This window comes from Podarcis vaucheri (assembly GCF_965113315.1).
Source record: "Podarcis vaucheri genome assembly, chromosome: 4".
In the NCBI taxonomy this organism is placed as follows: domain Eukaryota; kingdom Metazoa; phylum Chordata; class Lepidosauria; order Squamata; family Lacertidae; genus Podarcis; species Podarcis vaucheri.
Genome location: NC_138762.1, coordinates 4,632,972 through 4,774,279, shown reverse-complemented (window position 1 = coordinate 4,774,279; position 141,308 = coordinate 4,632,972). Strand labels below are relative to the sequence as shown.

Here is a 141,308-nt window from a genome sequence, read left to right as displayed (position 1 = left end):
GGGAAACAGGGCTTAGTGAGCTGGGAGACTCTGTGGCAGAATGCAGTGCAGAATCAGAGGCAGAAGAGGAAGGAGGCGAGTGGGAGAGGAAGGTCGATAGGCTGAGGTGAGTCAGGAGAAGGAGGAGCCACCGGTGGCTCCCTCTCCTTCTGCCAGAAGCCACCTTCCCTGCTTGTCTCTCAGAGCCAGGAGACGAAAATAGGCTTATTTTAATTAATTACTGAATGCTAAAATTGTTTTCTAAGCAGTGGACAAACGAGAACAAATAGTGGCCTGGGTTCACCTAACCAGCCCCATCAGATGAAAAATGGGGCCTGCCCCTCAATCCTCCCCCTCTCCATGCTCCCATGAACCCCTTGAATTTGGCTCTAGGGCATTGGGAGGGAACCTTCCCAGAATAGCTCACGAGGAGAGGAGAAAGTGGATCCGTCCATTGAGGAAACTATAATGTTTGGGTAGGCAGAGTGACTTGGAAAACACAAGGTGGAGTACCACCTATTTGCACAAAGACAAATACCCATAATTAAAATGCAGAATAAAATAAGCATCCATAAATAAAATGTGCAGCAAAGCAATCCTATTGAAACAACACTGCAATTAACAGGAAGGAAACAACAGAGCATTGTGGAGCAGATCATATTTCTGCTGTCTCAGGGGAGGACATTTCCCTTTTTCTCTTAGGGTCCAGTGTGCTTTGAAGATGTTGCTGTTCGTTTCACGGACGAGGAGTGGGCGTTGCTGGATCCTGACCAGAGAGCTCTGCATAAGGACGTCATGGAGGAGAATCGTGGGATCGTGGCCTCTCTTGGTAAGGCTCCCTGTGGGATTGTCATATCTGCCTGGAAATTCAAAAAATACGTCTATGGACCAACCTCATATATTTTCACAGAGCTCAATAGTGGCCCCTATAACACCTGGGAACCTAACACCCCCACAATAAAAATTAACTTACAGTTTTTTCTTTGAACAATCTTCCTCAAATTATTCCTTTTTCTACCACGATTGGGCTGCTTTCAACTGCCCAGGCCATCTTAAATGTCAGCTTCAGAATTAAAAAAATTCCTTCCAGTAGCACCTTAAAGACCAACTAAGTTAGTTCTTGGTATGAGCTTTAAGTGTGCATGCACACGAAAGCTCATACCAAGAACTAACTTAGTTGGTCTTTAAGGTGCTACTGGAAGGAATTTTTTTATTTTAGCTTCAGAATTGTTAGGAAAGATAAGTAGCTTCAGGTTTTCTGTTTTTGTTTTTGCTCCTGTCAGTCTTGGGTTGACCAAAGAGACGACTGACATTGGATAATAATAATAATAATTTATTATTTATACCCCGCCCATCTGGCTGAGTTTCCCCAGCCACTCTGGGCGGCTTCCATAGAAACCAAAAATACACTAAAATATCACACATTAAAAACTTCCCTGAACAGGGCTGTCTTAAGATGTCTTCTGAATGTCAGGTAATTGTTTATCTCTTTGACATCTGATGGTAGGGCGTTCCACAGGGCGGGCGCCACTACCAAGAAGGCCCTCTGTTTGGTTCCCTGTAGCCTCACTTCTCGCAATGAGGGAACCGCCAGAAGGCCCTCGGCGCTGGATCTCAGTGTCCGGGCTGAACGATGGGGGTGGAGACGCTCCTTCAGGTATATTGGACTGAGGCTGTTTAGGGCTTTAAAGATCAGCACCAACACGTTGAATCGTGCTCAGAAACGTACTGGGAGCCAATGCAGATCTCTCAGAACTGGTGTTATGTGGTCCCGGCGGCCACTCCCAATCACCAGTCTAGCTGCCGCATTCTGGATTAATTGCAGTTTCCGGGTCACCTTCAAAGGTAGCCCCGCGTAGAGCGCGTTGCAGTAGTCCAAGCATGAGATAACTAGAGCATGCACCACTCTGGCGAGACAGTTCGCGGGCAGGTAGGGTCTTAGCCTGCGTACCAGGTGGAGTTGGTAGACAGCTGCCCTGGACACAGAGTTAACCTGCACCTCCATGGACAGCTGTAAGTCCAAAATGACTCCCAGGCTGCGCACCTGGTTCTTCAGGGGCACAGTTGCCCCATTCAAAACCAGGGAATCCCCCACACCAACCCACTCCCTGTCCCCCAAAAACAGTACTTCTGTCTTGTCAGGATTCAACCTCAATCTGTTAGCCGCCATCCATCATCCAACCGCCTCCAGGCACTCACACAGGACCTTCACCGCCTTCACTGGTTCTGATTTAAAGGAGAGGTAGAGCTGGGTGTCATCTGCATACTGATGAAAACCCAGCCCAAACCCCCTGATGATCTCTCCCAGCGGCTTCATGTAGCTATTAAAAAGCATGGGGGAGAGGATGGAACCCTGAGGCACCCCACAAGTGAGAGCCCAGGGGTCTGAACACTCATCCCCCACCACCACTTTCTGGACATGGCCCAGGAGGAAGGAGCGGAACCACTGTATGACAGTGCCCCCAGCTCCCAGCCCCTCTAGATGGTCCAGAAGGATGTTATGGTCGATGGTGTCAAAGGCCGCTGAGAGATCCAGCAGAACTAGGAAACAGCTCTCATCTTTGTCCCTAGCCCACCGGAGATCATCAACCAGCGCGACCAAGGCAGTTTCAGTCCCATGATGAGGCCTGAATCCCGATTGGAAGGGATCCAAATGGTCCGCTTCCTCCAGGCATGCTTGGAGTTGTTCAGCAACCACCCACTCAATCACCTTGCCCAAGAATGGCAGATTTGAGACTGGGCGATAGTTGGCCAAATTGGCCGGGTCTAAAAATGTTTTTTTAAGAAGTGGTTTAATGACCGCCTCTTTCAGCGGGTCTGGGAAGGCTCCTTCACAGAGGGAAGCATTCACCACCCTGCAGAGCCCATCGCCCAGCCCTTCCCGACTAGCTTTTATAAGCCAGGATGGGCAAGGATCAAGGAGACAGTGGTCGGTTTCACCTGTCCAAGCAGCCTGTCCACATCCTTGGAGGTAACAGATTGGAATTGATCCTATGTAACAGGACCAGACAGAACTCTAGCACTCTCCCGCCCTGGCCCTGCTCCCACTGTGCAATCTACCTCCTTCTGAATCTGAGCAACTTTATCTGCAAAAAACTTTGCAAAAGCATTGCAGGAGATCTTGGGGTCCCTACCAGGCCCCGGTGGTGCAGGTGGTTCCGATAGATTCCGAACCACCTGAAAAAGTCTCCTTCTGCTGTTTTCTGCAGATGCAATGGAGGCAGCGAAGAAGACCCTCTTCGCCGTCGCCATTGCCACTTGGTAGGCTCGGCGTTGAGCTCTAGCCCGTGTCCGGTCTGATTCACAATGAGTTTTCCGCCACCGGCGCTCTAGCCGTCTCATCGATTGTTTCATCACCCTCAGCTCCGGGGGAAACCACGGGGCTGTCCGGGCTCCATGCAATCGGAGAGAGCGCTTCGGAGCCAGACAGTGCATAGCCCTGGTTAACTCTGCATTCCAGCGTGCCACCAGGGAATCTGCTGAAAGGCCATTAACTTGGGATAAAACATCCCCTACCACTCTCTGGAAGCCAATTGGATCCATTCAGTGGTGGGGGCAGACCATCCGAATCAGTCCCACCTCCCTGCAGAGGGGAAGGGTTGCGGAGAAGTCCAGTTGCACCAGGAAGTGATCTGACCATGGCACTTCTTTTGTTTCGCTTTTAGTTAATGTCAGATCACCAACACCCGTAGAGGTAAACACCAAGTCTAAGGCATGTCCGCGGCTATGAGTTGGGCCAAACTTATTCAGGGACAGCCCCATGGAGGCCATGCTTTCCACGAAGTCCCGAGCGGCCCCTTGTAAGGTCGTGTCGGCATGGATGTTAAAATCCCCTAGGACGACCAAGCTAGGTGTCTCCAGGAGAACATCCGCCACAACCTGAAGCAGCTCAGGCCGGGAATCCTTGGTGCAGCGGGGAGGTCGGTACACCAAAAGGAATCCTGTACTGCCCCTATTGCCCAACTTCCAGAACATGCACTCAGAAAACTGGGTCTTCCCAATAGGACGCCTGGTGCAGACTATTGACTTCCTAAAAATCACTGCAACCCCCCCTCCCCGCCCATATGACCTGGGTTGCTGTGCGTAAGAGAAACCTGGTGGACAAGCAGCGGCAAGGACAGGCCCATCTGCTTCATCCAACCAAGTCTCTGTTACACATGCCAGGTCAAATCCTCCATCCACAATCAGGTCGTGGATGGCAGAGGTTTTATTCATAATTGACCTGGCATTGCATAGCAACACTTTCAGTTCATGTGGGTATCCCTTGCTGATTACTGACCAGACCTGGAGGCAGGGATAGTCCTCAGACAACGACTAAACCTGCCTCCTCGGTAATGACATGGTCTGGTCTTAGCATAACTCCTCCTCCTGCCCGTGATCACTGAGATTGGGTGTCCCCATACATCCCCCCCCCCCCCGTGGAACCTGCCCCACCCAATCTATTGGCTGAGGCCCATTCCCAGGCAGCCATGACCCTACCCCTTAAAAAGCAAAATACAAACTATATAATAACTTAACAGAATAATAATAATAATAAAACCAAAGCAAGAAACAATAGCGCTCAAATTAAACTACTCCCCACCCTGACTAAATGCTTATCCCACCCCAAGCAAAAATAAAATAATGAAATAATATAATATTATAAAAAACAACCACCATTTAAAGTGCTGCAAATTCAAAGCTCTTAAAACATTTAAAACCATTTTGTCCCTTGCTGCAGGTAGCTGCTCAGGCCTCTAAACTGTAGTGGTAAGTGCAGGCCCCGCCCCCTAGGCCAGATGGTGTTGGCAGGAGAGGGAGCGGTCTTCCCAGCACTCACAAAAGCAGCAGCAGCAGTAATAATAATAATAATAATAATAATAATAATAATAATAAAAAATTATTTATATCCCGCCCTCCCCAGCCAAAGCTGGGCTCAGGGCGGCTAACAACAATCAAAATAGCTCAACATTCTAAAACATTCATTATAAAATTAATTAAATCAAATTAAAATCAAATTAATGGCAACCATCAAGCAAAATTTTGTGCAGATTGCCAGAGGAGGGGAGTCAGGCTGCGCCCTGACCAAAGGCCTGGCGGAACAACTCTGTCTTGCAGGCCCTGCGGAAAGATGTCAGGTCCCGCAGGGCCCTAGTCTCTTGTGACAGAGCGTTCCACCAGATTGGCGCCGTGGCCGAGAAAGCCCTGGCTCTAGTTGAGGCCAGCCTGACCTCTCTGTGGCCTGGGATCTTCAGGATGTTTTTATTTGCAGACCGTAGGTTCCTCTGTGGGACATACCAGGAGAGGCGGTCCCGTAGGTAGGAGGGTCCTAGGCCGTATAGGGCTTTAAAGGTTAAAACCAGCACCTTAAACCTGATCCTGTACTCCACTGGAAGCCAGTGCAGCTGGTATAGTACCGGATGAATGTGATCTCGCAGTGAATACCCCATAAGGAGTCTCGCCGCTGCATTCTGCACCCACTGGAGTTTCTGGGTCAGTCTCAAGGGCATCCCCACGTAGAGCGAGTTACAATAATCCAGTCTGGAAGTGACCGTCGCGTGGATCACAGTGGCTAGGTCAGGGCGAGAGAGATAAGGGGCCAACTGCTTAGCTTGAGGGAGATGGAAAAATGCCGCCTTTGTTATAGCTCCAATCTGCGCCTCCATAGAGAGGGAGGTATCGAAGATTACACCCAAACTCTTCACGGATGATGCTGGCACTAATTGCACCCCCGCAAGAGACGGGAGTTGCCCCCTCAATCCCATATCGCTCCGTCCCAGCCACAGGACCTCTGTCTTCGAAGGATTTAGCTTCAACCGGCTCCCACGTAACCATCCAGCCACAGCTTCCAAACATCTGGTCAGTGTGTCTGGGGCCGAGTTAGGATGGCCATCCATCAACAGATAGAGTTGGGTGTCATCGGCATACTGATGGCAACCCAGCCCAAAACCCCGGACAAGCTGGGCGAGGGGGCGCATAAAGATGTTAAAAAGCATCGGGGAGAGAATCGCACCCTGAGGCACTCCACACACCAAGGAGTGGCGCGATGACAATTCCCCCCCAAGCGCCACCCTCTGTCCCCGACCGGAGAGAAACGAGCACAGCCATTGAAGGACTGTGCCCTGGATCCCCACGTCGGCAAATGTCCCGGAGCCCTCTCTCAGGCCTCTTATGCTGTGGTGGTGAGTGCAGGCCCTGCCCCCCTAGGCCAGATGGAGTTGGCAGGAAAGGGAGCCGCCCACCCAGCACTCACCAGAGCAGCAGCAGCAGTAATGTCCCGGAGGCCTCTTAAGCTGTGGCGATGAGTGCAGGCTCCACCCCCTAGGCCAGATGAAGTTGGTTGGAGAGGGAGCGGTCCTCCCAGCACTCACACAAGCAGCAACAGCAGCAGTCATGATGATGATGATGATGATGATACAGTGGTACCTCGGTTTACAAACTTAATCTTTTCCAGAAGAGGACGGTTCTTAAATCAAGGTACCACTTTAGTAATAATAATAATTTTTATTTATACCCTGCCTATCCGGCTGGGTTGCCCCAGCCACTCTGGGCGGCTTCCAACACACATATAATCATGAAACATAATCTGATCCCATATATAAAGAACATTAACTTTAAAATGAACAACTTCTCCTAGTGGCCGAAATTGTGGAAACCTTTTGTGAAAAGTGTATTTCTGAGGTTTGGTGGCTCATAACACCACTTTTGTGTGGAGTAATACCATAAAATTATATAGCAATGGAAAGATAATTTAATGAAGAAAGTAATGCAATGACTTTTATGAAGGAGTATTTATTGGAACAGCAGTCATAAAGAAAAAACGTGAAACCTTTGGTAACCATTGGTAACCTTTAGCTTTAATTACGGCCTTACAACGCCTTCACTTGAAGTGAACCAAGTCTTTAGTTCTGCAGCTGTAATAATGGGAAACCAAGACTGAATTATTGCCTCTGTTAATAGAGCTTTATTGCTGGGTTGCTTCTGTATAACAAGTTTCTTTAGTCGGCTCCATATATTTCTGATTGGGTTGAAGTGTGGGCTATTCCCAGGCCATTCCAGCAGTGATATATCATTATCTTGAAAGCACCTTTTGCACATAGCAGCAACATGACATGGAGCTGAATCCTGTTGAAATAGAATATATACACACACACACACACACACACACACACACATATATATATAAATGGTTCAGTATCTGGGAAAAGATCACCTGCGGAACACTTCAGTTTGGGCTCATGTATTTCGTTTATGCATTTTCCCGCATTTATATTCCCATTAATGACGCAAATTCTGCCCACACCTTTGGCTGCCATACAACCCCAGATCAGCACACTGTCTGGGTGTTTCACAGTCGGTGTAATGCAAGTAGGATGTAAATCTTCTCTGATTCTTCTCCTCGCATATTTCATGCCATCACTACCAAGCAAGGAGATTTGGGTTTCATCGCTCCAAATAACACTGTCCCATTGTTCCGCTGTACAGTTAACATGGGTTTCATCTTTTCCACCTTTGTTGGAGAGATAACAATGGTTTTTTCCTTAGAATTCTAACATTTAGACCAGACTTGCACTCAACTTCACATTACATTGCGCCATGTCATCTTGTATACACCCAGATGATTTTCTTCTGTCTTGTAGGCACAGTCTCTCCATTCTTCAATTGCCAGCTTTGGTTTAGTTTTTCCCAATTTTTCATCTAATTTCTTCATAACTGTAGCCTTGTTCACTTAATAGCACAATTTTACATCACTTTCGGGGTGACCAGTCAACTCTTTGTGCCATTTCTTTAATTTGATTATGTTTTTCAACCTCACTAAATGACCAACTTGATAGCAATCACAAAAGACACTGACAAAAGTCAACCAAAGCAAGTTGCACTTCCTTTTTCTGGTTATTTGGCTATAAGGTTTGATAAAATATAGGTAATTGAACAAACTTTGTTGGATTGCATTCTTGATTGCATTCTTGATGAAATTATCTTTCCATTGATATATAAATTTATAATATTACTCCAAAAGAAGAACTACACTTTTTCCCAAAAGTCTTCCACAATTTTGACCACTACTTTATATCAAACAAAGCAACATTCAACAACACATCAGAATCTCATAATAAATATGTTGGTTAATGACAAACAACACAGGTAATGAACACACACCCAACTCCCTTCAGATCTTCTCCATTTGTTCCTGAGGCTCTAATCCCTTTTTGTTTCCATTTCAGATGGTGATGAATTGGAAATCGAGAACAAAGGTGACCACGACAAAATCCCCAGAGAGGAGAAGCCACACAAAAATTTGGAGTGTGGAGAAAGCTGTAGTCAGAGCTCCCATTCTACTTCCCATCAACAAAATATCATTGGAAAGAAAGTCTATCAGTGCATGGAATGTGGAAAGAGCTTCAGGAAGAGCTCCATTCTCACTTACCATCAAAGAATTCATACAGGGGAGAAACCCTATCAGTGTGTGGAATGTGGAAAGAGCTTCACTCAGAGCTCCAATCTCACTTCCCATCAAAGAATTCATACAGGGGAGAAACCCTATCAGTGTGTGGAATGTGGAAAGAGCTTCAGAAAAAGCTCGTCTCTCACTTCCCATCACAAAATTCATACAGGGGAGACACCCTATCAGTGCATGGAATGTGGAAAGAGCTTCAGTCACAGCTCCCATCTCACTTCCCATCAAAGAATTCATACAGGTGAGAAACCCTATCAGTGTGTGGAATGTGGAAAGAGCTTCACTCATAGCTCTTCTCTCGCTTCTCATCACAGAATTCATACAGGGGAGAAACCCTATCAGTGTGTGGAATGTGGAAAGAGCTTCACTCATAGCTCTTCTCTCGCTTCTCATCACAGAATTCATACAGGGGAGAAACCCTATCAGTGTGTGGAATGTGGTAAGAGCTTCAGGAAAAGCTCCTCTCTCACTTCCCATCACAGAATTCATACAGGGGAGCAACCGTATCAGTGCATGGAATGTGGAAAGAGCTTCAGTCACAGCTCCCATCTCACTTCCCATCATGGAATTCATACAGGGGAGAACCCCTATCAGTGTGTGGAATGTGGAAAGAGCTTCACTCATAGCTCTTCTCTTGCTTCTCATCACAGAATTCATACAGGGGAGAAACCCTATCAGTGTGTGGAATGCGGAAAGAGCTTCAGGAAGAGTGCCCATCTCACTTCCCATCAAATAATTCATACAGGGGAGAAACCCTATCAGTGTGTGGAATGTGGAAAGAGCTTCAGTCAGAGTGTCCTTCTCACTAAGCACCAGAGAATTCATAAAGGGGAGAAACCCTATCAGTGTGTGGAATGTGGAAAGAGCTTCAGTCAGAGTGTCCTTCTCACTAAGCATCAAAGAATTCATACAGGGGAGAAACCCTATCAGTGTGTGGAATGTGGAAAGAGCTGCAGGAATAGTGCCCATCTCACTTACCATCACAGAATTCATAAAGGGGAGAAACCCTATCAGTGTGTGGAATGTGGAAAGAGCTTCCGTCAGAGCTCTGCTCTCACTTCCCATCAAAAAATTCATACAGGGGAGAAACCCTATCAGTGCATGGAATGTGGAAAGAGCTTCAGTCACAGCTCCCAGCTCACTTCCCATCATGGAATTCATACAGGGGAGAACCCCTATCAGTGTGTGGAATGTGGAAAGAGCTTCACTGATAGCTCCTCTCTCACTTACCATCACAGAATTCATACAGGGGAGAAACCCTATCAGTGTGTGGAATGTGGAAAGAGCTTCACTCAGAGCTCCAATCTCACTTCCCATCAAAGAATTCATACAGGGGAGAAACCCTATCAGTGTGTGGAATGTGGAAAGAGCTTCACTCAGAGCTCCAATCTCACTTCCCATCAAAGAATTCATACAGGGGAGAAACCCTATCAGTGTGTGGAATGTGGAAAGAGCTTCCGTCAGAGCTCCGATCTCACTTACCATCACAGAATTCATACAGGGGAGAAACCCTATCAGTGTGTGGAATGTGGAAAGAGCTTCAATAGGAGCTCCAATTTCACTTCCCATCAAAGAATTCATACAGGGGAGAAACCCTATCAGTGTGTGGAATGTGGAAAGAGCTTCCATCAGAGGTCCGCTCTCACTTCCCATCACAGAATTCATACAGGGGAGAAACCCTATCAGTGTGTGGAATGTGGAAAGAGCTTCACTGTTAGCTCTAAACTCACTTCCCATCAAAGAATCCATACAAAGGTCGGAAAAACCATTATACAGCTTTAGGAGCCAGGCTAATCCACGCCTTTTTAACCAGGCCTTTTTCTTATTAACATCTAATACTATTTTAACATGTGATGTTTTGTGTTATTATGTTGTGGTTTTTATGTTCTAAGCATTCTGAGACGTGTGGGTGTAGGGAATACGGCCAACTCCTAAATGCCAAGGGGTCTTTGTCCCCCCCTTTTAAATATTGGAGGAGGCCACCCCCAGGTTTTCTTTGTGTTTTTTTTTTTGAAATGCAACCTTTTTTTCTTCCACTGCTTGCCATACAATTTCACTTTCAATTTGCCCTTTTAAGAAATTTTTATAAACTGCACAAAGGTCATGAGAAAAACAAAATGCAAGAAAATACAAATGTGGACAGGTCCCATCTTTGCGGGCCAAACACAAAAGTTGCTTTAAAGTAGGCTTTCCCAAACTTGGGTCCCCAGCAACTCCCGGACTACGGTTCCCATCATCCCTCCCCATTGGTCCTGCTAGCTAGGGATGATGGGAGTTGTAGTCCAAAAGCAGCTGGAGACCCAAGTTTGCTTTAAAGGGAAAGTAGACTGGCCCTTTGACACCCTCTGCTGGCCAAAAGCACTGCCCCAGAATCTGAACCACCCCCAGTACTCCTAATTGGAATTTATAGAGCGCAAAACTGAAGTTTGATCGTCACTTCAACCTCTAGTCAGCTTCTAGGTGCTTTCTGCACCACCTAGAGTACCCACAGAATTGTGGCTTCTACTGGCAACACACACAGGAGAACAAATGAAAGACAAACACAATGAGCAAGAAAAAACCTGGAAAGGGCCATACCAAATGGACATCCGGTGTGAAGAGGTCACTTTCCCCACTGCTGAACAATGCCACAGGTAGAGGAGATGGAATGCTAAAAGTTTTCTCCGGGGCAAGGGGAGCTGCTGAGAAATTGAACTACGGGCACAAAATATTACTTTTTTAAAAAGTTGCTGCCATTATAGGCATTGCCATTCAAATGGTGTGCATGCATCATGTGATTGATAGTGCAAGGCAGGACTTACCTGGCCCCCCACCAATATTTTATTCAAGTCGGCACCACTAGGTTTAGGTGGTTTACAAATTAAATAAAGACATAAATCACATTCCTTTGCACATGTTCCAGCTTGCCAAGATCCTCATTTATGCTTTTTAAAAATTATTTGCCCTTCATCTGAAAATTTTACATTACAGACATACAGGATGAAAGCATGTCTTTCTCAAAAACAAGACAAGCGAGAGAAATCTCTCCTTTTCTCCTTTTTTAAAAGAAATGATATTTATTAAATTTTCCAACAAGAAAAAAAATTACAAAAATAGTAAAAAAAATAATACAGAAAGTACAAGATAAATATAGCAAAGAAAAGTAAAAGTAGTTAAAACTAAATCCCTCTTTCTATTATCTTACCACTCATTTACTTATTTTCATGACTTCCTCACACCTCCCTTTTTTGTATTCCATTTAATAATTAGTTCAGCAAATCCATACCCTCTTAATTTACCCTTAATTTCTTTATCTTCACATATTATAACTTCAAATTTTCATCTAATATCAATCCATTTTTACATATTCCTTTGCCTTATTGCTAAAACCTCTTCATTTCATTTCAACATCATTAACATTCAATAATTTTATAGTGTTTCTGTAAATAGTCTTTAAATTTCTTCCAGTCTTCTTCCACCAACTCCTCTCCCTGGTCTCGGATTCTGCCATTCATTTCCGCCAATTCCATATAGTCCATTACTTTCATCTGCCATTCTTCCAAGGTGGGTAGGTCTTGTGTCTTCCAATACTTTGCGATGAGTATTCTTGCTGCTGCTGTAGCATACATAAAGAAAGTTCTATCCTTCTTTGGCACCAATTGGCCGACCATGCCCAGGAGAAAGGCCTCTGGTTTCTTCAGAAAGGTATATTTAAATACCTTTTTCATTTCATTATAGATCATCTCCCAGAAAGCCTTAATCTTTGGGCACGTCCACCAAAGGTGAAAGAATGTACCTTCAGTCTCTTTACATTTCCAACATTTATTATCGGGCAGATGATAGATTTTTGCAAGCTTGACTGGTGTCATGTACCACCTGTATATCATTTTCATAATATTCTCTCTTAAGGCATTACATGCCGTGAATTTCATACCTGTGGTCCACAACTGTTCCCAGTCAGCAAACATAATGTTATGTCCAACATCTTGTGCCCATTTTATCATAACAGATTTTACCGTTTCATCCTCAGTATTCCATTTCAACAGCAAGTTATACATTCTTGATAGTATCTTAGTTTTGGGTTCTAGTAGCTCTGTTTCCAATTTTGATTTTTCTGCCTGGAAGCCAATTTTTTTATCCAAATTGTAAGCCTCCCTTATTTAAAAATTATAAAGTCAGTCTCGCACTTTATCCTTAAGCTTCTCAAAACTCTGCAATTTCAATTTATCACCCTCCTGTTCCAGAATCTCCCAATATTTTGGCCAATTGGCTCCATATTGAGTTTTTTCAGAGCCTTCGCTTCCATAGGTGACAGCCACCTTGGGGTTTTATTTTCAAGTAAGTCTTTATATCTTGTCCAGACATTAAACAATGCTCTTCTGACAATATGGGTTTTAATTGCCTTATGTGCTTTAACCTTGTCATACCACAAATATGCATGCCACCCAAAAACATTATCAAAACCTTCTAAATCCAAAATGTCTGTGTTCTCAAGAAGCAGCCATTCTTTCAGCCAGCAAAATGCTGCTGATTCATAGTAGAGTTTAAGGTCTGGCAGGGCAAATCCACCTCTATCCTTTGCATCAGTTAATGTCTTAAATTTTATTCTGGGCATCTTGCCCTGCCAGACAAATCTAGATATGTCACTCTGCCACTTCTTGAAACAGTCCATTTTGTCCAAAATTTGCAGTGACTGAAACAAAAACAGCATTCTTGGCAATACATTCATTTTTATAACAGCAATTCGACCAAGCAAGGAAAGCTTCAAATTTGACCATATTTCAAGATCCTTTTTCACCTCTAACCAGCATTTCTCATAGTTATCTTTAAATAAATTTAAATTCTTAGCAGTCATATTTACCCCCAGGCATTTCACTTTTTTAACCAATGTTAAACCTGTCTCCATCTGAAACCTCTCCTCTAACGTTCTCCTTTTTTGGGGGGGGAATGGAGTTACAAACTTTGTTTCAATAAAGCTTTTGAAAAGTCCTCTGTGATATTTATATGAGGAAGCTGGTAAAATGTGGGCTGAATGAGGTACATCACAGAAGGGGTGTAGCCCAAAACCACCCCCTAGATACATCATACTGTAGGAGACCCAGAGCTTAGAGGGTTAATAGCTTGGGAAGTTACATCCTGTCGCTGGGGGGGGGGTGTTCACATATGAGGCTTGTACACTTTGTTATGTGAACTACTTTACTTTCTGTTTAAGTTCAGAACCAGACATTTGGACATATGTTTCCAAAATGTATGTCAGAGTGTTCAGACAGCTTAGTGAAGCTGAAGTACTGTCTGAGCCAGAAGAATCTGGCAGATGGATTCACTAAACATTTGAGCTTCCAAAAACGGGGAGTTTTGTGAAGGGTTCGGTTTGGGGTAAGTGGTAGTGCTTACATTCACCCCAGTGATACAGGACAAAAGGGGGTGTGAGGAGACCCAGAGCTTATAGGGTTAATAGCTCAGGAAGTTATGTCCTGTCGCTGGGGGTGTGTTCACATAGGGGATTTGTACGCTTTATTATGTGAAATACTTTACTTTCTGTTTTGCTGTGCAGGGGAGAGACAGCATGTCAGCTCTTTCTCCCGTATTGCTGATTTATTTTGCCGCTGTACGATAAAGCTTCTTAGATTAGAAAGAAGCTGCGTACGGAGTCTTTTTCTGCATGCCTGAGCTTTCTCCACACAGGCCACACCGATGTTCACAAACTCTGCTAGACACCGGGAAAAGCACTGAGTCGCAGTGGAAGTGTGCCGGACATTAAATCTCACAGGTTGTGGAGTCAGCTGCGTGGTTGTGCCTGTGTGTGAAGCAAGTCCAGCTGGAGGACCTGCCTGAGGGTAGTGGAACTTGCTGGGGAAGGAGCTACTGCAGTGTGAGGCATGAGTAAGCTAGCCCCAGGGGAAGATGGCTGAAGTCCAGGAGTCCTACGCTGTCACATTTGAGAGACTTGATGGGCAGAAATGGGAGGAATGGTCCCAAAGAGCTAAGACCTGGCTTACAGCCACGGGTCTATGGGCCTGCACTCAAGCTCCTCTGGTCCCAGCAGCGGCCAGTGCAGCTGCACCTGCGATAGTGGCAGCTGCTGCTGAGCTGAGGAAAGACCAGAGAGCAATGGGATTGCTAGTGCTGAGCATAGACACCTCACAGTTACCCCACGTTGAAGGGTTAGAGAATGCCCAGGTGATTTGGCAGGCGCTGGAGTGGGTTCACCACCGAACCACAGTGGGAGCCAAGATCCAGGTCACCAGAAGCCTTTTTGAGATGAAACCACGGCCTGGCGACAGCATCTGTGAACGCATTACAAAGATGCTAGCTGTGTTCAATAAATTATATCAGCTAAATGTGGTTAGAATCATAGAATAGAATCATAGAATCGTAGAGTTGGAAGAGACCACAAGGGCCATCGAGTCCAACCCCCTGCCAGAGGAGTTAAAAGTCTAAATTCTTCTGAGCTCCTTTAGACAAGAGGTATGAGAACTTGTGCTTAACTCTTGAAGCAATGCCCCAGCCCAGTTAACGTTCCAGTTTGTCTCAGGTCGACTATGAAATGAGGGAGAATGTTGGCAGACGGGGGTGAGCCGGCCGAAGCTGTCCTGCTTCCAAGAGTGGAGGGGGCATTGAAAGAGGACACCGTGAAGGACTTTGCTACATGCCGTTGTTACACGCCGTTGTTATCGTTGTGGCTCAGAGACCCATCTGTGTAAACATTGCCCCAAGGAAACTGCTCAGTATGCCTCCAAGGCCATTGCCCCAGGCAACCAGATTAGGGGAATGGCCTGGTGTGGGAAGGCAAGAAAAGGTCCCAAGGGAACTGACAGGGATGCCACATCACACCATCTAGGGCGTGGCAGTTTGAATTTGCCTGCAAGGAAAAACACCCAGAAGCTTTGTTGTTTGTTGTTTTGTAATAAAACATTTCATTTGGTTTAACACTGGTCTTGTGGTGTCATAGTTTCTGTCATCTGCCACCAGAGGAAAAAGCCCCTCTAACAAAAGGTCTGACAGGATAACCCCAAAACATTTTGAGTTGGTTCATGCAGACATCTGTGGCCCTATGTCCGTTGCAAGTCTGGGTGGGTCTAAATATGCTTTGACTCTGATAGATGACTACTCTAGAAACAGCTGAGTGATACCTCTGAAGGAAAAGGGGAGGCTGCCACCATGCTGAGGGAGTGGGTCCCTGCAGTGGAACTCCAGTTCTCACTGAGGGTCTGCAGTTTTCAATCAGGCCGTGGTGGGGAGTTCACTGGGTCTGCGTTGCAGAATTACTTTCGCCAGAAAGGGATACGTCACAGGCTGACAATTTCGCACTCACCACAGGAGAATGGGGTGGCAGAAAGGCAGAACAGAACGCTCCAGGAAGCGGTGGAGGAAATGCTTTTTGATTCAGGCTTACCACAACGCTTCTGGGTGGAAGCTTGGAAAACAGGGAACTTCACTCTGAATCGTTCTTACAACTCCGTTGTAGGTGACACACCCTCTTTTTTGTTCTATGGTAAGAAATTGAAGGTACATTTCTTCCATGTTTTTGGGTGTGAGGCTTGGGTCCTTGTGCTAAAAGCCAAATGTAGGAAGTAGTAGGACAGTAGTCTATGTCCTGGTATTGATTTCCAGTATGTTAGTACAAATTCAAGAGGGGAGTCAGGGTCCCTCTGGGATTGGGATGGCTTCTGTGAAGCCTTCCTCCTAGAGGGAGCCCGCTCATGTTTTGAAGCTTGGATACCCATTTCTTAATTCACGTGTGTCTAAGATAGAAAAAGGGGAAAGTGTTACGATAATGAAGCAAAGTCCTAGCTTGAAGTGTAAACATGATGGGAATGTTGGGACTGCTGTGGGAACAGAGGGGCAGTCATTTCACAGTGCGCAGCACCGGAATTACCTCACAGTGTAATATGAGCTGTACAGGATGTACAGGAAGTTTTAGTCACAACACTGCTGGAATTTGAAGAGAGCAGTCATGTTTTTTGTAACACTGCAAAGACAGAAATAAAAGCATGTAAATACGTTTCTGTCTATCTCTTTCCCCTGCCTGGGGGAGGCAGGAAAGAGGGGTGTGTTCTTCTCACGTTTGAGAAGAATCGCCGATTGAGACCTTGCCTGCGTCTGCTGGGGAATGCAGCCAGGGAGGTCAACAGGGAATCAAGCAGGGTGCCTGGACTGCTGCCAGCTTCTCATGAGACGGGCTTGAATTTCCAACAGAAAGAGGGGTAGGTAAGGGTTTCAATTAAGGTATATAAGGGTTTTTCCTACTGTTTCTTCTATCCTCCATTAGCTAACAATATCACAAGGTTTCTCCCGAGTCCTGAGCTATCTGGTTTTTCCCCCAGAGCTCCCCTACCTATCATTGCAAACTTAAGAAAGGGACCCTACTGGATGCCAGAGCAGTGTGATGCCAGCTCAGGCGACCCCTGGATAGAGTTTTTTGATCTGGAACACCCCCCTTGCTTTCAGAAGCAGGCTCACACCCAATACACGTGTTACGTGACTCGACTGGTGCGGCTGGGGTAAGGATAGAAAGACGGTCCCTTCCAGTCCCTTGCTTTCAATAGGACACCTGTTTGCAGAGAGGTGGGTTTTTGAGCCGGTCCTCTCTTGTCTTTTTTTCAGGTTCCTAATGGGGTGGCTGGCTGGAAGTTCAGAAAAAGAGCTCCAACCCCTTGCTTTCAATGAGAAGCCCATTGCGGTGAGGTGGGTTTTTAAGCTGGTCCTCTCTGTCTTACTTTTGGGCTCTCAATTGGTGCAGCTGGCTGGAGGTTTTAAGATAAAGAGATAGAGCTCAGAACTCCCTTCTCGAGTTCAGCAGTGGTCCAAGGTCTTTCTCACAATCTAGACCAAGAGAAAGGTAAGGAAGAATGATAGATAAGAGAGCAGAGAATTCAGTTGCCAGGAGATCACCACTCCTTTCCCACCAGTGCACTGGATTTTAACCTATACTCACACATCTTCTGTTGTGATTCCAGGATTGATGAATAAGCCAGCTGGATCTTCCCTTGCTCCCTGGCTGGGCCCCTCAAGGCTAGCTGATTACTACCCCTGAAGATGGCCGGGGGTCCAAAAGGATTTTCCCAGGCAAAGGGGCCCATGCTGGCTGATGATTTTGGGGGGCCCAGTCAGCCATACAGGAGAACCGCAAGCCCCACGTTGGTTGGGCACCAAATGTTACGGGAAATCTAGGTGTGAGTCTGCTCAGCCACCTAGCTCATCGGGCAGAGCCCGTGGGTCCCTGCAGAACAAAGAAGGAGTCCAGCCACCAACCGGAGCAAATTGCTGAAGATCTGAGTTTATTGCGCAACAGGTTCAAAAGGAGATTGAACCCTGAGGATGGGGTGACAAGGACTTTTAAAACTTCCCGCCATCTCCCAAGCTACAGTTTGAAAAACATCATCACTACATCAGAAAAGGGGAGGGTTATACATGATTAACATATGGGGTATGTGGGGGGGAACATGCAAATACAGGATATGCATTGAAAAGCACATTCTAAGCACCTACAAGAAGAAAACAATAGGACCTTTTTTTGCATAGTCTGCCACCCGGGCAGGCCTGGAGGAAAGAGCTTGCCCAGTGATTTGCCATCAATAAGTTCTTTTCTGTGTGTACGTGATCCCTCCCTCGGGGGATTATGGCAGGGACCAAGCGGTTTCCAAGTCCTTTACCAATGAAGCAGATTGGAGGTGGGATGGAGAGAATCGGTGAAACTGTTGCAAGGAGATAAGGAATACCTGTTACCCATTCAAGATATGCTCAACAGACACAGAATCAACAGACACAGAAATAGAGAAAAAGAAAGTAAAAATTTATTGCTGAGCAATAAAGACCCAGTAGAATGGTTTCCAGTGACTGGGCAATGAGCCCTGGGGGCTTTGGGTTTATATAGCTTATTCCAAACACCATTAAACATTACTGTCAGGGGCTCAGGAGCAGAGGCGCAGGGGAGAGAGGAAATGGAGAGCGAAGGGGAAGAATCTGAGGGCAGCGGAGGGCAGAATGACAGCGACCCAAGAGATTCCGTAAGCCTCTCCAGTGAATCAGAAGATTCCCAGAAGGGGGCGCCGATGGCCAGGGCAAGGGGGGTCCCAGGGGGAACACGCCAGAAGCAGGGGGCCAGCGGAGACTCCCAAAGCAGTAGCTGGAAATCAGGGCCAGCTTCCCCACCAGAGCGTAGTGGGGGGGAAGAGTCCCATAGGTCAGAGTCAGTGTCTCCTCCGGCAAGCAGGGAGGAGGAGTCGAGCCCAGCTGGCATCCCCGAAGGGGGAAGCAGTGACAGGAGCAGTGTAGCCGTTAGGAGGAGAGTGGGAGGCTGGGCGCGCGCGCCAAGTTCAAATGTGCAGGAGCGCGGGACAGCAGAAAATCCGGATTGGGAACCAGGTCCCAAAGCCCGCCGGAAGCAGGGGGAGGAGTCAGAGGAATCCGCGTCCGAAGAGTCCAGGAAGGGTGAGACCCCGGCGGGCAGGAGGACCCAGAGGAGAAAGGAACAGAGGAAAAGGTGGAGCAAGGCGAGAGTCTTGAACTGGTGTACAGGGGGAGGGGACTCAGACGGAGCTTCGGCGGTCTAGGGATTCAGACGTAGAGCTGCACGCCTCGGTTGTTAAACTAATTATGAACTTTAATAAAGACTTTTGTATATAAAGAGATACTGGCGTTGGTCCTCTGTGAGCTGGGACCTGAGGCAGCTCTGACAATTACATATTCATATACTGCAGCAAAATCAAACCAATGAGCATGGGCACAACCCTTCCTAGGTCCATGTAAAGATTAGTTCTGCTTTTCCATATCTGTGCATAAGAAATCACCACAGGCCTTTACCCTATTTCCAGCAAGCAAGCAAAAAGAGGGGGAAAACCCTTTGGCAGTTGAAGCCAAAAATCCCCCCTCTCTGTTATCTTTTTTAAAAAAATAATTTTTATTAACAGGGCGATCACATCACATTATTCAAATCACATTTGTAGCAGGAAACCCCCCCACCCCAATCATTCTGTTTGTACAAACTTCACACACACACACACACACACACACACACACACAAACACACACACTCATACACTACATACGCCACCTTTCTGTTATAAATTCATAGAAAAATCAACCATACATCAGATTTGCACTGTTCCATTTTTATTTTACTCCATATGACAAGGACTATCAAAGGGGGGTGGCTTGGTTCTGGTCAGCCATAATCCCTTCACCATACCAGCACATCCACAGGAGCCCTGCCCAGTTGCTATGCCAACCCTGATGATCCCAGACAGAAGACAATCAAGATCACAAAGAACTTGCATATGGGAGTGGATTCAGCATGGACTGAAACAAAGGACAATGATCAGATCTTCCCTCTGGGGGCAGGAAACTGCCAACTCCCCTTTGTCTCCTGGAAGTGACTCATGGGGAGGGGGGAAAGGAGGAACCAGCCAGGTGACAAGACACTCAGGTTACCACAACTCCTCCCTCAACCCCTCCTTTCTGTAATGTATGCATGATGTTTCTGGGGGTGGGCTTGACCTAGAGGAGGGGAATTTCAAAAGTTTTTATAAGACCTTGCACACTATTTTTCTGGGTCTTTCCTCTCACCTACTAGTGAGGGGAGCACCCTTTTGCGACAGTCTTTCTTCAATAAAGACCAAGCCTACAGGCTGCTGATTTGCTTCAATTTACTCTGGTTGGTGTCTTTGCTTTTTGTCTAAGGGAGCCCTCGGATTTTTCCGGTAACACATTGGTTCCAAATCATACAGCCAAATTTTAAATTTTTGAAGGTACCCATATATCAAGCTCCGCACGAGTCCAAAATTCCGGATAAGTCCAGACATCACTTATTTTACTGCATTAATTAATCAGTTCTATCCACTTCAATCTGGATAGTCCTTTATTACTTTTTTCTCCATCTTGTTGTAGTCGTACATTCCTTTCTTTGCGATCTCTGATGATTCTCACAAGCAGACTGAAAGCTGGCGTCTCTGTGTGGGTTCTCTTCAGAAGCTATATCAGCCCAGGACAGCCTCTGTTCGACACTTCCGTAAACGAAATTAATCTTCGGTTTGTCCTTTATTTTTCCAGGCTAGCCAAATAAATCAAGTAGATCAGGGGGCTCTGTCAGGTCAAACTTTCAATTCCATCACTCCTTCTCTTTCCAACATTCCTGATTCTCTCCCCACCCACCCCCGTCTTTCTTTCTCCGGCAGCCTGTCTTGGAGAGACGCCATTTTTTAACTGCATCATAAAAATTCCTCACCGTTCACCAGTCTTCTCTCCTTTTGTATTCCACATTCCCCCACAGTTCTTAGAATCCTGCTTATGATTCTTAAAAAACGCGACAATCTTTTTTCTTTCTGGTGTGGAGGGTTATTTTTGTCACATCATATAAAGAAGAAAAAAGAGTTTTTCCTTCACCCCCCCTTCATTCCAAACATACAGTCTCTTGGTGGTGACACATCAAAAGATTTACGTATCCGTCTGTCGCTCCCGGTCGCAGAGATCCATTACTCAGCAGCCGTATCGTTGAGCTTTGCTTGATATTTTTGCTTCAGCCTCATTTCCAATCATCTGTTTCCAATTATAATTCCGAGCTGAAGCAAACAGCACGCGCTAATTGGAATCGGCATCAGGAAGAGCTGACTTCACCGAGGGCTCGTGCCAAGTGTTCGGCACCCCATCTCTCGGATCAGGGGGTGCATTGTGAACACCGCTGGCAAGACAGGATCCCACCACATCCTGGGGGGAAGGGAAGGCTGCCTACTTCCCATAGCAGCCCCTAAATTACCTCGTGTGGGTCAGAGAGATGTTATTGTCGGCCATCTTCCAACGCGCCATCCTAAGGGACCAAAAAGCTAATTGCAGCCCGGATACACTTGCCCAATTCCAACGGAGTCCAATTACAATTTATATAGCCCCATGGCTCGCCGATGTGGAGTTCCGGTCCCACTTGGTGACGGCGGTCGGCCTGGGCCTTGTAGGCATCCTTGGCGTGGTGCAGTTGCTCCATCAATAGTTGGTGCTGAGACTGGAGCTCCTGGAGCCAATCAGTCACCATGGGGACTGCAGATGCTGGCAGCATGTCCGGGAACAAATGCAAATGGTAACCGTAAGTGGCCTGGAACAGGGTCTGCTGGGTGGAGGTGTTCACCGCATTGTTGTAAGCAAATTCCTCCAATGCCAAGTGGTCGACCCAGTCTGGAGGTACTCCAGATTCCGGTGGTCAGTTCTCACATCCACCAGGTGTCTTGCCCCCTCAAGATGATGGCCCCAGACCTCAAAGGCCACCTTGATGGCCAGTAGTTCCCGCTCCCACACGGTATAGTTACACTCTGCCAGAAGAAGCTGGCAGGAATAGTAGGCGCAGAGTAACAGCCCCGCATCAGGACCATGCTACTGGGACAAGACGGCACCGAGAGCTGTACTGGAGGCGTCGGTCTCCACCATGAAGGGATGAGAGGGATTAGGATGCTGTAAAAGCGGCGCCCTCTGGAGACAGGCTTTCAACCCCTGAAACGCCACCTCTGCCTCCTTGTCCCAGGAGAACGGTGTCTTGGGGCACAGCAGTCGGGTCAGTGGGGTGGCGCGATGAACATAGTCCACAATGGAGGTCCAGTAATAGTTGGCGAACCCCAGGAACTGCTGTAGGTCCTTGCGCTTCCGGGGTGCCGCCCACTTCTGAACTGCTGCCACCTTCCCGGGATCCATCTGCACCCCATCAGGTGGAGAGTTGGTGACCGAGGAAGTCCACTGACCGCTTGTGGAACTTTCACTTGCTGAGCTTAGCATACAGGCGTTGCTCTCGCAAGCACTGCAACATGGATCGGACATGACCCTGGTGGCAAGTTGGGTCGTGGGAGTAAATCAGAATGTCATCTAAGTACACCACCATGTACTTGTCTAGCAAGTCCTGGAACACGTGGTTGATATACCGTTGGAACACGGCAGGCGCATTGCACAACCCGAAAGGCATTACCAGGTATTCAAACTCCCCATACCGTGTCCCAAATGCTGTCTTCCACTCATCCCCAGCTTGGATCCGAATCAAATTGTAGGCTCCCCGAAGGTGCAGATTGGTGAACATCTGCGCCCCTTGCACCCTCTCCAGCAACTCTGCAATAAGGGGCAAGGGATACAGGTCTGGGATGGTAATCTTATCCAGGGCCTGGTAATCATGGCAAGCTCCCCACACTTCTTAATGAAGAGTACTGGAGCGGCGGTGGGTGAGGTAGAGGGCCAAATGAACCAGCATTCCAGGTTCTTGCAACGGAAGTCCTACAAGGCTTAGCGCTCTGGCTCCGTAAGACAGTACAGGCGGCTCACAGGCAGGGTCACTCCGGGCTGGAGGTCTATGGCGCAGTCAAAAGACCAATGAAGCGGCAGCTGGTCTGTCCCTGTTCCTCAAACACTTCTTGGTAGTCCTGGTAAACAGCGGGGAGCATTGATACAGCTTCCCCCGTGGGGGCAGCCACTAGCATCTCAGACCGAGCATGGGGACACGGGTCTGGGAAGCGCACAGTCTGATTGACCCAGTCGATCTGAACATTGTGAGACTCCAGCCAGTCCATCCCGAGCACCAGGGGGAACCGGGGCATGGTGGCAATGTCCAAGGTGCGCACCTCCCGGTGCTGCTGGTGACACAGGACCAAGGGCTGAGTCTCCTGAGTAATGGCACCCAAGCGCAGGAGCCGTCCATCAATTTCCTCCACCTGTCCCGGTTCTGGCTTGTCCTGGAGTGGCACCTGATGATGGGTGGCGAAGGAAGAGTCCATATAGGAGCGGGTTGCCCCTGAATCTACCAGAGCGTAGGTGAGAATCCAGGGCCCGCCAGAGGGGGTATAGACGCACCAGAACCATGAGGTGTTGCAATTCCACTGGTGAGGGCCCATCATGCGATGTCTGGGACCCCAGGTAGCCTGGGCCATCGGCTACTGGGGTTGGCCATTTCCCTGTGGCTGGCGTTTTCTCGGGACAGGATTGGGCATAGTGTCCACTCCCGCCGCAGTAGAGAGACAGGTTCCCCTCCAGACGCCAAGACTTCTCCGAGGGGGAGAGGCGAGGCCGCACTGCCCCGAGCTGCATTGGCTCCTCCAGCAACTTGGCTGTGACCGTGAAACTGCTGGGAAGGACTAGAGCTGGGAGTGCTGGCGGCCCGGAGCCTGGCGACGGTCCTCCAACCGATCGTCTATCAGCAGGCTCCGTTGAATGAGGGTATCCAGCGTGGCAGGGCGATCCATCATGGCCAGCTGGTCCAGTATCTCATCTGAAAGCCTCTCGAGATACTGGTCCTGAAGATTGCAGTCATTCCAGAACAAGTCCTGTGCCAACAACCAAAATTCTGTGGCGTAGGTGGCCACTGTGGACTTGTCCTGTTTCAACCACTGAATTGCCTGATTGGCTTGACTCCCCTTCTAAGGGTTGCCGAACGCGGTTTCCAGATGGTTGCAAAACCCTGTATAGTCTGTCAGCAAGGGAGAGTCTTGCCCGAGCAGCGGCAATGCCCACTTGGCCACCCAGTCCTTCAGCAAGCTGATCAGGAAGTGCACCTTGGTGCGGTCATCGGGGAAATTCCGGGCTCACCCCTGAATATACAGCTTGGCTTCGGCAAGAAACATGGGAAAGCTGGCCGGGGACCTAATGAATTTCTCTGGCAGGGCCACTGGATACTTGCCAGAAGCTGGGGTGTCAGCTCCAGGAGTTGGTAACGTGTCCAAACGCTGCTGAAGCGCTGTAGCTGCATTGCTTAGCTGATGAACGGTGTGGGTCAAGACCTGGTTTTCCTGAGCCAATGCCACCCGCAACTTGGGACTCCAGCAGCTGATCTTCATCCAGAAGCTGAAAGGCAAAAGTCAGTCTGTCAGTTCCTCACAAAGGGAGGGCTTCTCCACATCCCAGAGTGCAGAGTGGGGGGGGGGGGCAAGGAGGGCAGGTCTGAGTCCCTGCTATGGTTCTCCCCAATACTCACCTCTGGGGGAGAGATGTGCAACCGCAGCACATCTGCAAAGAGAAGGACATGGGGACAGGTGAGTCCGTCCCTGAGCACCTGGAAAGGCTATTCCAAGAGTTTTCTCCTGGATTCCAAGTCCTACTGCAGGGGAGGGACACCCAGACTAATCCTGGCCTCCTTCAACCAGAATGTGGCTCACCAGGCCAGGGGTAAGCAAACTAAGGCCTGGGGACGGGATGTGGCCCAGTCGTCTTCTCAATCTGGCCTGCAGATGATTCGGGAATCAGTTTTTACATGAGTAGAATGTGTCCTTTTATTTAAAATGCCTCTCTTGGTTATTTGTGGGGTATAGGAATTTGTTCACCCCCCCCCAAATATAGTCTGGCCCCCCACATGGTCTGAGGGACGGTGGACTGACTCACGGCTGAAAAAGGTTGCTGACCCCAGGCTAACAAGATGGTCAATATCTGGTTCCACTCCACCCTTTTAAAATTTAAATAACAAAATGGATCCCAACTTTCAGAGCATGTAAACCACATGAGTGGAAAGACCCCTGTGCCCCTTACAGAAATAGGATTAAATTCCTTCTCCCACCTTTAAAGTAAACTTCTAAGTAACAAAACCAAATTGACCCAAGTCTGCCTTCCTCCACCAATCTGAACTTCACTCTTCAAGCCAAAAGACAACACTTCCCCGTCCCCAGGTGAAACCCCCTGGCCTGTCATAGGTAGGGCTGCCACCATGCTAGTGGCGTTTACACCAGCTCGGCATGGGGACTGACTGAGCAGGCAGCGAGATGCTTTCAGCCTCAGACACTTGCCGGTGAAATGGCCGTGCAGGCCAGATTCATGATCCTGGAGGGCAGGATTCATCCCGCAGGACATAGTTTGAGGACCCCTGGCCTACACTGACTGGCAGCAGCTCCCCAGAGTTTCAGGCAGGGATTTTGTCCAGCCCTTGCAGGAGATGTCAGGGGTTGACCCTGGGACATTCTGCATGCCAAGCAGATGCTCCAGGGCTCCCCATATTTCCCTGCACTTTCAACGTTATGCTATTAGCAACCGTGGAGATTCCACCTGCCTCTTTTGAAAGGAGAACACTCACCTGTTTAATAATAATAATTTATACCCCACCCATCTGGCTGGGTTTCCCAGCCATTCTGTGCGGCTTCCAACAAAATATTAAAATACAATTGTCCATCAAATATTAAAAGCTTCCCTAAACATAATAACAACAACCATCCATTTTCAGTCCTTTGAATTAGCAATTGAGCATTTCTGGAAAGGGAAATGACATACTTTTGTTTGGCAGGGGAAAGGTCTCCCTTGGGAGGTGGTGGACTCTCCTTCCTTGGAGGTTTCTCAGCAGAGATCGGAGGGCCATCTGCCATGGATGCTTTAGCTGAGCATTCCTGCCTTGCTGGGGGTTGGACTAGATGACCCTGGGATCCCCTCCTATCTCTCCACTCCGGAATTCCTAGAGGAGCTTCCTTGCCTCCTGCAAAGCCCTTTTCCCTGCAAGCTCTTCCTCTGGTTTCACCCCCAAAAGGATATCTGGGCATTGGCAGCTGCCCTCCTAAATGCATAAAAAAATAATACGAATCTGACGTTCTGCCAAGCGAGAGAGGGCTGAGCTGGAGGGACTCGGCTTGGCAAGGGTTAAAAGGAACTGAGCTGCCTTCCTAGAGAGGCCAGGAAGCGGGGGGGGCCAGGTCCTCCAGAGCCAAGGCCCCTCCCTCCCCAGTCCTTCCCTTGCTTTGGGGTCTCTCCTGCAAGGGCCGAATCGCAGCCCCCTCCTGGGATCTGGTGAGTCTCCTCTCTCTCCCCCCAGAGGGTGCGGTGGGGAGACGGGGGGGCAGGGCTGCAGCAGGGGAGGATGCCTGGGGGGGCCCCTCATCTGCTCATGTGGGGGGGGGACCCCAGGTCAGGGAGGAGAGGGTCCTGCCAGGGAGGGGCCAGGTCTGCCACGCTCTCCTTCCTGCAGATCAGAGGATCCCAAACTCATTTGGCCTTCCGCCCCCGCCCCTCTTCAGAAAAAATCTCCCTTCTTTAAAACAAAGGAGTCCCTGGGACTTTAACTCTGTGTGACGTCGCTCAGCCTCATTGCACAACAGAGGAAACACCTGCAAATGGTTTTCCAAACTGGACGAGGAGGTGGACTAGCCCCCCCCCCCAAAAAAAAACCCCACAGGGAGGGAGGAAGTTAAGGTGGGAGAGAAAGGGATGGGATAAAGAGAGGGATCCCAGCCCAGAGTCTGCCTGCTGCATTGGGGACCAGTTTCCCAGTCAGACAGCTCCCCACGGAGGCCACTGCAGCCATCCCCTCGCACCCAGAGCAGGGCATCCCAGGACCACATCCTCTCTGCCCTAAAGGGATTGTTGCTGGAAAACCCTCTGGAAATGGGCGCTGCTACTCCCTGGGCCTCCAGGGACCTTGGCATCAATGGCTGTGTGTGCGTTAATAGAAATAGTAATAATAATATAAGAATAAAAAATTACCCTCCTAAATTTCAAGGGAGCTGTCTTTCGCCCTGCCCACTTGGCCCTCAGGGGGTTGGCCAGATACATACCTGGCCCTCAGAGCAAAGAAAAAGGGACCCCACCCCAGAAGTCTATTCTGATAGTGGCAGAGAGCCCAAGTGCAAGAAAAGGAGACAGAAGCAGCGCAGTGGGTGTAGGTGTGGGGGGCAACTCCTGAGGACCCCCACTAGAACCAAGCATCCATTATTCACAAGATAGAAACGACTCCTTTGTCAGTAGGTTCCGACGTCATCAATTGACTGGAAGGATGGAGAAACCAGGTTGATTAATCTCTCAGAAATCCCTTCAGTTGCCTCCACATTTTGCATTGCTAGAAGGCTAGAGACTTGTTTCTTCTCTTTCAAAAAGATAGCTCATGGTCTGGGATGTGGTGCAGTCATGCTTGCTCAGGGAACCATTTCCCCTCCTGTCCTACAAATTCTGTAACAGAACAATGTATTTGCTTTGTAGGATTTGCTAGAGCTTCTCATTTAGACGGGCAGAACCTGGCAGAAGACCAAAGGGTTCCTTCTGATCTCTTAGAGGCTTCCTGAGAGCACAGATGGATGAGCAAGACTCAGCTGGCCCTGAAGCAGGAAGAGACCATGCCAGCCAAACTGGGAGCAGTGGGGGATTCTGGGAAAACCCAGTGCAGAAGATCCTGGGTGAGGAGGACACCCTCCGCTCAGAGGTGCAGAGCCAGCAGTTGAGGCAGTTCTGCTGCCAGGAGGCCAAAGGACCCCGAGAGGTTTGCAGCCGACTCTACCACCTTGACCATCAGTGGCTGAAGCCAGAAAGGCACACGAAAGCTGAGATGCTGGACCTGGTGATCTTGGAGCAGTTCCTGGCTGTCCTTCCCCCGGAGATGGAGAGCTGGGTGAGGGACTGTGGAGTGGAGACCAGTTCCCAGGCGGTGGCCCTGGCCGAAGGTTTCCTCCTGAGTCAGGCAGAGGAGAGAAAGCAGGTGAGAGAGACTTTCCTCTGGATACTCCCAAGGGGCTCCAAACAGGACAGAGAACATCCCATAATGGTCTGCTGATGGCCCATCCTTTTTCTGGGAAAAGCATCCATGGAATGAGATCTCTCACCCTTCAAGTCTTTGTCATTCTCTTTCTAGTATTTCTCCCCACTCTTTTGAATCCTTGTTTCTTTCTCAGGGAAAGGATCTCTTTGCAGAAATGGACCTGGATTCCTGTGATGCAGAGAGGCCTCCGTTGGACACCAGAGACAGGCCACTGGGTAAGGAGGAAGGTGGTTTTTCTCTGTTTGGTCTCATTCTGTTGGTTTTCCAACTCATCTGAGGGTTCTTTTCATCTTGTTTTGGGGGGAGACAGTTGGGACCAAGGGTCCAGAGGAGGGGAGATGTATTTCTGCACAAACAAACATATGAAATGGGCACAAACATCCAAATACTCTCAGTAGGTAAGTCTTTCTCAAAGGCCCATCTGTAGTTAGAGATGCCCTGTTTCACCTGTGAGAGAAGCAGGCACTCCTGGCATCCTGCTTACCTTTTTTCTCTTGCAGGTGGCAGAAGGATGCCGGCAAGACCTCCTGATCTGCCTTTTCATGGGGGCAGAAGGGAAGCAGCGGCTGTGGAACCAGATCAGGTCAGGGGAAGCTGCCTTGTGGGGACAGAGGCCGAGGGATGGAGCAATGTCATGGACTGGTTAGGAACAGAGGAGTGGTGGGAGGAAACAGCCGGGGGACCAGGAGGGGAAGATAGCTCAGAGCCGAAGGAGTGGAGGTGGAGGAAGGATGAGCGGTTAGAGGGAGAAGAGGGAGAAGTCTGGGAAGAGGAGGTGTCAGAAGCTGAAGGGGAAACAGGGCTTAGTGAGCTGGGAGACTCTGTGGCAGAATGCAGTGCAGAATCAGAGGCAGAAGAGGAAGGAGGCGAGTGGGAGAGGAAAGTCGAGAGGCTGAGGTGAGTCAGGATAAGGAGTCACCGGTGGCTCCCTCTCCTTTTGCTAGAAGCCACCCTCCCTGCTTGTCTCTCAGACCCAGGAGACCCCCTGCAATGCAGGAATCTCTGCTAGATCATCCAAGACCAAAAGAGGCTTATTTTATTTCTAGATTGATAACTGAATGCAAAAATTTGTTTCTAAACACTAAACAGTGGACAAATGAGAACAAATAGTGGCCTGAAAACACAAGGTGGAGTACCACCTATTTGCACAAAGACGAATACCCATAATTAAAATGCAGAATAAAATAAGCATCCATAAATAAAATGTGCAGCAAAGCAATCCTATTTAAACAACACCGCAATTTACAGGAAGGAAACAACAGAGCATTGTGGAGCAGATCATATTTCTGCTGTCTCAGAGGAGGACTTTTCCCTTTTTCTTTTAGGATCAAGTGTGCTTTGAAGATGTCGCTGTTCGTTTCACGGACGAGGAGTGGGCATTGCTGGATCCTGACCAGAGAGCTCTGCATAAGGACGTCATGGAGGAGAATCGTGGGATCGTGGCCTCTCTTGGTAAGGCTCCCTGTGGGATCGTCATATCAGCCTGGGAATACAAAAAATACCTCTATGTGACCAATCTCATATATTTTCACAGAGCTCAACAGCGCCCCCTGCAACACCTGGGAACCTAACACCCCCACAATAAACAGTAAATTACAGTTTTTTCTTTGAACAATCTTCTTCAAATTATTCCTTTTTCTACCACGATTGGGCTGGTCTGAACTGCCCAGGCCATATTCAATGTCAGCTTCAGAAAGATAAGTAGCTTCAGGTTTTCTGTTTTTGCTCCTGTCAGTCTTGGATTGACCCAAAGAGACGACTGACATTGGAGATGGAGGGGATGCCATGACTGGGCCAAACAAAATTCATCCCAGAGAAGAACTAGACTTATTGAATCTCAGGAAAAGTAGCAGTGGTGATGATGATGCTGCTGCTGCTGATGATACAGTGGTACCTCGGTTTACAAATTTTCTGGAAGAGGACTGTTCTTAAATGGAGGTACCACTGTAGTAATAATAATATTTTTTTATTTCTACCCTGCCCATCTGGCTGGGTTCCTCCAGCCATTCTGGGCGGCTTCCAACATATATATAAACATGAAACATAAATAATTATAATCTGATCCCATATAAAAAGAACATTAACTTTATTTTATCTTTTTTACCAATCAATTTTTATTGTTTTCTTTACACAGTCATTTTACAATACATTAAATCACATATATACTTTTAGCTCTGCCGAGCTTGCGACTTCCCTCCTTCCCTTCAGCAGGTATCCCTTATTTTCTCCAGTCGCGTATTTTAATTTTTAACCTTGTATCTCTCTTATACATTGTAGGAGTTATTTCAATCCTGCCAGGGTTTTTAATTTTTTTACAATTATCCTTTAAGTACACAGTACATTTACTCCAACTTTCCTGAAATATCTGATCGTCCTGATCCCAAATCCTGCCAGTCAGTTTGGCTAATTCCGTGTAGTTCATCATTTTCGTCTGCTACTCCACAATGGTGGGAACTTATTGTAATTTCCAGTTTTGGGCCAGTATATTCCTTGCTGCCGCTGTGGCGTACATAAATAGCCTTTCGTCTGTTTTCTTAACCTCCTTCCCCTTCAAACCCAACAAAAAAGCCTCTAGTTTTTTAGGAAACGTATATTTAAGTACTTTCTTAAGTTCATTATAGATCAACTCCCAAAAATTCTTGACTTTATCACAAGTCCACCACATATGATAGAAGTCTCCATCCACCTTTTTACATTTCCAGCATTTCCTATCCCTCATCCTATACATTTTCGCCAGTTTTACTGGTGTCAAATGCCCCCTATATATCATCTTCATTAAATTTTCTTTTAAAGCCGTACACGCCGTGAATTTCATACTTTTGTTCCATAATTTTACCCATGCATCCAGTTCAATAGTATGCCTAAAATCTATATCCCATTTTATCATTGCTTCTTTCACCTCTTCAACTTTTGAAACCATTCTAATAACAAATCATATATCTTAGATAGTATTCTATCTCTGCCTTCCTCTAATTCTAACTGAAATCTTGATTTTTTTATCCTTAAACCCGGCTTTCCTTTTATCCTCACTCAATATATCATTCACCTGATGGTATTGCAACCAACCTGTAAACATGCCCTCTCTTTACTCTTACCTTTTACCTTATCAACTTTTACCTTATCATACCACAGGTACGAGTGCCACCCGTACCTGTTGTCATGACCTTCTAAATCCAATAGGTCCGTATTTTCCAGTGTTATCCATTCCTTTAACAATACGAGACAGGATAATAGAGATTCATACCTGGTAAGGCAAATCCACCTCTTTCTTTTTCATCTATCAACATTTTCATTTTGATCCTCAGCTTCTTTCCCTGCCAGACAAATCTTGACACTATTTTTTGCCATTCTCTACATTGTCCTGTCCCTTTAATAAATGTAATTGTTTGGAATAAGACTAACATTCTAGCTAAAACGTTCATCTTAATCACTGATATTCTGCCCAAAAAGGATAATTTCAAACTGTTCCAAATTTCTAAATCCTTCTTAATCTCTCTCCATGTGGTTTCATAATTATCTTTATACAATTTTTCCCCTGTTGTCAACCAAATTCCAAGGTACCGTATTTTTTGCCCTATAGGACGCACTTTTTACCCTCCAAAAATGAAGGGGAAATCTGTGTGCGTCCTATGGGGCGAATGCAGGCGTTCGCTGAAGCTTGGAGAGCGAGAGGGGTCGGTGCAGAGCTCCCCGTGCTTTGGGAAGATATCCGCAGCCTAGGGAGTCCTGCGGGAGTTCCTGCACGGCTCCCCAGGCTGCGGATAGCAGCCTGCTGCCCAGAGCGCGGGGCGCGTTGAAGCAGAGTGCCCCGCGCTTCGGGCAGATATCCTTTTTTCCTCTAAAAACTACAGTAGGTGCGTTTTTAAAAGCTCAGGCTTCCCCCGCGGCTGGGGGGGGGATAAAAATTTTTTTCTTTATTCCCCCCCCCCAAAAAAAATTAGGTGCATCCTATGGGCCGGTGCGTCCTATAGGGCGAAAAATATGGTATTTCACTTTCTTAACCACCATAATTCCTGTCCTGTGTTGCAATTCCTCTGTCTCTTCTTTATTCATATTTTTTACCAGCATTTTGGTCTTATTTCTATTGAGTTTGAATCCCGTAACTTTTCCAAATTCCTCCATTCTCTCTAGGGCTTTTTGTACACTGTTCTTTGGGTCTTCTAATGTTAAAAGTAAATCATCAGCAAACGTTTTTACTTTAAACTCTTTCAATCCCACCTTAATACCTCTGATGTCTGACACTTCTCTCAAATTCTTGTTTAATACCTCCAAAAGTGTAATAAACAACAGGAGCGACAAAGTACACCCGGCCTGGTACCTTTAGAGATTTCAAAGTTGTCAGACAAATTATTATTTATAATAAGTTTGGCTTTTTGTTCTGAATATATAGCCTCAATACCTTTCAAAAACATTTCTATTCCCATTGTTTTTAGGTTTTCTTTCATAAACCGCCATGAAACATTATCAAATGCTTTCTCTGCATCAATGAACACCAAGGCCGCTTGTTTATCATTTCTAGACTCCCAAGTACTCAATTATCGCCACTATGTTCCTAACATTGTCCTTCAGTTGTTGCCCTGGTAGGAAACCAGCTTGATCTTTATGTATTACTTCCTTTAAAAGTTTTTTTAATCTGTCGGCCAGCACATCCGCAAATAATTTATAGTCATTGTTCAATAAGGAAATAGGTCTATAATTTTTAACACTCAAACCATCTGTATCTTTCTTTTGGATTAAAGTGATGTACGCCTCTTTCCAGGTATTTGGAATTTTCCCTTCCTTCAAAATGTTATTCATAACCTCACACAGCACAGGTAATAATGGTCCACCTAGTGTCTTATAATATTTTGCCGGAATGCCGTCAGGGCCTGGATCTTTCCCTATCTTCATTCTCTTTATCACCTTCTCAATTTCTTGTTCTGTAATTATGTGGTTTAATTGTTCCTTTTCTCCTGGGGGGATCTGCTGTAATTGATGACTTTTCTATTTTCTATTTTCTTATCATCTTCTTTCTCTGTCTTATACAAATCTTTATAAAATTTCAGAAAGGTCTTTCTAATGTATTTTTTTCTACCAAAGCTTGGATTTGGACCTGGAAAGAATGTGAACTGTTTTGTTGTGGGATTTCTAAGTCTCCAAATATCTGTTAGCCCCATAGTGTTTGCCATATCAAAATATGTTTTTGGTAGTTTACCTTCATTTGTGTCTCGCCTTGTCGTTGATCTATCCAAATCTGGAATAACCACACCGTTGAAATCCCCCATTACTATCACTCTCTGATCCAAAAATTCTGATAATGTTTCATTGAGCTTCAAATAAAAGTCGGCTTTTTTGTCATTAGGTGCGTAGATTCCCATAATGATTACCTTTCCCCCCTGGAACGTAATTTGCAGTATCAGCACTTTCCCCTCCTCATCTTTATAAAATAATTTTGGGTCATATTTCTCCTTTATATACAATACAACCCCTCTTTTCTTGTTTGTGTCTGAGGCAATAAAGTATCTCCCCAATCTTTTATTACTTAAAACTCTCTTATGTTTCCTTGCGACATGTGTTTCCTGTAAACAGGTTATATCTAAATTCCGTTTAATCAAGACATGTTCGATTTTGTTCCTTTTATTTTCATTTTCAAGTCCATTCACATTCCCTGAAAGTATTGTCAGAGCCTTTTTCTGGTTTGTTCAAGTCTACTATCAAGTCCAAATCAAACTTGGAGGTCCTTGTTATTATTATCCTCTTCTCCCTCTTCTTCTTTCTCCTCTTCTTACTCTTCCTCTTCTTCCCCTCTTCTTTTCTCCTCTTCAGACTGGTCCCGTCCTGGTCTTACCTTCTCCACTTTTCCCAACTCTATATCATATCTTCTGGAGAATTTTTCCAGATCCTGAAGGCTACTTAGTTTGAACCTCTTGTCTTTGTAATAGAAGGAAATCCTTCTGGAAATTCCCATCTATGCTGGATTCCATTTTGCTTTAACTGGCCAACTGGTTGGTGGCAGCGGATTAGTGGAGTATGGGTCAATAGTCCGTGAGGTGACTGGGGGCTCCGTACGAACGCCACAGTTGGCTCCATAGATTTCTGATTGGGTTAATGTTTGGGCTATTCCCAAGCCATTCCAGCAGTGGAATAGGATTATCTTGAAAGCAGCTTTTGCACACAGCAACGACATGGAGCTGAATCCTGTTGAAAGAGGAAAGAAAGAAAGATTTGTATAAATATATATAGAAATGCTTCAGTATCTGGGAAAAGATCACTTGTGGAACGCTTCAGTTTGGGCTCAAGTATTTCATTTATATATTTGGGGGCATTTACATTCCTATTAATGATTCAAATTCTGCCCACACTTTTGCTGCCATACAACCCCAGATCATCACACTACAGTGGAAGCTTAACTTACAACCATAATCCATTCCGGAGGTCCGATCATAACTAGAAACGTACATAAGTAGAGGCACCCTTTTCAAGAGAAAGTAATGGAAAAGTGAGTTGATCCATTCTAGACGATGAATAACAGCCCCAAAACAGCAATTTAACATGGATTTTACTCTCTAACAAGACCATAGATCCATAAAATGAAGGCAATAATTAATGTACTGTACAATAAAATAAATAAGACAGTATTGTTGATGAAAAAAATAAACTTTTTTTCCCCTTACGTGCACTGTGGATGGGTGGGCTTCTCTGGCTATAAGCTGGTGGTAGAGCAACGGTCAGTAAAGAGCTGATTCACTTTGGCCAGGGTCATGCTTTTTTCTTGCCAGGCCAGGTTCTTCTCTAGACTTCCTCAGGTTGGTTCCTCGGCAGGGTTTGGGGCTGCAGTGCGCCCTGCTATGCCTCTTGCAGGCAGCACCTCTTCCACAGATTCGAGGGTGGGATGGGGCCCTCTCCCCGGCAGCAGAGGCCTCAGCGCTGCTCTGCAGCTGGCGGGGAGTGTTCCAGTAAACTGAAGGCCTCTCCCCGGCGGCAAAGGTTCCATCACTGCCCTGCAGCCGGCCGGGTGAGCTCTGGGCTGCTGGCAAGACCTCTGTCTCTAGAGGAAAGTTCATAAGTCGAAGCGCCTACTGAAGGTCATAACTGGAATGGTACAAAAATAGAGCCGTATGTAAGTCAAGGTTCCACTGTTTCCGGGTGTTTCACGGTTGGTGTAATGCAAGAAGGATGTTCTCTGATTCTTCTCCTTGCATGTTTCATGCCATCACTACCAAGCAAGGAGATTTGGGTCTCATCGCTCCAAATAACACTGTCCCATTGTTCCACTGTCCAGTTCACATGGGTTTAATCTTTCAACTTTGCTTGAGAGATAACAATGGCTTTTTCCTTTTAATTCTAACATTTAGACCAGCCCTTGCACTTAACTTCACATTACATTGTGCCATGTCATCTTGTATACACCCAGATGATTTTCTTCTGTCATATAGGGACAGTCTCTCCATTCTTCGATCGTCACTTGCCTTTGTGCACCTTTTTCTGCCTTAACCAGTCAGATTTTGTAGTGACTGAGTCTCCTTATACCCCTTCAAAAATATAGAAAGGCCAGCTTTGGTTTTGTTTTCCCCAATCTTTCATTTAATTTCTTCATAACTGTAGCCTTGTTCACTTAATATTAGAATCTTACATCGCTTTCTGGGTGACCAGTCAACTCTTTGTGCCATTTCTATAATTTTATTATGTTTTACAACCTCACTAAATGAAAGAACACAAAAAACCAACTAACTTGATAGCAATCACATAACACACTGAAAATGTCAACCTAAGCAAGTGGTGCCTCCTTTTTCTGGTTATTTGGCTATAATGTTTGATAAAATACAGGTAATTGAAGAAACTTTGTTGGATTGCTTTCTTGATTAAATTATCTTTCCATTGATATATAATTTTATGATATTACTCCAAAAGAAGTGGTGTTTTGAGCCATCAAACATCTGAAATACACTTTTTTCTAAAAGGCTTCCACAATTTTGACCACTACTGTATATCAAATAAAGCAACATTCAACAACTCATCAGAATCTCATAATAAACAAACAACACAGGTAATGAACACACACCCAATTGCCTTCAGTTCTTCTCCATTTGTTCCTGAGGCTCTAATCCCTTTTTGTTTCCATTGCAGATTGTGATGAATTAGAAATCGAGAACAAAGGTGACCACGACAAAATCCCCAGGGAGGAGAAGCCACATAAAAATTTGGAGTATGGAAAAAACTGCAGTCAGAGCTCCCATTCCACTTCCCATGAACAAAATTTCATTGGAAAGAAACTCTATCAGTGCATGGAATGTGGAAAGAGCTTCCGTCAGAGTTCCAATCTCACTTCTGATCAAATAATTCATACATGGGAGAAGCCCTATCAGTGTGTGGAATGTGGAAAGAGATTCAGGAGGAGCTCCGATCTCACTACCCATCAAAGAATTCATACAGGGGAGAAACCCTATCAGTGTGTGGAATGTGGAAAGAGCTTCAGTCAGAGCTCCCATCTTATTTCCCATCAAAGAATTCATACAGGGGAGAAACCCTATAAGTGTGTGGATTGTGGAAAAAGCTTCACTGATAGTTCCAAACTCACCTCCCATCAAAGAGTTCATACAGGGGAGAAACCCTATCAGTGTGTAGAATGTGGAAAGAGCTTCAGTCACAGCCACAGTCTCACTTTCCATCAAACAATTCATACAGGGGAGAAACCCTATCAGTGTGTAGAATGTGGAAAGAGCTTTAGGAAGAGCTCTGATCTCACTTCCCATCAAAGAATTCATACAGGGGAGAAACCCTATCAGTGTGCAGAATGTGGAAAGAGCTTCAGTCAGAGTGCCCATCTCACTTCCCATCAAAGAATTCACAAAGGGGAGAAACCCTATCAGTGCATGGAATGTGGAAAGAGCTTTACAGATAGCTCCTCCCTCACTTCCCATCACAGAATTCATACAGGGGAGAAACCCTATCAGTGTGTGGAATGTGGAAAGAGCTACACTCATAACTCCTCTCTCACTTCACATCAAAGAATTCATACAGGAGAGAAACCCTATCAGTGTGGGGAATGTGGAAAGAGCTTCAGGATGAGCTCTGATCTCACTAAGCATCAGAGAATTCATACAGGGGAGAAACCCTATCAGTGTGTGGAATGTGGAAAGAGCTTCAATCAGAGCTCCTCTCTCACTTTCCATCAAAGAATTCATACAGGGGAGAAACCATATCAGTGTGTGGAATGTGGAAAGAGCTTCACTGATAGCTCCTCTCTCACTTCCCATCAAAGAATTCATACAGGGGAGAAACCCTATCAGTGTGGGGAATGTGGAAAAAGCTTCAGAAAAAGCTCCGATCTCACTAAGCATCAGAGAATTCATAATGGTGAGAAACCCTATAAGTGCGTGATATGTGGAAAGAGCTTCACTGATAGTTCCAAACTCACTTCCCATCAAAAAGTTCATACAGGGGAGAAACCCTATCAGTGTGTGGAATGTGGAAAGAGCTTCATTTACAGCCACAGTCTCGCTTTCCATCAAAGAATTCATACAGGGGAGAAACCCTATCAGTGCGTGCAATGTGGAAAGAGGTTCACTGATAGCTCCTCTCTCACTTCCCATCAAAGAATTCATACAGGGGAGAAACCCTATCAGTGTGGGGAATGTGGAAAGAGCTTCAGTCAGAGCTCCTCTCTTACTTTCCATCAAAGAATTCATACAGGGGAGAAACCCTATCAGTGCGTGGAATGTGGAAAGAGCTTCACTGATAGCTCCTCTCTCACTTCCCATCAAAGAATTCATACAGGGGAGAAACCCTATCAGTGTGGGGAATGTGGAAAGAGCTTCAGAAAAAGCTCCGATCTCACTAAGCATCAGAGAATTCATACAGGGGAGAAACCCTATCAGTGTGTGGAATGTGGAAAGAGCTTCAGTCAGAGCTCCTCTCTCTTTTTCCATCAAAGAATTCATACAGGGGAGAAACCCTATCAGTGTGTGGAATGTGGAAAGAGCTTCATTAAGAGTTCCTCTCTCACTTCCCATCAAAGAATTCATACAGGAGAGAGGGAAAGGGACGTGGCATACATACAGAGATTAGCTGAAGAATCAAGAAGGGAAATGGAAATTAAAAGACTATGAGGAAATAAAAGATTATTTGCAGAGTTGGTTACACTACAATCAATTGCATGGAATGTACGCGGAAGATAATAAGAAAGCATTTAGTTATATATTTTCTAGATTTCAAAAGGGAGTTATAGAAGAAGTGAAGCAGCTGAAGAAAGTGTATAATATTTTGCTAGAACAGGAAACAAAAGATGAGGAAAAAATCGGTCATGATCAAATGGGCACCAGATATATGACATAACATACAATTTGAGGACTGGGAAAAATTGTCGAAAGTAGATTTGAAATTTACAGACTGTTCTCTTTTGAAAGAAAACTATATGAAAATGATGTATGGTTCATATATTACACCAGTACTGATAGCAAAAATGTATAAAACTGGGTCAAATATATGTTGGAAATATAAAGAAAAAGAAGGGACATATAATCACATGTGGTGGGAATGTAGAGAAGTTTTAAAATTGTGGGAAATGATATATAATGAATTGAAAAAAATGTTCAAATTGACATATGTAAAAAACCCCAGAAGTATTCTTGTTAGGGATTGGAGGACAAGACCTGCCAAGGAAAAGAAAGAATTTATTTATGTATGCTAAAACAGTGGCAAGAGTCTTGTTCGCAGAAGGATGGAAGAATGAGGAAATCCCAATGAAAGAACAGTGGCAAGAAAAATTGATGACCTATGCGGAATTGCCCAAATTGACATATAAACTGTTTGAAAAGGACAACTGTGACTTCAAGGAAGAATGAGGACTTTTTACAAACTATCTAAAACGACATCAAAATAAACTGGAGTCCTTGGCAGGTTTTGAATAAACATCCATAAATTTATTAGTTGAACACATGATAGATAAGGCAAGGGTATGTACAATTTTATAACATGCAGAAAACAATATATGCAAAGAAATCAGGGAGGGGAGCTGAGGGAAGTCCATGGTGCGTGGGAGAGGGAGGGTTGGGGGGAAGGGGGAAAATAATGTAATTGATTATGAGGGTGGATAAATTGTTATGCTGAAATTGTTTAATAAAAAATATTTTTTTAAAAAAAAATTGTACAGGGGAAAACCCTATCAGTGCTTTGAATGTGGAAAGAGCTTCAGTCACAGCCACAGTATCACTTTCCATCAAAGAATTCATAGAATCATAGAGTTGGAAGAGACCACAAGGGCCATCGAGTCCAACCCCCTGCCAAGCAGGAAACACCATCAGAGCACTCCTGACATATGGTTGTCTAGCCTCTGCTTAAAGACCTCCAAATAAGGAGACGCCACCACACTCCTTGGCAGCAAATTCCACTGTCGAACAGCTCTTACTGTCAGGAGGTTCTTCCTAATGTTTAGGTGGAATCTTCTTTCTTGTAGTTTGGATCCATTGCTCCGTGTCCGCTTCTCTGGAGCAGCAGAAAACAACCTTTCTCCCTCCTCTATGTGACATCCTTTTATATATTTGAACATGGCTATCATATCACCCCTTAACCTCCTCTTCTCCAGGCTAAACATGCCCAGCTCTTCATACAGGGGAGAATATCAGCGTGTGGAATGTGGAAAGAGCTTCAATCAGAGCAGCAGACTAACTTCCCATCAAAGAATCCATACAAAGGTCAGCAAAACCATTATACAGCTTTAGGATCCGGGCAAAGGGTTAAACCATAGAGCCTAGGACTTGCCTATCAGAAGGTCGGCGGTTCAAATACCTGTGATGGGGTGAGCTCCCGTAACTCAGTCTCTGCTTCTGCCAACCTAGCAGTTCGAAAGTACACCAAAGTGCAAGTAGATAAATAGGTACCGCTCCGGCAGGAAGGTAAACGGCGTTTCCGTGTGCTGCTGGCCACATGACCCGGAAGCTGTACATCTCATAAAGTGGGATGAGCGTTGCAACCCCAGAGTCGGTCACGACTGGACCTAATGGTCAGGGGTCCCTTTACCTTTACCTTTAAATCCACACCTTTATAAGCAGGCCTTTGGTTGATTGACATCTAATGCTCTTTTAACGTGGTGTTTTGTGTTTTTGTGTTGTAACATTCCTGAGACCTGTGGGTGTAGGGAATAGGCACCAACTCTTAAAGGCCTAGTGGTCTTTGCCCCACCCCCAATAAAATATTTAAGGATGCCACCCCCCAGTTTTTGGTGTGTTTTTTTCAAACACAACCTTTTATTCTTCTGCAACTTGCCATACAATTTCTCTTTCAATTTGCCCCCTTAAAAAATAAAAAAATAAACGCACAAAAGTCATGAGAAAAACAACATACAAGAAGATACAAATGTGGACAGGTCCCATCTTTGCGGGCAAAATGGAAAAGTTGCTTTGAAGGAGGCTTTCCCAAACTTGGGTCCCCAGCAGCTCCTGGACCACAGTTCCCATCATCCCTTCCCACTGGTCCTGCTAGCTAGGGATGATGGGAGTTGTAGTCCAAAAACAGCTGGATACCCAAGTTTGCTTTAAAGGGAAAGTAGGCTGGCCCTGTGACACCCTCTGCTGGCCAAAAGCACTGCCCCAGAATCTGAACCACCCCCAGTACTGCTAATTGGAATTAATAGAGCGCAAAACTGAAGTTTGATCGGCACTTCAACCTCTAGGGAGGTTCTAGGTGTTTTCTGCACCACCTAGAGTACCCACAGAATTGTGGCTTCTACTGGCAACACACATAGGGGAACAAATGAAAGACAAACCTGGATAGGGCCATACCAAATGGACATCCGGTGTGAAGAGGTCACTTTCCCCACTGCTGAACAATGCCACAGGTAGAGGAGATGGAATGCTAGAAGTGTTCTCCGGGGCAAGGGGAGCTGCTGAGAAATTGAACTATGGGCACAAAATATTACTTTTTTAAAAAGTTGCTGCCATTATAGGCATTGCCATTCAAATGGAGTGCATGCATCCTGTGATTGATAGTGCAAGGTGGGCCTTACCTGGCCCCCCACCAATATTTTATACAAGTCGGCACCACTGGGTTGGGTGGTTTACAAATTAAATAAAGACATAAATCACATTCCTTTGCACATGTTCCAGCTTGCCAAGATCCTCATTTATGCTTTTTAAAAATTTATTTGCCCTTCATCTGAAAATTTTACATTACAAAAATACAGGATGAAAGCATGGCTTTCTCAAAAACACGACAAGCGAGAGAAATCTCTCCTTTTCTCCTTTTTCTTTTTCTTTTTTTGGATGGAGTTACAAACTTTGTTTCAATAAAGCTTTTGAAAAGTCCTCTGTGATATTTATATGAGGAAGCTGGTAAAATGTGGGCTGAATGAGGTACATCACAGAAGGGGTGTAGCCCAAGACCACCCCCTAGATACATCATACTGTAGGAGACCCAGAGCTTAGAGGGTTAAAAGCTTGGGAAGTTACATCCTGTCGCTGGGGGGTGTTCACATACGAGGTTTGTACACTTTGTTATGTGAACTACTTTACTTTCTGTTTAAGTTCAGAACCAGACATTTGGACATATGTTTCCAAAATGTATGTCAGAGTGTTCAGACAGTTTAGTGAAGCTGAAGTACTGTCTGAGCCAGAAGAATCTGGCAGATGGGTTCACTAAACCCTTGAGCTTCCAAAAACAGGGGGTGTTCTGTGAAGGGTTCGGTTTGGGGTAAGTGGTAGTGCTTACATTCACCCCAGTGATACAGGACAAAAGGGGGTGTGAGGAGACCCAGAGCTCATGGGGTTAATAGCTCAGGAAGTTATGTCCTGTTGCTGGGGGTGTGTTCACATATGGGAATTGTACGCTTTGTTATGTGAAATACTTTACTTTCTGTTTTGCTGTGAAGGGGAGAGACAGCATGTCAGGTCTTTCTCCCGTATTGCTGATTTATTTTGCCGCTGTACAATAAAGCTTCTTAGATTAGAAAGAAGCTGCGTACGGAGTCTTTTTCTGCATGCCTGAGCTTTCTCCACACAGGCCACACCGATATTCGCAAACTCTGCTAGACACCGGGAAAAGCACTGAGTCGCAGTGGAAGTGTGCCGGACATTAAATCTCACAGGTTATGGAGTCAGCCGCGTGGTTGTGCCTGTGTGTGAAGCAAGTCCAGCTGGAGGACCTGCCTGAGGGTAGTGGAACTTGCTGGGGAAGGAGCTACTGCAGGAGCTACTGCAGTGTGAGGCATGAGTAAGCTAGCCCCAGGGGAAGATGGCTGAAGTCCAGGAGTCCTACGCTGTCACATTTGAGAGATTTGATGGGCAGAAATGGGAGGAATGGTCCCAAAGATCTAAGACCTGGCTTACAGCCACGGGTCTATGGGCCTGCACTCAAGCTCCTCTGGTCCCAGCAGCGGCCGGCGCAGCTGCGCCTGCGATAGTGGCAGCTGCTGCTGAGCTGAGGAAAGACCAGAGAGCAATGGGATTGCTAGTGCTGAGCATAGACACCTCACAGTTACCCCACGTTGAAGGGTTAGAGAATGCCCAGGTGATTTGGCAGGCGCTGGAGTGGGTTCACCACCGAACCACAGTGGAAGCCAAGATCCATGTCACCAGAAGCCTTTTTGAGATGAAACCACGGCCTGGCGACAGCATCTGTAAACGCATTACAAAGATGCTAGCTGTGTTCATATAATAATAATAATAATAATAATAATAATAATAATAATAATAATAATAATTTATTATTTGTACCCCGCCCATCTGGCTGGGTTTCCCCAGCCACTCTGGGCGGCTTCCACAGAAACCAAAAAACACTAAAATATCATACATTAAAAGCTTCCCTGAATAGGGCCGCCTTAAGATGTCTTCTGAATGTCAGGTAGTTGTCCATCACCTTGACATCCGATGGGAGGGCATTCCACAGGGCGGGCGCCACCACTGAAAAGGCCCTCTGCCTGGTTCCCTGTAGCTTCGCTTCTCGCAATGAGGGAACCGCCAGAAGGCCCTCGGCGCTGGACCTCAGTGTCTGGGCAGAACGATGGGGGTGGAGACGCTCCTTCAGGTATACTGGGCCGAAGCCGTTTAGGGCTTTAAAGGTCAGCAGAAACACTTTGAATTGTGCTCAGAAACATTCTGGGAGCCAGTGTAGGTCTTTCAAGACCGGTGTTATATGGTCTCGGCGGCCGCCCCCAGTCACCAGTCTAGCTGCCGCATTCTGGATTAGCTGTAGTTTCTGAGTCACCTTCAAAGGTAGCCCCATGTAGAGCGCATTGCAGTAGTCCAAGCGGGAGATAACTAGAGCATGCACCACTCTGGCCAGATAATAAATTACATCAGCTAAATGTGGTTTTTCCAGAGGAGTTAAAAGTCTAAATTCTTCTGAGCTCCTTTAGACAAGAGGTATGAAAACTTGTGCTTAACTCTTGAAGCAATACCCCTGCCCAGTTAATGTTCCAGTTTGTCTCAGGTCGACTATACAATGAGGAAGAACGTTGGCAGACAGAAGGAGGTGAGCTGGCCCAAGCTGCCCTGCTTCCAAGAGTGGGGGAGCAGTGAAAGAGGACACCGTGAAGGACTTTGCTACATGCCGTTGTTACACGCCGTTGTTATCGTTGTGGCTCAGAGACCCACCTGTGTAAACATTGCCCCAAGGAAACTGCTCAGTATGCCTCCAAGGCCATTGCCCCAGGCAACCAGATTAGGGGAACGGCCTGGTGTGGGAACGCAAGAAAAGGTCCCAAGGGAAATGACAGGGATGCCACATCACACCATCTAGGGCGTGGCAGTTTGAATTTGCCTGCAAGGAAAAACACCCAGAAGCTTTGTTGTTTGTTGTTTTGTAATAAAACATTTCATTTGGTTTTACACTGGTCTTGTGGTGTCGTAGTTTCTGTCATCTGCCACCAGAGGAAAAAACCCCTCTAACAAAAGGTCTACAGGGTAACCCCAAAACCTTTTGAGTTGGTTCATGCAGACATCTGTGGCCCTATGTCTGCTGCAAGTCTGGGTGGGTCTAAATATGCTTTGACTCTGATAGATGACTACTCTAGAAACAGCTGAGTGATACCTCTGAAGGAAAGGGGGAGGCTGCCACCATGCTGAGGGAGTGGGTCCCTGCAGTGGAACTCCAGTTCTCACTGAGGATCTGCAGTTTTCAATCAGGCAGCGGTGGGGAGTTCACTGGGTCTGCGTTGCAGAATTACTTTCGCCAGAAAGGGATACGTCACAGGCTGACAATTCCACACTCACCACAGGAGAATGGGGTGGCAGAAAGGCAGAACAGAACGCTCCAGGAAGCGGTGGAGGCAATGCTTTTTGATTCAGGCTTACCACAACGCTTCTGGGTGGAAGCTTGGAAAACAGGAACTTCACTCTGAATCCGTTGTAGGTGACACACCCTCTTTTCTGTTGTATGGTAAGAAATTGAAGGTACATTTCTTCCATGTTTTTGGGTGTGAGGCTTGGGTCCTTGTGCCAAAAGCCAAATGTAGGAAGTAGTAGGACAGTAGTCTATGTCCTGGTATTGATTTCCAGTATGTTAGTACAAATTCAAGAGGGGAGTTAGGGTCCCTCTGGGATTGGGATAGCTTCTGTGAAGCCTTCCTCCTAGAGGGAGCCCGCTCATGTTTTGAAGCTTGGATACCCATTTCTTAATTCATGTGTGTCTAAGATAGAAAAAGGGGAAAGAGAGGTAGGTAAGGGTTTCAATTAAGGTATATAAGGGTTTTTCCTACTGTTTCTTCTATCCTCCATTAGCTAACAATATCACAAGGTTTCTCCCGAGTCCTGAGCTATCTGGTTTTTTCCCCAGAGCTCCCCTACCTATCATTGCAAACTTAAGAAAGGGACCCTACTGGATGCCAGAGCAGTGTGATGCCAGCTCAGGCGACCTCTGGATAGAGTTTTTTGATCTGGAATACCCCCCCCTTGCTTTTAGAAGCGGGCTCACACACAATACACGTGTTACGTGACTCGACTGGTGCGGCTGGGGTAAGGATAGAAAGATGGTCCCTTCTAGTCCCTTGCTTTCAATAGGACACCTGTTTGCAGAGAGGTGGGTTTTTTTGTTGTTGTTTTTTGAAAATAATATTTATTACTTTTCCAACAATTTAAACACTACAAAAAATAGACAATACAATACAATACAATACAATACAAAGACACTACATAACACTAACACTAACACCTAACACTAACACATCAAACTAACAAAACAAAAACAATTTAAAACACATCAGACAATTTCAATATCTTATCTTCCATTCACTTATTTCAACGACCTCCTCACACCTCCCTTTTTGTATTCCACTTCTATTAATTGTTTCAGCAATTCCTTTCCATCTTCCTCTGTTTTCTATCCTATAATTATCTTAAGACATTCTAACCTTATTTTTTCCTTTAACACTCTATTAATCTATTTATACTTAATTCCTTATAGCATTTCTACTAAAGCCGTATAACTTCATTCCAACTTTGTTCTAACATTCATTGATTTTACAGTATTTCTGTAAATAGTCTAAACTTTTTCCAGTCTTCTTCCACCGACTCTTCTCCCTGGTCACGGATTCTGCCAGTCATGCAGAGAGGTGGGTTTTTGAGCCGGTCCTCTCTGTCTTATTTTCAGATTCCTAATGGGGTGGCTGGCTGGAAGTTCAGAAAAAGAGCTCCAACCCCTTGCTTTCAATGAGATGCCCATTGCGGTGAGGTGGGTTTTTAAGCTGGTCCTCTCTGTCTTACTTTCGGGCTCTCAATTGGTGCAGCTGGCTGGAGGTTTTAAGATAAAGAGATAGAGCTCAGAACTCCCTTCTCGAGTTGAGCAGTGGTCCAAGGTCTTTCTCACAATCTAGACCAAGAGAAAGGTAGGGAAGAATGATAGATAAGAGAGCAGAGAATTCAGTTGCCAGGAGATCACCACTCCCTTCCCACCAGTGCGCTGGATTTTAACCTATACTCACTCATAGAATCATAGAATCATAGAATCCCAGAATCATAGAATCATAGAATCATAGAGTTGGAAGAGACCACAAGGGCCATCGAGTCCAACCCCCTGCCAAGCAGGAAACACCATCCGAGCACTCCTGACATATGGTTGTCAAGCCTCTCTGCTTAAAGACCTCCAAAGAAGGAGATTCCACCACACTCCTTGGCAGCAAATTCCACTGTCGAACAGCTCTTACTGTCAGGAAGTTCTTCCTAATGTTTAGGTGGAATCTTCTTTCTTGTAGTTTGGATCCATTGCTCCGTGTCCGCTTCTCTGGAGCAGCAGAAAACAACCTTTCTCCCTCCTCTATGTGACATCCTTTTCTATATTTGAACATGGCTATCATATCACCCCTTAACCTCCTCTTCTCCAGGCTAAACATGCCCAGCTCCCTTAGCCGTTCCTCATAAGGCATCGTTTCCAGGCCTTTGACCATTTTGGTTGCCCTCCTCTGGACACGTTCCAGTTTGTCAGTGTCCTTCTTGAATTGTGGTGCCCAGAACTGGACACAGTACACCAGGTGAGGTCTGACCAGAGCAGAATACAGTGGCACTATTACTTCCCTTGATCTAGATGCTATACTCCTATTGATGCAGCCCAGAATTGCATTGGCTTTTTTAGCTGCCGCGTCACACTGTTGGCTCATGTCAAGTTTGTGGTCAACCAAGACTCCTAGATCCTTTTCACATGTACTGCTCTCAAGCCAGGTGTCACCCATCTTGTATTTGTGCCTCTCATTTTTTTTGCCCAAGTGCAATACTTTACATTTCTCCCTGTTAAAATTCATCTTGTTTGTTTTGGCCCAGTTCTCTAATCTGTCAAGGTCATTTTGAACTGTGATCCTGTCCTCTGGGGTGTTAGCCACCCCTCCCAGTTTGGTGTCATCTGCAAATTTGATCACGATGCCCTTGAGTCTATCATCCAAGTCGTTGATAAAGATGTTGAATAAGACTGGGCCCAAGACAGAACCCTGTGGCACCCCACTAGTCACTCTTCTCCAGGATGAAGAGGAACCATTGATGAGCACTCTTTGGGTTCGGTCAGTCAGCCAGTTACAAATCCACTGAGTGGTAGCATAGTCAAGACCGCATTTTACCAGTTTCTTTACAAGAATATCATGGGGCACCTTGTCAAATGCCTTGCTGAAATCAAGATAGGCTACATCCACTGCGTTCCCTTCATCTACCAGGCTTGTAATTCTGTCAAAAAACGAGATCAGGTTAGTCTGACATGACTTATTTTTCAGAAATCCATGCTGACTATTGGTGATCACACACCCCAAGAGCACATCCCTGAGTGACGTTTAACGCAGATGATGCAGTGAGTGTTCCTGGGTGCCAGGATGAGGCCAGAGGCTTTTCCTGCCCCCTTTCCTGCTGCTGCCCCTCCACCTCTGCCCAGGAGGCTGTGGGGCCCAGGGAGGTCTTCTGGGGCAAGGGATTGGGCCCCAGACAGAGGGAGACCCGTCCTTCCTGGCTTGGCGCTGCTTCTGTGCTCTCTTGCACCCATCCAAGGTGGGTTTCATAGTGTCATCTGACCCAGATTTTTCTTTCCTCTGCAGAATGTCATCGCTCGGCCAGAGTTGGCCTACCTGTGGCCCGATCAAAGAGCAGGTAAGCCCCACACCTTGGAAACAGGGAACTCCCTTGTCCCTTCTTTGCCCAAGACTTACCTCCCAGGTTTTCTTGCTGGGAGTCTTGCAGGACCTGCTCCCTGCCTGGCAGGCCTTTACCACCTGCCCTGGGAGGGTCACCATTTGGTGGAGTTTTGCAGGTTTGTGGAACCTGGTTCTGCAGCTGGACTAAAACTGTTGGGAGACTGAGAACGGTGGCGACAAACGCAGGAGGAAAGTGACAAAGTTAAAATGGGAGCTGCCAGGCTCGGGAGGCCAGTGGGACAAGAGAAAAGAGTGTGGGAATGTTGTGGGTAACAGGAGAGTATATATTGATTAATATTTTCTTTCCTAACTCGCGCTAACAAGTTTCTTTATACTGCAGACTGCATTCCCCTATTACACACCAGGAAGCTGGCTGCAGACTCGTGTGAGTCTCTTAAGGCAATAGGCAATTCAATCTGGCTTGCCCAGATTGAGATGTGTTCTATTATTCCTGGTAAGACCCCTTTGATCCCTCCTAAAAGAATAAAGAAACAAAACTCTTATTCATAAGTAACAAAAAGTTTCACTCACGATCAGGCAGAGCACAGTGTGATTGATCCCTGAAGGCAGGCTTTAGGCTTAAGGTTACAAATATGTACAAATAGGTTTACCCCATATGGGAGATAACCCAGGGACTGCTGGCTAAGAGAGCCAGCAGTGCAGTCCAGGTGAAGCAGGCAGGTCTAAAAAGAAGGGAGGTAGCAACCTGACTTGGCTTTTTACCAGGTCTGGAAAGGTCACGCTCACCTACTAGTCACATGCAACTACTAGTCACATGCAAAGGACGGATGCTCCAGCCAGGTGTAACAGGAAGTTTGACTGGCTGGACCAACATTCCCCATGCATGTTCACTCTAGGCAAACAGGAAATGTTGTACTTGACTGCTCCAGTGGATTACAACCCACAAAGAGGCCAGGATGAGCCAATTTAGTTGTCGCAGGGCTGCACACACTCCAGACATCAAAGGAATCCTGTTGCCACCCCAGTCACCAAGCCTGGTGAGATTCCAGAGGTTCCAGATGCATATGGGGGATTCATGTTTCCTTTGGGAACGAGGCACAGCAGAGAGCAGTACATGTGAGCAGTACATGTGAAAAGGATCTAGGAGTCTTGGTTGACCACAAACTTGACATGAGCCAACAGTGTGACGCGACAGCTAAAAAAGCCAATGCAATTCTGGGCTGCATCAATAGGAGTCTAGCATCTAGATCAAGGGAAGTAATAGTGCCACTGTATTCTGCTCTGGTCAGACCTCACCTGGAGCACTGTGTCCAGTTCTGGGCACCACAGTTCAAGAAGGACACTGACAAACTGGAACGTGTCCAGAGGAGGGCAACCAAAATGGTCAAAGGCCTGGAAACGATGCCTTATGAGGAACGGCTAAGGGAGCTGGGCATGTTTAGCCTGGAGAAGAGGAGGTTAAGGGGTGATATGATAGCCATGTTCAAATATAGAAAAGGATGTCACATAGAGGAGGGAGAAAGGTTGTTTTCTGCTGCTCCGGAGAAGCGGACACGGAGCAATGGATCCAAACTACAAGAAAGAAGATTCCACCTAAACATTAGGAAGAACTTCCTGACAGTAAGAGGAACATTAGGAAGAACTTCCTGACAGTAAGAGCTGTTCGACAGTGGAATGTGCTGCCAAGGAGTGTGGTGGAGTCTCCTTCTTTGGAGGTCTTTAAGCAGAGGCTTGACAACCATATGTCAGGAGTGCTCTGATGGTGTTTCCTGCTTGGCAGGGGGTTGGACTCGATGGCCCTTGTGGTCTCTTCCAACTCTAGGATTCTATGATTCTATGAGATTGCGGTGTCTTTAGGGAATATGGTTTACCTACACATATTTACAACCTGGGCCTGGGATGGAAGGGTTCACGGCATTAGCAGCCCTAGAGTGTCTTGGTCCTCCCAGAGCCACAGTCTTGGATTCAAACAGAAACCAAACGTTGCTTTTCCAATGTAGCTCTGGCTCTCTCCCCAGTTTGCTGCTTTATTTCCAGGTCAAATCACGGCCAAACTCTGCTCTTTGTCCCGGCATTTTCTGTTGATGGAGGGGGTGCCACCCATTTGCCCTCTCACACTGAGGCCCTCAATCCTCCACCACCTCACCAGGAGAGTAACCAGGCTTGATTACTTGATTATTGATTATTACTAGATTATTGATACCACTTGCTGGATCCAGGGATTAGAAGGGTCTGGTACACAGTTTAACACCCCAAACTCATACTACTACAAAAGAATGCTGGGAACTGTTGTTTTCTAAGGATCCTGCAAATTATAGCTCTTCAGAGTGTAAACTATAGTTCCTGGAATTCCTTTTGTGGAGGGGGGCGATGTGCTTTAAATGTACAGGTGTGTATTGAACTCCTTCAACCGTTCCTCATCAGGCTTGGTTTCCAGACCCAGTCAGCCCACTTGAGGTCAATGCACACACCATCTTCGTGCTGCCACTGCCCTTCTTGGCATCTGCAGTGCCCTTTCCCACAGCCTTAGATTGTTCCCCCGCCCCAAGCTGTATCTTACCAGCAAAGGATGTTTCCAGCTGGCTGATCCTTCCTCCCTGCCCTCCCCCTGCCCCTTCAGCAGCACTGAATAATGCATGCCACTGTCCAAAAGGATAAAAAATGTCTCGTGTTCTTTGGGGCAGAAGTGGCAGCACCAGAGGACTGACAAGGACAGGAGCACCCATGGGGCTGGGAAGATGCGGCAGGATGCCTGACCAGCTTAGGAAATTTCGGAAGGGGAACAGGACACATTTATGGAGGATAGAATCATAGAATCATAGAATCATAGAGTTGGAAGAGACCACAAGGGCCATCGAGTCCAACCCCCTGCCAAGCAGGAAACACCATCAGAGCACTCCTGACATATGGTTGTCAAGCCTCTGCTTAAAGACCTCCAACGAAGGAGACTCCACCACACTCCTTGGCAGCAAATTCCACTGTCAAACAGCTCTTACTGTCAGGAAGTTCTTCCTAATGTTTAGGTGGAATCTTCTTTCTTGTAGTTTGGATCCATTGCTCTGTGTCCGCTTCTCTGGAGCAGCAGAAAACAACCTTTCTCCCTCCTCTATGTGACATCCTTTTATATATTTGAACATGGCTATCATATCACCCCTTAACCTCCTCTTCTCCAGGCTAAACATGCCCAGCTCCCTTAGCCATTCCTCATAAGGCATCGTTTCCAGGCCTTTGACCATTTTGGTTGCCCTCCTCTGGACACGTTCCAGTTTGTCAGTGTCCTTCTTGAACTGTGGTGCCCAGAACTGGACACAGTACTCCAAGTGAGGTCTGACCAGAGCAGAATACAGTGGCACTATTACTTCCCTTGATCTAGATGCTATACTCCTATTGATGCAGCCCAGAATTGCATTGGCTTTTTTAGCTGCCGCGTCACACTGTTGGCTCATGTCAAGTTTGTGGTCAACCAAGACTCCTAGATCCTTTTCACATGTACTGCTCTCAAGCCAGGTGTCACCCATCTTGTATTTGTGCCTCTCATTTTTTTTGCCCAAGTGCAATACTTTACATTTCTCCCTGTTAAAATTCATCTTGTTTGTTTTGGCCCAGTTCTCTAATCTGTCAAGGTCGTTTTGAAGTGTGATCCTATCCTCTGGGGTGTTAGCCACCCCTCCCAGTTTGGTGTCATCTGCAAATTTGATCAGGATGCCCTTGAGTCCATCATCCAAGTCGTTGATAAAGATGTTGAATAAGACCGGGCTCAAGACAGAACCCTGTGGCACCCCACTAGTCACTCTTCTCCAGGATGAAGAGGAACCATTGATGAGCACCCTTTGGGTTCGGTCAGTCAGTCAGTTACAAATCCACTGAGTGGTAGCATAGTCAAGACCGCATTTTACCACCTTCTTTACAAGAATATCATGGGGCACCTTGTCAAATGCCTTGCTGAAATCAAGATAGGCTACATCCACTGCGTTCCCTTCATCTACCAGGCTTGTAATTGTGGCAGCCCAGACTACGAAGCACTATGATGGCTAAATGTGCTCATTCCTGGCATGTTTCTGGATGCCACTTGCTGGAAAAGAACCGTGGCAGAAGGCATCGGTTGTGCTCATGTCCTGCTTCGTTAGTGTTATGGAGATTACCGGGGGGGCACATCTTTAAAGTTGTTAAATGTTACAAATATTATGCCTGAATGTGTCCTTTCGACTTGACAGCTCAGGGAAGTTACCTAGCTTTAACAATCATATAAAATCAACTCCTTTGCCAGTTTCCTCCATTTCAACACTATTTTGCCCTTGGAAAAACGACTCTTTTCCCTGCCACCTCCCCAAGCATGGAGACATGTATACACACCTCCTACCCCAGGAAGTTCCCAGAGGAGACAATTGCTGAGCTGATTGTTGGCCAAATAAAGCCTAATCCCATCACCAGACCAGCCAAGGGGCCAGACATGCAAAGGAAGTACAGTGTGCACAGTGTGTACAGTGGTGCCCCGCAAGACGAATGCCTCGCAAGACGGAAAACTCGCTAGACGAAAGAGTTTTCCGTTTTGGAGGTGCTTCGCAAAACAAATTTCCTATGGGCTTGCTTTGCAAGACGACAATGTCTTGCGAGTTCCTGCTGGTTTTTTCCCCCTCCCCCCCTTTTTCTAAGCTGCTAAGCCACTTATCAGCTGATCCGATCAGCAGATAAGCCGCTAAAAGCTGCTAATAGCGCTAATAGCGCTAATCCGCTAATCCGTCAATGGGCTTGCTTTGCAAGACGAAAAAACCGCTAGACGAAGAGAATCACAGAACGGATTATTTTCGTCTTGCGAGGCACCACTGTACTTTGGATGGTGGAACTTCGCGATCAGCCTTCTTTATGGTCCAGCTCTCACTTCCATACATCACTACTGGGGAAACCCAGTAGTGACATCATATCTACATCACAGAAAAGGTGTTGTTGTTTTTTCTGTCTGCAGGTTATCTGATTGCCTTTCCTGATTGCCTATCCTGATAGTCTGTCACGCATTAAAATGCTGATTACTAAGTTCCTGAGACAATGGGAAGGCTCCCTGACCCCTTCCCTCCTTGCAGAGAAAACATTGGGTCAGTTTGGGAATCAAAAATGATTTCAGGTCGGTCTTCCTGTGCTGATCTGTGTACCTGCTTGGTTGGTACATTTATGAACATTTTAAATATATCTGATACGGAAGGGGGGGCATGTCTTCTTCACCTCCTTCTTCGCTACAATATATCCATTTATTTCCAATTGTCAATGTCAAAAGGGACTAAAATCTATAAAATTCATAGAAAATCAACGTGCCAATTTGCTCAATTTCTCTAGGACCTCCCCTGTCCTCCATAATCTCTCAAGCAAGGTGTCAAGACCCTAATCCAGTCAAATCGCTCTGCCAAGCCCTTCCTCCGGGCGATGCCAGGTGACAGACTATGCATACATGGACCATTGTCTTCTCAGGATGTGCTTATCTGCGCATATCTCCAGCTCTGCATATTCCCCCCTCCCTCCTCCATATGTTAATCCGGTGTAACCCAACCTCTTCCTAATGTATTCGTGATGTAATCTGTGTAACCCAACCTCGTCTTAATGTATTCATGATGTAACTGGGATGTATTTTGCACTGTATTCTGGGACATGGAGGGAAATTTCAAAAGTTCATGTCACCCCTTTCTCGCTGTTCAATCTCGCCTTGAACCTGTTGCGCAATAAACTTGGATCTTCTGCAGTTTGCTCCTGTGTCCGGCTGAGCTCATTTTCTTCCGCAGGGACCCGCAGACCTAGTCCGACGAGCTGGGTGGCAGAGTAGCCCCGCACCCAGATTTTTCCGTAACATATCCAAGACCTTAAAATTCTTATCACAGCGTGCCCCCTGCCACCGAACCATGGATAGTCTTTGGGGCTTGAGTGAGAGCAGCTAGGCTCATGCTAAGGCCTGGAAAGATCCCGGCTGCCTCTTGACAAATCACTCTTTATGCACAGCTGCCTCCAAGGTCCTTGAGGACGGTCCTGTCGCCTGAGATTACGGCGCCTGCAAGGCAGCCGAGTGGAAAAAGCCATTAGGATGGAAAAGGAGGGACCCAGGCAGGGAAGAGGATGCGGAGGGCAGCCTCCAGGTCAGGCAGGCAAGAGGGACAATGAGCGGAGAGGGAGAGCAATTGCTTGCTTTCACTACCAGAACATGCCACAAGTGCCGTTCATTTGGGCACCGTTAGGGAAACCCACAAAATAGTGATTATTCCACCCCATATAAGGGTAAAAAAAAGGTAAAGGACCCCTGGCTGGTTAAGTCTAGTCAAAGGCGACTATGGGGTTGTGGCGCTCATCTCGCTTTCAGGCCAAGGTAGCCGACATTTGTCCACAGACAGCTTTCCGGGTCATGTGGCCAGCAGGACTAAACCGCTTCTGGTGCAATGGGGCAATGTGATAGAAGCCAGAATGGTCACAGAAATGCCACTTAGCAGTACCTATCTATCTATTTGTGCTGGCATGCTTTTGAACTGCTACGTTGGCAGGAGCTGGGACAGAGCAATGGGAGCTCATCCCGTCGCGGGGATTCGAACTGCCGACCTTATGAACAGCAAGCCCAAGAGATTCAGTGGTTTAGACCACAGCGCCACCCCATATGCACCCACTTCAATCTGTGGACTGGCATTGCTACAAGTGCCACATAATGCCCATTTCATATCTGTAAGAGCTCAACCTTTTAGTGTGGCGGCACCTGAACTCTGGAACTCCTTGCCTATTGATATCAGGAAAGCTCTTTCACAGAATGTTTTTCGGCACTTGTTAAAAACATTTTTGTTTAGACAAAACTATCCAGATGTTTGGAAAGTTGATGCTATGTTTTATCTTTCTCATAAACCGTTCTACTGTAGAAGTCTATGAACAGCTTATTGTTGTTGTTTAGTCATTTAGTCGTGTCCGACTCTTCGTGACCCCCTGGACCAGAGCACACCAGGCACTCCTGTTTTCCACTGCCTCCCGCAGTTTGGTCAAACTCATTCTGGTAGCTTCGAGAACACTGTCCCACCATCTTGTCCTCTGTTGTCCTCTTCTCCTTGTGCCCTCCATCTTTCCCAGCATCAGCGTCTTTCCCAGGGAGTCTTCTCTTCTCCTGAGGTGGCCAAAGTATTGGAGCCTCAGCTTCAGGATCTGTCCTTCCAGTGAGCACTCAGGGCTGATTTCCTTAAGAATGGAGAGGTTTGATCTTCTTGCAGTCCATGGGACTCACAAAAGTCTCCTTCAGCACCAGAATTCAAAAGCACCAATTCTTTGGCGATCAGCCTTCTTTATGGTCCAGCTACAGATACATTATTCTGGAAGATGACACTGCACTTTCCATAGGGAAAACAACCCATGCTCACAAATATCTGCACAGAAAGTCCTTCAGGAGGGAGGTGCGTGCTAAGGAGGTGGATGCTGACATTTCGGGATTCTTCAATGCTTCCTGTCAGTTGCAGCACTTAGCAGAAACAAGGCAAGGATGATGAGTCAGATTCTGCCTGAAGGTCTTTTCAGATCTTTCGCTCCCCTGAGTGGTCCGACAGACAGAAAAAAGCTTGCATTGCGTGCATACCCCATGACTGAGTTTCCCATGTTCAGTCTCTCAAAGATCTGGGAATATTTTGGAAGCACCAGGGAGCCGAAGAAGAGTCGTCTGGAGGAGGCAGTCCAGCAGCCTGTTCTCACAGTGGCCACCCAGATGCCCCGGTGGGAAAACTGTAAACAGGACTCAGGGACCACATGCATGCTAAGATAAGCATCACGTGTGGGTTTTCTCCCTACCCCATCAGCTGTGGGCTGCTCTCCACTGCGGGCACAGTGAAAAGAATTAGAGGGCTTCTCCTGTAAGGACCGGAGACGTATTTTCCCGTTGGCATCTCTCTGTCTTAGGAGAAAATGGCGGAGTTCACCTTTGTAGGGGGAAGTCAGACTGTTAGAAGGTTATTGCCATAGGAATTCTAAGGTCTCCTATATATGTAAATCATATGTTCATAAATGTACCAGGCAAACACATACATAAATATATAAAACACATGTCTGAAACAAAATAAAAAAATTCCTTCCAGTAGCACCTTAAAGACCAACTAAGTTAGTTCTTGGTATGAGCTTTCGTGTGCATGCACACTTCTTCAGATACACTGAAACAGAAGTTGCCAGATCCTTCTATACAGTGAGAAGGTGGGGAGGGGTATTACTCAGAAGGGTGGTGGGAATGGGAGATTGGCAGATAGCTGAGATGAGCCTGTTGACGACTCTTAATGACTGTAATAGGTCTTACAGGAAAAGGCAAGGGGTGAGAAGGTGAGAAATGGCTTAGTCATGTATAATGAGATAAGAATCCAATGTCTCTGTTCAGACCAGGTCTCTCCATGGTTTTAAATCTATGTCTGAAACAGTACAGGAAAACAGTCCTAAAGTAAGGTTACCAGACGTCCCCAGATTTACAAATCAGTCCCCATACAAAAGCCATTGAAGTTGAAAAGTGTCCCCGGATTAATTGGAAAAAACCTGGTAACCTTATCCTAAAGTCATTTTGACTCTTTCAGTGACCTCAAATATTCCCCTGCAATTTGGAGGGAAATGGGAAAAGCCCACCCCACCCCCATTGTCTCTGTACTCACAAATCCTACCTTAAGGGCACATTTGGGTAGGAATAGGGAGAGCCTGTAGGAATTAAGTATTTATCATCCCAAAAGAATGGCTAGGCTGTCCAGGTAAACCCACTAACAGGTTTCCTGCCAGACAGGATTTGTGCAGTAGACCGCCCCTTCTGTGATGTATGTATGATGTACTGGGGGTGGTGGTCTTGGGCTCCAAGGTGGGCAATTTCAAAAGTCTATATAAGGGCTTGCACACCTTTGTTCTGGGTCCCTCCTCCCTCCTGCGTTTGGGTGTGTGTGTGAGCACCCTGTTGCAACAGTTCAAAAAAGATCAGGCTTACTAGCTGCTTTGCTTCTCAATATTCTCTGGTTGGCCTCTGTTATTTTCTCCGTCCGATGGAGAACCTACACAAGAAATCTATATGGGCTCTTGGGTACCCCATAAGGGGAAAGGAGCAGTTTTTCTTATAACAGTTATGGTGCCTGTTGTGCCTGTCTCCCACAGTGTTCTTGCTGCGTTAGCAGCACTGAAGTGACCTGAGCACTGTGCCCTGGGCTGCTCAGGTGACAAGACCCCCCCCCCCTCAGCCTCACTGATGTGGTCCAAAGGAAAAGCAGAGCAAGACGTTTGGCAGCAGCTGGGTTCAGGAGTTGCCAGAAGGAGGTGTAGAAGGCGCCATCCAACAATCTTAGGGGACTGCAGTCCAGATTTGTGTTGGGTTTTACTCCTTAGCCTTATCTTCTTCCGAAGATGTGAAGTGAAGGGTATGAGGCAGGAGTTGGTAATGCAGGTGAGCTGTGCACAGGCAAGCTGCAAGCAAGCTGCCGGCTAGCTATGCAGAGGCTCCTTTTATTGGCACAATATGCAAACCCCGGCTGATACATTTTGGGCTGTGACCTTTACACATCTTCCAATCCCGAGATCATGGGGTGGTACATAGTTATTTTGGTACCTGTTTCCACCGCGTCATTTTCCCCTTGAACAATGTATGACAAAGGAGACAAAGGTCTCAGAGACAAAGGGCACAGACAGGGCACAGCAGACTACTGAGACCGCAAAAGGTTAGACAGAGGGCAAGATGTTCAGATGGCTGTGGCTTTATCTGTGAGGGGGAGTGTGCCTCGCACCCCAAGGCCACGCGTGCAGACAGCTGAGGTTGCCCGTGGGCGGGAGTGTGCTCCACAACCCAGCGATCATTCCTACAGATGTCCTGCAAGGTTCAGGATCAGGGTTTTCCTTCTCCTATGGACTCCCTTCCTAGCTTATCCCAGTCCTATCTGCCCCTCACTTCCCTCTACAGAACATGCAGAAACCACCATCTTGACCATGGGACCCACTCTTGGTCTTGCCTGCTCCATCGACAGCATTCAGAGGAAGTTTGAGTCCCATTAGCTATCTTCGCCTGGTTTAGCTGGCCAGTGGAAGCCGTTTCGCAGGGTGTGGCCACTGTCACCTGCTGACAGCTTCTAGGAGCCACAGGTGAGATCGGAGTGCAGGAAGATGGGGACCAAAGGCAGACAAACTACCAGAGAAGGAGCACGATGTGTCCCCCACCAGAAGTATTGCCCCCCAACTTCTCATAAACCCCAGCTGGAGGTTATCACCCTTCAACTACAGTGGGACCTTGGTTGTCAAACTTAATCTGTTCTGGAAGTCCGTTCCAAAACCAAAGCATTCCAAAACCAAGGCACGCTTTCCCATAAAAAGTAATGCAAAATGGATTAATCCATTCCAGACTTTTAAAAACAACCCCTAAAACAGCAATTTAACATGGATTTTACTGTCTAACGAGACCATTGATGCATAAAAGGAAAGCAATCAACAATGCATCGCAGTCACTCACTCAATCAATCAATCAATCTATCAATCAGTAGCTGAACTGGGTTCCACACAGTCACAAAAACAAAAAGAGCTGCAAAAACAAAAACAAAAAATAAATAGCAAAAACAGACAGACCTCAGTGGAACACTCAAAACGAAAATGTGGCACTCAAATCTGAAGTGTAACACTCAAAACAGAGCATGTTCAGCTTCCGAAAAAAGTTCGCAAACAGGAACACTTACTTCCGGGTTTGCAGTGTTTGGGTTCCAAGTTGTTTGAGTAGCAAGGCATTTGAGAACCAAGGCACCACTGTAATTGGGATGAAAAAATAGACAGAATGCCATATTTTTCCATGTATAAGACTAGGTTTCCCCCCCTAAAAAGTAATGTCCAAAATTTGGGGGCGTCTTATACATGGGGGCGTCTTTTGGAGGAAAAACACGGTAATTCCCCACATTCCAGCTCTCCTGATCCAAATTTCTACCACTTCTCTTCCCCCTCCCCACTAATATGCAACATGGCGCCTCCAAGTTTTCCCATTGCGAGGCCCAGATTTTGTCCCCCACCCCACCCCACATGGTTAAGCAGGAGGGAAATCCCGTCCTGCAAAGATTCCTTGTTTACATGTCTGGCACACTAGTTCCCCTAATGTGAGCGCCAAAGAATTGCTTGCTTATCGCATTCATATCCCGGCTTTTTCTCCCTGAAGCTTGAAGTGACTTACATGGTTCTACCGTGTTCACCCACCCCCATCTAATCGCCACAACACCCCTGTGCGATAGGTCTGGCTGAGAGCCAGTGACTGGCCCCCAGGCTCAGCCAATGAGCTTCGTGGCTGAGTTGGGGATTCGAACCCTGATCTCTAACCGCTGCACCACACTGCCTCTCAGTGTGGATTGCAGATCCAGCCCCGTGGTTCTGCTCTGTTCGTTTGTAGCTAGCCAGGTCCCAGCGCAGCAGAGCTAAATCACAGAACTACAGAGTTGGAAGGGATCGCAAAGGTCATGCAGTCCAGCCCCCCCCCAACCCCTTTGAAAGCCACTGGGGCATTTATATTTATATTTCTGTAGACAAGGATTAAGTGTAAGGTATTAGTTGTGTTTAGAATAGATTTATGAAAGATTTAGAAAACTTATTGATTAGAATATTTGTATGAGATTGTATAGGGAAAATACGGAATAATAGATACAAATTTGCTTAAAATGTATATGGGAAGTGCAGTGTAAGCGATGGAAGTCAGTCAATGAAATCTTATCACTGAGATATTTGTAGAATAAATTTGGAAGAAATTCTTCCAATTTTTCTTCTTATTTTTTCTTTTTCTTTTTTCTTTCTTTTTTCTTTTTTAAATATATGTGTGCCTATCTGAAAAATATATGTACATACGTATTTGTATGTATTTTGCTTGTATCTTGTAATAATTATGTTAAATAAAATATAATAAAAGAAAAAGGAAGCCACTGGGGCAGAAGATGGGCAAAAAGACAAGACAACCCCACAGAGAACCTTGCAGACGCAGAGAAACGGTTGGCTTTTTGAGGACTTTATTATCATTTCCACATCTGTTCGAGTTCCCTGTTGAGAATCTGCAGGTGGAGCACGAAGGTGTCTCAGGGGGAAGGAAGCTGAGAACACCCTCGTCCCGTTTCAGGATCAGTGGATCAACGAAGCAAAAGGGTCTGTGGCCCCCCTCCCACAGCTGCCCCCCCCGGCTGACTCACCTGATGGCTTTGACCTTTATTAAAATCCACGGGCTTCCGAACTAATTCATTTTACCCCTTGCCCAGCTCATTCGAACCAAAGCTCAGAATCCACACGGTAGTGTCCTTTCCCACTGCAAAGGCGCATTGTCCATTTTTTGCACCATTGAAGGAACGTGCATGTGATCGGCTTCTCCCAGGGGCCAGTGGGGTCAGCTGTGAGCTTCCTTGGCCCGCCAGAGACTTGTTCAAGCTCAGGGATTCTGGCGCCCGACCTCGTCTAGACTGAGATTGCCTTGGAAGTTGGGGAGGAATGAAGAGGACGGTTGAAAATGTAGCACAAGAAAAAAGTCGCGGAAACACACCCGAACATTTGGCTTGAAGGTGGGGTGCTCTCAAGCCTGCAAACGGAGCAAGTCTATCCCCAAATTAAGATCTCGTCGGCGGGTTGCACAAGGTCAAAGCAAGCAATCGTAACCAAAGCGAGTGTGATAATTGGCATTTCAGGATTCGGGCAAGCGATGAAATGTGACAAGAAGGACAGAGAAGAAAGTCCCCTTGGGAAACATGCACACATTTAAAGCACTCTTAAAAAGCAGAGACATCACCTTGCCAACAAAGGCCCATATAGTTAAAGCTCTGGTTTTCCCAGTAGTGATGTATGGAAGTGAGAGCTGGACCATAAAGAAGGCTGATCACCGAATGCTTTTGAATTCTGGTGCTGGAGGAGACTCTTGAGAGTCCCATGGACTGCAAGAAGATCCAGCCTCTCCATTCTGAAGGAAATCAGCCCTGAGTGCTCACTGGAAGGACAGATCCTGAAGCTGAGGCTCCAATGCTTTGGCCACCTCATGAGAAGAGAAGACTCCCTGGAAAAGCCCCTGATGTTCGAAAAGATGGAGGGCACAAGGAGAAGGGGACGACAGAGGACAAGATGGTTGGACAGTGTTCTCAAAGCTACCAGCATGAGTTTGACCAAATTGTGGGAGGCAGTGGAAGACAGAAGTGCCTGGCGTGCTCTGGTCCATGGGGTCACGAAGAGTCGGACACGATTAAACGACTAAACAACAACTATGCTACTTTCAATGCCAAGGTTTTTTGTCCCTTGGGACTAAATCATTTTGAACTTCTGAAAGCTTTGGGGCTTCTTTACACCTGCCAGTTTCTCCCTATTGTGCTTAAGCAAAGATCCATGCTCACCTCAGTATTGCTAAAGGAGGGAATTAACTCCTTGTAGATTCTGCACTAAGGTGTGGGGGGTGGGGAGCCAGATTCTGAAGCCGACTTATGTAAATCACTTGACAACAGGCAGAGGGCCTTCTTGGTGGTGGCGCCCACCCGGTGGAACGCCCTCCCATCAGATGTCAAGGAAATAAACAACTATCTGGCTTTTAGAAGACATCTGAGGGAAACCCTGCTTAGGGAAGTTTTCAATGTTTGATGTTTTATTGTGTATTTAATATTATGTTGGGAGCTGCTCAGAGTGGCTGGAGAAGAAAAAGAGGAGGAGGAGGAGTTTGGATTTGATATCCCGCTTTATCACTACCTCAAGGAGTCTCAAAGCGGCTAACATTCTCCTTTCCCTTCCTCCCCCACAACAAACACTCTGTGAGGTGAGTGGGGCTGAGAGACTTCACAGAAGTGTGACTGGCCCAAGGTCACCCAGCAGCTGCATGTGAAGGAGCGGGGAAGCAAACCCGGTTCCCCAGATTACGAGTCCACCGCTCTTAACCACTACACCACGCTGGCTCACTCTGGGGAAACCCAGCCAGATGGGCAGGGTATAAATAATAAGTTGTTGTTGTTGTTACAACCAATATGGTTTTGGATATAGCTGTCCATGTTCTGTTCTGCTGGCCATGGAGGAAGGGCCCAAAGCCATGCAGGAGGCAGGACAGCTGACCCTCGACCTCAGGGCATTCTGCTTCTGTTCCACAAACACAGAAGCCTTTGTGTCCTGCCCGGCTTCATCAAGCTGGTCTCCAGGAGGGCTAGAAACACGTTAGGGCTTGTTGGGTTGGTTGGCTGGTTGGTTTTGGAGTGGGAGCAGGGCTGTTAAATGGGATTTGCAGAAGGCCGAACTCAGTGCTGCCCTAGGCACTAAAATTCTGCATTTGCATCACCCTAGAATTATAGGTGCTTTTGAATTATGGTGCTGGAGGAGACTCTTGAGAGTCCCATGGACTGCAAGAAGAACAAACTGATCCATTCTGAAGGAAATCAGCCCTGAGTGCTCACTGGAAGGACAGATCCTGAAGCTGAGGCTCCAATACTTTGGCCACCTCATGAGAAGAGAAGACTCCCTGGAAAAGACCCTGATGTTGGGAAAGATGGAGGGCACAAGGAGAAGGGGACAACAGAGGACGAGATGGTGGGACAGTGTTCTTGAAGCTACCAGCATGAGTGTGACCCAACTGCAGGAGGCAGTGGAAGACAGGAGTGCCTGGCGTGCTCTGGTCCAGGGGGTCACGAAGAGTCAGACACGACTAAATGACTAAACAACAACAACAACAGAATTATAGGGCTGGAAGGGGCGAAGGGTCATCTAGACCAACCCCCTACAGTGCAAGTGTTTGCATAATCACAAATGCACCAATGCCATGGATGGCGCTCTCCTGTTTGGATTTTCAAAGCAATAGGGAACCTCGGGATTCTGAGAGGAGAAAGTGTGCAATGGCAGTAGACGGAAGAGACTGCTGCTTGAGTCCAAGGAGGAATTAAAGGAAGCACGAGGGGTTCATAATCCACATTAAGATGCAGTGTGGAAGGTCCTGCATGTAGAAGGTCCCACATTCATTCCCCAAAGGCATCTTTCAGAGAGGGCTGGAAAAGACTCCCTTGCCTGAAACCCTGGCCAGCTGCTGCCCGTCAGTGTAGACAATACTGAGATGAATGAACCAATGTCCTGACTTGGCAGCTGTTCCTCTGCTCCTAGGGTTGTGGGGCAGCTGTGTGTGTGCAGCAGCCAAAGACTAAATCGCTCATCCGCTAGATGGGTGTGGTGGTGGATGCAGAAGCAGCGGCCATGTCCGTAGTATCCAATTTCTGGCTCGACACAGAACTGTAGAGTTGGAAGGGACCCCCAGGGCCCCTGGACATGCTGTTGCCCACCCCCCATGGTCCAAGAGTTGCACCCCAGCACCACCTATGGCATCCCAACGGGTCTTGGGGCTCACCTGTCCAGCTCACACTTCCCTGGGTGCCCATCAGAAATGCCCTAGTCCTGCCAGCGGATTGGACCTTCTGCCAGCACCGTCCGCCAGCCCTGCGTGACCCACTTTTTGCAGGGCAAATTCTCCTTCCAAAAAAATGATGATGGTGGTGATGATATCGCAGCACCCGGCTGAGGAGCAGGAAGGAGGTTCTGCTGGCATGCTTCCTGCTCCTCTGGGGCATCTCAGATGGCTTGGCCCATGATGAGGACGCTCATGATGAATACCATGGCGAAGAAGACCCACATGAAGAAGCGGTCCATCACCTTGGCGATCTTCTTCCACTCCCCGGTCCGCCTGGAAGCCGCCTTCTGGTCCCGGAAGCAGTTGGCAATGTACTCCACGTTCCTGAGGATGCTGTGGTGGTGGCAGAGGCAGCGGGTCTTGGCGCAGGGGGCCTGATCCGCACACTCGCCCTCCCCGCCCTCCAGGTCCACGTACTGGGTGCCCTCGCCCCAGCCGGGCTGCTCCGAGGGGCTGCTGGGCCCCTGCGAAGGAGACCGGCGGGGCGGCGCTTCCTCGCCGGGGGATCTCCCCCTGCCCACCCCCCGTGTGGGGCCCCCGCCGTTGGCCACGCGGGCTTTGGGGGCGGGCTCCGGGTCCGGCCGGGGGCTCCTGCAGCTCTCCCCCACTTCGTAGACGAAGAAGATGCGGGCCATGTATTGCAGGATGAGCTTTTTGGCCCACCTGGGGACGGGCTTGGCTCCAGGGCCGCAGTGGTGGATGTTCATGATGAAGATGGTCAAGGCGGTCGAGGCCGTGATCATGGTCATGGTGGCGATGTAGTATTTGCCTGCAGGTGGAGGGAGCGGGGAGCGGGGGGCGGACGAACAAGAGGAGACGCTCCTTTAGCACCTGAGAGCGGCCATCACACCAATCCGGGGGGCTGGACTACAACTCCCATCAGTCCCTGCCAGGAGCCTGAAATAGAGGGTGCACAAGGCTGGGGAAGGCAACATGAGACTTTCGCAGGTATTATTATTATTATTATTATTATTATTATTATTATTATTATCATCATCATTATCATCATCATTATCATTATCATTATCATTATCATTATCATTATCATTATATTTTATTATTTATACCCCGCCCATCTGGCTGGGATTCCCCAGCCACTCTGGGCACCTCCCAACTGAATATTAAAAACACAATAAAACATCAAATATAATAATGATAATAATAATAATTTTTTAAAAATATTAAAATTTAAAAAACTATTACAGTGGTACCTCGGGTTAAGTACTTAATTCGTTCCAGAGGTCCGTTCTTAACCTGAAACTGTTCTTAACCTGAAGCACCACTTTAGCTAATGGGACCTCCTGCTGCTGCTGCGCCACCGGAGCACGATTTCTGTTCTCATCCTGAAGCAAAGTTCTTAACCCAAGGTACTATTTCTGGGTTAAGCGGAGCCTGTAACCTGAAGTGTCTGTAACCTGAAGCGTATGTAACCCGAAGCGTATATAACCCAAGGTTCCACTGTAAATTTATTAAATTTAAAAAAATTATTAAAATTAAAAAAAACCCTGCCCTCCCCAGCCAAGACCAGGCTCAGGGCGGCTAACACCAGGTATAAAAACAATTCATTAAAATACAACTTAAAAACAACATTAAAATACAACATTAAAATGCAGCCTCATTTCAGTAGAAGCTCAAATCAAAAAAATTTTGGGGGATGAAAACGTCAAATCTTCACCAAGGCCAACTATCCAGACCGGTCCTACATGGGCCAGAAAAAAGCCAGGGAAGTCCCCAAATAGGAGTTCCATCAGAGAAGGAGAAAGGGAAAGAGGGGGAGGGAATCAAGTTGATTCCAATCCAAAGGCCAGGCGGAACAACTCTGTCTTCCAGGCCCTGCGGAAAGAGATCAGATCCTGCAGATGTCAACCCCAAACACGCAATATCCCTTTTTTCAGTTTCCTTGTTTCTGGGCTGGGCCCAGAGATGTCGCAATCCTCACCTTCTCCCCCCAGGGACTACTCACCGATGAGGGGCACGTTCTCCGAGGGGGGCATGCTCTCGGCCACCAGCAGCTGGAAGACGGTCAGTGCCAGGAGGACGGTCACCCCCAGGGACACCTTCTCCCCGGAGTCGGCCGGGAGGTAGAAGCCCAGCGGGGCCAGGAAAGAGATCATGATGCAGGGGAGAAGCAGGTTGAAGATGTAGAAGGAAGCCCTCCTCTTGAGGTGCAGCGTGTAGGTGACGTCCGGGTAGGGCTCCGAGCAGCACCCGTAGGTCACCACACTGCGCTTGGCCGGCATCCCCAGAACTTCCCACTCCACATTCTCCACAAAGTCTGTCAGGTCCCCCGTCTCCTGCTTGTTCAGGATGTCGATCTGGTTGCCGTTGTAGGTCCAGGAGCCAAAGGTCAGTCGGCACTGCTGGCCGTCAAAGGGGAAGTAGGAGACGTCCACCTTGCAGGAGCTCTTGGTGATGGCCGGAGAGTCCCACATGATCTGGCCGTCCGAGTGGATCACCACGTTGGTCTCCATCGAGCCCGTGAACTGGTCATCGGCGCTGCAGGAGGGGGGAAGGGGAGAAATAATTATTATTGTTATTATTTATACTCCACCCATCGGGCTGGGTTTCCCCAGCCACTCTGGGAGGCTCCCAACAGAATACAGTGGTACCTCGGGTTAAGTACTTAATTCGTTCCGGAGGTCTGTTCTTAACCTGAAACTGTTCTTAACCTGAAGCACCACTTTAGCTAATGGGGCCTCCTGCTGCTGCCGTGCCGCTGGAGCACCATTTCTGTTCTCATCCTGAAGCAAAGTTCTTAACCTGAAGCACTATTTCTGGGTTAGCAAAGTATGTAACCTGAAGCGTATGTAACCTGAAGCGTATGTAACCCGAGAGACCACTGTATTAAAAACACAAAATAGGGGGTGTCTTATACATGGGGGCGTCTTATAGATGGAAAAACATGGTAATTCCCCACATTCCAGCTCTCCTGATCCAAATTTCTACCACTTCTCTTCCTCCTCACCAAAAACATGCAACATGGCGCCTCCAAGTTTTCCCATTGCAAGGTCCAGATTTTGTCCCCCAACCCCCACCCCACATGGTTAAGCAGGAGGGAAATCCTGTCCTGCAAAGATTCCTTGTTTACATGTCTGGCACACAGTTCCCCTAATGTGAGCGCCGAAGAATTGCTTGCTTATTGCATTCATATCCCGGCTTTTTCTCCCTGAAGCTTGAAGTGACTTACATGGTTCTACCATGTTCACCCACCCCCATCTAATCGCCACAACACCCCTGTGCGGTAGGCCTGGCAGCATTAAACATTTAAAACTTCCCTAAACAGGGCTGCCTTCAGATGTCTTTTTAAAGTCAGATAGTTGTTTATTTCCTTGACATCTGACGGGAGGGCGTTCCACAGGGCGGGCGCCACCACCGAGAAGGCCCTCTGCCTGGCTCCCTGTAACCTCACTTCTTGCAGGGAGGGAACTGCCAGAAGGCCCTCGGAGCCGGACCTCATGTCTGGGCTAGACGATGGGATGGAGACACTCCTTCAGGCATACAGGACTGAGGCCGTTTAGGGCTTTCAAGGTCAGCACCAACACTTTGAATTGTGCTCGGAAACGTGCTGGGAGCCAATAAAGGTCTTTCAGGACCGGTGTTACGGGGTCTCGGTGGCCACTCCCAGTCACCAGTCTAGCTGCTGCATTCTGAAATAATTGCAGTTTCCGATGAAGAATCAGTGCCAAGTCAGGAAAGCAGCTCTCTGTTTTCAGGAGAACATCCATTTCATTTCATTTACAGTGGTACCTCGGTTTTCGAACGTAATCCATTCCGGAAGACGTTGGACTTCTGAAAACCGAAGCAATTACTTCCGGAAGCATTTACTTCCAGAAAACTCAATACAGAAGCCGTGTGGCACGTTTGACTTCCGAAAAGCATTCGAAAACCGAAGCAATTACTTCTGGGTTTTCGGTGTTCGAAAACCGAAATGTCTGACTTTCGAGACGTTCAAAAACCAGGGTACCACTGTACTATAATCCTACCCTGCTTTTCACTCATGTGAGTCATAAAGCGGCTTACATACAACAAATAATAACTACTATTAATAACTATTTTAGAACTATAATAATTATAAAAATAATGGTCGCAGGGTTTAGATAATCAAAATTTATGTGTTGTAAAACAGCTAATAAAAAGGAGTAGAAAACAAACATAGGGAAAAGAGGGGTGGAAAGTCAATAAGAAACTTTGTATGTTAAAAAAATTGTATAATGATAAATGCTTTGAAATATCGTTTAGGACTTAATACAAATGATATAAAAACAATAAACAGTAACTTAGTGAAGGTAAAGGGACCCCTGCGTACAACTTCCGGGTCATGTGGCCAGCATGACTAAGCCGCTTCTGGCGAACCAGAGCAGTGCACGGAAATGTCGTTTACCTTCCTGCTGGAGCAGTACCTATTTATCTACTTGCACTCTGACGTGCTTTCGAACTGCTAGGTTGGCAGGAGCAGGGACCGAGCAACGGGAGCTCACCCCGTCGCGGGGATTTGAACCGCTGAACTTTTGATCGGCAAGCCCAAGAGGCTCAGTGGTTTAGACCACAGCGCCACTTGCAACATAAATAAAATAATGAACAAATCAACAATAAAATAACCACCTTCTATAAATCATTAGCAAAACAACTTATAAAATGGATTAAATAGCATAACCACAAGAAGCCATTTTATAAAATTTGCAGAGCGTCACAGGACTCATAATCCACAAAACAATATGAAGAACATTAGCAGACTAAAAACCAAAAACAAACTTAAAGCACTGCTGAATCCAGACACTTTCTCTCCCTGCTCCCGTGACTCATAGTCTTCCACTTGCTTCCTCAAAAAACACCTTCGCAGAACATCTTTTAAAGGGAAGGGCTGTGGCGCCACAGGGGGCCTTCTGCGAAACCTACTTGTTATACAGAACGATGTCCGGCCTCCAGACGTAGCTGCTTGGGATCCGTATGGTGTCAATGCCATCATAAGCCTCCTTCTCCCAGCTCAGGTAGGCGTCCACCCACACCTGCCGGATCCACAGGTATGCCGTCAAGATTTGATTCCTCTCATCCTGCAAGGCAAGAGGGAAAACAACCTCAGATACAGGGTGCAAGGAGCACACCTTATGCTCTGCTTTTCTTGCAGAGCGGGGCATCGGATGGGGGATCTGGGGGAAATCGGCTTTGACACACACACACCCACACACACACACACCCTTTGCAATACCTCCTTTTTTTTCTTTAGAGGCAAGGAAGGAATAGACCAAGTGCCATTGCCCAGCCTGTTAGAAAGTGGTTTCTAATCAAATTGGAAAATGGATGTCATTCCCAATATATACGACTGGCAGATTAAATTAACAAATTATGCCGAGCTCGCTAGACTAACTGTGAGAATAAGAGACCAAGATGAACAGAAACTATATGACAATTGGGTTAAGTATTGGACATATATTGGAATTAAATCTTAAATGACACTAGCGGGATTGGAAACAACTCTAACAGTAAATGGCTAGTATGTGAAAGAAATAAAATACGTGAGTATAAAGTTTATTTGATACTTGCCAAAGTTGTAGAAGGAAGTCCAAGGCTCGGCAGAGCCTAAAATGAATATATTCTTGACTTACGGATTGATTAGATTTTGTGCAACTTAAGTATTGAATTTTGTATACGTTTATTTGTATTTATGTATAACATGTATAATTACTAATAAAAATTTATCTGCAAAAAAAAAGAAAAAAGAAAGTGGTTTCTAATCCTAATTGCTAAAAACTGGAAAAAAGAAACTGTGCCAACAGAAAAGGAATGGCAAGACAAACTGTTATTGAGTACGGTATATTGAACTGGCTAGATTAACAGAAGCAATCAGAGATCACGCTAGACAAGAGTTTCAAAAAGCATGGGGAAAACGCAGGGAACACTTCACAAAACGGTGCCCTGAAATACATACCTGGACCTGTTTAGATTGATGTCTTCAGGAGACTTTGTGGATATTTAAGTTATAATTAGAAAATTCTTAATAATTATTCATAAAGGAAACATAGGAAGTAAATAAGGAGGTCAGATACAGGATAAAGGAAGTCTTTTATTTGGTTGTTTGTATTGTTGTATGTTATGCTCATTGTATGTTAAAAGTAAAGGTAAAGGGACCCCTGACCATTAAGTCCAGTCGCCAACGACTCTGGGGTTGCGGCGCTCACCTCGCTTTATTGGCCGAGGGAGCTGGCGTACAGCTTCCAGGTCATGCGGCCAGCATGACTAAGCCGCTTCTGGAGAACCAGAGAAGCGCACGGAAACGCCGTTTACCTTCCCGCCAGAGCGGTACCTGCTTGAACTTTGATGTGCTTTTGAACTGCTAGTTGGCAGGAACTGGGACCGAGCAACGGGAGCTCACCCCCTTGTGGGGATTCGAACCACCGACCTTCTGATCGGCAAGTCCTTTTTTTTTTAATGATATTTATTGAGAATTTTAAAGTTACAAAGGAAAAAGAAGGAAAAAACAAGAGAAAGAGAAAAAGAAAGAAAGAAGTAGATAAAAGTAACAATTAAACAATACAAATCAATAAAAACCAAAGTCAAAAAGAAAAAACAAAACACACAATGCATCAAAATAAAAAAACAAAAATAAACAAAAATCGGCAAGTCCTAGGCTCTGTGGTTTAACCCACAGAGCCACCCGCATCCCAGTCATTTGCTTACCTCCCTGAAATGCAAAAAGAAAGTCATATTTCATTTAGATGGAGATTGAATGAAGACTTATTAGATGATCAAAAAGCAAGATGAGTGCCGCAACCCCAGAGTCGTCCATGACTGGACCTAATGGTCAGGGGTCCCTTTCCCCTTTAAGCAAATAGCGAATGAAAGTCTCCAGTTGGGAAAAGAGAACTCAAAGCAGTTCGGCAAAACAGGGCCCTGGCCTAGCCAACCAAGACCAAAACCCCATGCAATGGGGCGCAAGACACAGTGGACCTGTAGCAGGAACCCCCCCACCCCAATCATTCTGTTTGTACAAACTTCACACACACTCACACACTACATACGCCACATTTCTGTTATAAATTCATAGAAGAATCAACCATACATCAGATTTGCACTGTTCCATTTTTATTTTACTCCATATGACAAGGACTATCAAAGGGCGGTGGCTTGGTTCTGGTCAGCCATAATCCCTTCACCATCCCAGCACATCCACAGGAGCCCTGCCCAGTTGCTATGTCAACCCTGATGATCCCAGACAGAAGACAATCAGGATCACAAAGACCTTGCATATGGGAGTGGATTCAGCATGGACTGAAACAAAGGACAATGATGAGATCTTCCCTCTGGGGGGGCAGGAAACTGCAAACTCCCCTTTGTCTCCTGGAAGTGACTCATGGGCAGGGGGAAAGCCAGGTGACAGGACACTCAGGTTACCACCACAACTCTTCCCTCAACCCCTCCTTTCTGTAATGTATGCATGATGTTTCTGGGGGTGGGCTTGACCTAGAGGAGGGGAATTTCAAAAGTTTTTATAAGGTCTTGCACACCATCTTTCTGGGTCTTTCCTCTCTCTTGCAAGTGAGGGGAACACCCTGTTGCAACAGGTCAGTAAAGGCCAAGCCTACAGGCTGCTGTTTTGCTCCAAGTTATCCTGGTTGGTGTCTTTGTTTTTGTCCAAGAGAGCCCTCGGATTTTTCCGGTAACAGACCTATCCATAGCCGTCCAGCCTCTTCCGACAAGAGTGCTCTGACCCTCGGCTGCATTTGAAGCCTCTTCCACCCGCCCTCCAAGCACCAAAGGACTCACCATGTCGATGATCTGGGACAGGGTGACCTGAAGCGTGACATTGAGAGCTCGGTCAGTATCTTCTGCCGGACGCAGCGCGTTGGAGTAGTTGGCAAACAGGTCATTGAGCAGCTTGTAGGCAAACTTGCCCTGAGCCCCTGAGCAGCCTGGGGAAAAAAGAGGCCAAGTTGTGGGGCAGGGGGGGGGGGAGAGAGAACAAAGGAAAGGTCCATGTCAGCTGTTTCCAAAATATTTAAAGGCCACCAAAACCTCGGTTCCATAAATGCCTGTGCCCCCTTCTCTACCCTTATGAAAAGCAGAATGACAGTTTGCACAACCCACTAAGGAAGATAGGAAGACAATAAACTTCAAAGCAGCAGCAATTTAGTTGCACGTGTGTTGAAAATCCAGTTAAAACTATTTCACAGAATCGTAGAGTTGGAAGGGACAACAAGGGTCATCTATGGGTGAAACTCAAAAAATTAGAATATCATGGAAAAGTTCATTTATTTCAGTAATTCAACTTAATAGGTGAAACTAATATATGAGATAGACTCGACATGCAAAGTGAGATATGTCAAGCTTTGATTTGTTATAATTGTAATGATCACGGCGTACAGCTGATGAAAACCCCAAATTAACAATCTCAGAAAATTAGAATATTATATGAAATCAGCAAAACAAGGATTTCAAATAGAGCAAGACTGGACCTCTGAGAAGTAGAAGCATCTCTCGCTTTGCATGGCATGAGTCTATCTCATATATTAGTTTCACCTTTTAAGCTGAATTACTGAAATAAATGAACGTTTCCACAATATTCTAATTTTTTGAGTTTCACCTGTAGTCCTAATATATAATTTTTATTAACTTTTCTAATTACATTTCAAAATATTAATTTAAACAACCTTAAATCAATGACTTCCCATCTTCTCTTTTGGTGGTTCATTTTGCATACCACACATCCCTGCATATATTACATGAACTAAACCATTCAGTAATCCATTGTTACATCCATCAAAACTTATTTATACTGTTGAATTTATCTTAGTGCTACCAGCGTTTTTAAATAAACACAATTTCCACCCATATATTCAGTGAACGTTTTCCATTCTTCTTTAAACGTACATTTTCCTTGTTCTCTTATTCTATATGTTAAATTTGCACAAGGATCATCATATTAAATCATGTTAAATTTGCACAAGGACCAACCCCTCCAACATGCCCAACCTGGGGCTCGAACCCCCAACCCTGAGTTTAAGAGTCTCCTGCTCTACCAGCTGAGCTATCCCAACTGAGCTATTTCATTTATTTCACTCAACAAAACTGATGAACTTGAAAGGGACGATGCTTGCTACATCCCTGCTGGAAGCATATTTCACAGCACAGTAAATTCTTTTGGACTGTGGTTTTGGGGGTGGGGGTGCCAAAAGCTGCCTCTCCGTTGATGGCCATCGCTGCCTCCTGTGGGAGTGTTAACAGAGAAATCTGAGGGCTCCCTTGGACAAAAAAACAAGGACACCAGGCAGGAATACCAGAGCAAAACAGCAGCCAGTAGGCTTGGTCTTGATTGAAGACTGTCGCGACAGGACTCCCACCTGCCACCAGATGGAACAAGATGGAAGCCCCGAACAAAAGAGCCCCCAAACTTTTATTAGCTGCTAACCCCCATGTTAGGGATGCGGGTGGCGCTGTGGGTTAAACCACAGAGCCTAGGGCTTGCCGATCAGAAGGTCGCAGTTCGAATCCCCGTGACGGGGTGAGCTCCTGTCGCTCGGTCCCTGCTCCTGCCCACCTAGCAGTTTGAAAGCACGTCAAAGTGCAAGTAGATAAATAGGTACCGCTCCGGCGGGAAGGTAAACGGCATTTCTGTGCGCTGCTCTGGTTCGCCAGAAGCGGCTTAGTCATGCTGGCCACATGACCCGGAAGCTGTATGCCGGCTCCTTCTGCCAATAAAGCAAGATGAGCGCCGCAACCCCAGAGTCGGCCGCGACTGGACCTAATGGTCAGGGGTCCCTTTACCTTTAATCCCCATGTTACACACCCCCAAAGTACATCACTCATACATCATGGTTACATCATGAAAGGGGAGGTCTGGTGGCAGTAATCTGAGCTTCCTGGACCCTGCCCCATGGTTCCCCTTGCCCTCCACCAAACACCCATCCAGTGTAACAAAAGAGATATTTACATTTCCCTGTTTCCCAGCCAAGTTCATCACACCCTTTTGTCTTCATCTGGGTGTGCTATTTCTGGAATGGCTACCTGTCTTGCGCTCAGGTATCTGGATGCCAGGAATTATCCCTCAGGCAGAGGGGCTGCTGAGTAGCTGAGCTCACATGTCTAGATGCATTTCTGAAGTTTTCCCAGTGAGCCAGTACATAAATACATTGGTCAGTGAATTCTTACATTTGGTATTGTGCAGCAGAGGCCCTTTGAGCAGATAGGAAGAAACTGTGATGAAGTGTTTTGTGGGGACAAGTCACAAAAGTCACAAAAGTGATGGTGCTGGTTTTGGTAGTGGGCCGCATGTGCATGATATCTGCTGGAGGGGCAACCCCCCAACCTATACATAAATTCCGGCAACAGGAGGGAGTTCCATAGATTAACTCTGTGCTGCCGGAAGAAGGACTTGCTTTTTATCGGTCCTGAATCTTCCCACGTTGAGCTTCATTGGACGCCCACGAGTTCTACGCTACGAGAAAGGGAGAAAAAAGGTCCTCTCCCCATGGACAATTTTCATGTGACAGATGCCCCCCCCATCCTCTGCTTAAAAACCCCCAAGGAAGGAGAGCCTGCCACCTTCCAAGGGAGTCCATTTCACTGTGGAACAGGTCCTGCCACCAGAAAGTTCTTCTTGGTGTTTAGCCGGGATCTCCTTTCTTTGAGTCCATCAGAAAACAAACTGGCTCCATCTTCCATGGGGCAGCCCTCCAGAGTCGGACACAGGCTTGCCGTTGGAGGGAGGGGGGTTTGGGATCACTAGGGTCTTGTCCCTCTCCAGGGCCAATGGGGGCACACATACACACCCTCCACACACTCAGACGCAGTGCGGCAAGCCTCCCCAGGCCAGCTGCTCTGGATTTCTTCCGCTCAACAAGCACGGGGGTCACATTCGCAGCCCTGTCCCAGGGCAGAATCCCGCAGAGGAGCGGCTCCGAAAGGGGCGTTTGTCCGAAGGGGGCTCTTTGGAGCAGTTGCAAGCACCCCTCCGCGGTGCCTTGCAGGGTTAAGGCATTGCACATGGGTGGAAAGACAGACTCCCCACATGGAAGCCCTGTGAACACGGCGTTCGTTCCACAACATGTGCAGAGAGGCTGTCTTCCTTCCTGTGCTGCAGTCAAGACTTCCCGAGTGAGAGGTCAGCCGAGGGCAGCCCGAAGTAGCCCCAGCCAGCAGTTAGTATTATTATTAATTATTATTATTATTATTAGCATTTATATTCCACCTCTTCCTCCCAGGAACTCAAGGTGGTGAACATGCTTCTCCCTGTCCTCGTTTAACCCCAGCAATGACCCTGAGAGGTAGACCAGGCTGAGAGGGAGAGGGACTGGCCCAGGGTCATACCCAGAGAGGTTTGTGGCCCAGGGTGGGGATTTGAACCCAGGGCCTAGCCCAACACTCTAACCACTACACCCCGCTGCCTCTCACCCACAGAAGGCATGCTCTGCCTCCTTCCAACACAGTGGAGCTAGCCTAAAGTGCCCATCGTGCCACTTTTAAAAGGACAGTTACGCCTCTCTATCCATTTTACAAGCAGGGAAACCGAGGCTGGGAGAGTGATTTAGAATCATTGAAAGGTAGCCTTGGAGGGGACCCAGGGGGTCATCTAGTCCAACTCCCTGCAATACAGAAATTGCAGCTAAATTTGCCCAAGGCTCCTTGGCGAAGGTAGGATTTGAACCCAGACCTTCTCTCTCTTCGCCAGATGGAGCCGCCTTCATTACCTGGACCCCACCGGCTCTTCCCTGTCAGCACCTGTCTCTTCCTCCGTTTTTTAAGCTCCTAACAGGCAGGGGATGTTGCAAGATCCGTCCTTTCCTCGGTTTGAAAGTTTAATGACGGGTGTCCCATTTCCCTGGCAGGCGCGTCTATTGACATCTTGCAAGGTTCGCTTACAGATCAAGACACACACATTTCCAGTCCATAACCAGCTCCATTTCCTCGCAAGAGGGCGATTGAATTGCAATTTAGCTGATGGCAGCTCCAGGACGCAAAGTCTCCGGGGCCAAGTTTCTATGGAGCTGTTAGGACAAACCTCCCGGACGCCGTGAAAACAACTCCTTTCCCAAGTATGAAACGAATGGCAAAGACAAGCGCACGGGTCCTGAGGAGGAGCAGGTAGAATTCTCTCCCAGGTGGGAGGTCAAATGCAAAACCTTAGAATCTGCAGCTGGCCCGGGAGGGGGGACGGGGGGGGGGCAGCTGCTTGATTGACGGCTTGCAAAATTCCAGGAGGGAGCAGCCTTTTGCTTACGAGCAAAAGTCCTTCGAGCAAGCGTCAGAGAGAGAGGGAAAGCAGAATGATTTCCTTGCGCCACATTTGCGCGGCCCCTTTCCGCTAATAAGAAGCGAAGAAGAAATCAAGGCACCATAAAGGAGAGGTGCAAAGCCTTTTGAAAGTCTTACCTGGAGCCAAGAGGAGACCCAGCAAAGAGGCAGACAGGAGGAAGGTACCCATCCAAGGACTCGGAGGCATCTTCACCCTCGCCAAGGTGAACCTGGGGGGTGGGAGGTGGCGAATCTCGGAAGCGGCTGGAAGGAGGGCTTAAAGTCACCCGGAGAGCATGGCTGCGTGAGTCAGCGAGGAGAAGGCAGAGGAGGCAATCCAGAGGAACCCTTTTTGCCTGTGGAAGGTCCAGTGCGTGTAAACTCTGCCCTGTGCAACTCAGACTGTCTTTTCTTTGACAGCCACCGATGGATTTTCCTTACCTAGAGTGGAAAAAAAAGCAGCCGGCCAGCCAGTCGTAGGTGACATCAGGTGGAAGGAGCAGCCTCGGAGGTTGCAAATGAACCTCTGGCAAAAGATCCGCCCTGCACAGCCAACCTAAGGGGTTGTGTGTGTGTGTGTGTGTGTGTGTGTGTGTGTGTGTGTTAGGGCAGCAGAGACACGGCAGGTCAAGGTGAGTTTGGGTTTTGCTCATCAGCCTGTTTTAGACTGCAGTCGTCTGGAAGAAACGGACACAAAGGCCTCGCCGGCTGGTGAAAGCAAACTGTGCCATCCGCGAAACAAAAGGAAACTTTCGTTTCCGAATGTGCACAATCAACCTGGAATCTCAGGTGTACAGCATCAGCTTGGTGGTCGTTCGGCACTCCACTAAAATCCAGTCTTTTGGCACTCACTGCAGAGTCTAGGTGACAATTATAGCAGGAAGTCTTCCGGACGCCTTAAGGCCCAGCAGACTGGCAGAGCGACTCCTCTGAAAACTGCGGGCCGCTGGACTGTGCCAACAGCCAGAGCGCTGGATGAGACCCAAGGGGTCTATCTGGTTCAGCGTCCCCATTTCCCGCAGTAAGAGGTGGATTTAGGGGAGCGTGACTGGTTCCGTCACACTGGGCATGGAGCCTTGAGGGCAGCACTGGGGATGCTGTGAGTATTATTCAGAAAGGAGCCAGAGAGGTGGGGAGGTGCCGAGTTTGGGCAAGGCAAATGGTGGTGCAGAAATTTGAAACCCCTAGGTCTGCCCCTGCCACAAGGGCCTCTTCTGGGAAGCCCCCGGGCACCATGTGGAAGGAAAGTGGCTCTCTCCCTACATTTCAGGGGGTTGGACTTTATGACCCCTGAGGTCCTTTCAAGGGCTGGCTGATATCTGGTTTTCAGCCTTGCGATATACCACCAGCTAAACATTGGAATACACTGATGTGTCACGATGTCTGAAATAAGGGCGGAGCTATGTAGAGGCTAAGGGACGCGGGTGGCGCTGTGGGTTAAACCACAGAGCCTAGGGCTTGCCGATCAGAAGGTCGGCAGTTCGAATCCCCGCAACAGGGTGAGCTCCCATTGCTTGGTCCCTGCTCCTGCAGTTCGAAAGCACGTCAAAGTGCAAGTAGATAAATAGGTACTGCTCCGGCGGGAAGGTAAACGGCGTTTCCGTGTACTGCTCTGGTTCGCCAGAAGTGGCTTAGTCCTGCTGGCCACATGACTCGGAAGCTGTACGCCAGCTCCCTCGGCCAATAAAGCGAGATGAGCGCCGCAACCCCAGAGTTGGTTACGACTGGACCTAATGGTCAGGGGTCCCTTTACCCTTTACCTTTATGTAGAGGCTGGCTGGCTGTTTTTTTGCCACATTGTGATTTTTGCGCACGCAAACACATCATGATTCGCAATATAATGCCAGGTCAAAAATTATGAAACTTGTTATGGGTATATCGCCCAGTCATATTGCCTTCCAGCTCTACAGTTCTGTGTGTGGGATGTAACCCACTGGGAGTGCAACAGCCCTTGTTCTGCTAGAGTGGACATGCAAAGGGAAAGTTTGGTCCAGCAAGTCGAACTTCCTGTTTCTCCTGGCCTGGGGCATCCTTCCTTACATGTGACCAGTAGGTGGGCCTGACCTTACCTGACCTAACAAAAGCTCTAGTCCATGGGTAGGCAAACTAAGGCCTAGAGGCCGGATCTGGCCCAATCGCCTTCTGAATCCGGCCCACAGATGGTCCGGGAATCAGCGTGTTTTTACATGAGTAGAATGTGTGCTTTTATTTAAACTGCATCTCTGGGTTATTTTTTTGGGCACAGGAATCCGTTCATTCTTTTTCCTTCAAAATATAGTCCGGCCCCCCACAAGGTCTGAGGGACAGTGGACTGGCCCCGTTTCGGCAAGTTTCTTTCCTTTTCATCCTGCGAACTTCCTGGACTGAACTGCTGGCTGCCAGCCAAGCAGTCCCCCAGGTAATCTCCCATATGGGGTAAACCTGTTTGTACATGTTTGTAACTTTAAGCCTAAAGCCTGCCTTCAGGGCTCACTCTGTGCTCTGCCTGATCCTTAGTAAAACTACAGTGGTACCTCAGGTTAAGTACTTAATTCGTTCCGGAGGTCCATTCTTAACCTGAAACTGTTCTTAACCTGAAGCACCACTTTAGCTAATGGGGCCTCCTGCTGCTGCCGCGCCGCCAGAGCACAATTTCTGTTCTCATCCTGAAGGAAAGTTCTTAACCCAAGGTAATATTTCTGAGTCAGCGGAGTCTGTAACCTGAAGTGTCTGTAACCCGAGGTACCACTGTACTTTTTGTTACTTATGAGTAAGACTGTGGTGTCTTTCTTCTTTTAGGAGGGATTCAGGGGATCTTACCAGGAACATATTAGAACACATTTCAATCTGGACAAGCCAGATTGAATTGCTTATTGACTTAAGAAACTCACATGAGTTTGCAACCAGTTTCCGCTGCGTAAAAAAGGGGGAATGAAACTTGCTAGCACAAGTTAGGAAGGATATTAATAATCAATATATCCTCTCCTGCCACCTTCAACATTCCCACACTATGATTCTCCCAGCAGGTGGTAATAAGTGATGCTTCTGATTGAGGAGCTAGAGCATAACCATCATGAAAACGTAAGGTCCTGTTGCGTCCAGCTGAAGGCCATATAGCTCAGTCAGTAGAGCACGAGACTCTTAAATCTCAAGGTTGTGGGTTCAAGCCCCACGTTGGGCAAATGATTCCTGCATTGCAGGGGGCTGGACTAGATGACCCTTGTGCTCCCTTCCAACTCTATAATTCTCTGATCCTGTTCAGTTGGGGCAATGCAACCAATTTCTCTGAATCCGGAACTGGATTGGGATGATTTGTACCAAATCCAGACTTGAGGCGAGGCAGTTACAGAGTGGGTGACTACAGAGCAGTTACAAAATGGCCTCTGAAAAAGACAGCCAGTCTTCAAAGTGTTGCAAGTATTTCTTGCACCATATAAGGAGAATGCCAGGGTGGGGAGGAGAGCTGGACTTTGCTCATCAAGAGCTCTGGTTTCCAATCCCAGGCCAGAATCTCACCCAACTCTCTCCAGTCACAGTGTTTGATGGGAGGGCCTGAGGGCAGCAGGCCCTTCGCTACTCATGATGCCCAGGAACGTATACAGAGCGTAGCACCTTGGATGGTGGAGGAATAACACAGCTCCCCTCACACCCAACTCTTGTGCCTGCACCTTTCCTCCTAAAGAGGGGGACACACACCCCGGAACTGAACACTGCCCCCTAGTTTGTGGTGGACCTCAGGAGACAGAAGAGCAACGTCCAGCCACTTTTGATTGTCTGTGTGGAGAGGGTAGCAACGTTCAGATTTTTGGGCATTGAATTACAAGAGGATCTGTCCTGGAGTGTCAACACAAGGGGGCTTGTGAAGAAGGCGCAGCAGAGACTGTACTTTTTGAGAATACTAAGGAAAAACCATCTTCCGCAGAAACTGCTGCTTGCCTTCTATCACTGTGCCATTGAGAGCGTGCTCACTTATGGCTTATGTGTGTGATACGGAAGCTGTACTACCCAGGACAGGATGGGGTTGTGCAGGGTTGTTAAGGCAGCAGAGAGCATTGTTGGCTGCCCACTCTCCACCTTAGAGCAGATTTATGCCACAAGGTGCCATAGGAAGGCACTGGACATAGTAAAAGATCCATCGCATCCTGGTCACTGTCTCTTTGAGCTCTTGCCGTCGGGACGGAGATACAGGACGATGAAGACAAGAACGAGCCGTCTTAAGAACAGCTTCTTCCCCAGAGCGATCTCGGCCCTGAATGGGAAGCCCAGACTTTGAAAGTCATCTAATCTCCCTTGCTGTATTATACTGTATTGTTTAATTAGTGTTTTTATGGAGCAGTCAAGTAATTTCGTTGTCCCCGAAGGGGGCAATGACAATAAAGATATTATTATTATTATTATTAGTTACAATAGAGACCCAAATCTGAGGTTGAGCCATTTGATTCTTAAAAAAGGGGCAGGGAAGGGAAAAAAGAGAGGCAATCAGGAAGATGCTATAAACTTTTTTTTATTTTCTTATAAAGGTATTTCCAGAAAAACAGACAAGAAAATAATCTGGATCATTTATTTATAGTTTTTAATAAAAACCTTTACATAATCTTCATGCGTCACCACTTTGCTGGCATTTCCCCCCCCAAAAAAATACATACACGCACACGCAGACACGCACTGCCTCCAGGGGTCCCACGCAACTGGCCGCAGGGGCAGCACCCACACCAGGCCTCGCCCTGCCCTATGAGATTCAGGCAGACTGTCCACCCCAGGGCCCTGGAGGCTGCCAGCCAGCTCCCCAGCTCCGCATCTGGAATTCCCTTTCGGCAATATGATGAAACCACATGGCAAACACATTCAACATGACCACCTTGAACTGATTGGTTTGAGCCATTACCCCACCCCACCCCACCCCCCACCCCCAGCACAAAACCTAAAATCAGGTTGCGTCCCCCCCAGCACTTCTTGCAAAGGGATTCGGCATGAAGAACAGGCGCAGCTCAGCTTGAAGACTCAAGCCAGTCTCCCAAAGCCAGGCTGTCGGAAGGAGGGGAACCTGCCAGCCCCCTGCAAGGTTCAGAAGCACTCTGGGGTGCCACCCCAAGACAGGAAGCTGACATCACTGAGGGATTTCCCCCCCCCCCCGGAAGGATCAGCCAATGGTGTCATTTCCGGACCAACCCTGGCTGTGCCTCCACCTCCCTCCCTTCTTTGCAGAGGCCAGGCAGCACAACCCAGATCTGACTCAGCCCCATAAGGCACATGGGCAGCAGGGTCGACTCCACTTGTCCAAACCCAGCAGCGCAGGACACACTCGAAGCCCCCACCCCCTCCCAAAAAAAAAACCAAACGAACGCTGACCAGAGCTCAGTTGAAATGGAGATTTGACTGTATACGTACTCACACACACACACTGATTTTTTTGTGCCATCTGTAAGGTGCCTTGCTCTCTGCCCGCCACAGGTCCAGTGACCCCCATAGCTGGCTTCTGCTGCGGCAAAGGCTTTATTAACACTAGAAAGCGGGGGGAGGAGGTGTCGCAACACCAGAGCCCAGTCTCTGAACTTTGCCCCCTGTGGTGGCTGTGCAGCACCCCAGGGTGGGAAGGAGTTGCGCAGGAAGGGGGCTGCCTACACCCCTGGGCCCTGGGGGCCAAAGGACAGGCGAATCGTTCAGAGAGGGCATCTACGTCCAGGCGAGGAGGCAAGCTGCCCTCATTGCGCCACCACCGTCAGTTCCCGCAGGTAGCCCTGGGTGAGGCTACGCAGCTCCTCCAGCACGTAGTCCTCGGGCATGGGGAGGCGGCCGATGTGGGGGGCCAGCAGGCGCAGCGGCACTCTCTGCACGTCCGGGGTGGAGTCCGAGGCGGAGTCCGGAGGGTGCTGCAGGCTCAAAACCACGCGCAGGATGTCCACAATGCGCTTGGCCATTTCTGGGTGCGAGAAAGGGGCAAAACAGCAGAGGTTTGAGCGAATGAACGTATCAAAAAGCTTTGAAAAGTATTTACAGTTGGGTTTGTTCCAGCAATTTCCCAGGGGAATGGACCTCCAGCGAGAGAAGCCCTTGCATTTACCAGACACGAGTGGTCTAGTCTATGGTGTGCTCATGGCTGACCTCAGGTTACAAGTGTAATATAATTTTTTTATTAAATTTTCTGTTTTCCAATTTAAAATACTCATTTGTACATCCTTAAAATATCAATGACTTCCCTTCTTCTCTTTCCATGATTCGTTTTACATATCATAAATCCCTGCATATTTTATAAAAACTATACCATTCAGTATTCCGTTACTGCATCCATCAAAACTTATTTACACTGTTGAATTTATCTTAAGGCTGCCAGCGTTTTCAGCGGTATAGGTTACAAGTGTAATCACTGCTTTGCAAGATCCAACCAAAAGGTCCACTCCTGTCTCTGAAACTGGTCACCTCCCAGCTTAGAAATGGAGCCAGGAATGCAGCTACGATTCCTGCATTGCAGGGGGTTGGGCTAAATCCAACTCTACGATTCTCAACTCTCCAACTGCAGAACCACAGAGAGCTACAGGGGACCAGCCTGTGCTGGATGCTGGAAGGCAGGGCTACCGTATTATTCGCTCTATAGGACGCACTTTTTCCCCTCCAAAAATGAAGGGGAAATGTGTGTGCGTCCTATGGAGCGAATGCAGGCTCCTTGGCTTCGCGGCGACGCGCCTGTCCTGGAAGCTGGAGGAGGAACAGAAGGGTCTCCTTCTGTTCAGCTTCGCTGAAGGAGCGCTGCGCCCTCTCCCTCTCTGCACAGCGCCTCTCCTGTGAAGGAGAGGTGCTGCGCAGAGAGAGAGAGAAGGCACAGCGCCCCTTGAACGACGCGCCTGTCATGCGAAGCAGGAGGAGGAACAGAAGGGTCTTCTTCTGTTCCTTCTCCAGCTTCGCTGAAGGGTGCTGCACCCTCTCCCTCTCTGCGCAGCACCTTTCCTGTGAAGGAGGGGCGCTGCACAGAGAGAGAGAAGGCGCAGTGCCCCTTCAGCGACGTGTCTGTCCTGGCTTCTGCTTTAGCCCTGCGCAGCCTCTTTGGGCAGGGGGAGCCTTCATCCCGCTGCCCTGAAGAGGCTTGGCGGGGTTACCCCAGAAGCCAGAACAGCCACACGGTATCCCAGAAGCCAGATCCCTCTTGCTGTTCTGGCTTCTGGGGTTCAGAATAATTTTTTCTTGTTTTCCGACTCCCAAAACTAGGTGCGCCCTATGGTCTGGTGCGCCCTATGGTGCGAAAAATACGGTATGTAACATCCACCTGCCTAGAGCTTAAGGCTGTTAGACATAGCACTGATCTTGGAGGCAGGAGAGAGGAAGTCCTTGCGCTCATCTTTTTAGCTGGGAAAAAGCACCCCGAGTTGTGGCTGCAGGTGACAAGCAGAGCTTTCCCCAACCTCTCCCTACTTGGGAGGAGGCAGCTCAACAAGTTCTACGCTGACTGCGGCTCCTTGCCAGGCACAGCACACGGTCCAGCCAGCCACTCCTATTACGCATCAGGCAGGCACTGGCTCTTTGAAGATGAGGAAAGCCTTTAACCTCTAAACATACTTGAAGTGGGTTTTGCAGAGGTAATTGCTTTAACTGTTTTTATATCCGCAATCATTTGGTATTTGGAAATGCTTCATGGGAAGGGATTCATAAATGAAATAAAGGAGCAGTAACAGTATACCTGGAACATCTCCACCCCCACCGTTCTGCCCGGACACTGGGGTCCAGCGCCAAGGGCCTTCTGGCGGTTCCCTCGCTGTGTGAAGCAAAGCTACAGGGAACCAGGAAGAGGGCCTTCTCGGTGGTGGCACCCTCCCATCAGATGTCAAAGAGATAAACAACTACCTGACATTCAGAAGACATCTGAAGGCAGCCCTGTTCAGGGAAGTTTTTAATGTGTGACATTTTGATGTATTTTTAATCTTTGTTGGAAGCTGCCCAGAGTGGCTGGGGAAACCCAGCCAGATGGGCAGGATACAAATAAATTAAATTTATTATTATTATTATTATTATTATTATTATTATTATTATTATTAAAATAAAACCCACATTTTGCAACATGCCCTGTGCTCTGCGTTGTTCCACAAGGCAACTGCAAACCACCAACATGGACTTGTGGTGTCACCTAAACCCCACACCACAAAAGCCTCCAGGTGCTGCTTTTTACATGATAGTGGCCATGAAGAATCAGAGCCACATTGCAGAAGAGAAGAGAATTATTATTATTATTAAAAGGGAAGGAAACAGCGTGCCCACAGCCTTACCAGACTGAGCCAGCCTATCCTTGGCATTGCGGCACTGGAGCAGCTCTATCCTGTTGCAAAGGGACGTCACTTTAGTGTGCAGCTCCTCCAGTTCGTACCCAGAGCAATCCAGCTGAAAAGCAAATCCAGGAGAAGGGAGAAGCGTCACTCACTGGGGTGACAACAGCCCCGCTGGGGATCTTCCTCATTATTAAAATGTCTTGTGCCAGGCTTCCAGCGGAATTTCCACAGGGCAGATTTCCCCTCCTAATCTCAAGGCAAGTGTTTGCAATGGTGCATCCGATGGCCACCATTACTATTCAACAGCTCCCGGCCCGGTGAAGCCACCCGAAGCTCTTCTCCCTCCCAGAAATTCCTCAGGTCACTGGAATGGGAAGCTGAGCCTCATGCGCCTGGGGAGTCCTGGCAGTTCCCCCTCACTTCCCCACCCCCAAGCTAGAAGACACAGTGAGCAGGCAGGTCTCAGCCTCTGAATCACCTTTTGCAGCATTTAAGTGTCCATGCGCATGGCGGGGCACTAGAGCCTAAGAAAAAAGAGGGCTATCTCCTTCTCCTCTCCTTGTGGGAAGAGCACAGCAGATGGAAAGACACCCATACATCAACTGCACGGCCATGTTGGTTTCTGTTTGTGCCACTGTGCAGTGCTTGGAGGCACAAGACTCTGTTTTGCATTCCAGAGATCCCAGGCTGTTGGAAGTCTCACAAAAGACAGGAAACAGATGGGATGTTCCTGGTTTCCTGTTCCTTTTGTTTTCCAGTTGCTCTCTGCCTTTCACAGAGAGAGCATGTATTTTTCTTTTCTGTCTGCGTAGTTAGAAATAAAACCTAGCTCAAATTTCTCGTCTCTTCTGCTGCTTTGATACTCTGCTTAATGGAGAATGTGCCTGGAGCCTTATCAAAGGCTCAGGTCTTTAATCATCGTCAGAGGAGATTCCAAAGGCTCGACCGGAGGAGTAGCTCCGTAGCGGAGATTTCGACAGGCCACACCCTCCCTTGGTAAGCCCATCTCCCTGCCAGTAGAAAACCAGCATGTCCAAAGGAACATTTTCCCCTTGGCATGCTAGCTGATTTATTTTTCACCTCCAGGGAATGTCTCAACACAGGAACATTCAAATGCTTTACTCCAGGGGTCAGCAAACTTTTTCAACAGGGGGTTGGTCCACTGTCCCTCAGACCTTGTTGGGAGCTGGACTACAGGTGAAACTTGAAAAATTAGAATATTGTGGGAAAGTTCATTTATTTCAGTAATTCAACTTAAAAGGTCAAACTAATATATGAGATAAGACTCATGACATGCAAAGCGAGATATGCTTCTACTTCTCAGAGGTCCAGTCTTGCTCTATTTGCAATCCTTGTTTTGCTGATTTCATTTAATATTCTAATTTTCTGAGATTGTTAATTTGGGGTTTTCATCAGCTGTACGCCATGATCATCTCAATTATAACAAATCAAGGCTTGACATATCTCACTTTGCATGTCATGAGTCTATCTCATATATTAGTTTCATCTTTTAAGTTGAATTACTGAAATAAATGAACTTTTCCATGATGTTCTAATTTTTCTAACCCAGAGGTGCAGTTTAAATAAAAGGGCTCATTCTACTCATGTGAAAACACACTGATTCCCAGACCGTCCGCGGGCCAGATTTAGAAGGCAATTGGGCCAGATCCGGCCTCCGGGCCTTAGTTTGCCTTCCCATGCATTACTCCCTATATTTTGAACTAGCTTCAACAGGGGGACGCAGTGTAGCTTTCCCTGAATATGCAGGCTCGATCAGCGTGTGACTGGGAGGAGGAAAATTCCCAAGAGTGCTCTCTGTAAGGGAGCAGGCAGGATGCAACAGTCTGGTGTGGTGGTTAGAGTACTGGACTAGAACCTGGGAGGTTGGGGTTCGTATCGCCATGCAGCCATGACGCTCGCGGGGTGACCTTGGGCCAGTCACTGCCTCTCAGCCTCCCCTTCCTTCCAGGGCCGTTGTGAGGATTAAATGAGGGAGAAGCGCGCAAGCCCCTGGGAGTTCCTTGGGAGAATGCAATGACACCATCCTCGTCCCGAGTGTGTCACCTGCTGAATCCTGTCAAGCATCTCAATGATCCGGATGTAGTCTAAGAAAACCAGCCCTGCGGTGTCCCAATCCTGGATGAGGGTGCTGCGCTCTGGAGCAGACAGGTCTTCCAAGAACCCTTTCAGATAGGTGTAGTTTTCGTTAATAATGGCATCTGAAAGAAGAAGACAGCGAGTGATGAACAAATAAGAGAACTTCAACACTACTGTGCCTGGCAAAAAGTTTGGTAAAACAGCAACTCGCCAGAAGGCAGGCATTGATGTTGAAATTGACACGACTTTCAGATGTGGGCAACATCTACGCCAAGAATGGGACACGTGGCATTCTGAAGCTGTGAGCAGGAAGAAGAAACACCACTAGGAGAGGGCACCTTCGCCTCCTGAGGGTGTCTGTTCAATTTGTAAGGAGGGGTGGAATCTAGAGTGTGTCTCCTTGGCTTTGGGCAACTGGGACAAATTAGGGATTCTGCTGGTTTACCACCTGCCTCACTGCCCAGAGATCTCACTGCCTCAGTTGATAGAACTAGTCTCAGAGGCGATGTTGAAGACTCCCAAACTGATTTTCCAGAGCCCTTTAAATTGGCACAGAAACTGCTTTGGTCATCCTGTATGATCACCTGTTGGGAATGAGACAGGGGAAATGGGTCTCTGTTAATTCTCCTCAATCTCTCAACAGCTTTTGATGCCAATGACTATGGCAACCTTCTGGAGCAGCCGTCAGAGTTATGGGTGGGTGGCACTGTTTTGCGGTGCTTCTGCTCCTACTTGGGTGGTTATTTCCAGAGGGTGATGCTTGGGGAGTGCTCTTCAGCCCCATGGAGCCTTCAGTGTGGGTTCCTCAGGGTTCAATTTTATCCCCTATGTTGAATAACATTCTATGGGTTTTGTGAGAGGGGGGGTTATTGAGCTGCCTTTGCTTAATTATGCATTTTGTATTTTCATTTTGTATATTTATGTTGTGAACCACCGAAGAGCAGCGTACAAATTTAATAAATACAGTAGTACCTCGGGTTACAGACGCTTCAGGTTACAGAAGCTAAAGGTTACAGACTCCACTAACCCAGAAACAGTACCTCGGGTTAAGAACTTTGCTTCAGGATGAGAACAGAAATCGCACAGTGGCAGCAGGCCCCATTAGCTAAAGTGGTACCTCAGGTTAAGAACAGTTTCAGGTTAAGAACGGACCTCCAGAACGAATTAAGTTCTTAACCCGAGGTATCACTGTAATAATGATAGATGCCCCCTCCCTTTAGGAAGCAAGGCAAAATCCTACTGAGTGTTTGCAGGTTTTTTGTTTTGGTAAAGTCAGTCCAAAACTCAGTTAGATGCCCTGTTTACCGCCATGCCCCGGGAGAAGGAAGGAAGGAAGCCTTACCTGAAGCCAAGTGCCTGATGACCAGCCTGTGGCACGGATTCCAGTGCCCTGCCCTGAACAGGTAGAGAGCCTCTTTATGCTTGTCCCCTTCCATCCTGGCTCTCACGGCTTTGGCCTCGTGGATCCACTCAGGCGGCACACACAGCCTCTCCATCAGGAAGGCTTCCTTGCTCCACGACTCGGGCGTCTCCTGCAACCTGCAGTGGCGGTTCAGCAGCTCACGCACGGCTCTCTCTCGCACGCTGGTGGGAAGAGAAACGCTCTTTGTATGACCTTGCATAAAGCAGGGGGGTACAGCAATAGCTCTATGCACACAATTCAGCCAGGAAAACGGCCCCAAATGCTGCTCCCTGCCCCCAATTTACTGGGTCTTCAGTGGCAAAGCACATCTTTCGCAAAGAGATCTGAACTTCCACCCAAAGCATCTCCTGTCAAAGGCTGTCCAGCGGCTGAGCTGTCAAAGTCCTTCCTCTGGCCAAGGCCTGGAAGAACCACTGCCTGCCACTCACAGTAGACTCTCCCAAGCTAGATGGAGGGACAGCTTAACTGTAGGCTCATCTGATCATGCCACCCACCCACCCCTTCCGCCCCAGGTTCCTCTCCAAGTCCCAGTTTAAAAGAATATGACTCAAAAGGAAGAAAAGTTAATTTCTCTATTTCACTGAAAGGTTCCGAAATATTTTAATATTTTAATCTTTGTTAAACAGGCTCGTGTTTTACAGAATAGTTCTTAAATACTTTGTAGCACATCAGTGGGTCTTTTGCTAAAAACTTGTGCATGTTCAGAGCCCACAGGGCCAATTTTATTAATAGCAGTGCTGTTAAATGAGAGCAGATCATACTCTACCCCAAAGAGGATGCCACCATTTCAGATAGCATGATGCTACATTGACAGGCTGCACCTCCCTCCTCCTGTGGGAAGAAATCCGATAAAACCCACACACCCCTGCAAGACAAAGGAGGGCTCCACACTTACTTTGCACTGGGGGTGTGAAGAAGCACAAAGACGGCCCATTCCCACAGCCCCTCGCTCTCCAGCTGGGCTGCAAAGCTGGCGTTCAGCACTCCCTGGCATTGCTCTGAGAGGTGGGTGTAATTTAAGGCACGCAGCACTTCCCACAGGTGCCAGCTGAGGCGGTAGTCCAAGGGGTCCGCTGTTATGCTCTTCGGGTCAAGCAGCTGGTGGAGATCGTAACACCTGCAAGGGAACACGAGGAAGGAAGGAAACAGCATAAGCCGGCTGGCCACAGCGGGGCCCACATTCCAGTTCACGGTGCTGTACGCCAAAAGATTTTCCAAGGAAGCAGAAGGGTCTGGAAGTCCAGGCCTAAAGGGCAAACCGGGGCAAACGCTTTGGGGGGAAATGACCTTTCATGAGACTAGCAGGACTGCCCACAGCCACATGCAAGACAGAAGTCATTCCCTGGCACCAATGCATCTTCCTCTCTCCCTCTCCGCCCCAATACTGAATTCTGAATGAGCCATAGAGACATTCCAGTGTTAGGCCCAATATCCACTGGAGAGGAATCATAACTAGAACTCTTAAGCTGGGGATGACAAAGAAGCAATGTAGATAAACTAAATCCCCACCACTGTTAAGCTTCTAGGGTCCTGGACTTCAGTATCCCCCTCCACACAATATATACAGGAGTGGAGGGAAAGGGGTATTGTACATCCCATGGCTGTTTTGACAAGCACACAACTTTCTGTTTATGTCCCCCCCTTCCCCCACCAGGCATACTTTTTAAAAACACTTTAGAACATAAGAACACGAGGAGAGGCCGCTGGACCAGACTGGTGGCCAATCTTATTTCACAGCTATCTCACAGTGGCCAACCAGATGGCTGTAAATTGATTTGGGACTTTTTAAGCAGGATGCTTACCATTCCTCTTCTCCCAGACCTTTGGCTAATTAAACCATCTATGGTCTTTTAAACTATGTGTGGGGTGTGTGTTATTGCTTTCATTTGTTACTATGGTATGTATTTTTATGGTATGTATTTTCATATTGTAAACCACCCTATGATCCTCATATGAAGGGTGGCATAGAAATTTAATAAACAATAATGATATCTGGGGAGCTCCTCCCTGCAGAGTGGGCAGAAACCAGGATCTTCTTGCTAGGTCACCACATTTGCAGCATAACCTGAGTTCACAAGGAGGAAAGAGATTCCGGAGGGACAGCCTTGTGAAGTCTGTTGCAAAGGGTCTTGTGTCACCTTAAAAGACCAAAAGATTTACGAGAGCTGAATATCTGCGGAGCAGAGTCCGCCTTCAGCAGGTGCAGGAAAACAGGAAGAGTTACCTATCACTGTACAGCTTTAGCAGGTGAAAGCACACGTCTCGGAGCGGGTGTTGTTGATCGCCTTCCTCAATCACACAGCCTGAGCCTTCCAGATACGGAGGCAGCGGAGAACAAGCATATTTCTCTCCCTCCGAGGAGTCCTGCAAACACAATACCAGAAGATGAGGGGAAGCAGCTGGAGGAAGAAGGAAAGGCCTCTCTCCTGTGTATGCCTGTTCTGAGGAGGCACTGGAGAGACGTTGGGGTGGGGAGCTGGAAACTGAGCTGGATCCTTGTCTCTCCCGCCTTCCCTTCCCCCAAGGCAAGTTTGACAGGCGGGGAATGGCTGCCAGTTCTACACGTCCCACAGGATCAGAGGCAGGAGGAGAAGAGGGGGGCCTGCTCTCACGTCCTGCTTATGGGCTTCCGGTGGGGGTCTCTGGGTGTCCCTTGTGGGAAAACAGATGCAGACCTTGACGCAGACATTTAGTCTGTTCCAGAACATCTGTGATGTTCCTGCATATGCCAAAGAGCAAAGGGAGCTCAGCAGAAGCACAGCACATCGTCCTGTCCTTCCTTCAGGAGGCAGCAACAGGCCGGAGTGCCTAAGCTCTAGGGATTGGGCTCAAGGTTGGCCCTCTGGCCAAACAGGACTGCGACTTCCGCCTACCTGGAATGCAGCTTCATACATGCTGAGGGCCTTGGAAAGAGGCGCTGTAGAAGGAAGCAGGTACCAGAGGTGGATGGCGAGAGAACGCTTCCAATCCAGATGGGCGCAGATGTTGATGCTCCTCCTCTCTGACAAATGCCACACCTGCAGAAGTGAGGGAAAGGGCCGAGGCAGAGTGTCAGTGTGGGCCAGGCACAGAGCCCAACACAGTTGCTCTGCTGTGCAAGAGGGATGCCCACAGAGGCTCGCTGGCCTGGTGACGGCGTTGTGTGTACATGTGACCCTCTTAACGCAAGTGGCCGAGCAGTGCCCAGGAGGGTTGACAAGCAAGCCCAGGCTCCGCCACTCACCGGCTTGCCAGCTAAAAGGGCAAAGATGTGCAGCCTCTCCTCCTGGATGAAGCAGTCTGCCTGGAGCTGATGCCAGTCTGCCAGCTGCATGGCAAGGAGCTCCCGGACATCCTGGCTCCCTGCCAGCTGCGAGAGGAGGAGAGCCAGCCGGTGGTCCCCTGTAACGCAACAGCAGCGCGTCAGAAGAGACACAAACCCCCATGAGCAGCCTCTCCTGAAATGTGAACTACCTGGACGCAGGGACGGGCAGCAGTGCAGACGTTGGTGCTCTAGCACATATTTTGGAGGGGGAAGGACCACACTGACTTAGGCAGAAAATAACTGCCCATAGGAAAACCAAGTCCAGCTACATGATAGATGGCTTCTTGCTTGGGGATTGATGCATGTGGCCCACCCTCAATATCATCAGCAAGGATCGCTTCATTTAAGCCTGTTGTAAGGCGGGGGGTTTTTTGTTGTTGTTGCTCACCTAGAAATTCAAGAAGCTGATCTAGTTGGGAAGACACACCCAAATCCCCTTCCAATCCTTTTCTAGGGAGCAGCTAAAGCAGAGAAGAATGAGGGGTGAAGAGTTTACAGTGGAACTCTGCATTTCCCTCCTACCAGCCCTGCAGAAACAAACAACATTGGTGGCCGGCAGAACTTCCTTGGGCCAATGCTCTTTGCTGTGCTGAAGGATGCCAAATTTATGTCAAGATGCGGGCAAAGGAGAGCTTTCCTCTTGGCGCTGGCAATTTCCAAGGAACAGACAAGCACCTTTCTGCAAGCCTGGGCCTTCATGCAGGGAAACCCACTACTAAGCCACCTACTTCTCTCCTGAGACTCCTCACTCTGGAGGCAGAAAGGCCTCAAATACCCTGACCACAGGAAGGGACAGCCTGTAATTCAAGATTCTGCCTGCTGCGCCCTCTCCAGGCAACCCGCTAAGAAGCACCACTTCTGCCCACGGGAACCAGCAGATTCCTTGTTAGATCCTGGGTCCAGGTGAAAAGCCGCCGTCTTACCAGAATGTTGCGCCAGCCGGCAAGCTTCGCTGATCTGCTTCCCAGTAAGGTAGCTGAAGACGGCCTGGGCAGGACTGTCGTTCTGGGCGAGCGAAACCTCGTTCTTGATCCGCTCGGCAGCCGTTTGCGACAGCCAGCGGGAGAAGGCTCTCCGGCGCTCCAGAGCAAGGACGTACTCCGTGGGCTCATCCAAGCGGGCCTCCAGCTCCTTCAAGTGGCCCCAGAGCGCCTCACACAGGGTCCACACCAAGCACCAGTCTTTCACTGCAGCTGGTGAGAGGGCAAAGAGAGATCAGCACACGACCCTGCACTCTGCTATCCCATGAGGCAGCCGCAAACAGGGTCCCAGCCACACACATGCAGCGGGGGGGGGGGGCGCTCCTAAGGCCATTCCACCCTTACCCCACACTGTAGCTTAAATTCTGGACTGTGCACTGCCACCTCTGCTCCGTCAATCACCTGCCACTCTCTGCTTGTGGCCAGCTGTGATCTGGACCATGAAGGTGAGGCCAGAAATACCCAGTGCCACCAAGTCACCCTGGGCCTTCCAAATCCAATTCTACGAAGGCACCAAGGGTCCACAAAAGCTCACACCTGATCCTGGCAAGATGCTGCAGTTCTCTCATTTTGGCCCCTTGAAGTTGCATCCACAGCAAGAAAGACCAAGGAGTCTCCTGTTCCTAGGACCCACCCGCTCTCCGTGCATCACAGCTTGGGAGGGGCAATTACAGCTGCTGGAGACAGCAGGAGGCCGGCCTGTTACCAGAACGCCCTGCCTCGCTGTGTCTTCCACGGTGATTCTGCTCTAAAACAGGTGCTGGGGCATGAGCCCATGGTGGGACATGAGACTGGGGCATGGAAAGATGCTAAGCAGTGACTCAATGCCTGCATGCACCAAGGCAGAATTGCCTCTTCACAGCCACAGGACAGAGCAGGCTCTCCTCAAAAAGCTGGTTCAAAAACAACATGACAGGAGCTCAGCCTGACATTTCCAATTCCTCCAACCCAACCCCCCCCCCCATCCAGTTTTGTGCCCACCTTCTTCCCTTTCTTCTGGGTCGGCAGACGTCTCCGTCGCCCACCTGGCATACTCATGGATAGCAGCTACGCCAGGGTTGGGGGTAAGGAAAGGGCACGGCTCATCCATGTGGACAGTGCTCTGCTTCAGCTTGATCTCCAGTGGAACAAGGTACGAGTCTAGGTTCTCGTCAGCTGCCTTTCCTTCCAAGCTCAGTTTCTCCACGTGAACCTTAAAAGGAGACTCCGAGAGCCTGCAGAGGCATCGGGAACACAGATCAAGGGAGATGAGTGGCTCTGTCACGGCAATATTCAATTATTCAAAAATAAACACAGGCTGCCTTTCTAAATAATATGCCCTCAAGGAAGCTTACAAATTAAGCACAGCTTCAAAAGTTTAAGCATGGGTTAAGTAGGTGGTGGGAAGCATTTTCTCAAAGACACCCACATTGTTTCGACATTTGTGGGTTTTATCCATTGGATAAAACAGCACAGAATTTCAGCCAAGCCATTAGCTTAAAAGGAGCACCATAGTAAGAAAATATTCATCATGCACAGGCCCTATGCATTGAAAGAGGACAAGGCGGCAAACTCAGCAGTTTCCAACCGTTATAACCAGAAAGCTTTGCTGCTTCTGGAGGAGCCAAGTGATGCCAAGGTGCTGTGATGAGAGAGTTGCCTCTCTGTATTATTGGAAGATGGCAATTTCTGCCAGGAGAGACCAATATGCCCGGGTCCTGGAAAAGGCTTCTGTTATGCTGCAAGTGAGCTCAGAACAAGGTAGGGAGAGGGAACCTGCTGTGCTAAAGGAAGACTCAACTGCTTTGGGGTTTTCTTACACCCCCCCAAGCAATACATGATTTTTAGGAAATACAGTGGTACCTCGGGTTCCAGACGCTTTGGGCTACAAACTCCGCTAACCAGGAAGTGGTTGCTCCAGGTTAAGAAATTTGCCCCAGGATAAGAATGGAAATCATGCACAAGCGGTGCAGAGGCAGCAGGAAGCCCCATTAGCAAAAGCACGCTTCAGAGTTAAGAACCGTTTCAGGTTAAGAATGGACCTCTGGAATGAATTAAGTTCTTAACCCGAGGTACCACTGTAAACAAAAACCCAGGGAGGGAATGACTGCTCTTGCAGTGCAGCCGAACTCCAGATACCAAGTGCAGCAGGCTGAGAAAAGTGCATGAGTCTCCCCACCCACCCTCTAGGGTGAACAGGTAAGAAGAAATCAGTCCTGCCTCTGTGGCAAAAGCCCACATCAGTACAAACTAGACTAGCCAGCTAGCCACGTAACTCAGCTCACTGCATAACACCTCAGAAGACTGATATTTAAGAACAGGATGACGTCTCACTGTTTAGGAGCCACAGGTGTTGGCAAGAATCCATATTCCATGGACTCGTTGCGGAGATCTTCTGGCTCGCTCAATGTGCTCAGCTGTTCCCCGCTGTGGACAAGGATCCGGTTGGGCCCCCAGCCGACACGGAAGGAGCGTCCCATGAAGAGGGCCATATCCTTCAGCAGCCTTCCTTTCCCGTAGGTGACAGACTTCTCCAGTGGCACCAGCTCAGGATGCCTGCGGACGCCCACTGTTTTCAGCGGCATGTCAGGCTCCAGGCTGGGCATTGTGAATGCGCCGGTCAGCGGAGAACCGACAGACCAAGGCGGGGCAGGAAGAGCGCTGGCCAGCAAGGAAGTCCTTGGGCTGCGTCTGTCTTGGAGGGAAGTAGTTGGGACGCGTAAAGATCCGCCCGAGAGTCTTGACTGCAGCAGCCCACCAACTGAGGAGGAGAAGGAAGGCCTTGATTAGGAAGACAAGACTTCTAACAGATCACCATTCTAACACCCCACCCACCCACTCAAAAGCATGCTTCTGGACGCAAGTGTGCTGCCTTCTGGTGGCCTGAGGGAAGGTTGCAACATGCCTACTGCTCCCCAATTCATGTCCCTGTCAGGACTCGGGGAGCAGCATTTCAAACAGCTGAAGCTCCCAGGCCTTCATTCAAGGCCAAAAGTTAGAGTCACAATCTTCAATGAATGATTGGTTCAGACCTGTGTGTACATCACCTTATCTCGCAGCTTTATGGGTGAATGGACTCCACGGAAAAGACTGACGTTACCTATGATGCGTTAGTTGTCACTCTGGAATCTTAAACCTCGAGTTTCCACAGCAACATGTGAGGAACCCTCATGAGAGCCCCATAGGTTTCATCCTGAACTTTGCTCAGGTTGTGGGATCATGTCACTTTGCTGGGGTCGTGTGCGTTAATATCTATGTGCAGAAATGGTATATGCAGCACTGCTCTGGGATCCCAAACACTCCTGTCTGGTTTTTTTCAGGGTTGGTGAGCCTTGGATCTGCCCCACTCCTGTTCTAAACTGATTGCAATGTGTGGGCTTTTTCTTAAATAGATCCCAAATGCTCCCCCTGGTTCAATATTAGAGCAGCCAGAATAATACATCAAAGAACACAGTATTTGTAAACTGACTAATACAGATGGTCACTGGTGTCTGCAGTGACACTTTGTGTTGTGAAAAGCCCAAAGGCCTCACTACTCTGTTTAATGACAGATCACATCCCCCAAAGTGCCTGGGGTGCCATAGGGGGGCTTACTCTCCCCCACCCTCCTCAAAATGCTTCCTTACTTCTTTTACTTAATTTACAGGACACCATTCCAAAAAGTCTTAAAAGTGGCTCATACACAGTAGGAAAATTCACAGAGCACAATTCAACAAACATCAAAGTCTTGGAAATGTAGCATTAACCGATTTATTTTTAATTTAATCCTTTGTTGAACAGAGTCCCAAAGGCCAAGCAATGAGAGGAACTGCCTTGCAGCAATGTGCTAAGCATAATGTCAGCTTAGCCTCAGAAAGTCTGTACCAAGCAGAGCTTAGAATTTAAGAACCGTTTTCCCCTTGGCGCCAGCACAAAGACCGGGGTTCTTACTGTACCTGAGGGGCGGCTCTTGTGTCCTCGCATCAAGGAGGAGATGGGAAGTCTGGGGGAACAGAGGTCTTGGGATGTGTCCACTGGTGCAGCTTGCTTGCCAAAACGGTGGTCAAGGATCAGGTCCAAATCCTCCTCATCCACAAGCAAGGAAGCTTTCATGATCTGGAAACAAGTACAGAGCAAGGTCATCATCATACATTACAGAGGACTTTTAAAAAGTTGAAGGTTGTTTTTTCCCTAGTGTGCTTATTCAATACCCACTGGCATAACAATGCTAAAAGCAAGAGATAAAACCAATGAGTTAAAAAGGAACCTTTGCCCAGTTACTGTAAATGGACCTTTTAGGTTGCTGACATTCTGAGACTCCCAGTTTGAGGGCTGCATCTTCTGACTGGTCCAAAGGCAGGGCATGTGACTTGTAAATATGTTCAGCAGGGGTGGGGAAGCTCTGGCATGGAGGCTGATTCTGGCACGCTGGGAGTCCAATTTGGCCTGTGAGGCCCTCTACCCCAAACCACACCCACCCACTTCTTTCAGATGCTCAGAGAGAAGCCCAGGCATGCTGCACTTGGAGCCCTGATGGTCAGAAATCCAAAGCCTGGGGTCAAAGTGATGTCAAAGGGGCAGCCCTGCCCACCTGCCAAATCTGTCCCACCTGGGATGGGGAGAGAAAGTTCTGTCCTGCTGCCCAGAAAAGGCAGCTTTGGCCAAGCTGATGCCTTCTAGATGTACTGAACTATAACTCCCATCAGCCTCAGCCAGCACAGCAAAGAAGAATCCATGATGACATGACAGAAGCAAACAGATACAGGCCACAGAAGGCTCAGAGCAGAAAGAGTGAAGAGCAGGTGTATCCGGTTATAGGAACAAGTGGTGAGGTCCAAATCCAAGACCAAAGGAGGACCCTAGCAGGCAAGCAACACAAACGAGGAGGGGCTCACCTGCAATGTGTGAGGGTTGATGTCCAGAGAGGAGGCAATGTGTGCAGAAGCTGGCACTGGTTCCTGCTCCTCTGCAAAACTCTCTTCCGTGACCAAGTCCTGGGATGGCTCCTGAGTGATGTCTGCCATGTCACTGTCAAATTCCACAACCTTCCCAAGCTGCTCAACGTCTGGGCTCTGCAGGCATCAGGAGTTAAGAGGCAATGCAATACAGATCCAAAGCAGCGGAGCGTGTAATTAACTTCTGCAACGAAAGATCAGCAGAGCCCAGGCCTCCCCACCCCAGTTCTGGATGTGGCCGAGTGCCCCACACAGAGCAGCTGCTGAGCTGGCAAAGCAAGTATCATGTAGGACTGGAGACAAGAGACCAGTGTGGCAATGCCATGTCACAATAGGCGGTGTTAGGCTGGCATCATCATGACCCCTCCACTAAACCGAGTTCCAGGGAATGGCTTCAGGCAGGCAGATGGAACAAGGCCAACTGTGGAAACCTAAGCTGCTGAAATTCTGACCTATTCCTTTGTTGCCCTTCCTCCTGGAGCACAGGAGAGCCAAAACAAACCCCTTTCCTATACATGCTGCTTCTAGACAAGCAACAAGGCTCACCTGTCCTCTTACATCCTGGATCATCAGGACCAGAAGAGAGAATTGCAGCTAGTTTTGTGGATGATTCATTAAAATTTGGGGAAAATACTAAAAATGATGCGACAAGAAACTGAAAAAAGGCAAGAATTGCAGCCAGCCACTCTTGTGCCTTTTCTTTTCTTCATCAGCAGCAAGGAGAGCATGACCAATTTTTGTTTTGGGTGGGTGGGGGGAGAGAGAGAGAGAGAGAGAGAGAGAGAGAGAAGAACCCCTGCACTTAAACTTGGTGAAAGCCATTTGGAGCCTTGTCCTCTTCTGAGTAACGTATTTCAATCTTCCCTTTTACAAGAGCTCCAGTTCACATATTTCTTTCCCTTACCTTGGAAGGAGGTGCTGGTTTCCCACCTAGAGCCATTTGCTGAGACGCCAACAGGCCCGGCGGGGGCACTTGAGCCGTTTTCTGTTTCTTTGCCTCGACCTTCGATGGGTGCTCCTCATCTTCCTCATCAGAATCTTGCAAACCATATTTTGAGAAGTGAGCCACCTGGACAGAAACCAAAGCCAGCATAGGTGATGGCCTGAACTAGTAGCTTGTGGACATCAGTAAGTGACGACAATATCCTGCCTGTCAAGTTATACTGGTGGCCGGGACACCAGAGATGGGGAGCCTGCAGTTGATACTGGGCTCCAGCTCCCATCTGCTGCAGCCAAAAATGGCACCAATGGTTAATGATGATGGGAGCTGGTCTGACAACATCCCAGAGGGGTAGGGATGCAGAGAAGCAGCACAGGCTCCCCATTCCTGTTGCAGATGAAGTATTTCTGAGGAGTCGCCAAAATGGGGCAGTTGGAATTGTGCAAACAATAGTGAAAATTTGCAATTATCCCTGCCTTTGGAGTGTGCCTTAAATTTTTCCAGGCCAAGGAAAGAAAAAAGCTTTGGTATAGAAGCTGGTTCCATTTACTTATACACAGCTGTTATTACCTTGAATACCCACGAACCAGTTTCAGGGCGGTACTCCTTGAACTGGGCACCCTGCTTCCGGGAGACGGCTTCCAGCCTGCCTTCATAGTTCATTTCGGTTAGCCGTTCTGGGCTCTTTATCAGGCAACGCGAGGTTTTGTCAGTGGGCCAAACACCATCCAAAGTGACCTCAGCTCTCCTGTTAAGAAACAAAGAGGGTTAACGGAGGCCAGAGAGGCAAACACTCCTAACAGATGAACTAGCGTGTTCACGGTGAACGTGAGCCAACACTAGGTTGGTCTATATTTACCTGTTCAATCCTTTCCCAATGGGTGGCTTCTGTTCATCATCTGGGTAGACAATCACTTCTTTCCGGCGGATGTGCACAATCTCATCCAGGTTCAAGTTAGTCAGGTTCACTTCGCCTTCAAAGTAGATTGAGCCGTAGCCTAGGGAGGAGATGAACAGATTAGATGACAGCCCCTTCCAACTCTACAAGTCTATGATCTCAGCATCAGCTTAAACCGGAGTGCTGCTGCAACAAAGCTATGGAAGCTCATTGGTCAAGTGTGCACAATCACCAGAACTGGGAGTGTCTTAGAAATCTATGCAAGAAGCACACAAGCTGCAGCAGGAGTCTGGCAGCAACTCCCAGAAAGGTCTATGGGGGACACACACCTAAACCAGCCCCCCAAGTTAATGCCGCAAATCAGGTTTTGCAATCATGTACTTGGGAGCGTCATTTATGCATCCAAACAACTTTTAATTTGTGCACTGTGTGCAGTTTTGTCATCTGTACTGCTACTGTGATCACATTCAAGAACTGATGGGTTTAAGTGCATGTACACTGCGTGTGTTGCAATATACCAGGGGTAGGTAGGCAACCGAAGGCCAGGGGGCCGGATGTGGCCCAATTGCCTTCTAAATCTGACCTGCGGACGCTCCGGGAATCAGTGTGTTTTCTCATGAGTAGAATGTGCCCTTTTATTTAAAATGCATCTCTGGGTTATTTGTGGGGCATAGGAATTTGTTCATATTTTCCCCCAAAATATAGTCTGGCCCCCCACATGGTCTGAGGGACGGTGGACAGGCCCATGGCTGAAAAAGGTTGCTGACCCCTGCAATATACTACTATTATTATTATTATTATTATTATTATTATTATTATTATTATTATTATTACTTGAGGAAAGAGACTGTGGGGACTCAACCACTAGGACTAATATCCAACAACCAGATTACTTGAAACGCTTAGAGGGGAATTCTTCTGACCCTTCCTGACAAAATGGGGCCATGGGCTTGAGGGACCTTTAGAGCAGACTCCCGTAAACTGTTGAGTGAATGGCCTGAGTGATCCTAGAGACATGCCTAGTACTTTAGCCATGTTTCAATGGCCTGAATTTCGCTCCTCTTGAGCTAGGTAGTTACCTGACCTTCATTCAGGTGGGACTTTCCTGGGCTTTGGGGAAGGCAGTTTCAGGAGAAAAGGTCTTTGTGCAGAGAAGCATCCTTACCTTTCCGGCCAATGGTGAAGTCTGTCACAATGCATTCTCCTTTGTCGCTTGTCATTTTGGCCAATTCTTCCATGGATGGAATGGTGTAGTAGCCAACTCGGGTTAAAACAATTCCTAAAAGAACCAAAACTGGTTGAAGGTCACTCCTTTCAGCAACTTCTGCAACAGGCACAGTGATTGATTTGCAGGCCAGAACAGCAAAGAAATGAGCCAGAGAATGCAGGTGTACCTACTCCAAGATTATAATACGTATGCTAAAGGGTATGAAAGGGAGCAATAGATAGACTCACTGAAGGCGCTTTAGATTTACAACTGACTAAGGAGAAAAACACTCAGAAAACCTTAACCAAACACTGCCTCTGCAGTAGATTGCAAAATGATTCAGTACCTATTAAAATTAGTTATGAAAAATGACAGCCACAAATCTTGCAGCGTTCCTAGAAACACCTCAACGTTAGAAATGTTTTGGTTTTATTTTGGTAAGGCTGCAGGTGCAATCTGATGGTACAGATCCTATTGCATGCCTTGTATTGCCATGCTAAGGAAGGCAATACATGAGCAGGGCAGAGGAGAGAAGAGCGAAAGATCAAAGAAGCAGTAACTAGGATCTGGGTTCAAACTCACTGCCAGCGTTGGCAGCACTAAGCTATCCAGACATCTGGTCTGACACAATGTAAACCTGCTCCTTACACCCTGAAGCACATTCTTGGATAATTCACAAGACCGGTTTCTCAAAGGTCTGTCAATCCAAGCAGACTTTTGCTAGAGCCGTTTGGTGCATCGAAACCTGCACCAACTTGGATCACAGGTCATCAAAACCTTAAGAAGGCCAACTCAGTGTATGAAAATAATAGAAACACCAAGATTTGCTTTTTAAAAGAAGAAAACGCCACTTGAATGAGATCCAAGGGTAGAAAAGTATGACCAGACAGAGTTTGATGGACTGCAAATGACAATGTGCATTATAAGCAGCGCCCCCTCAATTCCTACCTTCCCCAGTGTGTGCTTGGGGGCATTTCTGGGGGGAGAAGAGCCAGACCACCAGAAGAACCACCTGCCTCACCTGCCGGATGAGCCTGGTGCATGCCGCCCACCTCCTCTTCCTGGTCCTCCTGCAGGGACTCCTCGTGGTAGGAGGCATCCTCGCTGCTGCCTTCCAGCCCGTTCCGCAGGGGAGGACGCACGTTCAGGGCAAGGAGGGTGTCGTCCACGTTGTTGTGGTGCTTGTGCATGGCATTCTCGGGGGTCTGTGGGATGGGCTTGGCAATGGGGTTGGAGTAGTACCGCGTGACTTCGCGAGGACGGTCCTCCTCCTCCTGCTGCTCTCCATCCTGCCGGTGGATCTCATCAACTGACCGGGAAAGGAAGTTGAATCTAAGGAAGCCACAACATTTAAGGTCCACCACGTGAGCCCCAAAGAAAAAACTTCATAACCGAAATACAAACACACCGCTATAAAAAACAAACACTAGCTACCTAACTGGTAATGAACTTCTTGAGTGTGAGTTTCTGCACGGATGGAAAGCAAAGGCTGAACCAGAAGTTAGAAAGCTGATGAAGGATTTATTGGGCGTATCGACCTTCAGCTGTCAAGGGAACAGATCCATAGACCAAACCAATTCTGGCATTGCAGTGCAGAATCGCACAGGAAGCCTGACGTCACCACCGCCTTTAAAAATGCACATTGTGAAATTGCTTTGAAATGGATATTGTTCTAACTTAAGTAAAATGCATTTCCCAAATACGTGACAGCTCCTATATGAAAACGTAGTCTTTTCTGGACTAAGCACCCCCTCTTTATTCTGTATGGGAGAGTCGGAGGAGTTGGGAGTTTCCGATTTCCCTTTCCGATTTCACATGCACACAGTCCAAGGGCACATGCCCACAGCACCATAACATCCTTTGCTTTTGCTATAAATTAAGTTTCTGATAGTCCAGGCTACTCAAGATAGACTTGAAAGGGTGTGAGCAATGCTCAGCAAGATATCAGAAGACACACAGAGAGAGCGCTGAGCAGGATTTCCAGGAACGGTGGCTCCCCCGCCCCTCTTCATAAGTACAGGCAGCTCTCAGCTTCCATGGAGGTTACAATCCAGAGGCAAGTGCATAAAGCCAAAACCGCGTATGGTCAAAATATATGGGGCAGGTGAGATCACCAGTCTTTTTCCCCCCTGGACATGCACTCCCTGTTACACACTGTGAGCATTACTCAGGCAACACAAGGGGCGAAATGTTCCCGCTGCCAAGGCTAGAACAGAGAAGACTTGCCCATGGTTTAAACCCAACAACTGCAGGTGGAGCTGTGCCTTTAAGGCTGAGTCCGCTTACTTCAAAAAGGAAACCCTGACCAAGGCCCTGTTTTTTCAAGGTGTCCATGCAGACATACCGGTCTCCGTTCTCTGGGTACTCAGAGGGAGAGGCGAGGTCATCCGCTTCACAGTTGGTCGGAGAGAAAAGGCTGCTGGCCTTGATACTCTTCAAAACTAGCTTCTTAATGCTTTTCCTAAGAAAGACCAAAAAGACAGAGGAGAAATTGATCACTGCTGCCTAACTCCCTTACCCCCCCCTTCTTAGTTCAACTTATTTTTAATTGCAGCCCCCATCACACCACAGAACTGGACTGTGGAAGCCCTTCTCTCCCCACTGCAAGACACTGGAGGCTTTAGCTGGGCCAGCTGTGTGTGTGTGGCTTTCTTATTTATTTAATGGCATTAAAGAGTTCCTTTTGAACTATTTTTTGCTGTGAAAAAGATGACTGATAAGAGATGCCAGTGGTCTTTACCCAGTGGGCTGTGACCTATAATTGGGCTTCGCCTTAACCCAGATTGGGCTGCTGCACCACCACCTTATATATTGTGCTAAAGAGTTCAGGAAGAGCCACTGCGCCAACTGAAGCGTGCATTCTGGCTTTAATCCAGCTCTCGTTGGCCGTAATTGGTACTTGTTACTCCGTTCAAGATCATTAAGTACCAATTACCTCCAGCAAGAGCTGGATCAAAGCCAGAATGCAACACAGTTCAAGGCCATCGAGATATGCTGCCAGTCACCTCACACTTCAGATCTGCAGGCACCCCAAGCCACCTTAGCGTATAAAGAAGTCTAGAGGCAACACTTACTTGGGCATGAAGGCCCCGTTCGACAGGGCTGGCTCATCGTCATCCAGGCCGTCAAACAAGTGGGATTTAGAGGAGCCCGTGGTCTGCAAAGCTTTCGGACGCACCCTGGTCGCAGGGCGAGGAGTCAGCTTGTAGTGAGTAGGGGTGGTCAATGCCTTCTGGGCCGCTGGATTGGTTGGCTTCAGTCTCTGTACACGCACACACACAATTGCAAACTTGAGACGGCTATCCTATCAGATTCTCTCACCCGCTTTTGCTGCAACCTCCTTTTCCTTCTCCCTCCCCAACAAACAGGCTGCTAACAGCGGAAAAGACAGACTGCTTCTGCAGGAGGCCCAAGTTGATTGCTCACCCCCTTCATTCCACCCAAGTTTGTAAGTTAATTATGCACTGTGTGAAGAAGTACTTTCTGGCACCCGTCCTGAATCAGTTTTAGCTCTGGATTCCAAAGTAGAAGCGCCTTCTCGGACCCTTTCTCGACCTGGCATAATCTAGTCACCCTCTCAGCCATGTCCCCATCTCCCACGACAAACCTCCTCTTTCTTCTTTGGGTCAGACATCGGGTTTCTGAAGAGGGGGGAATCCCCAAAGGGCGAGTATGTCAAGCTGTTGAGGTGCTGCTGAAGAATCGCTTGCTGAGCGGCTGAAGCATTTGGGTCAGTCAAAGCTGAATGAATGAGAGGGGAAGACATCAGCCCAATATCCCCCCAAGTGCCTGTAACAACTCGCTGACAGAAGAGCAGGTGCCTGCAGTGGAGCAGGTAATCTAAGTGGGGAAAGTGCTATCCTTCCCTAGAGGATGCATCCACTACACTGACTGACAAAAATCATCCAATAAAAACAAAATGTTAGTGGGGCTTATAGGTTCAGCTACAAACCGTTCTCTTAATCCCTCAGGTTTTGGTGATATGAGGTAGAAACTGGGTCCCTGATTCAGCTGGAAACCACTTTTGGGAATTATTAACTCCTGGTATGCCCCACGGAGGACTTAAGGTCCATAAATGACAACATTTTGGAGGTCCCAGGTCGCAAAGTGGTTAGATTGGTCTCAACTAGGGCCAGGGCCTTTTCAGTACGGGCCCCAACTTGGGTGGAACGCTCTTGTCACAAGAGACTAGGGCCCTGCAGGACTTGACATCTTTCCGTAGGGCCAGCAAGACAGAGCTGTTCCACCTGGCCTTTGGTTTGGACCCAGCCTGACCCTTATGTTTCCCTCCCCTTATGGTCTTGATTTATTGGCTACTTTTAAAATGAGGCTGCATTTTAACCTATATTTTAAATTGTTTTGTTTTGTTTTCCCCTATTATGTTTTTACTGTGATTTTATTGGTGTTAGCCTCCCTGAGCCCGGCTCTGGCTGGGGAGGGCGGGGTATAAATAAATTTTATTATTATTATCATCTTAGTCCTGGAAACCTCTTGATGTATTTCCAACACATGCCACACTTTGGTGAATTACATTCCCATTTGGAATTTGCCACCAAGCCACATGGCTTTCCATACAAAAATGGACTGCTGGGAGCTGGAGTCCCATGCTCAGAGTGACAATGAACTGGTGTGACCTCATGCAGGGCCCCTCCTCCAATTAACTCCAGGCTATTCATTTGTTAATGAGACACTTACCCACCGCAGGCTGGGGAGCTCCAAAGCCCAGAGTAGCTGTTGACGTATTAAATCCAGGGGCGCCAAAGGCTCCTGTCCCCAGCGTACTCCCCAGTTTTGGCTGGGTGTTCCCAAACAGTGAAGTCTGTCCTGCGTTCAGGGCTACAGGAAGGAAGAGAAACAGAGCAGGTTGTGGAACGTTGACATGCGCAACCAGCAGCAAAACAGACATAAGCAGCCTTCCTTCCCTACAGACAGTTCAAAGGACGACATCATTTTTACTGCTCCAAGGAACTGCTCTCCTTCCTCACCACCAGCTTGGCTCAATGGCAAGAATTCATTTCAAGAGCAAGAATGTAAAGGATATGCACTATGAATCCGGACCATTCTTCTCTATAGTGGAGAAGTGGTTTTGCTAACTGAAGGTCTCATAGGTGCGTCACTCTTTACAATAAGGGCAGGAGCTGTTTGTGTGTGTGTGTGAGACAGAGAGAGAGTTGGAACATACTGACGCCGACAACCACCATGAAGTTAGCTGGAGTGCCCAACATATTCAGTAACTAGAACGGCAGCAGTAAGATAACGGCAGCATAATTTTGGCGAGAGTGGGGGGAAATAGCAGTTTAGAGAAGGAAGGAAAGTGGAAGCTTGCTGTTATGTTTAGTGAATCCCAATCATGGCACCAAAAACCTGGCTAAGTGCCAGAGAGAGGAAGGGGGAAAGCAGCTTCTGAGGGTGGCATCTTTCTATTCTTTACCTGTTCCAAATCCTGTTCCAAGTCCCGTGCCCAGAGCCCCAGCTGCAGGCTTGTTCCCAAACAGGCTATTTCCCGTGGTGTTTGCACCAAAACCTGCAAGTAAAGAACAGCAAGTGGCTGTGTTTGTCACCCAGGCCTCTCTCTCTTCCATGCAGGTGGTTGTTATGTGTTTTAATATTTTGTTGGAAGCTGCCCCAAGTGGCTGGGGCCACCCAGTTGAATGGGCAGCATACAGTCACACCTCAGGTTACAGACACTTCAGGTTGCGTTTTTTTGGGTTACGGACTGCAGAAACCCAGAAGTACTGGAACGGGTTACTTCCGGGTTTCGGTGGTCACACATGCGCAGAAGCGCTAAATTGCACTTTGTGCATAAGCACCGAAACGCAACCCGTGCATGCACAGACATGCCGCTGCGGGTTGCGAACGTGCATCCCGCACGGATAACGTTCGCAACCCGAGCATCCACTGTTATACAAAATAAAATTACTATTACTTTTATTATTGTTATTATTACTCTTATTATTCCAATTACACAAGGCACAGCACATGGTCCGCCTGACATTCACTAGCACACACACAACCCACTTGCATTTCCAGAGGATGAAAGAAAATGGGGTTGCCTTTCACTCAAAGGTAGCATTCAGTTGAGAGGTTCCCGTCATCATCATCTGTACCCAGGAATCTTTTTAACTGCAGCATGAGCTGCTGTTCAAGAAGGTACAAATGCTTCCCAGACTTCCCACTCCCCAGGGAAGTCTGACCAAGACATTGGAGGAGGATAATACCTGGAAGGAACGAAAAAGGGCTCTGAACTCTCTAGAGCTGTCTCCCCACACCTCTTCAATCACCAGCACAGAGGCAGGGAAAATGTACTGCTGTTTGACTTGGAAAAAAGCCTTTGAGTTTTTTTTCCATGGATGTGAGGAAGGCCCCAAGCTTGTATAAGAGACAGAGACCCTCAAAATGAAACTCTTGCCAAAAGCAAGGCCAGAAGCACCTGGGTTCTCGCAGCTGCCTGCCATATAGCACGGCTTACTGACACAGAATTTAAGAGCCACAAAGAGCATCATCTCACATAAATTAGTCTGCCGCATACCGTGTGCTATACCCAATGCAACAACAATAGATTTAAGGCTCTTTACGTGACTATGCCAAAGGGAAATCAATTGTTTAATCCATTACCAAACATCCCAGTCGTAGTTGTTCCAAACGAGGGCGCGCTGGTTGTCGTGGTTCCAAATCCAGCAGGCTTGTTGCTGAAGAGGGACTGAAGGAGAAATATGCATTCTAAACGTCACAGGGTCTCTTTCTCTTTTCCCTGTCCACAGCCCCCGCCCTGGTCACAAAGGGATATTAGCTTTTTCTCAGTTAGCAGCCAATTGTAGAAAGGTTAACATAGAATCATAGCGTGTCTTAAATGTTTGGAAAGGATGTGCGACCATCCACAGAATGCACATTATCAGATATCTCTCCCCAGTGAACTACGTCTGTGCTGGTCCACAGCAGCAGTTTGGTGTCAGCACAGGACAGCTGCATAGTGCACAGTGCTGAGCAAGAGGGGGAGTCAAGAGGGTTGCGGGTGGGGAAGAGCATGCAAGAGTCCCCTCTTCCCTCTCATCTCCCAGCACTGCCTCGGCCTCTAGGGCAAGCCAGTATAGATACTGCTTGCAGCGGTGGGGGTGTCCTAGCTAGGAAAGTCTTTCCTTGCCTGAGGGAGGTGACTGCACTCAAGGTAGGAGGAAGGAGGAAAACTACTTGGCACTGAATCCCACTATGCCCTCGTTGATGTACAGAGTAGCGCCACCTCTAACACTGCCTTCCCAGTGCTCCCTAGAGAGTCTGATACAGCAGTGTCCCCACTGGTTCTCTCCGTCCCACCAGGTGCCTACAAGGCATAGTAAAGAACCAGGCTGAAGGAGGGAAGACGGAACAGAGCACAAGGCAGTAGAATTAGAGCAGAGAGAGAGAGTAGATTTGACTGTGTGGATAGAGGCAGGGCAAAAATAAATGAGAGAAAGCCGGAGACAGCATGGTATATTCGGTCTAAGAATCACATGTTCTCTGCCTGGTAAATCAGGTGGAAATAACCAACATGTGGAAACTTCATAGTCCAGCGTGGGAATGTGCATGGACCCTGCTAGAATTGCTCTGATGGTGAGCAGCCAAATGGCAAAAGCTGAGGTTTTACAGTTGACACCCACAAGAGCTGATATTCAGAGTGACAATTTGGCAAGCAGTGAGTGAGTGTCAGAGTGGCACGCCCCCACCCCTCACATTGTTGCTTGAACTACAGAACCCTGTTATATCAAAAAATGAGTGGTTGTGGTTTAACGTCAGTTTACTACACAGGTCCAAACTGTGGTTTAAGATCAAGATCTGCAGAGATTTAAAACCCTAGTCAGGAAACAGGTATTAAACTGCAGTTCCCCACTAGGGATGCAAAGGAGAAGTGTAGTTTGAGTTGACCAGGAAAAGTGTGTCATGGGAGCAGGGTGCACACAATTGAGAAACTCAGGTCACGTCTGCTAAATTATGGTTCAGAGTGCCTAGACTGGGCAGTCGCTCTCAGTTTACAGGATTGTTAGGCTTCTTGCAAAACCTTCCAAGACTTGTTCAAAGCCAAAATTATTGGACCTTTCTAACCATTGACCAACATTGCAATTAACACCACTGGAAAAGCACCTGCAAAAGCACTTCGCTTCTGCGCAGGAGAACACCAATGAGCACAAGTGTGTCACGAGTGAAAAGAAACAAGCCACTTCCACACCCCTGAGGACCTCATTACTCCCAGCTGACATACCGAGCCACCAACACCAAATCCTGTATTGGGTTGTCCAAAGAGACCTGTCCCAGTTCCAAATGCAGTAGCAGTGTTCGTATTGGTAGCTGTTCCAAAAAGGCTTCCCGTTTGTGAGGGCTGTGTTGCTCCAAATAAACCCTGCAAACATTAGGGGATGTTTGAGAAAGATACGCTACAACTTATCCTTAAAAAAACAAAACAAAAAAAACTAAGCAGTAGTTCTGGAAATGTGGGGCTACTGTTTTTGCACCATGGTGATTTTTACACAAGGGAATATGGGCTCTGCTTGCGGCTACTGAAGAGAGGTGCTTGCATTTGGTTCAGCTAAGTGTAGCATTAAAGCATGCAGGAAAACCTACCTTCATTTTAGCCACTGTGTCGTGGAAAATACTGAGGCCTGAATTGGTGCATGGCAGATTGTTTCTGAATGGAGGTTCAGATCTGGGCAGAGAGGCACCTGAAGGCTGCCATCATGCATATGGAAAGAAAGAGTGTGGCCCCTCACAGGAAGATTAAGAAAACTAAAAAACTGAACAAACTGAACACCCGCCTGCCCACGAGTTGTCTTTGATGGAAAAAGTAATTTCCCAAAGCCTATGAAGATTGCTTATCTCTTCCGCTCAGCAGCTCATTCCTCACACAGCTTTGCCAACGTCCCTTTCCAAGCCACTAACCCCTGGCATCCTTCGCCCGTAACAGGGAAACTCCTTCAATACAGGGTTTCCGTTGTGACTGGATGCATCTATTAAAGGTTTGAGACCTTCACAGAAAAGGCCACTTGAATTAGTTGACCGTCCAGTTCCATTTCATTTGTAACAAGAGGGCCCCTCTCTCGCTTATGCATTTCTGCTTGTACCCAACAGAGAAAGCAGAGAAGGAAGATAGTGGACCACTTGATAAAGTAGCCTGCCCTAGAGACATTCAAGTCGGTGAAAAGCCAAAATGACTGCCAGGCTTTCCTCTTCCTGGGAGAGGTAAGATAATTTGAGTGTGTGCTTGCTTGCACACCTACCAAGCAACTGGTATATTGTTGAAAACAAACTATTTCATAACTTGGGAGGCCTGCTATGGCTCCATTTCATAGTGGAAAAGTATGTGCTTTGCGTATGAAGTGTTGAAATCTCCAACTAAAGGATCTTGTGTTGGAGAGAACTTCTGCCTGGAGACTCTAGAGCCAGTTGTCAGTCAGATGGACCATGGCTCTGACTTGTGACAAGGCAGGCCTTTATCTCTTAACCCTCAATATAAAGCATGCTGGTGAAATATTCAACAGATACAAAAATGGCAAAACAGGGCAACCTGCTGTGCTAAGGAGCAAGCTGGAGAATAAAATAGCACTGTACAAGGAAAAATAACAGGCTGAGCAAAGAGAATTTCCTTGGAGAGTTCTTAGTAAAAGGCTGCAGAAATCAAAGACAACCAGGTAAGCAGGAGTTAGACAGAAAGTTAAGACTCCAAGGTTGTTACAACAGTCCTTACCATTGTGTTTGTGTTGGGCTGTCCAAGGGTGCTGGTGTTCCCAAAGGAAAAGCCTGCGTTTGGGGCAGTCGTGGCCTGGCCAAAAGGCTTGTTGAAGAGGCTGGTGGTTTGTTGAGTCGGACCAAAGAGGCCTCCTGTTCCTGTTCCAAAACCTGTCGTACCTGAAACAAAGTGCCAAAGCAAATTATATATATATATACACACACACACACACACACACACACACACACCTTGAGGCACCCATGTCCCTGGCACTTCACAGAGTTTACCCCTCAAGGAGCTCGCAATCCAAATGTCAACAGTGGGAGAGGCAGGATAGGCTCCAAAGGATGATGGTGAGTAGATGCAGCTACGTTTTATTTTATTATAACCTGCTTTTCACATCTGGCGCTCAAAGCAACTTACAAAAAATAAAAACATACGACACACAAAATTTTAAACATCAGAGAATAGAACTGTTTTAACTTGGTGTCTGAAACTCAGCAGAAGCAGAGATGGCACCTGATTTCTAGCAGGAAGGCATTGCATAGATTTGGAGCTACCACACCGATGGCACAGCTCCTCACATGCACTTAGGCATTGTTTTGAGCAGAAATAAGGACGGAGGGATTGGACTATGGCTTCAGAGTTTTGTGTTTTTCTTTTTAAAAAATTCCTGTCATTTTAATTTTCAACTTACAAAACCATACACCACTCTGAACTCCCAATCAAAAAGATTGGGAGAATCTTTTTCTCCCAATCAGTAGAAGCAGCACAGAGGTGTTTGGTTCTAAGTTGCTTTGGATCATCTTGGACAAGATAAAGCAACTACTACTACTACTACTACTACTAAGTTTATTATTTATACCCTGCCCATCTGGCTGGGCTTCTCCAGCCACTCTGGGCGGCTTCCAACAAAATATTAAAATACAGTAATGCATCAAACATTAAAAGCTTCCCTAAACATGGCTGCCTTAACAACAACAACAACAACATTGGTGTTGCTGGCAGGTGCTTCCAAGAAATAAAAGCTGACTTGAGTAGAGCCATTTTAGAGCAAGAAAACAGCTGTGACTGATCAAGGTGCCTTTCCAGTCAATGATGCCAGCTAACCACATATGATATCAGGCAAGATACTGCCTTAAATCAGAATCAAGAACTGAATAGTTCACTTCTTGTGCACTATTAAGTGTGGCATTCTACTTCCTGGGACTTGCATCACATGCAGAGCAACTCCCTTGGGCACTTTCCCCCCTTTTTCGGAGAACTTATCTTATTTGCCCTTCTTCCTTACTTGTCCCAAGGACCTCAAGGCAGAATCTGCTCCATCAGGGAGACTGCTCTGTTTGCATGTTTTTACCCAAGCATAAAGAGAACAGGTGGGGTTTTGACAGCATCTTATAAATCAGGAGCCAGTATTTCAAGCTGTGGATGTTATTATTTGCATGTGTCAAAAAATGTTGGACACCTAACATGACAGAGTCTCAAGGCAACTTAAAACAGTATTAAAAACATACACAAGTACCCTGAAAGGCTACTACTCAAAGAGTCATCCTGCGCAAGTCAAAGCAGCAGTACTTACTGGTTCCGAACCCTGTTTTATTCTGTCCATAGGAAAAGCCTGTGTTAGTGGTGGTGGAGCCGAAGAGTCCTGTGGCTGCGCTGGAGGTAGCAGTGGATGAGCCAAACAAACCTGCCGTGGCTCCGGCTCCTACAGGGTTGGTGGGACCTTTCCTGTTCGCTTGATAGTCTTCCAAACGAAGCTCCTAAACAAGGAATATTTCTTGAGTACAGACGTCTCACGTGGGACACCACCTGTTCCCCACACCTTCTACCACCACACCTTCTCAGGCAAAAGCGATGCAGTAAAACATTGGAGTCGACAGCCCCTGGGTACAGGGCAGCGTTCTCAAAGAGGGCAAAATGCAACTTTGCCAAAGCAGGCATCAGGCGCCAAAAACACCTGCCCGACTAGTTTCTCCTGACAACTGTGACGTGGCAGTTCAGCGTGTGCGCCACCATGTGCATAAATGCCTTGCCTCCATTCTTTCTATTTGAAATGCAAAGAGCTCACCCCCACCCACCGCTATAGAGGGAGGAGAGCAGCACTCCAATGTCTGAGCCACAAGACGGGATGTCAACAAACAGGGACAGCATGCAGAGATACAGATATACGACGGACTGACCTCTAGCGATTTGCTTTCATATTCTTTCATAGCAGTAATGCACTGGTGCTTGGTGCTGATGTTTGTGCTGACTCCGGACTTAACCATAGTGTCAGTACCCGTAGGGGGCTGGAAGAGAAATGTGAACACTTGTCAAGGTTACTTTAGATTTAACTCCCCTGGAAGTCCTGTAAGCAGTCATGGCACAGAGGGAGCAGCAGGATTCCTGTGAGCCTCCAAGCAGCCACTCATGTGAGCTAATAAGAACACTGAAACAAGCCAGCATGCTACAGCATGTAACACCCATCCTGGCACAACTGAACTGACTGCCGATTAGCTTCTGAGCCCAATTCAAAGTGTGGGGGTTGACCTATAAAGCCTCACATGGCTCAGGACCTCAATACCTTACGGACGGCCTCTCCCCACATAAACCAACCCAGACCCAGCCCTTGCCTTCTGAGGCCCTTCTAGATGTTCCCCCTCCCAGAGAGGTTTGGAGAGTGACAACAACAGGCCTTTTCTTTGGCGGCTCCGATTGTGGAATGCTCTCCCCAGAGAGCCTCATTTGGTGCCATCAGTACATTTCTTAAGGCCCCAGGTAAAAACATTCCTCTTTACTCAGGTCTATGGCTATTAAATAATCTATGTCCTGTAAAAGTGTGGGGAAGAGGACTGTTATTATGATGACTATTTTATTATTAGGCTGTTTGTCAGTATGCTTTTATTATTATGTTTTTATCACCGATGTTCTGCAATGTGCTTTTAATGTTGTACATCACCCTGGGATCTTTTGATATATATACCGTATTTTTTGCTCTATAAGACTCACTTTTTCCCTCCTAAAAAGTATGGGGAAATATGTGTGCGTCTTATGGAGCGAATGCAGGCTGCGCAGCTATCCCAGAAGCCAGAACAGCAAGAGGGATTGCTGCTTTTGCTGCGCAGCGATCCCTCTTGCTGTTCTGGCTTCTGAGATTCAGAATATTTTTCTTCTTGTTTTCCTCCTCCAAACACTAGGTGCGTCTTGTGGTCTGGTGCGTCTTATAGAGCGAAAAATACGGTAAATTGTATATATAAATTATTAAATACAGTGGTGCCTCGCAAGACGAAAAGAATCCGTTCTGTGATTCTCTTTGTCTAGCGGTTTTTTCATCTTGCAAAGCAAGCCCATTGACGGATTAGCGGATTAGTGCTATTAGCGGCTTTTAGCGGCTTATCTGCTGATCGGATCAGCTGATAAGCAGCTTAGCGGCTTAGAAAAAGGGGGGGGAACCAGCAGGCACTTGCAAGACATTGTCGTCTTGCGAAGCAAGCCCATAGGGAATTCGTTTTGCGAAGCACCTCCAAAACGGAAAACTCTTTTGTCTAGTGAGTTTTCCGCCTTGCGAGGCATTCGTCTTGCGGGGCACCACTGTAAATGACAATATATAAACTTAAATATTAATATTAATAATATTAATAGTAATACAGCAGTTCAAATTATCAGTCAGCCGTGAGGCACCCTGGGTAGCCAGTTTCTCACCAGGTCAGAACGGGACTCAGGCTTCTAGGGAGAAGGATAAGACGTAGAAGATGATAAACAGAAGGGGCTTTGCTTGCCTTGGTATGCAAGGGATGCCCACGCTTTCCTGCCATCCTGGTACAAAGCCACACACTGCCCTGGCCTATGGTCTGCCTCTGCTCCTGCTCTAGGCTGACCCGGCTGAGAGGGCCCTTCACTACCTGGAAGGCAGCCCTCATTGTCCTGGGTTGTGCCTGCTGCTGCTACTCTTTCTGCTGTAGCACGAGCAGGAGAGAGCCCCATCCCCACTGGTGCATGTGGCCGAAGAAGGGCTCAAGAGAGCGCTCCCTGCTACGAAATCCTGACATCTTCTGCTCCAACAACTGCTACAGAACCCTCATGATCAACTATTCCACCTTCTGCTTAAAGGAGCCTCTGCACACAAGTTTTCCAGCTCAACGCAATGCCTCGTATTTCTGTTCCGCACTTGGAACACCTGGGCTGGAAATGCCGGAGACTGGAAGCAGTGACCTTCTGCAGGTACGGCATGTGCTCTGGCCACTGAGCCATGGCCTTTCCACAAGTGATCACACAGAAGTTGAACCACCATAGGCTGGTTATAGCCGTGTTATTTAAATGTGATCCAAATAAAGAGATAAAGGACCAAAACTGAAACAGCAAAAGACAGAGTACCTGCGCTCTTATTCTGTGATTCATTTGCCAGGCGAGGCTTCTCCAGAAGATGAGCTGGCCCATGGGCAGTAATTGAATTTCTCTTAGGAGAACTGTTTTATCAGTTTTTATTTCCTGAGGTTTTTTCTTTGCTGCTAGAAAATGGTTTCCCAACTCAGGCCTCTGAGCACAAAAGGAGGCTTCTGAGAGAGTATTCTCTCCCTTCAAGGCTGGGAGGCGGGGATCACAAGTATCGGCACCTGTGAGATCTTTCTGTGCTGTTGCTACTGAAGGTCAGTGTGGGCCTAGCTAATTAGAAACTGGCCACACCTGTGAGAACATGGGTTGCTCATAACACGGTAGAGTCTTCTCATTGGCTATTCAGAGTCACTGGTTACTAGGCAAAGTTGGGGTAAAACTTTCTGCTAGTCCTCACCATGTTGCCTGACACCTGGCAACACCTGTATGCTACTTGCCGGAGGCCAATTTGCTGATTTGGTTTATAAAGCAAGTTAGTTGGTTTGGTATCTTGTCTTACCATTCCCAACTGCTTTTACTTATAATCTCACTGGGACACAGCTCCATTATTTATGCTGCTATTTTCTTTTTTAAAAAACTCTTCCCTCCTACTTGTGTGTTTCTTTGGATGGGACCTGTTGGCACTGAATGCAGTTATCTTAGTCTCTTGGTCAAACTACCACTGCATAACCTTTAGTGGGCTTGAAGCTTGCAGGGACAGCGTCTGGTTCCAAAAACCTCATGTGGCATTTGGGAAGCTCTGGTGTTTACAGGAGTAGTGGCAGCGTAGTGCCTCGCAGGGTTGATATTCAACTACTTTGGCTACTGCTCTCCAAACAAGAGGGCTTGCCACCACGGTTCCCACTGGCAGCTATTGCAAATGTTATTTTGTAATATTCAGCAGTTTATAACTATTACAAAGAAACAGATAAATAAAATACACAATAAATACACCAGATGCATCTTTCATTGGAATAGGGAGTCCAAAGCGTAGTGAACAGAAAGCAGCCTCTTCTGGACTGCAACTCCCATCAGCCCTGGCAAACAGGGCAAAATGTCTGGAGTGCTAGTAGTTGCTGTCCAAAACAAACATCTGGCAGGCATCACACTAGAGAAGGCTAGGGAATGGATGGAACTAATTCTAGACAGGAAGCAACTGGGACTTACATTGAATTTAATGGTGGTGCCGGTTGGAACGGTGAAGCTGGTCGATCCGAAGAGGGAACCGGACGTCCCCCCAAATGGATTGGCGGTTGTGTTAGTGGTTCCAAATAACCCCCCGCTGCTAGTGCTTGTCCCAAAGTCTGTAGAAAGGAAAAGCGAAGTCAATGCCCAAATACGAGAGGAGACAGTGCCCAAAACAAACGATAGCCTTACTTTTCACACTATGAAAGGCAAGTGTTTAAGGCAAGGCAGCTTTTAATGTTTGATGGATTACTGTATTTTAATATTTTGTTGGAAGCCACCCAGAGTGGCTGGGGAAACCCAGCCAGATGGGCGGGGTATTAATAACAACAACAACAACAATAATAATAGCTGCCTGGAAACAGCTTGGACATTGTGGCAGTTCAATCCAATATGAAATACAAGAGGATCTTGCAGAAAGGAGCATAAATATTATGTTCCCCCATACAAGTTTTTCTGTATATCCATTTTGCTAATTCCTCCCCCCACCCCCCATCGGCGGAGCAAATACCTGTGCTGCCCAGGGCAGGCGTGCTCCCGAGGGGGGCGGACCAAGCCACTCATGGGTGGGGAGCGAGCTGCCCATGGCAGACATTCAGTGCGCTGCCCACCTGCGACTCCCAAGCCTCCCCCAAGCTGTCAAAATGAAGGGGGAAAGGGGGAAATGCCACCGGCAAAGAGGCACAGCTCCCCCCGTACCCCAACGTCTCAGGGTAGGCTTGGGAGTTGCAGGTGGGCGGTGCGCTGAATGTCACCCCCCCTCAGTGAGGGCACGAGGGGTGGTCCACCCCCACCACCCTGCCTTGCTATGCCCCTGCACCCACCCCAACAAGGACTAAAGCAATGTTTTTGGCTTCCTTATGGCAGTCTCAGAACAGATTTGCTAAACACGACTTGTCCCCTGCCCCTGGTGAGCAAGAAACTGAACTGTCCCAAGGCAAGCACTTGGGGAGCAACTACCCAAGCGGTTGTTATTACATTCGTACCTTGAATCCCAAGCGCCTTGGTGCTCAGGTGTTTTGGTTCCCAAACACCACAAACCTGGAAGTGAGTGTTCCGGTTTGTAAACGTTCTTTGGAACCCAAACGTCCGACTTGGCTTCTGATTGGCTGCAGCAGCTTCCTGCAGCCAATCAGAAGCTGCGCTTTGGTTTCCGAACGTTTTGGAAGTCAAACGGACTTCCGGATTGGATTCTGTTCAACTTCTGAGGTATGACTGTATTATTATTATTTTTATTATTATTACCATCTGCCCTTCACCCTGAGGAACCAGGGAGGGTCACAACAATTATAAATACAGTGGTGCCTCGCAAGACGAAAAGAATCCGTTCTGTGATTCTCTTCATCTAGTGGTTTTTTCGTCTTGCGAAGCAAGCCCATTGACGGATTAGCGGATTAGCGGCTTATCTGCTGATCGGATCAGCTGATAAGCGGCTTAGAAAAAGGGGGGAGGGGGGAAACCAGCAGGAACTCGCAAGACATTGGTGTCTTGCGAAGCAAGCCCATAGGAAATTCGTTTTGCGAAGCACCTCCAAAATGGAAAACTCTTTCGTGTAGCGAGTTTTCCGTCTTGCGAGGCATTCGTCTTGTGGGGCACCACTGTACAGCAATAAAAATGATTTAAAGAACTTATTATCATGTGGTTGTGCTGCGTAAAGAATTCTTCAAAATGGTCTGGAAATAGCAATAGATTATACTCACTGCCAAACCCCACAGGTTTACTCTGTGCAAAGGCATTGTTCTGGGATGAAAAGAGGCCTCCGCCGGTGCTTGCTGTCCCAAACAACCCACTGGAAGTGCCAGTCGATGTTCCAAATCCGAAGCCAGTGCTGGTAGAAGAAGTGGCTGGCTGGCTGAAGGTGCTGGAACCAAACAACCCTCCTGGAACCAGAAACATCCAGTCAAATCAGACACAAGAAGGGGTGGGGTTATTTGATGACGAAACCCATACAAAGATATGCACAAATCCATATATATATGATATATGTATAAATGTTTTCAGCTATACACTTTACGTCCTTGTACAATAATTCTTTTGTAATTCCCACCCAGCCTTCCATGACAGCTCTTGTACATCTTAATTAGCCGCATATACAATAATACCTTCACCTTGTTTTCAGCCTTCCCATACCCTTTATATTATCAACTGCTGGTCAGAAGGTATCCACTACCTGGAATTTGTATTTAAGATCAAATTTTGTAAATATTCCCCTAGATGCTCCCACTCACTCCTCATCTGTTTACCATCTACATTTCTTATTTTGGATGTCATACTTGCAAGCTCAGCAGATTCCATTAGTTTATTTAGCCATTGTTCTTTCCCTGGGGTTTCTCTTTGGTTCCAGTTTCTCACCTATACTATCTTTGCTGATGTTGTTGCGCATATATATACGAAAAAGTTATGGGCTTTTTTTGGTAACCCATTTCCAATTAGCTCGTTGTACACCATTCCCCAAAATTCCTTTGCCTGATTACATTTCCACTATAAGTGAATAAATGTACCCTCCATTTCTAGACATTTCCAACAGAGTTGTGACTCTTTTTTATATACATTTTGGCCAGTTTGACTGGTGACATATGCATAAAACCTAATGGGATGAAGATCCATTTGTGTATTTCAACAGAAAAAAAGCAAATAAAACCAGTTTATAAAATTACGAAGATAAAGTGCCTAGGCAAACAGATTTTGTTTGTTTGTGGCCCTCTTCAGTGAGGGCACTCCACAAATGGAGCACTAGCACTTCAAATGATTCCTTCTTTGTTGTGGAACAGTGTCCCTCTGATAAAGGAGGAAACTGGCCAAGAACTTCAGCAGATTTTTTTTTTAATGGGCAGACTGATAAGGCAAGAGGATCACAGGAAGGGTGTGACTAATCTGGCCCCATCTATCAGTCAGAGGAGGTGAAGCAGCTCCAGGGATTTTGCTGTCCCCTCTGCTCCAGTTGCCACTTGCCCTGGGACTGCAAAAACAAGGAGAAAGGGGTGCTCTGGCCCACCACCTACTCAGAAACAAAGGTCACCAATTATCTTCCAAGCAAGAATTTCACCAAGGGAGGCTCATTCTAGCCCAAACTGGATATAAATGTTTAGTTCCTCGAGGCCAAAACAATATCCTTCCTCTGCCTTTTCCCTCTGTTTCCCCCTTCAATAGTCTTTTTCAAATTTGTAAACTTGATGACAGTCTGTGTCTCTCTTTTTATTGATGCAAGCTACTTTGAGAGGCATCATTTTTCAGAAGAGTAAGATAGAATTGCTCCTGTGGGTTCTTGGGCCCTAAGAAGCTTGGGTCTTAGGTAACAGCCAGCAGCTTAAACTGAGCAAAGCAAAGAGGCAAACAGTGAAGGGGTTCAAGTTAAGGAATAAGAAGCAGTGGTAATACCTGTACCTGGCTTGGTCTGCGCAGTCCCGAACAGTCCTCCGGCATTATTATTTGTTCCAAAAGCAGATGTCCCAAAAGCTCCTCCACTTGTAGTGCCAAAGCCAGCATCTGCAAAGTGGTTAAGAGTTGGGAGATGAGACTATATATGGTCTGAATACAGAAGGGGCTGAAACCACATCGCAATGAGCTGGTTGTACAGCTGAAGTTGACTTACAAGAAGTGAAGTTATTTCAAATGCAAGTCTAGCAATTCCTGAATAGAACATGGTTCTGTAAGACATCTCTATTAGGAATGCAAGAGTCTTCTGTATGAGAGCATGTGGCAACTCAGCCAAATATCTGATAGGCAAAATGTTGGCTTTTCAAGCCAACGTCAAAGGAGGTTACACTTAAAGTTGAATTAGCCTCTTAATGAAAACATTAAAAACCCAAACTGGCGGCCTAGAACAGGGGTGGCTACCCTGTGGCCCTCCTGATGTTGCTATGCTACAACTCCCATCGGGAACACCAGAAGAACTTTTCAACACTGGAACGGTCTTCCCCTGGAAGATGGTGGACTCTCCTTCCTTAGATGTAGGGGTTGGATGGCCATCTCTCTTGAGCTGCAATTCCTGCATTGCAGGGGGTTGGACTAGATGACCCTCGGGGTGCCTTCCAACTCTACAATTCTATAAATCTATGGTCATCTATGGCTCATTCTAGCTGGGACTGATGAGAGTTCAACAACGGCGGAACAGGTTCCCTCACCAGCTTAGAAGTGAACTAAATGCTTTGCATCCAGGTGGTCTGAAGTCTATTCCTGCCATGTCCAGTTAAACGAGATCACAGAGCGGGTAACGTGCAGTAACTGTGCCAGGATCGGCAAATAGACTGATCTGGAAACATGGCAGCACCCTGTGGCCCTATTCATAGGCTTATCCACCATTAGCGCCTACGTCACTTACTCTGCCCAAAAGTTGAAGTCGTCCCAAAGCCACCTGTGTTGCCTCCGAAAGGCGTTCCAAATGATTTGTTAAACATTTTGAAGTTGTTTCAGGTTCTCAAGGCCTAAATGAAGAAAATAAAAATAAAAACTTAGGTGAAATCAACATTTGGCCTTATTGAGAAATGCCAGATAAATACAGGTATTAGAAATGGGTGGGTGGGGGGAAATATATGGCTATCCATCTCATTACCATTAATTACTGCACATTGCCATTTTCAACATGAAAATTTCTATCCTGCTTTGGCCAGCCTGATGCTCCTGGAAAGCTCTTTAAAAGGACATGGTAGCAAAGGCCACCTCCAGGATCTCCTGCAAAAGTGTATCCCACCCAAAGGCACTGACTGTACTGAGGTGATGAAATTCATGTCTGGGCTGTACTACCTGAGACATCAGGTTTGCATGTATGGCTCTCACCGAGAATTTCTACACAAACATTTCTACACCAACAAACGTAAGTCCACTGTCTATAGAAAAATAGATATCCATTATTTTCCTAGCATGCTTTAGGGAGCTAACATCCATTAGGAATAAGATCTTTTCTGTAGCTATTCCGTTGTGGAACAGTAACTTCTGGGAAGTCTGTATGTGTTCTGCCCAGATCATCTGCTGTAGGGAGGTGTAACCACTTTAGATTCCATGAGCAATTAGCAGAGATTCTCCACATTTTATTTAACTATAATAGTTGGCTATATTTTTCCTTGAATAGAAAGCCAGCCTAAAAATATTGTAAAATAAAGAAGCGGCTGAACATTTCCATTCTTACATCTTGTATGAAGTCCTAAGCATTTCCCAATCATTCCACTACTTATTCAAACTCTCACCTTTATCTTAATCCAGGCTACTTCACGTGGACAAGGTTCATTCACTCAGGATTCCCATCACCCTATCATGAAGACAGACCCCAGTTAGTACTTCATTAAAAAGGAAAGCAAAACTAAGGGCTTGAGTTTAACATGAGTGTTGGAGTTGTGGGAGGGTTACTGGTTTGTTTTGTTCTTGTTTTTATTACCGTATTTTTCGCCCTGTAGGACGCACTTTTTCCCCTCCAAAAATGAAGGGGAAATGTGTGTGCGTCCTATGGGGCGAATGCAGGCTTTCGCTGAAGCCTGGAGAGCGAGAGGGGTCGGTGCGCACTGACCCCTCTCGCTCTCCGGGCTTCAGGAAGCTCTCCCACGGCTTGTGGAGAGCTGCCTGCACCCCGAAGCCTGGGGCGCGCTGAGCTCAGCACGCCCCAGGCTTCGGGCTTCGCACAGCTCTCCGCAAGCCTGTTCTGGGGGCTGGGGTCGGGGGAAGCTCGGGCTTCCCCTGCCCCAGCCCCACGCCTGGGGGGGGAAATATTTTTTTTCTTTATTTTCCCCCCCCCCCAAAAAAAATTAGGTGCGCCCTATGGGGCGAAAAATATGGTATGTATTTTCTGTTTTTATCTTGTATTTTTATGTTGTGAGCCGCCCTGAGATCTATGAAGAAGGGAGGTATACAAACTGAATAAATAAATAAATAAAATAAAATCATACCTCCACATGCTTTGGACAAGGGGTTTTGCCAAAGCCGACAAACAAAGCTCCCTCAAACATCACTGCAAACAAAGTTCTGCTAAAAATCACCAGTTTTTAACTTTGGTAGGCATGGCTAACAGTGTTCAAAACTCCCATTGTTCTAGGCATGTTTTGCGACAGGGAATTTCATTAGCACAAGCAGTTTCTGAGCTCTGGCCACAGTACTGCGCCTAAGATTTCAGAGCAAAACTGCAGAGCGAAAGGAAAGGAGGACCTTTTTCTGCCTCCCGACTTCCAGCTACTCTCTGAAGGCTGGAGAAGAGATCCTCTTAAGAATATTATGGGGGTGGGCAGGGGAAGGACTACACCATGTGAAAAATGAACATAATGTTTTAGCTGCAGTTCATTCATTTTCAGCTTTGTATTCTTGCTATAAAAAAGCGTGCCTAGACATTTCACTGTTGCATCCATGACCTAGGTTTAAGGTGCCACTTAGCTCCTAGCTTTCATATCTCAGTTTCTAAGACTGATGGCTCCATTGTGTCTAAGGTTTCTTAACAGGTAGAGCATAGGGATACTGGCCACACAGAAATGGAAGTTTTTAAAAACTCAAACCAATGCCTGTATGTCACTGAAAGTTTCTCAAAAGCCAAAAAGCTTATTCACATGGCAGCATCAATTCTTTACATTCTCCAGAAGTGGCCCTGGGTTGAGATGGTCACACAGAGAGGATTTAAACTACACAGCTGCATGCTATCCTGGTGGTTTCAAGGAACTTCCAAGGACCAGGCATTAGCACTTGCACTCATTACAACCTCCTTGTCAGTCCTTCCCAAAGCTACTGATATGCACCACTAGAAGCTAGCCTGTGGCTGTGTGATCTTCAAACCATCTAAAGCAGCCTTTCTCAACCTGCGGGTCCCCAGATGTTGTTGAACTACAACTCCCATCACCTCTAGCTAGCAAGGCCAGAGCTCAAGAATGACGGGAGTTGTAGTCCAACAACATCTGGGGACCCACAATTTGAGAACCGCTGATCTAAAGTAACCTCCATCTGAATGTGCAACCACCCCACAGTACCATCACTCATATACAAATTGTTAGACTTACTGTCTTGAATATGTGCCTTCAGTCTAATCCAGGCAGTAACAGTGGGCTTGCTATGCAGAAAAATCATTTGGATTAGACCAGGCATAGGCAAACTCCAGCCCTCCAGATGTTTGGGACTACAATTCCGATCATCTGTAGCTAACAGGACCAGTGGTCAGGGATGATGGGAATTGTAGTCCTAAACATCTGGAGGGCCGGAGTTTGCCTATGCCTGGTCTAATCTAAATGATTTTTCTGCATAGCAAGCCCACTGTTACTTTCATAGAGCCCTATCCCTCCTGCTGAATGTACAGTATTAACAAAACAATAGTTTTTATTTTCAGCTTTCATTTATTTTCTAGCTGCCCAACTAGCAGAGACTAAAATATTACTCCAGTACCATATATTTCAACAGCTTACATCTATCCTAACACTGGACAACTTTGTCACTGCTGTTCTTTATACTTCCAATTTCATAAACTTATCAAAGCAATATATTACGCACTGAAGTAGGCACATATTTTTTAATTAATTTGGTTCTATCCCACCTTTCCAAAAAGCAGCTAAGGGCAGTGTGCATTTCTCTTCCACATCATGTTTACCTCGAAACAACCCTGTAAGTTAAGTTGGCAGAGTGGGGATTCGAACCTGAGCTTCAGTGTCTAAAAATAGCTGTGTGAATTTTAGCTCTGCTACCAATGTTTCCATTTAAAAAGTTTCACCAATTCAAAAAAATGCAAAGAAATGCAACAATAGTTGCCATTTAAAAATATGCATATGTATCCAAGATAGCGTTTAATTTATGAAAACACTCAGGAGAAACATTCAAGGCAGCATGACAAACACTTTTTCATCCACCAATAACATTGTAGGGCCATTAAATAATATAACTTAAAAAATAACCTTCATTTGGGGTAAAAATTCTATTGTATGGTTCCCCAATTGCCTCTTAACACTTTCACTTACTGAAAAACAGTTCTCTAACTAATCCTGGTGCTTATCTTTTTATACTTCAAATAGCTACACACATGGCAGAACCTTGTTTCCAATGCAAGAAGAAAATAAGAAAAGGCTAGTTCTTGCCCTAGTAGAACAGGGCAAAGGCCCACCTAGTCTACTGGCCAGATGGGAACTCCAAAGCAGAACCGGAGAGCAACGGTAGGGATTGCCAGTTACTGCTTCTGAGAGCGGAGATGGAGCACTGCCATGACACAGATATGAACTCAGGTCCTGCTTTCGGGTTCCACTTCATATGCTTAAGTGTCATCCTCTACTCTCACTTGCACGTTACCCCAGCAGTTGTTGTTTTCTGGCTGGTAGCAGTTCTTTAAAACCTCTTAGGATTTCCCAGCTCAGCTACCTAAAGAGCTTACAAATCAGAGATTCTGGAGAATAAACCTGGGTCCCTCTGCTACTGAGTGAGAGGCCCGCCCCAAATAGGCGGAAAACACAAATGTAAACACACAGAGACATTGTACTCACTCATCCCAAAGTTTACACCGATGCTTCCTCATACACTGCATATGACTATGCAGTGACACTTGCTATGACACTTGCTCCCACAGCCACCAACTTGGATGGTTTTAAAAGAGGATTAGCCAAGTTCATGGACGATGTCACGCAACCAATGGTTACTAACCATGATAGCTAAGCTCTGCCTCTAATGTTGGAGGCAATAATTGTTACATAATGCTATAATCAGCAATGCTTCTGAATACCAGTTACTGGAAAATGAAGCACGGAGAAACACTCTTGTGCTTGTGGGCTTCTTTCCCTTTGGGCCATGTGTTTGGCCACTGCAATAACAGGACGCTGGACTAGACGAGCCCCTTTGGCCTAGTCCAGCAGACATGTTTTACAGTCTTTACCTACTGTATGCCACACCGAAGGCTGTCAGTGGCTGTCCCCAGATTTTGAAACCCCTTCCCTAGAGAAACCAGATGGACTCCTCCTTGTTGTCCTTCTGTTGGCAGGTGACAACTTTCTTGTGCCAACAAGTGCTAGGGAACTGACTGCTTTTAAGGAAAGGGCTGGTGCTGAGACAATCTGTTTATTTTTACAGTTTGTTGTTGCTGGCGTCAGTCAGTCTCAAGAAATAATGCAGTGCACCTCGATGCTGTATTGTTTTTAATATTTGACTGGACGCCGCCCAGAGTGGCTGGGGAAACCCAGCCAGATGGGCGGGGTATAAATAACAACATCATCATCATCATCATCATTATTATAAACCACTGCATTAGCAGCACCGATGTGACCTCCCTGGGGCGCAAGGCTGGGCAGTGTGTCTGGAGGTTCTGGACTGCCCAGAAGACAAGGCCCCCCAAAAAAGGAAAGCAGAGCAACATATCTGGCAGCAGCTTGCCTGCAGGAGCTGCCAGAAGGAGGTGTACAAGGTGGCATTCTGGATTTGTGTAGGATCGACTCTTTAGCTTTTTCTTACAAAGATATTCCATAAAACAGCAGAGCTTTAGGATTAGAATTTTCCTTCTCCTATATAGGCGGCCCTATTCAGGGAAGTTTTTAATGTATGATATTTTAGTGTTTTTTGGTTTCTGTGGAAGCCGCCCAGAGTGGCTGGGGAAGCCCAGCCAGATGGGCGGGGTACAAATAATAAATTATTATTATTATTATTATTATTATTATTATATGGCATACTAACATTGAGGATGAATCCTTTTTCAATTATTGGGGTTTTTCCTCTCCCCTCGTTTTTTAACTGTTTCTGCTCTAGCTGTAAACCACTCCTTGAACCCGATAGGGAAAAAGGCGGGATATAAATACAACGCTAACAATAACACACTAGCGGATCCCTGCAAGCAACCCACAAGTCCCGGGACCACAGAAGGGGCTTCTTCCACGTCACTCTCGTGCGCTCGGCGCTGCACAAAGACCCCGCTCGCCCCCATGCCCCTCCCAGGCTCCACTCACCCTTTCCCAGAATCCTCCGGGGCCCCGGCGGGGCTTCACCCGAGCCTGGCCTGGGCCTGGAGACGAGGGCGGGCCGCGCGCTCCTCCGCCCCGGAGCCTCAGCGCGGGAAGGCGGCTCGGGCCTCGCCGCTCGCTCGCTCGCTCGGGTGTGCGCCTCGGCCGTACACGCCACGAACGGAGGAGGCCGCGGCGGCAGCTCCACAGACACCCGCCTTGGCTGCTGTCGCCTCACGCGAGAGGTCGAGAAGCGCCGAGGGAAGTTGAGGGGGGAAATAAGTGCGTCACACACGCACGTCCGTCGCACGCATGCACGCTGACGCCTGGCGCGATCGGCGCCTCTTATTGGCTGGCTGATCCTTCCTCGGAAGGCGTCGTTGCGTCGCACGGCGGCGCGCCGAGGCCGTCAACTCCGCGCTGGGCTCCTATTGGCCGAGCGGTCGCTCCGAAAGCGTAGCTGCGCCATGAGCCGGCGCAGTCCGGTCCTGACCGCCTGTATCCCTCCCCCCCCCTTCGCGCCGCTCGCAATCTCTGACGTCAGCCGCAATAGGCAGAAAAGCAGCCGATTGGCTGAGAGGCCGGCTGGGGCTTGTTGCTGGGTGGCGGCAACGAACATCCGGGCCACGAGGAAGTGCGGTGGCGGTTTTGAAACGGGGAGGAGCCAATCAGGATCGCCCTCGGGTTTCCATAGCAACCCCTCGAGAGGGTGACAAACCGAAAGCGCCGGGTTAAGAAATAAATAATGGGCGGCACGATCCTTACCCGGGAGTCGGCCCCATTGAAACCAATGGGGGCTCCTGCCGAGTAAGCTAGCGCAGTGGGCTCCTGCCATTGTCCCAGAAACAAAGCCGGGCCTGAGCCGCTGAAGGGCGCCGCCAACAAAAAGCCGTGGTGAAACCGGTCCCCTCCCCCCCCTCAGACTACAACTCCCATCGGCCCCTGCCAGCGCGGCCCTCGCGAGGGGATGACGGGAGTCGTAGTTCGCGAGGGGGGGAGGAAAAGGGCGCTTCGCCAGGCCCGTTGAGGGGGCTACGAAAAGCCCCCACGCTGAGGAGAAAACCGGGCCCTCATAAAAGCCCAGCCGTGGGGGGGGGGAGTCCCCGGTTCGAAGGAGACACGTTAACTCCCTCAGGAGGAGGAGACGACTCTCCCCCCTTGTCCAAGCCCCCTGAGCATGTGCAGAGTGCATCTAAAGGGGAGCCAGGCGGTCGCGGGGGAGCCGCCGCCGCCGCCCTCCGTTTGGAGGGGGAGAAGCTCCTGGAACGCGGCCGGGGCGGGTCTGTCGGAGGCCGCGCGGCCTCCCACTGGGGCCTGCCTGGGCGGGCAAAGGGCGGGAGGCTTCGCCTTGGCCCTCCTCTCCTCCCTTCTCCCCTCAGAAGCGGGCCCGGGCCGAGGAGGGAAGGTCTCCCGGTTCCTTCCGAGGCCGAGGCAGCCGAAGGCGCCGCTCCGGAGCGCTCCATGCCGAAGCTCCCCTCGGAGGTAACGGCGACACGGGCGGGCGAGAGGGAGATGCGGGGCCGGGTCGGAGGGGGGTCCCGCCGGGGCAGCGGCTCGCTCTCTAACCCCGAAGGCCGGCTTCCCGAAAGTGTCCTCCTCCCCGCAGCGGGGGATTCAGGGCCGGCCCTCCCGTCAGCTGCCTCGGGAGGCGGCAAACCTCCACCTGGGAGCAGGAGGGCACGAGGAGAGCCCGGCTGCTGGATCAGGCCCACGGGCCCCACTAGGGCCGGGGCGCTAGAGCCATAGGTCGCCCCAGACCAGTTCGAGGTCCCGATCGTCATCCCCGTTTCATAATTTCTGACCTGGCAATATATTGCAAATCACGATGTGTGCTATGCGAAAAATACAGTGTGTGGGGGATACCAAGTAGCTCCATCCTAATTTCAGGCACCGTGACCAACTACCAGGCTTTTAGAAGACATCTGAAGGCAGCCCTGTTTCGGGAAGCTTTTAATGTTTGATGTATTATAGTATTTTAATATTCTTTTGGAAGCCGCCCAGAGTGGCTGGGGAAGCCCAGCCAGATGGGCGGGGTGTAAATAATAAATTATTATTATTATTATTATTATTATTATTATTATTATTATTATTGCAATGTGTAGCTGGTGGTATAGCATGATGTTGAAAACCATGTATCGCCCGGGCACCTGGCCCAGTATCCTGTCCCCGCGAACAGATGCACTGGGAGTTATGAAACCCCACAGTCTCCAGACCTCCCCGAGGAGCAAGCCTGGGCCACGTGCCTGGGGGTCCTGGGCTGCCCAGACGACAAGACCCCCACAAAGGAAAACAGCAAGGTGTTGGGCACCAGCTGGGCTGCAGGAGTTGCCCGAAGTAGGCAAGCAGTGCGCCATCTCAACCGCCTTAGGGACTCCGGTCCAGATCTGTGGAGGGTTTGCTCCTCTAGCCTTGCCCCTTCTGGGAAACATGGTATTTGAGCACAAGAGCCCTCATCTCCTGTTGGAGAAGAGATCTGTGCATCATGTGCGTTGCCCTCTGCTTTTATAACTGCCCCACAGACAGTCTCTGAAAGTCTTTGTAGACTATGCAAGTCAATGAAAGAAGCAATGGGTCAGATTCTTATCTGGTGAAAACAAGCCGTAAAGCTTTGTTTTATAACATCCAACACAGCCAAAGTGGTCCGCAAACAGACGTAGTGAACAGTGATTCCGGATATACCCACTGTTTTGTAGAATTCTTCAGCACAGCAGAAAGATACAGAAATGCTTCATAAACCCATCTATATGGTGAATGGAATTGTATAACAACAATAGCTATGGAGCAGTGGTCATAAAGTTATTTTTGTTGCCTTGGTTATTACTGATTTGTCCTCTGCTTCAGGCACCCTTGGGTAGATGGGGGGCACGCGGGCGTGAAGTGCTTGGGCTGGATTTTGTGACATTGGGCAGTATTTCAAGTCTGGTTTCCAGCGTTCTTGAAACTCTCCAGCACACCTTTTAATTGAGTGCAATGGGTGCGTTGCGTATAGCAGCTGGCGTAACCCTGCCTGCTCCCAGTGGGCCCCACCCGCACGGAAGTTGTGCCGTGAATTTTGGCACTGTGGTGGCTGCTGCCATCACCTCTCAGCTGCAGCTATAGGGTAACACACCCGTCAACTGTGAGTGCCACAGTTTTTTATATCAAGCTCCTGTTGCAGTCACTGCAATGGCTTCACTAACCGAGTCCAGCTGGAGCAGGAAAAGGCCTGCCTTAAGCAGATGCTCTTTGTGAGTCAGAAAGGGTGACATTGCTCTCAGGTGAGCTCTGCTGCGGGTGTGGCTGGGTCCTGTGTGACAGGCTGAGTGCCAGATCTGACCTGCCTAGTTATGAAACCATTGGTTCACTTCCTCCTCATCCCTTTTCTTGTGTGAACAGTAAATCAGACAGGGCCTACGTGGAGGAGAGACTGTGCAGGCACAGTTCTCGTCTTGAGATGGAAGGCTAGGCCTTGGTGGTTCAAGCAGAAGTCCTGAAGAACAGGAGTTGGTGTGCCCATTTCCCCAGCAGGTGAGGCTGGCTTTCTCCCGCACGGGGGATGCAAAGGTGTTGGTCACAATTGTCAGTATCCACTTCGCAGAGCATGTGACAGTGCAGGGGGTGTTGCAGGAATTTATGTATAGGTTGGGGGGTTGCCCCTCCAGCAGATATCATGCACATGCAGCCCACTACCAAAACCAGCACCATCACTTTTGTGATCTGTCCCCACAAAACACTTCATCACAGTTTCTTCCTATCTATTCAAAAGGGCCTTTGCTGCACGATACCAAATATAACAGTTCACTGACCAATGTATTTATGTACTGGCTCACTGGGAAAACTTCAGAAATTCATATAGACATGTGAGCTCAGCTACTCAGCAGCCCCTCTGCCTGAGGGATAATTCCTGGCATCTTGATACCTGAGTGCCAGACAGGTAGCCATTCCAGAAATAACAAACCCAGATGGAGACAAAAGGGTGTGATGAACTTGGCTGGGAAACAGGGAAATGTAAATATCTCTTTTGTTACACTGGATGGGTGTTTGGTGGAGGGCAAGGGGAACCATGGGGCAGGGTCCAGGATGCTCAGATCACTGCCACCAGACTTCCCCAATCATGATGTAACCGTGATGTATGAGTGATGTAGTGGGAGGGGTGACATGGGGATTAGCACTAATAAAAGTTTGGGTTCTCTTTTGTTCGGGGCTTCCACCTTGTTCCACCTTGTGGGAGTCCTGTCGCGACAGTCTTCAATAAAGACCAAGCCTACTGGCTGCTGTTTTGGTCTGGTATTCCTGGCTGGTGTCCTTGTTTTTTTGTCCAAGGGAGCCCTCAGATTTCTCCGTTAACAGGTGGGAGAGTCAGGAGGCCTGTATATCGTTGAACAACTCTGGACTCTTCTCCATGGGGAAGAATGGAAGCCACCTCCACATGCCCACCCCTACCTTTCAGAAGCTAGGTTGGACAGGCCTTGCACCCCACCCAAGGCGGAGAGCTTTAAAGCTATTTGTTTATTATTATTATTATTATTATTATTATTATTATTATTATTATTTTATTAAATTCCCATGCCGTTCTTCATTCGGGGATCACAGGGTTCTCTTGGTGGAAGAAGGCAGAGTCCTCCACATTCTCAGTCTGCTTTGCCCTGGGAGTCATGCCAGGCAGCCTTCTGGCCTTGCACTACCCAGCCTTGCTCCTCAGGGGGCATCTTACATGGCACAGCAGTAAGTCCAGGAGGTCAGTTCCAGGTGGCAGGACAGTCTGAGATCTCGGAAGAGCCTCCTAATAAGCAAGGCAGACAGCTTAAAGGCTCCTTCTGCACTCGGGAAAAAATAGCGCTTAAGCTCTCCACCTTGTATGCATTTAATTTGTGCAGTCACAGCTGGCTTGACACCAGTTGCTTAAAGCTGATATAATGCAAGTTAAATGCATGCAAGTCGAGTGTCCTTTTGCAGTTCTTCCAGCAGCATTGTGACCTGGTGGCAGTGTTCTAGTTTTGCACCAGCCGCAGCTTTCAAGCCAACCTGGAGGTACGGAAGCTGAACTCAGGGACAAGGTAACATATTTTCGTTTAGAAGACGAGTGATTTTGTACTGGAATTCATTTGAGAAATCTCAGGTGGCTGCCGTCCAGACCTGGCGCTTTGTCGATTTTGCGATGGAAAGAAGCCCTGATGCCTGTGAGCCCCCACTTTGTATTCCTGAGTAACCAGATACGCATCCCGGTGCTTTTCAGATCTTTATCCATAGCCGTGGAGACTGATAGGGAATACTCTCTGCTGCTTCTGAAAGAAGCACAGCACAAATGCTTGTCTTTCCATGCGCATAGGTTTGGCAGCATGTTCCAGCTGCCGCTCCCTTTGGATCGGGACGGGACCCTCTTCCGCCTCCGTTTTACCACCCTGGCAGTCGGGACCGTGTGCTGCCCGCTCTTTGGCTTCCTCTTCTGCGTCATCTGGTCCCTGTTCTTTCACTTTGATGAAGCCACTGCCACCCACTGCGATGTAAGTCCTCCTTGAGTGTTTGTGTGTGCATTTAAAGATTGCCGTATGTTGGAATTTTATCACCATTGTTATAGTACAGTCACGTCTTTTACGGGGATTCGGTTTCAAGGGTTCTGGGTCATTTGCTTAAGAAGAGCAGTTAGAGTTAGTGCCAAAGTCCTGTTGCAATAAAACAGTCTTCACCTCCCTGTGGAAGGACAGCAGGAAAGAGCCAGTCTAGCGTCTCTAGGGAGGGAGATCCAAAGTTGCCAGGGGGCAGCCACTGAAAAAACCCTCCCACACATCAACACCATATGTGCCTGAGAGGGTGGCAGGACAGAGATTAGGACCTACCCAGGCAGGTTTGCATGGGAGAGTACAATAAGAGTGCATAAGACAAAGGGATCTCTGCGGAGGCTGTCTGGTCAGAGCTAACAGAATTCAGCCAGCAGGGACTGAAAACCTATATTCAGCCTTTGTGAGTGAAGGGTTTGGGGTGCTCCCGTTCCCCTTGCCAGCTATGGCAAGAGGAACATTGCTGTGGGGGTCAGAGGCTGAAGCGCCTGTAGGTAGGAGAGTGACACCGCAAGACCAGCAGCAAATAAGCCCCAAAGTCCAGCATCGTGAGAAGAGGAGGCTTGTGAGCAGCGGGTGCCTGCCTGCAAGGGGAAATGGTGGTTCTCCAGCTTCTCCACGGTGGCAGGTCACAGGGAGGAGAACTGTCAGATTTGCAATACCACTGACTTCAGTTTTCCCCTACAGGTCCCCAACTACCTCCCCTCCATCAGCTCTGCCATTGGTGGGGAGACCCCTGAGCGCTACATGTGGCGTTTCTGCATCGGGCTGCACTCTGGGCCCCGCTTCCTTGTGGCCTTTGTCTACTGGAGCCACTACCGCGGCTGCCACTGCACACACCCCCGGTACCTCCGCCTGTGCAATGCGGCCTTCGGCCTCAACCTGCTAGAGAACACGGCCCTCCTGCTGCTGACCTACGTCTCCTCCTCGGAGAACTACCGTAAGTATCAGCGCTTGGTGCAGCGCCAGCCTGGCTTATTGGCAGGTGGATGCCTTCTGGTTTGTGGGCCTGAGAGTTTGTGGGTTGTCACTGGGGCACAACAGCACTGCCCTTATGAGCTGGTTGGGAGGGGGCTGGTTGGCTGGAGCCATCGTGCCTCCTCTGGTCCTCTCTCGTCTAGCCTGCTCTGCCTCCTGCCCCAGATCTCTGTTCCAGACTCTCTCAAAGAATCATAGAATTGTCATCTAGTCGACCCCCCCTGCAATGCAGAAATCTCAGCTATTGAATCGCTGACAGATGGTCACAGTCCGATTCATGGGCAATCGAAGTCCCGGCTGGGGACGTTGGGACCGGGGGCAAGATGGCGGGGTGAGAGCAGGAATGGGAGTCCAGAAGCCAGGAGTCAGAAAGCCAAGGGTCAGAGAGCCGGGGGTCCAGAAGCCGAGGGTCTGAGGGTCAGGAAGCAAGGAGTCGCGAAGTCAAGGGTCTGAGGATCAAGAAGCAAAGATTCAAACACAGCAAGGCAAGGAACATGTTGCTGTGGCAAAGAGTTGAAGGGAAAATGCTGACCTTATATCCCTTCCCGGCTCTTGCCACCACGTGCTGTGAGTTGCCAGTCGGCCTCACCTGTGAGGCCACATGTTGCCTCTTCAGAGCAAACTTAGGAAGGCCCCAGTCCTGCAAAGTCCTATTGGTCACAGGGCCTGGCTCCTGCATGCACACCTGACACAGATGGCCATCCAGCCTCTGCTTTAAAATATACAGTGAAGGGAGACTCCACCACCTTCTATAAGGGAGTCTGTTCCACTGTTGTGCCGCTCTTACCATCAGAAAGGTCTTCCTAAGGATTAGTAAGACTCTCCTTTCTTGGCATTTGAATCCATTGGTTCGGGTCCTCCCCACTGGAGCAGCAGAAAACTGTTACGATATTGAAGCAATGCAGCCGTGAGCTACTGCTAGCTTGAAAGCAAAACATAATGGGAATGTTGGGACTGTTCCGTGGGAAACAGAGGGACAGTCAATTCACAGTGCAGAGGGCACCGGAATTAGCTCAGAGTGTAATATGAGCTGTACAGGAAGTACAGGAGGAGTTTGTCTCTCGGCTGCTGAAGTTTGAAGAGAGCAGACGTGTTTTCTGTAACGCTGCAAAGACAGAAATAAAGGCATGTAAATACGTTTCTGTCTATCTCTTTCCCCTGCCTGGGGGGGGGGGGCAGGAAAGAGTGGTGTGTTCTTCTCACGCTGAGAAGGATCGCCTATCGCAACCTCTGCCTGGATCTTGCCGGGAAAGCAGACAGGGAGGTCAACAGGAGACCAAGCCGGGTGCCTGGGAGAGTTGCCAGTTTCTCCTGATAAAGGCTTGATTTCCGACATCTGGTAGCACAGAGCTGCAGCTCCCTCTGGCTTCTATATGGCTTAGGCAGAAGAACACTTTCTCACTAGGCACGAGGTTCAGATGCACAATAAGCGGTTACTTTTTATGTTGTGCCTAGGAGTTTGCGCGTCCCCCGTGGCTAGTTGAACTCTTGTGGTGGCGGCCGCTTCTGCTTCTTGCTCACAGTTAGCATTGCATGTCCTTTCTTTGCTGCAGTGATCCACGAGAACGCCTTCATCCTCTTCATAGCTTCGGCCCTCAGCCACATGTTCCTGACTTGCGTTTTGTGGCGAATGACTAAGAAGCATGCAGTAAGTCCCGAGGTACAGTCCCCTCTCTCTCTTTCATTGGCGGATGTGAGGAGGGTTTGGAGCTGAGGGCTGAACTTGGCAGGCTTGCCTGGGTCTCGATAGCGCTGCTTCGGACACCATGTTTCCATAGTTGTGCTTCCAAATGTGTTGATTTAGAGTACCCCATCCACATGTGGTGCCTGGGCAGGTTAGATACAGCTTGGTACATTTAAAACAAGTAAGACATAAACACTCTGATCTCATCAAAATGGTTGTTAGATGGGTGTAACCCATAGGTAGGCAACCTAAGGCCTGGGGGCCGGATCCAGCCCGCGGACGGTCTGGGAATCAACGTGTTTTTACAGGAGTAATAATAATAATTTTTATTTATACCCCGCCCTCCTCAGCCAAGGCCGGGCTCAGGGCGGCTAACAAGCAATAATAAAAACAAGTTGAATGAATACAACTTAAAAACAAGATTAAAATATTGAAACTTTAAAATATTAAAATGCAGCCTCATCACAGGAGGAGAAATGAAAAAGAAAAAAGAAAGGGGGGGGGAGGGAATCAAATTGGCTCCAAGCCAAAGGCGAGGTGGAACAACTCTGTCTTACAGGCCCTGCGGAAAGAAATCAGATCCTGCAGGGCTCTGGTCTCATGAGGCAGAGCGTTCCATCAGGCCAGAGCCACAGTTGAAAACGCCCTGGCTCTGGTTGAGGCTAATCTAACTTCCTTAGGGCCCGGGACCACTAGGGTGTTGCTATATATGGACCTTAACGTCCTCCGTGGGTCATACCAGGAGAGGCGGTCCCATAGGTATGAGGGTCCTAGGCCGTGAAGGGCTTTAAAGGTCAAAAGCAGCACCTTAAATCTGACCCTGTACTCCACCGGGAGCCAGTGGGGCTGGAAAAGCACTGGGTGAATATGCTCCCATGGCAGAGACCTCGTGAGGAGCCTCGCTGCAGCATTCTGCACCCGCTGGAGTTTCTGGGACAGCTTCAAGGGTAGCCCCGCGTAGAGCGAATTACAGTAGTCAAGCCTGGAGGTGACCGTCGCATGGATCACTGTAGAATGTGCCCTTTTATTTAAAATGCATCTCTGGGTTATTTGTGGGGCATAGGAATTCATTCATTTCCCGCAAAAAAAAAAATAGTCTGGGCCCCCCCACAAGGTCTGAGGGACAGCGGACCGGCCCCCTGCCGAAAACGTTTGCTGACCCCTGCTGTAACCTTTCCGTCTCTTGAGATGTATATTGTTACGCACCACCCCAATCTCTGAATGGTGAGAGACTCCAGGGGTTCCAGATGCTTACCCAGGGCTCTGTTTCCTTGGAATTAAGGTCAGCGGATACTGTGGTGTCTTTAGGACAACCTTGGTTGTCAAACGCCTTGGTACGTTTTGGCTCCCGAACCCCGCAAACCCGGAAGCGAGTGTTCCGGTTAGCATACGTTTTTTGGAAGCTGAACGTCTGATGCGGCTTCCGCTTGAGTGCAGGAAGCTCCTGCAGCCAATCAGAAGCTGCGCCTTGGTTTTCGAACCGCCTCGGGAGTCAAACGGATTAAGTTTGACAACCAAGGTACCACAGTATTTGGTTTTGTTTACATGTATATATAACCTGCTCATAACACGGCAGGGCTCACAGCATCAACATCCCAACAGGTCTTGCTTCTCCATCGGTCACAGCTTTGGATCCAGCACGGAGCAGGCAGGCCACTGGGTCTCCAGCTTCCAGCCTGTTTCCCAGCTCAGCTCACATACAGTTCTCTCTGGCTATCAGCTGTGTGGGTTGGAAGAAAGGCCGCCCATTAGTAAGGACTCTTGCAAGCTAGCTCATTCTCTGGGGATGCTGGTGAGGACACTGAAGTGACCAACTAAGGTCGCTGTCTTCCAAAGAAACTCATCTGACTACTTAAGCAAACTCCTATTTGATTCTATTCCTCCCTGGTTACCAGACCCCAAGAACTGGAAGGGATTCAGTGTATCATCCAGACCACCACCTCCAAACCCACAATCTAAATTATGGGCAATGGGGAGAGCAGCAACTGGTGGAGTTTGGTATAAAATTCTGCCACCAGAGGGCTGTCCAGGTTTGCTCAATATTTTACTGATCATTGTTTGGAGCTTTGTCTTCTCAATAATTCCTTGGCACTTGACTTGATGTCAAGTCCCGCAGGACCCTAGTCTCTTGTGACAGAGCATTCCACCAAGTTGGGGCCCATACTGAAAAGGCCCTGGCCCTAGTTGAGACCAATCTAACCACCTTGTGACTTGGGACTTCCAAAATGTTGTCATTTGTGGACATTAAGGTCCTCTGCGGGGCATACCAAGAGAGGCAGTCCCATAGGTACGAGGGTCCTAGGCCTAAGTGTGTCAAGTAGTGCACTATAAGGTACTTCCTCCAAGTACTAGAACCCAGGTTTGACCAAATGAAGCTGATTGGTGGGAAATTAAAGAGCAGACAAAAGAAAGCACTTCTTCATAAAATAAAAACTATGGAGTTGGCTCCTGTGAAAAGTACGGATGGCCAGCAACATGGCTGGCTTTCAAAAGGCATGAGATACACTCATGGAGGAAGAGAAGGTTGTCAGGACAGTGGCTAATCCTGAGGGTGGCTGTGCTCTCTCTGCACCCCTAGAGGCCATATGCCTCTGAATACCAGTTGCTGGGAAGGGCAAGGGCGGAGAGTTGCTGTCACACCCAGGCCGTCTTTCGAGGCTCCCTGCCGGGACGATTTGTTGGACTAGATGGGCCCACTTTGGCCTACATCGTAGAAGCTCTTGCACAGGACTGCAGGGCAAGAATTGCAAGCTGTTGGGGAGGGAGGGTTGGAGAGCTGAAGACACAGGGAAGTGAAGCAAGGAATGGCAAGGAGCAGGGTACTGGGTATGTGTCTCTGTGTGTGGAGGGGACAATAGGCACCAGGGCCAAGAGAGAGGAGGGGCTGCATGCTGAGGACAAGCAAGGGGACGGACGTGTGTGTGTGTGTGTGTGTGTGTGTGTGTGTGTGTGTACTTGGGAGCCACTGACTAAGGGAGGTTAAAGAGGAATTTTGACACCGCCTGCGCAAACACAATGAATTGCCACCTGCCATTTCCTGTGTGAATTTTTACATAAGAGATTTCTGCTTGCGGTTCCTGCTCCTGGCTTCCCTCCCTCCCGTCTGCCTTGTCACTTCCGCTCTAGCGCAGAAGGGCTGGGCTTCTCACGCTGCCACGGAGCAGGTCTTGGGCCCCAACAGCGTGCTAGTAGGGGACACGTTAACACAGTTCAGCCCCTGCGCTGCTCTGCTACTTGTTTTATTTATTGCTTGCATTTCTGTCCCGCCTGTCCCTGTCTCCAGGGAGCGCAAGGGGCATACATGGTTCTCCCCACTCGTTTCATCCCCACAACAACCCTGTGTGGTAGGTGAGATTTGAGAGGGAGAGTGACGGGAAACCCAGGAAGCTTCATGGCCAAGTGGGAATTTGAACCCTGGTCCCTCAGGTCCTAGCCTGACCCTCCAACCTCTACACCACACTGGCTCTATGCTAAAGGAGCAAAAGGGGCAAAGAGAGAAACGAGGAGCAGGAGAGCCACTCAGACACAGAAATGTGGGAGCTGTAACAATTTGGACTAGAAGACTGAAATGGCTTTCCGTATATCACTAGAAAGCACCGGAGAGGTTACTGCCATTGCCCGAATTCATGTTGAACCCAGTTTTCTAGAATTGCTGCCCTGTTCTCCGCCTTGACCAGATGCTTTGCCGTAGCTCCTCCCATCCCGTTGCTCTTTCTTATCCCCTCCCACTCCCCCCCCCAATAATTTTTTCCAAATATCTTAAACACAATACAGCTTAACGATAATATTCTCCTATCTATATACTTCTCCCCTCCCACTTGCCCCCATCTCAAAACTTGTTTTTCCCCCCTGTTCTTTCTAAACCTTCCACTTTCCCCCTGAAATCTTTGTGCTTCTCTTTGACAAAGGCAAATGGAAACGAAAGCTGCAATCTAAACATTTGTGGTTTGGAGTTTCTACGCCCCGGGGTGAGACAGTGGTGGGGGTTCCCCTTGCCTGCATGGATGGGCAATAACCAGAAGTGGGAGGCCTTTTTCCCACACCCTCTATGGCCCAGCCCCTCTGTCAGACTTTTCTCGTGGCAGAAGGCCCTCTTCCTCCCTGGGGTGTGGGCCCAGGCATCATGCCCCAACCAGCTCTTAAGCTATCCCTCCCTCCCACCCTCCTTAATGCTTCTGCTGCTGTTGCATCCCATTTCCCTCAAATAAGCTGAGTCAGGGAGCCAAGCCGAGCGAGGATTTGTACTTCCCCTATATTAGCGGTAGCAACTCAGGGCTGCTCTGCGTTGGGGCGCTGTGTTGAGCCTGTCAGCCGTGGAGACACCCTTGGCGATGAGCCTCCCCGCCCTTTTGCTCTTTATCCCTTAAGGCAGCGTTTCCCAAACTCTGGTCCCCAGCTGTTTTTGGACTACAACCCCCACCATCCCTAGCTGGCGGGGCCAGTCGTCAGGAATGATGGGAGGAAGCTGTGATAGGCAAGTTGTGGCCCATCTGTAGGAGCCCTGGGCTTCAGAGTGTGGATCTGTTGTGAGTTGCACAACCAAATGGCCAGTGGGAAGCTTGCAAGCAGGAGTTATAAGCGCAGGAGCCCTCTCCCCTCCTGCTGTTTCCAGCAACTGGTATTCAGAAGCATCCTGCCTCTGATAGCGGAGAGATCACACAGCCATCATGCCTAGCAGCCGCTTTTATATAGCCTTATCCTTCGTGAATTTGTCTAAGCCCCCACTCAAGTTGCTGGCCATGACTACATCTTGTAGCAGCAAATTCCATATTTTAACCGTGCTGTGTGAAGCACTCCCTTCCTTTCGCTTATCTTGAATCTTCCAGATCTCAGCTTCCCAGAGGTCTAGCGTTATGAGTCACAGGGAGAAAAACGTCTTCACACCATGCACAAACGTAAACCCCACTCTCCTACCTCCTCTTACTCGTTGATTTTCTCAGCTAAAAAGCTCTGAACATTGTCACTTGGCCTCCAAAATCCCTTGATTACTTGGGTCACCTTTTCCAGCTCAACAGTATCCTTTCTGAAGTGAGGTGGCCACAGGTGACCTCCCTACTCAGTTCTCCTCGTGTTCCTGTTGCTGCAAACAGGCTACATGCTAAGCCTTGAGGAGCAAGGCCTCAAGTCCTGCATCCACTGCTGCTGAGTGGACATGCGTGTGCAAATGTGGGGCTGCCAGCCTTCTCCCTGGCGGGAGTGACCTTGCCCCTCTCCCCCTCTCTTTCAGGAGCGCAAGTCCTACAAGTGGAAGTGGTGGCTGTTCCTCTTCAACCTGGTCACGTTCTCAGTAGCCGTGTACTTCTACTTCCGCCACAACTGGTACTGCGAGCCCGGAGGTAAGTCCCCTTTGGGGATTCAGCCTCTTGCTCATGCTTAGAAACTTTGGCTGCCCGGTGCTGGCGCTTGGTCTGCGGTGCCAGAGCACCCTACGCGCCTGCTTTGTGACTTTCCTTTCTAGGAGAGGGTTCCTGTGGCTCTGGTGTTGTTGCTTGCCCCATGCCTCCTGTTTGCAGCAGATGAAAGATGGGCACAGGGCGCTTAGTGGCTCCTGCGCCCCATTAACCGCTAGGCGAGGGATAGCCAACTTGGGCACCCTCCACAAGTTGGTGAACTCTTAACTTCCAGCAGCCAGCAGGGCCTCTAGCTAGGGATGAGAGTCTGAACCCAGCAGCACCTGGTGGGCAGGTGTACCAGGAACGTGGGTGTGTTTCTGTGTCGTCTTTGCCTGGTTTGATGTGGTGGGGAGGCAGAAGCTCTGTCGAGCATCACTCTTTTTTGCTATAGACATGGCTGGGAGCCTCCCTCTCGCTGCCTGCATTTCCCTGAGCTGAGACGGCCTTTTAAAACTCCATCCTGTTTTCATTGTATACATACGATTGTGTATCATCTGACCCGTCTACTGCAATTATTAACTTTGCAGATGACACCACTATAATGGGTTTAATAACAGCGCTATATCAGCATATAGAGGAGAGGTCCAAAAAATATCTACATGGTGCCTAGGGAACAACTTGGTGTTGGACTTTCGGAGGAAGAGAGGAAAACTAGCCCTACTGTACATTTGGGAAGGCTGTGTGGAGAGAGTCTCTTCCTTTAAATTCCTAGAAGTTTATCTCAGTGAAGACTTTACTTGGAAAATAAATACAACCCAGGTGGTTAAGAAAGCCCAACAGAGACTCCATCTCCTCAGGGTATTGCAAAAGAACGATGTCAATCAACATTTGATGATCTCCTACCGGTCCACAGTAGAAAGTGTCCTTTCATTCTGCATCATGGTGTGGACTTTCGGATTTGGTGGGTGTGCGTCAGTAAAGAGGGGAATTAAGACTAGGAGAGCTGAGTGGGGGTGCTCGTGTAATCTCACTGTATACAAGTTGTACAAATGACAATAAAGTATTTCAGTCTAACTGGATCACTTACCGTATTATCTGAGCCACATGGGAAATGCTTGCCAGAGAGTGATTGACAGGTGCCCTTGAGAACACTGAAAGGCAGCTGTGTGCAAGAGGCAGGTGTGTTGGCAGAACATGTGAAGTGTTCCTCGGGTGGAACTGAGCATCCCAGGAATCCTGGGGTAAAATCCATGTTTCTAGCCCTTATGGACTCAAAATGTATAAGCTGTGCTTGGCACTGTTTCAGACACCTGAGATTACTGACCTTGTTTCCCCCTCTTTCTTTCCTTCCCTAGTTTACACCATCTTTGCCTTCTTGGAGTACCTGGTGGTTTTTTCTAACATGGCCTTCCACATGACTGCGTGGTGGGACTTTGGCAACAAGGAGCTGGTGGTCAGTTCCCAGCCAGAAGACAAACGCTTCTAGCAAAAGCCTGACTTTGAGCTGAGGGAAAGCCTCTGGATTTCTTGCGGGGAGGAGGAGCAGCCTGCTTGCCAGCATCAGATCCTTCCGGCAGGCCCCAGGACATTTCAGAAGGGGCACCTGCGACTGGGCTGAAAAGAACCAATGGGCCCCGTAGGAATTGGGACCCTGCCGTCATATGTCCGACAACAGAGCAGACGGTGTGGCTGGTTGACGGGCCTTTTGATCAATGGGACATCTTTGTAAAAGTAAAAACAAAACTCAGAATGTGCTCTGCTGCCAACCCAGGACAGGGACAGAACTGGCCCTGGACTAGCCCACTGGGGCTGTGTGTTGTGATGGTGACAAGTCCAGCGGCTCTTGAAGGCAGAGACTCCTTGCCCGGATCTGGGACTTGCCTGAAGGAGGTTGTTGTGACTCCTTTTCCCACTTGGCCCTTAGCAGGAATGCCAAGTGCTTGTCGCCGGTCCTTTGTCCCAGTGGGGTAGAGGGGAGTTTCTCTCTTTGCCTCTGCAAATGGCAGCCTGGCCTCCTTCCGTCTCATTCCTTCTCCCGCGTGGGGCTTTCCTGCTGCCCAGTGAGGTCCAGCTCTACGATAGATGCCTGCCACTGAGCTGGGCCAAAGTGCCAAACCCTGGGAGCGCCTGGACTTTAGAAATAAAATGGGGCTGGTGGTGAGACGGTCTCTCTTCCCCTTTCCCCAGCTTCGACACTGAAGTTCCCTAAAGCGAGTTATGCATATTCTGCACATTGGAACAAGTTCTGCGTGGCGTCAGCACCCCCTTGCAGCCCCCGGGAGCTAATCATCTCTGCCTACCTGCTGCTGGAGCTTCTCTGCCCTTGAGAATTCACAGACCCTTCCCCCAAATTCCTAGAAACCTCAGGCAGGCAGGAATTGGGGGACAGCATTGGTGGGATTCATTTGCTCTTGACTGTGACGTTTTGAAGGTACAGGGCTGCATTGGACATTGGTGAAAGAACCACCTGAGAGTTGGGCTCTGCTGGGAAAGATCGGGCTGGGAGACATAAAGCAGAAATACGGACATTGAGCTGGGAGGGTGCAGAAGCACTTAGAGGACCAAGCAGGGGTCCTCACCTTAACCCTTGCACACCTTGGGTCCTGGGCATCAGCTCTTGATCCAGGCAGAGGGACACAGGTGCTTCTCCAAGCATAGAGATGCAGAGAGGCTCGCTTCTCCGCCCTGCTCAGAGCCCACCAGCAAGAGAGATCAGGAAGAAGTGGCAGGATCAGGCCACCTCCGTGAGGTCCCAGAAGCCTCAAGGGAGGAATCCTAAGAAAGGGTCGTTTGAGGCTGATCCAGAGGTCCAGCCTGGGTCAAGCAGGGGGGTAGGCTGCAGCAGAGAGAGACCACCAGCCAGGGGCTTGGGATCGATAGGGAAGAAGGGGAATGGCTGAGGGAAAAGCTCCTAGGAAGTGAGGGCTCAGAGCAACCAGTAAAGACTGAATGCAGGTAACTTGGTTCTCCAGGTAAGAAGTCTCGGGTCAGCGGGTGGAGTCAGGCTAGCCAAGGAGCTCTCCGGAAAGGAGGATTGGAGAGAGCAGCTTGTGATGCGTCTACTAGCGCAGGGTTGCTGTTCCAAGGCAGGGATGTTCTGGCATCAGGCCAGGTTTTCTCTCGTGCTGCTTGTCCTCCCACATCCCTGGTGTGGGGGCCCCTTTCCATCTCTGTGACAAGGTGTGTGTGTGTGTGTGTGTGTGTGTGGAAAAAATTGTGCTGCCAGGTGTCTATTTTCATTGGCTCCCCCCCCCGATGAAATAAAGCACTGAGTATTTTTTTTCCAGTTGTAGCAGCAGTTGCAGTGGACCAGTTGCTCCCTCTGCCTGATATCTGCCCTAGCTGACAGGAGGAAGGGGGGCATCTTTACCTGCCTTGCTTCCCAAGGTCTTCCAAGGGGGAGGTGCCTAGGATGAAACTGAGACCTTCTGCATGCGAAGCAGCTGCTCTGCTGCTGGCTTGAGGCCACTCTCCTATCAAGGAGCCGTGAACTACACTCAAGCCCCTGAGCCTTTGGTTTACTGCACACCTCCTCTACCCCCTGAGTTTTTGAAGCTCCTCCCTCAGCCCACAGGGACTAGCACCTTGTCTGTGTGCAAAGGCTGTAAAACATCACCTCTCCGACACAAGGGGCGAAGCCATGCATACGACTGGCAGGCTCTGGCATTGGACCACTGCCATGCGCTCTACGTGGGGCTATCTTTGAAG

The 141,308-nt window shown here is 47.9% G+C and overlaps 5 protein-coding genes across 10 annotated transcripts in view; 3 read left to right on the top strand and 2 right to left on the bottom strand.

Moving 5' to 3' along the window:
* Positions 1-11,298, top strand: part of LOC309530313 (uncharacterized protein) — a 14,034-nt gene extending 2,736 nt beyond the window's left edge. The window contains exons 5-6 of the mRNA XM_082219128.1: positions 682-808; positions 8,184-11,298. Coding sequence (XP_082075254.1) covers positions 682-808; positions 8,184-10,198 — 2,142 coding nt within the window. The 3' untranslated portion in view covers positions 10,199-11,298. The remainder of the gene's footprint in view (positions 1-681; positions 809-8,183) is intronic.
* Positions 11,299-26,025: 14,727 nt separating this feature from the next.
* On the top strand, positions 26,026-38,845 carry LOC309530319 (uncharacterized protein). Its single transcript, XM_082219137.1, has 6 exons — positions 26,026-26,113; positions 27,299-27,791; positions 27,985-28,066; positions 28,352-28,434; positions 29,177-29,303; positions 35,958-38,845. The coding sequence occupies exons 2-6, from the start codon at positions 27,390-27,392 to the stop codon at positions 37,937-37,939; spliced, it is 2,676 nt and encodes an 891-aa protein (XP_082075263.1). The 5' UTR covers positions 26,026-26,113; positions 27,299-27,389; the 3' UTR covers positions 37,940-38,845.
* A 23,483-nt stretch (positions 38,846-62,328) lies between these two features.
* On the bottom strand, positions 62,329-75,182 carry CHRNA10 (cholinergic receptor nicotinic alpha 10 subunit; the record flags this gene model as incomplete). The annotated part of the gene is made up of 5 exons (XM_082221189.1): positions 62,329-63,518; positions 64,713-65,245; positions 67,646-67,800; positions 70,511-70,656; positions 75,113-75,182. 5 exons carry the CDS (start codon positions 75,180-75,182, stop codon positions 62,911-62,913), a joined length of 1,512 nt encoding a protein of 503 aa, XP_082077315.1. The 3' UTR covers positions 62,329-62,910.
* A 4,259-nt stretch (positions 75,183-79,441) lies between these two features.
* Positions 79,442-124,356, bottom strand: NUP98 (nucleoporin 98 and 96 precursor). Of its 4 annotated transcripts, none has more exons than XM_082218965.1 (34): positions 124,075-124,356; positions 119,383-119,444; positions 118,521-118,623; positions 117,578-117,685; positions 115,900-116,079; positions 114,182-114,318; positions 110,845-110,952; positions 110,241-110,424; positions 108,680-108,840; positions 107,201-107,338; positions 105,583-105,667; positions 104,399-104,491; positions 103,663-103,803; positions 102,575-102,708; positions 102,042-102,229; positions 101,312-101,428; positions 99,989-100,299; positions 98,926-99,039; positions 97,722-97,860; positions 97,433-97,610; positions 96,827-96,991; positions 95,863-96,039; positions 94,924-95,083; positions 93,323-93,749; positions 91,991-92,223; positions 90,953-91,216; positions 89,949-90,106; positions 89,599-89,742; positions 88,950-89,089; positions 87,621-87,842; positions 86,645-86,886; positions 85,270-85,424; positions 83,206-83,317; positions 79,442-80,873 (listed from the first exon to the last, which is right to left on the bottom strand). In XM_082218965.1, exons 3-34 carry the CDS (start codon positions 118,594-118,596, stop codon positions 80,656-80,658), a joined length of 5,409 nt encoding a protein of 1,802 aa, XP_082075091.1. In that variant the 5' UTR covers positions 118,597-118,623; positions 119,383-119,444; positions 124,075-124,356; the 3' UTR covers positions 79,442-80,655. The 4 variants fall into 4 exon arrangements, with proteins under 4 accessions (XP_082075091.1, XP_082075089.1, XP_082075090.1 ...); XM_082218963.1 differs by having other exon boundaries at positions 90,953-91,222; positions 124,075-124,355; XM_082218964.1 differs by having other exon boundaries at positions 90,953-91,222; positions 117,584-117,685; positions 124,075-124,355.
* A 307-nt stretch (positions 124,357-124,663) lies between these two features.
* On the top strand, positions 124,664-140,882 carry PGAP2 (post-GPI attachment to proteins 2). Of its 3 annotated transcripts, XM_082219496.1 has the most exons (7): positions 125,408-125,550; positions 127,444-127,575; positions 129,377-129,551; positions 130,293-130,545; positions 132,137-132,243; positions 137,495-137,603; positions 138,956-140,882. In XM_082219496.1, exons 3-7 carry the CDS (start codon positions 129,387-129,389, stop codon positions 139,084-139,086), a joined length of 765 nt encoding a protein of 254 aa, XP_082075622.1. In that variant the 5' UTR covers positions 125,408-125,550; positions 127,444-127,575; positions 129,377-129,386; the 3' UTR covers positions 139,087-140,882. The 3 variants fall into 3 exon arrangements, with proteins under 3 accessions (XP_082075621.1, XP_082075620.1, XP_082075622.1); XM_082219495.1 differs by lacking the exon at positions 127,444-127,575 and having other exon boundaries at positions 124,664-125,550; positions 132,137-132,231; XM_082219494.1 differs by lacking the exon at positions 127,444-127,575 and having other exon boundaries at positions 125,389-125,550.
* The last annotated feature ends 426 nt before the right edge of the window (positions 140,883-141,308 follow it).

What these genes read in the sequence shown, in the direction of transcription:
- LOC309530319 (XM_082219137.1), top strand. Translation starts at nt 27,390, where the DNA reads ATGGATGAGCAAGACTCAGCTGGCCCTGAAGCAGGAAGAGACCATGCC. An exon ending in AGGCAGAGGAGAGAAAGCAG is followed by an intron (nt 27,792 to 27,984) that starts GTGAGAGAGACT and finishes TTTCTTTCTCAG; the next exon opens with GGAAAGGATCTCTTTGCAGA. An exon ending in TGGGATCGTGGCCTCTCTTG is followed by an intron (nt 29,304 to 35,957) that starts GTAAGGCTCCCT and finishes TTTCCATTGCAG; the next exon opens with ATTGTGATGAATTAGAAATC.
- NUP98 (XM_082218963.1), bottom strand. Translation starts at nt 118,596, where the DNA reads ATGTTTAACAAATCATTTGGAACGCCTTTCGGAGGCAACACAGGTGGC. An exon ending in AGCTCCCCAGCCTGCGGTGG is followed by an intron (nt 102,709 to 103,662) that starts GTAAGTGTCTCA and finishes TCATTCATTCAG; the next exon opens with CTTTGACTGACCCAAATGCT. An exon ending in CTTCACCATTGGCCGGAAAG is followed by an intron (nt 97,861 to 98,925) that starts GTAAGGATGCTT and finishes TCTCCTCCCTAG; the next exon opens with GCTACGGCTCAATCTACTTT.
- PGAP2 (XM_082219495.1), top strand. Translation starts at nt 125,246, where the DNA reads ATGTGCAGAGTGCATCTAAAGGGGAGCCAGGCGGTCGCGGGGGAGCCG. An exon ending in CTCCTCCTCGGAGAACTACC is followed by an intron (nt 130,546 to 132,136) that starts GTAAGTATCAGC and finishes TCTTTGCTGCAG; the next exon opens with TGATCCACGAGAACGCCTTC. An exon ending in CTGGTACTGCGAGCCCGGAG is followed by an intron (nt 137,604 to 138,955) that starts GTAAGTCCCCTT and finishes TTCCTTCCCTAG; the next exon opens with TTTACACCATCTTTGCCTTC.